The sequence below is a fragment of the Parus major genome, chromosome 3 (genome assembly GCF_001522545.3).
Source record: "Parus major isolate Abel chromosome 3, Parus_major1.1, whole genome shotgun sequence".
Classification (NCBI taxonomy): Eukaryota; Metazoa; Chordata; class Aves; order Passeriformes; family Paridae; genus Parus; species Parus major.
This window is the reverse complement of record NC_031770.1, coordinates 1141047-1282779: the sequence shown is the minus strand read 5'-3', so window position 1 is coordinate 1282779 and position 141733 is coordinate 1141047. Positions and strand designations below refer to the sequence as shown.

Here is a 141733-nt window from a genome sequence, read left to right as displayed (position 1 = left end):
GAAGAAGCAGTAAACTGAGTTCAGTGCCAGATCCTTCCCTGTGAGGGTGGTGAGGTTGCCCAGAAAAGCTGTGGCTGTCCCATCCCTGGAAGTGTGCATGGCCAGGTTGGACAGGTTTGGAGCAAACCTGGGATAGGGGAAGGTGCCCATGGCAAGGGCTTGATCCCTTCCAACCCAAACCATTCCATGATTCTGTTGCTTCCCATCATCTAAACCAGGACAGGGCTTCCTAGCTGGTGCAAGGATGCTTCCAGGGCAGGATTGTGGAGTCTGCTCCAGGGAAACACTCTCTCAGAGCACAGCCCGCTCTGGGCAGGTGCTCTGCTCTGATCCACATCAGTAGCCAAGGGCAGCGGGCTCTGTGTGGTTGGCACCTCCCCACCATGCCATGTTTGGGTGGCTGTAGGCTGGGCTGGTGACCTGTGACAATGGAACCAGTGCTTTCATCTTCCTGCTGCTGCCTCACAGGATTTTTGAGCTGGCAGATGAATGAGCCAGACATGCCGAGTAGCGCAGCTCCTGAGGAAATTCCTCCTGCCCGAGCGTCTAACAATGCATGCAAATGTCACAAAAAGTCAGCAAACACTCTGAAAACTCAACTGCACATGCTGGGAACTTCTGAGTTTAGTAGCCACTATCAAAAGTCCTAAAATGTTGGCACATTTCAAGGATTTTACCACATGGTTTTTAGTCTCAGGCTCACAAAATCTCTGATTAAAAAAGAGATGTAAAACAAGAACCATCTATTCCATATTGCACATATTTCCTGAAACTCTTCAGGATACAGAAATGTATTTTGTAACAAGTTCATATTAAATGGCACTGATTTCTCGGTATGTACAGTAACAAATGAATTGATTTTACTGATGCTCAAAGAAAATAAAAAGATCTGACAGATAGAAGTCCTCAAACAGCTCCAAGTACAGGGAATCCTGGTGTGGTGGTGAAGGCGCTCCAGGCACTCAGGAGACTGAAAAGGCACCAGATGTGATGGCAACACCCTCTCCATCATGTGAACTTGGTCTCCCATAGATTTTAATTTAGGCAATTTGTTCTTTTGAGGCATCTCATCTAAAACCGGACTTTGCAAAACTTCACAGTAAATTAACGCAGTTTGGGGATCTGTGCGTGTTACATAAATACCTGATTAAAAATAACACTGAGATGCTGCCACTTCACGTTAAAAAACCTACCCAGAGAAAGTGTGCAAGAAGAAATTAAAAATTATCACAGCATATTGTATAGGGGGGTGTTTTTGAGTTAAAAAATAAGGATACAGGAGAAAAATCTACTGGGAGGACCAGTGAACAGTACAGGGAAATATACTGGAGATGTATTAATAAAACTTGTCCTTCAGCCTCTTGAAAATTTGTTTTCTCTTAGTCTGGGGGGAAACCCTGAATAAATTTATTGTTTTCTTGCTTAATGTACCCCAACATGAGAAAAAAATTTAGACTTAAATCTTAAGCAAAAGCATTCTCTTCTCCCCCAAAAGAGCTTGCACCAAGGGTTTGTCTTCATTAGGTGTGGAGAGCAGTGACATATTATTTTTGCATTCCTGTGGACTGCAGCAAATTGTCCCTCTTGGCTGTCATTGTTTCCTACGGAAGCAACAATGGCTCCCATTTATCACGAGCTGACACCACCCGGCATACAGAATTACTGTTCATACTGCAGCACCCAAAGGGATGCGGTAAATAAAACCCCCAGAACACCTAGCAACCAGCAAAAACATGAAAGGAAAAGTACAGCTGGTTCAGAAAATGAAGCACCTTTTCATGAATCACAGTGGCTTCCACTTCTAAGCAGCAGCTCTGAAAACGTTGATGAACTTAAAAATCGTCTCACGGGGTGCAGGGAAGGAATCAAGGGGCTGATGGCACCAGGGAGGTGAAATGAAATTCCACCATTAGAGAAGGTTCTGATAAACACAGAGTTTTGTGGAGACATCAAAGCATGGTGCAGCTGCTGGTACGTCAAAGGAGGATTGTGCTGCCTCCAACAGCTCCCTGGTGTCAGCTCGTGGTTGGCGTCACTGACACATTGGAATAAGCAAAGAGCGACTCCAGGCTCTTTCTTTGGGTCAGTGGTCATGGATCAGTGTGTCCATGTTTTCCTGTGCAGGAGGTAAAAACCCCTCCTGTGCTGATGGAAGGTGTTTCACTGCAGGACATGAAGGGCTCCTCCCCAGCAGGGCAGCCAACATCCATCCACCTCAGCTGCCTGAGAAATGCCTGAACTTTTGTGTCCTCCCGCAGGAATTCTGGGCTATGCCTTGGCTATTTCTCTGACGTCTGGTTTTGATAAGTGATTTCAGAGCCTGGTGTCTCCTAGGAATTCTGCAGGAAGAAAGTGGGTGAGGTCATTCAGCTTTTCACTGAGTTTCCTTTCTCTGTTTTTGGCCATTCTGGTGAACACCAACCCTCCAGCGCTCGGGAATATTTCTGTCCCCTTAGGAGCTATCGACCACTCGTTGGTTTTATCTGTGCACACACAAACGTTCCATGTCGCTGGCAGGGGAAACAAGGTTGACATTAAGCAGGGGAACATAAGCAGCTCAGAGATGCAGCTGTGAGCTGAGTTCATTTATGAGCTCAAGTGCTGGCAGAGCCCACGCTTGTTTCTCGGCCGCTCCGCCGGCCCCTGGCCTGGCTCCGAGTAGTTGAAGGCCATGGAATAATGGCTGGTTTGTCAGCCCCTTTTATTCATGGCAGGAATACTCAGAACGAAGCAACAAGTAAAAGAAAATGCATCTTATTTTCTCTGTTTCACCAGCACTCTGCCTCGGTGAGTGTGTGACTCGCATACGGCTCTCCTCGGTGAGACTCTTCATATCAGATTTCATTTCTTGCTCCATGGGTTGCCATGGAGACGATGCTGAACCGCTGCTTTTGTAGGCCAGGAGATTTATGACTGCATCCCCAAGCATTCTGCTCATCAGAGCCACACAGGATTCTCTTCAGTATTATGGTTTTTACACAAACAGAAGGGGAAACAAGCAGGCCCTGCTTTTCTCAAAATATTTTTCAGAGTCAAATCCTGTATTTTGGCTTTCTTGAAGCCTATCAGAGTCTGCTTATACATATATTACAGCCTTTTTATGCTATGTTACTGATTTATAAGGAATGTATGATCACATGTACAAGCTCCTGAGAGCCAAGGCCTGGCAAGAGTTAAGTGCCTGTATCAAAACAGACCCTTCTGCATTAGCCTTATTCTTATCTTGCTCATTGCAGCCTTTTTGCAGGCAGAGACAGTGGGATTCAGTGAAGTCACAGCATAAACGCCCTCTTTAGAAATCCAAATCATGTGATTTATGATTAGGTTATTGTTTATCAAGCCCACAGGAAGCCTGGGTGCTACAGCACATACAAATACAAAGAGGAGCACGTCCCAGCAGCACAAAAGAGCGCGTCGTTGATATTAATTGTTAGCCTATCCAAAGCATCTGACAACAAATCTTCCTACTGCCCAGCCAGTCGGAAGCTCTGGGATAAACGTTCTCCTGCACCTTCCTGGATGCCATGAATCACACAGGATGCACATTGTCCCACCTCCCCTCAGATGGGTTCATTATGGCTAAAGGAGCTCTGTTCCTGGAACAGCTCCAGGAGACCTTCGGATGCTCTGGGAGCCGCGAGCGGAACTGAAAAATGTATTGATATAATAAATGTATTGTTATAATAAATGTATTGTTATAATAAATATATTGTTATAATATTGTCAGGGAGCACTTGTGGGACACGGCCAAGGAAGCCCATGGGGCACAAACACAAGCAGCAGCTGCTTCTCTTGCACTGCTCAAGTGCCTTTGGCAGTCAGGGAGACCACAACGCTTCCCACCAGGGCAAGTGGGTGCCAGGAGTGGGACACTGGGCTGGGCTCACACGTGGCACAGCAGCACAAGGGTTTGCTGAGGGACAGGGAATGGAGGTGCCTTCAGGGCAGCGCTTGGGCTGGGCTCTGAATGAAAACCATGTCAGAGGGACCATTTTTACAGTGCAGAGCAGAAAAGGTCAGTCAGATCACTCAGCACGTGCCTGAATATCCCGTACAGTATCTTTCTTCTTGTTTTCCTGTAGAATTTTTTACCTCTTCACATTTCCCATCCCCCTGGAAGGGCAGTTCAGAACAAGGGTTCAGCATCAGTCGCCACTACACCTTTACCAGCAGCCTTCCAGGCAATTTTCCATCCATTAGCACAGCAGTATTACCCTCTAAACGAGCACAAATCATTTTCCCTGTTAATATTTAATGAAACACAGACTGACCCATTACACTGAACCATGACACATCCAGGCACAAGGGGAAGAAAACAAGCGCCAAGCACAACTTAAATTATCTCCAAAATGGCCAGAAATTCTGAATTTTCAGCTTGAGGCATGGCATGAGCCCAGGTCCGGTGGTGGACAAGTGCTCCCAGCTGTCTGGAAGCAGGGCTGGTTAACGTGTTTCAAGTGGGTCAGGCTGTCTCACTGATCACCAGGGAAATGTAGGCCACTGCACTTCCATTTGCACAGCAGCAACTCAGCAGAGTTGTCACAGTCACTAGGACACAAACCCCTCAAATAAATCCTGAACGTGGAAGCAGAGCTGAAATAGAGTAAATCTGTAGTTGGCATCCCTGTGATACAACCAGCAGCCCTTGAACAGATGCTGATTTATTGCTGTGACATTGCTGGACCAGGGCTTGCATCCACTACAGGATCCAGTCCTTTTGAAAAATACATGATATCCCATTAATATGTTGAGAGGCATCTATTATTAACTAAGTAATTAGATAATTATTAACCTCAAAAGAGCACATTTTCTCAAAAAAAAAAAAAATAAAAAAATTCCAAATTGGCCTAAATCAAACTCTCTGCTGCTACAGCCAGACTGCTCCCTGCAACTGAACCTGCTAATTTAAGGACATTTATTTTGGGAACATGCACCATCACACAGAAATAGTGGTCCATGGGCCCCAAATAGCAGCAAAGGGCAGATGAGGTGTAAGAGTGTGAGTGATAACCTGGAGTCCTTTGTTAGAGCAACAGCCAGGGAAATGGGCTATGCTGCAGAAAGGATCGGGAATCCGAGGTCAGCAGCTCCTCAAGGTCACCGTGGCTGCCAGGCAGAGGGGCTTGGGAGGGAAGGAGCCCCAGACCACCAAGGGAAATGGATCTCCCACTCTTCCCAAACTGGTTGGCTCAATGAGGTCGTAATTAACACGGAGCAGCTCGTTAGATTAGCGTCCATCTAGTATTGACACACATAGGCAAGGCTGTTAATATGCTGGAAGTAGTTAATTAGTGCTAACTGGCTCTGAGGAGAGGGCAGACCTACATTTCAGCAGGGTGGGATGGAGCAGTTCTCCAGGAGAAGGCAGCAGTTTTAGGTCAACCATTGCAGAGCAATCCCAGGTTTATCCCTGGCTTTCACCAGTTGCAGGAGGGGAATGGCAATCCCTGCAGCTCAGGAATGCAAACACAGCTCTGGAGTTCCTACCAAAGTGCACACACATGGATCTGGAGCTGTTCAGAAAGCCCTACAAGCTTAAGGCATCCCTGGAGCTACAACTTTCTGAGTAGGAATGAGGCATGCTTAAAATGAGCATTTTTCTTTTATACAGAGAATTTATTTGGTAGAACTATAAATTGCCTGATTCCTGATGTTTAATAACCAAATCTATACATGCAATTGTCGGAGACCTTGAAAGTGAAAAACAAAATTAGATGGAAATTCTAGCTCCCAATTTTCATGTTGTTATCCAGGGGTATACCTTTATATATATACACACCAACCATGGCAGGAGCTGCATGAACAATATTGTTATCAATTCCAGACTCTGACATTTTTCAGGCACCAAGAGCATTATTTAGAGACAAGGTAGAATCCACTTTGTTCAAAATTATTACATGAATAATGCCATTGTTGACATTTTGAGTGTGCATGTAGCTCCCATAAAAGCATTGAGAATTTTTTCCTCCATATCCAAACACCTGCTCAGAAGATCAAAACTATTTTCATAATAAATTACTTAAGTTGAATACATTCTGTATCCTCATACATTTCAGCTTTGCAAATGAATCTCCTATTAAAATACATTACTTTGTTCCTCTTGAGTGGAATTTTAGGCATCAAAAATCTCTTCAGATCATGTAATATATATTATGCAAATATTCCACTAGAGGGTCTTAATAAGTTAACATTTCCAATAAATAAAAAATGCACACGACTGAAAAGAAAAACAAATTTGTGTCTCTGCTTTCCTCTGACAGCATTGCAAGTTTTCCTGGGAAGAAACTTGAATCCTTGTCTTTCAGCATTCCGATACCTGTCTCTAGATCTGCCCAGGTCTTGCACAGAGAAGATCATCCTGTGGTCAATACACAGCCCCAAGATGCTCAAACAATATCATTGCAGACATTTCCAGAGTTAAAATGCCAATCCAGCCGATTTCCCTAAACCAAACAAGTGTGTGGCAGAGTGATTTCACGTGTTCTTTATTCCCAGCTGGAGGAAGGAGCATTGCTGCAGTGATTTGCGTGGTTCTGCCCACTGTGTCTCACAGTTGCAAAGGCTTTTGGCTGCAGAATTAAAAGCCTGATGATTGCTCACCATTTAGGGAGGGGAAAAAATGCATTTCTTAGAATTTCAGACTGACTTTATCCAAAAGAACTGGCCTGAATATGACACAGAATGAAGTCTCTGAAGACTTGCCTGTGTTTTTCAAATGGGGTCACACACATGACATCTGCTGCAGGTTTTATTGGCAGTACAGTCACTTCAGGAAGGATGTGGTGATCCCTCACTGGCTACATCACCATCAAGCAGCTTTGCTCCAGTGATGGAGATTCAGGGAATTGTGGCTAGCTCAGGAACTCACAGAATATTTTAAATTGGTGCCTTCTCACTATGTTAAAAATACCCTCTTCCAGCAGCCTTAAACTTGCCCCCTCCCTGCTTGATGCAGAGCCTTGGCATGAAGTTTGAAAATTCTATTAACTTATTTGTGCAGCAACACCCAAGCAGTTTGACTTTACAAAAAAAACCAAACCATCCCAACATGATGAGTTTGGTAGGTGCAGGGCATCTCTAAAATCTGTTTCAAGAGCCTGATTTCCAGCTGAGCAAGAAAAGCTAGATTTAGATAACAGAACTTGATGTAGCTGTTCAAATACCTGTAAGGAATTGGATTAATAAGAGGGGGAATCCTTCTGAGCCTCAGCAGGCAGCAGCCCATGCAGCCAAGTTAGCAACATGACCCAGCCCCAGCTATTGTTTTATTGGATTCCTTTGGGGGGGAGAGGGGGCCGCAGAGCAAGAAGGAATTTTTATGCATATATGAATACAGAAAAGGCCTGTTTTTTCATCTATGTAAAGTCAAAACATACTGGAACCATAAATTACATCCTGGAGAAGTGTTCAGAGTTCGTATCCTTTTAAGGAATACAGCCTAAAGTTAGCACCCCTCTTCCAAGGTATAATCTTCCATCACTGAGAGATGCTGCTGCCTGATCGCAGCCAGACAACTGGCTCGGCACCAAGAACCCCAACGTGCCAACATATGGAAACAATTGCTTCCCTTCAGATTGGAAATGACATACCCTGGGTGTGTGCACAACATCCATCAATCACCCCAAATGGTTCAGTATTTGGACTTTAACTTATTATCCAGTGGAGATCCCCAGAGCCCGGTGTGAAGGGCAGCAAAGGTATTTACACAGAGCAGAAAGCCAAAGAGCTGCTGCCCCAGCCTGAGCCTCTCTGGACAAAGCTGGGTTTCACACACCAGCACAGATCTTGCCCCAGCTTCACATAAAAGCAGCTAAATCTTGAAGTTAGACCTCTTCTTGCCTTTTATTTTCCCCTTTCTCTTGAAACAGAGCAACACTTGCCATTTAAAGGTATCTGTGACACAAAAAGTTCATGAAAAACAAAAATCTTTGGAACAAAATCTCAGCTACTCTAAATAAGAACAGCCTACAGAAGCCAAAAACCACCCCCAGGACTCCAGAAACCCCCCACACCTTGGCAGCCTCAGCAGGAGAAGTGAGGGGAGAGGTTTAAAGGTAAATATCTGTCCATCTGCCACACCAGTGACAACCCTCCTGTCTCAATGAAGCTGTCATGGGTCTGCAAGACAAGGGAAAAATCAAGAGGATTTTTGTTGAATGATCTGAAGATCAGGAAGGCAAATTCCTGCTGAGAATGCTAGGAAAGCCTTTGTTCAAGGAGTTTTCTAGGCTCACACAGCAAAGGATGGTGAAGGGAAACAGGCAACTTCCTAAAGAACTGCTGGGACAAGTGAAAAACCAGGAGGGGTCTGTGTTTTAAATCAGTAAACACCAGTGATGGTGGCACTTCTGGAGCCACTCCTTAGGCATCCCAGGAAACTCAAATTGTGGCTCAGTAGAGGTGAACATATATTTTTCCATTGCTTTCACCAGAGCCAGGGGTTGACAGCAATATTGGAATTCTGTGGGTGATGGCACTGATTATTTCATGCTAATGTAACCTCTGGAATTAGCTCTCTTTTGTGGATGATAGGAAAAGCAAGGTTTTCACAGGGAGGACAAGAGGCAGAAGCACACCCAGCAGTACTGCACAGGAGATAAACCATCACCTGGGCTCTCTGGCAGGAGTGGGGCTCTTGTGATGGTCAAGGTCCTGTCTGGGCTGATGCCTTCAGAAGGCTGACCTAGAACAGAGGCTGGACAGAGTTAAGAATAAAGTAGGTATTTATTAAAAGGCCTTAAAGGACACATCTTGAGCAGTACAAGAGCCTGGCCAGGGCTACACCTAAGATGGACCTAAAAATGGTCACAAAATGGACGACTGGTCACCAGGTCTCACATTTTAATAACTTTTGGTCCATCTGCATATCAGGGTTAATTGTCCAATCACTGCTTCGGGTCATGAAATCCCATCCTTCTTGTTTTCCTCTCTTCAGTCCACCCATGTTTATGCTTTTTGGCCTGAAACTTGTACTGATTGTCCTTGGTATCGAGCTAGAAAAGGAATGGCTTTGTCTACCTACTCTGTGAAGAGAGCTCACCAACACTTAATGTGAAGCTCAGAACTACACACCTAGGCAGTGCAGAATATGGAAAATATGAAACCTAAAACTTAAGGCATCAGGGCCACCAAGACAAACAGACTGAACCCCCACCTCTGTTCCTGCAGCAACTCCAGGTTTTCTCCAAGCCTCCCCAAAAGCAGGTGAAGAGGCAGACAAGCACTGTGGAGGATTTACAAACATCTCTCTGCAGGCTGGATGCTTATCAGCACCTGCTGGTGTCTTTTGGGTCCTGTCTGAGGGAACATTACAGATGTCATTATTCAGATCCAGCCAAATTCTGCCTTCAGGCACAGAACATTTCCATGCAAGTGAAAGAGCACTGAGCTCATTATCCAAGGGTGGGACTGAGCCCCAATAGAATAGGAAAAAGGATTTACTGTGTGACAAAAATAGGCCAAGTGCCTCTCACATCTGACAAATGCCTCAGATGGCAGGGCACAGCTTTGGGGGGCTATTAAAAGAGTTCCTGTTTCCATGGATCAACTGATTCCTTGTCACAGGTAAGTTGGTGGCCTTCTCCTCACCGGCAGTGTAAATGGGTCTCAGCATCAGTGGGCAGCATGGAACTAACCATTATTATTTCCTCATTCCTAGTGTTTCCCTCACTGCCATTTGTCGATGAGCAATTCCAGGCTGGATTCTACAGATCACAGAGCTTTTTATCCTCACTTACTCACAGGAGTTGCACAGATTTTAGGGAGAAAAAAAAATTGCAGCCATTTACAACAGAGGTTGCCAAATCAGGCGCTTTCTTGCTGAAAGTGGGATGTGATGATCTGCCTGGGTTTGGATGTTTCCAAACATAAAATAAAATTAGGTCGGACCTGATACACATTCCTAAAGTCAAGGGCCCTGCTGCAGACAAGGATTTAGGTAATAGCTGTGATCTGCTGCTAACGAGCAGTTAATTTGTGTTCTTTTCTTGTTTATCATTAGTAAAGAGACCATATTAACAACTAACACTTGAGGAACCCCTTCAGTTGTGGGTTTTGTGTGACTCATCACAGTTTATGTTCACTAAACAGCTGAGGAGAAACCAGCCTTCTTTTGCTGCAACAAAAGCAGAGTGCCCAGATGAAAAGACCACAGCCTCTAACTCATTTCAGTTTGAAAAAACAGAAGTGGGCAATTACATTTCCCAGCAGATACTGCTCTGGTGCAGGAGAAACATTTGTTGGACTGCCCCTGGCTGGCAGACAGGCAGTTGTTGGGCGTGTACCACACAAAGAATACTTTCATTTTTTGGCACGGTGCAGCATTGCTGAAATACCAAAGACCATGGCTAATTAAGTGGAGTGATGGAACAGAACGATTTGATGATAAGATTTAATTGGTATGAAGGTTCCCATAGAGGAGTTAGTGTGTCTGTCTGGGAGGACCAGACGCTCAGCTCAGGGGGACATTGCTCAACTGGAGCTGAGGGGTAAAGGGCACAGGGGTGCCCTGTGCTTGCTCCCATTCCTGGCACTCCAGCAGCAATTTAGGGAACACTGGACCAGTCTTTTGCTGTCACAATAGCTGAGAATCACCAGGATCGATCACAGCTCCTTTCCCCCACAGTGACTGCCGGGGGATGGAGTCACAAGGGAGCTCCTAGGGAACATGAGTAGGGATGGGATTGCTCCAGATGCTTCACAGGAGCACAGACCAGGAGCCAGTCATTAACTCCCTAAATGCTGGTGCTTTCAGCTGATCATTCGGATTTTTCATTAATAAAAGATTATTATCTTAGCTTTCTAAACAGGAAATCAGCCTTGGATAAGCCACTCATTAGACTGATCCTTGCTCCACAGCTTAGCTGACATCACTGGAACAGGTTCCCCCAGTATTCCCCATCTGTACCTGCACAGAAGTTTTCCCCAAGTCTCCCATTTGGGGCTCCAGACTGGACTGAACTGGCAGCACTGCAGTCTCCAGGGATACAAAGTTCCACGAGGCCAAAAAATCACTGATCAAAGCACAGGGCAATAACCACAGCCATATTAGGGGCAGTAAATTGGTATTGCAAAGGGGAAGGGTTGGCCCTTCAGAGCATTCTCCTTCCTTGGACATGGACAGATGATCCAGCATCCTGTTACAGGCCACTTCCATCTGCCTTGACACAAGGCCAACACCAAACAGCCAGGAGAACAGAGCCAAGATCTTTCCTAGAAGAGCCCAAAAGATTTCCCGCAAGGAAACAAGATTTGTCACAAGGGAACAGAGATTTTGTGCTCAGCACATGTTTAGGTCACCAAGCCAGGCAACAGCATCCATGGAAGAGTCACAGGCTTCAGGATCCTCCAGCTAAAGGTAAATACAATCACCACACACCAAATTTCACTATTACCTCTGCAATGACTTTTTCTGCAGAAGGAATCAGAAAAAATGAAAATAATTCCCTGATTATATCCCTCACCCTTCTCAGTGTTTGGAAAAATCTGTCATGATTCTAAATGTGGCCTTTTATTTTCTACACAAGCTTGACTATAGACTAAATCTTAAAACATGGTTTCATAACTCCCATTTGGCTGTGAATTCACTGCAAGAGGGTCTGCACAATTAAAAGCCTTGCAGCAGCTGGGCTGTAACAGCAGCCACCTGACCCCTGAGCACCAGGTAACACTGGATAGAACACACACCTATGAGTTAAGATTGTCTCTGATTGTCACTCCTTGCTGCTAACACTTGGCAGGGATCCCCTGATGAGCCAAGAGCACTGATTTACAGAGATTTGTGCTTGTCTGTATCATGACATTCCTGTCTGTGCTCCTCTCCTTCACTAGCAGGGAAAAAGAGCCAACAACTGCTATTCTCTTTCCCCTCCCACCCTGGGAGCACATGATAGTTCTTGCTGCAACATAAATGATTTTCTTCTGATGCTGTTTCTTCCCTTTGCTGCCAGAGACCTGGAGAGCTCCAAGATCTGCCCAGTCAGCATCACCTTGGCTTCTGTGCCTTGCAGAATGAATCTGCTTCATCAATTACTCAAGAGAAAGAGCCCCGAGCAAGCAGCCCTTCCCCTCCTTAAACCAGGGCAGACAAGAAACTGTCCTTCTGTTCAAGGAAACATCTCCCCTTCTTCCTCCTCTCTCTAAATTACCCTAATTGTCAAAGGCTTTTCCCTCCACATCTCAGATTGCTTGGAAGTCACCAATTAGTGAGCTCCTCTCACCCAAACTTGAAAATCTGTTTCTATTAGCCCACAGAAACAGAGCAGCTCAGAGCATTAGAGGAGAATTACACTTACTTCAAATGTATTAGGCTCTGGTAGCTGGGAAAACACACTGTGTTGTTAGAGTATAATCTGCTGTGTTTCCAAGTGTTTTTTGGCATTAAACAAGTGATCCATAGCACAGGGATTTTTTAGTTGCAGACAATGCAGTTCAGTCATAACCCTCTGGTCTCCAAGGTTGCTGCTGCCATGCTGCTCTCCTGGAACACCCTTGGGTGACAGCAGCAGGCTCAGCTGATCCTCTTGGCATAGTCAGCAAGGGTGTTGGCTCCCAAACCAGTTGCCTCAGAATACACATGGAGTGAAGAAATGCAGGATTGCAGCTGCTCTGCAGCAACTTCTCCTTGCAGAAACAAGCTGTGATGCAAGTCACAGCAGTTGAGGGTGAGTAGCTGATCAGACAGCGCTCCCAGGCCCCCCCAAGGACACCCTCTCTGCCAGCCAGGCAGCTCACCTGCTCCTGACATGCTTTTAGATGAGGCTTTCCTCCTCACCTAAGCCTGATTTTATGGAGCACTTAGTTCCCCAAATGCCCTGCTTGCAGGGAATAAAAGGCCAGTCAGCCATTATGTGACAAAACACCAGCAAGAGGGAGAGAGCCTGTCTGAGCAGTTGGTTAAAAATTGGTCTAGACTTGCTCTCATTAATTTGCTTTAGAGACGGCTGGGAAAAAGCACAGGAGACTGAATTTCACCTGCCCTGAGACAGCCCCTGTGGCTCTGTGCTACCCAGGCTGCTCAGCCAGGGGCACTGCAAACACTTGGCCTCCCACAGCCTAACTCAGTCAAACTCTCTCAAAAGCAGTAACTCCACCTTCAAATAGCTGAAGGGAGCCTCTTCCAACCTCACAGCCTCCACATGTGGAGCTTTTAAATAGAAGTATTTCCTCATGTGGTAACTCCCAAAGGTTTGGTTTCTCCATGCCAGAGGAAGACTTATTACTGATACAGGGTTATACAGCAGGTGAACTCGAAGTTTTTACCTTTTCATCTCTCCTGTTTACTCTGGATGGGGGAGAGAGCCAGGAGGAAACACCTCGAGTGACATCAGCAGGGTAATTTTTAACATGTACTGCTGTATGGAGACAAAAATCACCTCTGCACACCGATGCTCCCCATCAAGTATAGTTTGAAAAATGTATATTTTGTCCATTTCTGAATATAGGCAAAAATGAACAACACAACTGCTAAACCTGCTGGCAGAGAGCAACTGCTTGCCAGTGTCCACAGCACAATCAAGTCAGGTTTCCCCAGTACTGGAGAAAAGTTTGAGGGTTTTCACCTGCTGCTGACTGAACTTGGCTGGCAAAGCCAACTCAGGCTGGTGCCTGGATCAGTTCTTTGGGCCTCTACAATTCACTGGAGTTTAATGACACACATGGGACCTTAAAACCCATCCAGTCCCACCCCCTGCCATGGACAGGGAGACCTTCCACTATCCCAGGGTGCTCCAAGCCCCATCCAACCTGGCCTTGGACACTTCCAGGGATCCAGGGGCAGCCACAGCTTCTCCAGAGAACCTGTGCCAGGGCCTCTCCACCTTCCCAGGGAACAGTTTTCTCTAATATCCAATCTAACCCTGCCCTCTGCCATTCCCTCTTGTAATACTGAAAGAGGAAGTGCAGATTGCTCATACCTAGTTTGTTTTGGTGTCTTTTGCTCCCCAATAGTATAACTGCTCATTTAGCAGCCTTACACTGGAGCTAATTAATTCTGCACAATGTAATTGGGATTATCATGCCACTGGTGAACATGAGCAGCGTTTATTTAGTAAAGATATAAAGTCTCTTTTGGCAATTCTTGTGCCAGTACTAAACATTCCATCACTATTCAGGCTAAAAGACAAAAGAAGACAAGGAAGGAATTTTTACAGCAATACATGAGCTCTACTCATTGATAATATTAAATATGTTTATACTGCTGGGTACTGGTTCAGAAGTGAGCATGCTCTAGATGATATTACTGATTGCTCTAAAACCAGAACAAGGCATAATCTGGGTTTAAGTTTCTGCAAATGCCAGAAATTAAATTTTGTTCTCATTCACATTAATTTTCTTGTACTTACTCCTGATTCATGAGGCCAATGAAGGTCAGGGTGTACAGAAAGCTGCAGTGAAAATGACTCCTTGGCTCCCCTAAACTAAGATTATGACTCACTCACATCCACCACTGGATCCCAAAGGCACAGAACAGATTCCTGGACCAGGCTGCCTATTTTGAGAGTTTGTTTGGTGTTTAGTTCCTGATTTAGTTCTGTTCTCTTTCCCTGATCAGAGCATGGTGCCAGCTCTCCCAAGTGCTACCGACTTGCTGACATCAATGGTTTTGACTGCTCTTATCAGCTGCTCTGGACACTGATTAGCTGAGGACTCTATGCCTCATCAAATACTGATTTCATGATTTGCTTGCCAGGACTGATCTTTAGTGATCTCTCCCAGAATCCCCAGATGCTCCATAGTCTCTTCCTCCTTTTCCTTTGTCCTGCCCCACAATGACACCTCTGATCACACCACTGACACTTCAATAATGTGCACTTAGCACAGGCTCCCCCATCCTCTCCTCTCTGCTCTGTCATTTGGATCCCAGTCTCCTTTGCAACAGAAACCAATTAGAAGCAATTAAGTGCTTAAGTTACAAAAGGAAATGGTTCTCGGTTACAAAACATTCACAGCCAGTTCAGTCATTTCAAGACAACGGTGAACTGAACTTTTATCACAGTGATAAACCAGAATTGATACTGTGATCTACAGTTAATGTTTAAAAAAGAAATGCTCTCCCCATCAGGGCCAAAGGCTGTTTTCTGATAATTTTCTCACGGTGGAGACTTCTCCCATTGCCTCTGAGGAGGAATCATACCTCTGAAAATTTCCAGTCTGGTTTTATTCTACATCCCAATTCCACTTGCAAATAAATAAATGCCGCTTACTAAGAGATTTTCTTAGACTCGACAAAGATGATTCTCCTGTCTAGGAAATCAGGTACATTAACAAAATCTTTAGAGAGTTCAGGTTAACTGTTACTCTCCATTTGTCCAAGGTTCTAAATGAAGTCATAATGAAATCTTGTCACTGGGTCAAATCTCATTAAATGAGACACTTCTGAGAACATTTGACACTGACCAGCATTTTTAAGATAGGGGCTGCAATACAAATGACCCTTTCCCACTGGAATTCAGATATTTTTATATCAGAAATTTTACACTTCCAGTTGAGGCACAACCCTTTTTTCTTTTCCTGTGCATGTTTTGTCAGTGTTGAGGGCGAGCCTTTGGATCCCAAATGCTAATTTCTGTGCATTTCTCAGCTAAACCCAATGTATTCCATCTTTCATACAACTTCCTTTGGCTGGCAGTTCATTGTTGTCCATTGCTCTGCATTCCCCATAAAATTCTGCATGTGCACAGAAGAACAAACACTTCCATAATGGTGGCCACAACTTTGAGAGCTCAGGAAAGGGAAGCTTTTCCCTTCATGGAGTTCCTGGATGCTTGATGCTTTCCAGGATCCTTCCTTGGCCCCACACAGAAAGCCCATAAAAGCATCTCCAGAGGATTCAGGGTTCACCTGTGGACATCTCTTGCCAGATTTGGGGATTTAACAGGCCTGAGTTTCCCCTACAAAACTAAATCCCCTCTAAAATACCAGTATTAGAAGTAGGCATGACTTGAGAAAGCCAGAACAGGGTTATTCTGCAAAATCTAGACTGCATTAAAGTCAATGACATCCATCTATTATGTGGCCCTGGGTATTGCCAGCTACACTTAAAATACCACAGGAAAAAAAATCAAAAAAAAGGGATTCCTATATTTTTCCTAGCCAATGTTACCAAAAGTAGTTTATTAGCATGAAGTAATTAATGTTATTAACATTTACTCTTTTGCCAGAAGAGGCAAGACCTGGGGTACTTAGAAAAACACATAAAAGGTCTTATGAAAACCTAATTTGTGGAAGAAATGAGGGAGGAAGGAGCTTAGCTTTTAATCCTGTAATGAGGGACTCACTAATGAAAAAAATTCCTTTAGAAGGCTTTCCCAGGAAATACCTCGCTTCATAAGATTAATTTGTATAACATCCCCATCTTTTGGATTTGGAAAGCTCCTTGAAATTCTGTTTATCCAGTATGTGAATGGCTAAGTTGGAAAAAAAAATAAATAAGGGAGAAAACAGAGAAAAAGAAGTAGCAAAGAGGCAGCTTGATAGAGGAAGCCCTTTCAAGAAAGGTATCTGTACATAGGTTAGAGACATCCCTGCTCATTCCTGGGCCTGAAACACCTGAAATTGCACAGAGCTGGAGCTCAGCTCCACATGGAGCCCTGGGCAGAGCCTTCCTCCTCAGCTGTGAGGAAACAGCTCCTGAAAGTGGCTGTTCTGCAGGCAGAGAGGAGGAACAGGGATTGATGGAGATAAATGGCCTGGATAGAGGCTGTTTCTCCCCCTTCAGCAGTTTGGGATGGAGCCCTGGAGTTTTGGGATAGCCCACCTCAGGCTGAGTTCCCCATTCCCACTTTCCAGCTGGTCAGCTGCAATACTACTCTATAAGGATGTCAGGGAAGTTTTACCTTCCTACACTCTGCTCAGTCCATCAACAGACATACCTCAAGCTGCCTGTGGGTGCTCACAGTCTTGGAAAAACAACACATCCAGAGTATTTTTTCTATAATTCCAGTTTACACCAAAAAACTCTTTTGCTACTGTTTATGGCTCCAAGCAGAAATGGACTGCATAGGAAGAACACAACCTCCAGGGTGATGTTTCTGCAGCCAGACCCAGCTTCCAGAGCATGGGGAAACATTTCACTGTGGCAGGAACCGTGACACCCACCACATCCAGTTTAAATTACCCTTTTAGAGCCTTCTTCTCTTAAAACTGGAGAGCTTTAGTCCCTACTTCCTTCAGAAACCTCATTCAGACCCGAGAAATAACTTACCTGAAAAGAAGAAGGGTTTGGGGCTTACATTTACAGCCAGCACCTGAAGGAAGTGACCCTTAATGTGTCACTGAAGCCACTTAACCTGATCACAGGTGGATTTAAGTTCTCTCAATGACAGATTTGTTTCCCCCATGCAGAATCCCAAGTGAAATATGTTTGTAAATGTAAATGGGTGCATTGCAGAGATTGAGGATGGCACAGAGAAAACTGCCTGCTGTACCTATAGCAAGAGTTAGAAATAAAGGAACTTGCTAAGTTTGGTACTTTGAGGAAGGATTTAGGTACCCTGGCTTCCTGAAGAGAACAACGAGGTGCCAAACTGGGCTTCCACTTGTTTGCCATAAGCCAATTGCCTCTGAAAGGATTGTGGGATGCAGTCACAGAGGGATTTAGTGGGGGCTCCAGGGAAGGAGCTAGAGGTGGTGAGGGGAGGATAAACTAAGTTTCAGGATACTAATAACACTGTTTACTGTAAAGCAGGATGAAGAAGAAATAAGATTGGTGCGTGTAATTTTGTTTTCTTGGATTAAACTTACTTGACTCAGGGCTAAACTGATGGCTCAGTGATTGAAGTCTCTAAGTCTGCACATGTATGACTTCACTATTTTATTACTAATATTTTCTTCATAATGAAAGAAGAGCAGATGAAATTTGAACAGATGAAAGAAAACTCACAGGATACCTCTTGTAAAAAAATCCCCGCAGATGTATGGAAAAGCTTAAAGATTTGAGGGAATCAGAGGGTGTACTTCTCTACCTAGGCAGGGGAGGGTTTTTGAAGAACACTGGAAGCCCCAGCCCTACCCCTGGCTGGCAATTTTTCCCCTGTGTGTTTATTTTATTTCACTAGACAGGCACTTTCTCTTTTCTGCATGCCTGGCTAATGCAATCCCCAGTGGGGTTACGCTGTCAGGAAGGATCACCCCCAAAGATCCAATGGAGTGTGGCTGGTGAGGCCAGACTTCCGAGGGAGACGAGTCCAGCACAAAGAGGAGCCATCAGTGATCACTATCAGCTAAAATGGAATAGGTGGGGGAGAGCGATGAGCAGGGGGAATATAAGGTTGTTCCTGGCTTAGCTTCATGCAAGGACATCAGTGGCAAAAGCCTGAAATAAAATGGGAAGGCAAAATCCCAAAGGGACAGAGCAGAGTGACAGAGGTTTCTGGGAGCTCGTAGGCTATAAAACTCCAGCTGACCTCAGACTCAAGGGGACTAAAAAAGACTGGAGAGAAGGGAGTGCCTTGGAATTGACCAGTGGGATATGACAGCTCTAATCTGAAGCAAAGGACTGGAAAATAAAATGGGAGCAGCTCAGTGTGGATAGCCTGTGGATGGTCCCTACACTCCACACTGCAGCTTTCAGAGGACATCGAGAGCTCTTCGAAGTGCTTCAATTTTTTAGGCTGTTCCACTTGAAATTTTAGGTTGTCAATATCCTACATCCAAATCTGCAGCTCTTGGGTAAAGGAAAATGGTAACCAGGAAACAGGAGTCTGAGATTCCATCTTGGACTAAGAATAAACATCTCTGTCACAGACAGATGGATCGCAGATCAGCTGTGCAAAACATGAGAAAAGATGTTTGAGGAAAAATAAATCAGTGGGAAAGTGTAAAGCAAGGTACTGGTAGGATTTATCTCACAAAAAAAAGTATTTTCTGAAACAAGTGATACACAGAAGCAGAACCAAACAGTCATCACCTACTGAGCAGCAGGTATTGCAGGTACTAATCCAGCCAAAAAACCACAGGACCAGAGAGGTAAAGATCCCCATTTCCCCCTAATTTTCCAAGTAGCAGATTTATTTTCTTTCCTGAATCCTTGTTTCAAGTGCATTAGTTTAGTGGTTGCTTTGGGTCACTGTGAATAGGTTGTTCTCTCAAGTATTTTTCTCACGGCTGCAAGCCTTTGATTTGTGGTTATTTGGTTTGCTGCCTCAATTAGATATTTAAAATTCAGAGGGTATTTTCCCTTGCTTCTCTTATTAGATGCATCAGTTGTTTGATACTAAATAATGTAGAGCTGCCATCTCATCTTTTATTTCAGGGAATACAAGCATCTAAGGTGAAACCTGCCTCCTACTCCTCTCCAGAAGTTAATTCCTCCTGGCTTGCAGCAGCACAGAGGCGAATCCATTTTTTCTCTTTTGCTTTGTAGTGAGGGCAGCAAAGCTACCACGTTGTTGCTAAGGTTCTTCAGAATTGATAATTCTGTGGCATTTTTAGCTGGATGGCTGCAAACTGTCTTCTTTACACCACTTGAAAAACCCAAGGGGCTTTCCTATAAAGCAATTTAATGTATCCCAGCCTTTCCCCCAGGACCCAGCACCAGGAATTCTGTAGTGATTTGCTTCAAGGCATCGAGCACATCAAACCATGTTAATTATCACAGCCTCATCACAGCCACCACTCCAGCTTTTAGTGGCTCCATTCCCCCACAGACAGGTTTTAAAAAATGCAAATAAGTCCTGGCTGTGGCTTTAAAAAAAAAAAGGACATTAAACAAAATCAATCTCTCAGCTTTCCTGTGTGTTTTCATTCCTTATGCTTCCTGAACACTATCTGAAAATTCAAAAAAAGCAACCAGCAACTGTTATCTCAGTACCTCCAGAACAATTCACTTATTTCATTCATAATGTTGGGGGAGTTTTAAACATACCTTGATGAAGCCAAAAATTTCAGAAGTTGTGGCTATTTCTGTCCCTTCCTCTTCCTTTCTTCCCAAAATATTACAGAATTCCCACTGAAGGGCAGCTCAGGAGTGCCACATTTCCTACCACCCAAAGAGTAAATTTTATGGCTGGGTCAGAACAAAGCTGTTATTTCACACGTGATAATTTCTACAAATAATTGTGTGCAGAGCTGTTACGCTGCTCTTGGGAACCTCAGGGGTATTAACACCAGAAAAATTAATTATTATTTATTCCAAAGGACAAATCCCAGTCACATAAATAGAAGCTAGAAGCACCCACACACTGCCAGCTTTCAACAGGGATGATGGAAGCATCACCAACACTTCTTACATGACTGTATCCATCAGATAAATACACCATGATTACTACTTTAAACAGCAAAATGTAAGAATTCAGTGGGTTTAACACTTCACACAAGCCTCGTTACAAACATTGGTGTGGTATCTTAGAAATAAGACAAAGCACAATCTTGTCAATCAGTCTGTGCCCACAGTTCAGTTTAAAACAATGGAAATAGTTTCTTCCTTCTCACAGGCACATTGCTGCCTGCTACATTATACTGGCTGCATAATGAATTTAAGGAATCAGCATTATGGTATTCAGGCTATGGCTTAACTGTGATAAATAGTGCCTAAAATCCTATTCATCTTGGTATATCACTCATTCTTTGGAGCACACATTACTATTTAGTCATCATTTTGTTTCCAAAGTGTCAGCAAACTTAGATAACTGCACAGGTTTGTTGTTTTCTCTTTTTTCTCCATGAGTTATATTGTGGGTCATTAATGAGTTTTAACTTGGTCTGCTAATTTTTTGTCTGCTGTTTCCTGACAGCAGGCAGTTATTTCTGGGAAGAGATATTACTGCGAGAGCCCCTGACACCATTCAGGGTTGTTTTATTCCGTGGTACTGAGATTTCTCTCCTAAGTGAGCTGAACTACTCACAGAAGTACAACAGTTGTAGAGTTCAGGAGTGGATGTTTAAGGAGAGTTTTAGGCTGGTTGGTTTTAAACAGGGGAAAATACAAAACATCACCAGCTGAACAAGGCTTACAGTGAGTCTCAAATCCCTGCTGTGACCTGCTCAGAGCATCCAGGTGCTGCCATGTGAACTGAGCATTCCTTTATCAGTTGATAAAACACTGGCCTCTCTTCTCATGCTCCAAACATCTCCTGAGCTTTTGCTTCTGAACACTTTTTCAGACCCTCTTCTGCCAAGCCCCTTTTCCCCAGCCACCCCTTTTTTTCTACGCTGCTCACATGGAACAATTTCCAGTGGTGCAGCTCCCAATAAACAACTGCAGGTAAATTTCTCCACATTGATCTTCTTCAAACTCCTGTCCCTGCTCCCTTCCTGTTCTATTTGTCATCTCTGTGCCTGCACTGGAATTTTAGTTGAAATTTTATTATTTCATAAGGCTTTGAACGTATCCACTCTCTGCTCCCACCCTTTGCAGAACAACTACAAATTGGGAATTGCTTGCTTGGGATAGTGAGTATCTGGCATGGTTTCAAAGTGCTGAACTCCATGCAAGAAAGTTCTGGCTTTTCTAATGTTCCTGAAGCCACAGTGATTCCTCTGTAATTAGGAAAAAACAAAACCAGCACCAAGAAAGGGGCTTAATCTTCATCTTATCTCCCCCTGCTCAAACACTGTCCCATTAATAATGCATTTCCTTAGTTGCATGACCAATTACTGTTCCCACTAAAGTCCATGGCAGCATTCCAGTGCAACATAAGTCAGTGCCTGCAGCACAGGACTTGTGTCTCTCCATTGTTTGTTTTGTTACCTCCCTGCCAAATGCAAGGGAATGCCAGGTCACCTTCCAGCTAGTGGAGAAACCCTGGGATGCTGGGTATTCCTCTAATTCATCCTGTCAGACCTAGAAGAGAACTGCTCCCAAAAACCCACAAGGGCATTGCCCCCTTTTTTCTGGAACCCACATCATGGTTATGACGGACAAAATTTGCTTCTTGGTGCTGATCAACTGTCTATGAAACAAAAACATGGCTTTGAGCTTACTGCCCACTTTTAGAAACAACACAAACGTTGTAAGACTTTCCCATCTCCAAACTGCAGGAATCACAGGTGTTCCTAACACCAAGGAGTTACTACAGCTATAGGAGAGCACACAGTGCCTTTCATCAGAGACAGAGATGCTTGCTGGATTTTGAGCCAAAAACTTCTACTCCCCCATTAATGCTGTTCAGAGTGCAATTCTTCACTTCTGGGGTAAAGACAACTTCATCTCGCAACTGATTTACAGTGTTTATATTTGCACTTATGTATATTAAGTTTTATAGTAACATCATCTAATTGTGGAAGACAACTGGTCTCCTCCTAATTATTCAAACCATTCTGGAATTTTGATTGGTAAAACCTTCCAACCCACTGCTGCAGCCCTTTTAACCCAAAGTGAGGTTGTTCCTCCTTTGATCTTCCATGTCAGGATTTTTTATTCAATTTTGCCAGTATTAATATCAAATGAATTGGGGCAAGTTTAGTTATTTTAAGTCCCTGCTGTGTTTTTTGAGGCAAAAATAACCTCTCTTTAATCCTAATACTTCTACCCACTACACAACAGACTGTGAGGAGCCTTGAAGAAAGAACGATACTACAGAAATCCCAATTTACAGGATTGCTTTTGTGTAAACAGGCTCTAAAAAACAAATGATAGCACAGAGCAGTGTTTGGCCTCATCCCTCACTGCAGCATTCCCTTCACATCAGAGTGCTTGCAGCAGCACAGAGCCATGCATTAATCAGGAAGCTCGAGTGACTAATCCAGTTCACTCTGTCTAGTAAGAGGATTCCAGCAGCAAACATGCCCAGTTTTCTAAGAAGAAAGCAAGCCAGCTCCAGAGGACATCAAGAAAATATGAAGTGACAGATTGGTGTCACCTAAGAGAAAGTATGGCAGGAGATGGCACCACGCTTTTCTCCACACAGAAACCAAGAAGGAGCAGGTCCAGCAGAACATCCCTGCGCTGCAAGGTTACATCATTCCTGATGAGGCAAAAAGCTCTCCTTCTGCTCATGGCTTTGGCAAGGTTTTATTTTTTTATTCTTTAGTCAAATACAAGCAAAGCCATACATTTTTCTGAAATGTTTGCCATTTAGAAGTTAAACTCTGGTTTTAATTAACAGGTCTGGCCTTTAGGCTTAATGAGGTGAATTTTCTTGAATTCTAGTAGAACACAAGTCAGGCACAACATTTTCCCCTCAAGAAAGTCAGCATTGTCCAAAATCCACAAATAACTTGTGGAAGTCTGTTCCTACTATTTATTTCCAAATCTCAACTCTTTTTAGATAGAAGCCATTAGGAGAACAGAATAGAAACTATAGACAGAAACTACTGCTATTTAAGTAGCAAGAACTAAACTGGCCTACACATGATACATTGTTGCTACACTACATTTTGAACAAATAAAATTCAGGGGTATCTATGGTCATAACTGAGCAATACTAGGTATGGAGTAGAAAAGGAAATGCATCTCAACTCGGTTTTGATGTCTAGTCATCCAACTGTTCTTGCTTTTTTTTTTTTTTCTGTCTTACCATTGGGATTCTTTGGCTCCTCAAAACCAATGATGTTCTCATTAAATCTAGAGACACTGCTCTGCTGTTCTGCACACACTGTACTTCCACAAATGGGATGGCTTTGGACTCAGGATACTTTACCAGAATCTGAGGATTAAATAAAATGGTAAGATTAATGCCCACAGTGCCAGCCAAGTCTCCATTAGTTTCAGGCACACAGCAACACGACTTGCAGCACAGAAAAACGCTCTCTTCACATTTCCTCCCCAAAAAAGTGAGTGCTTTAAATAGCTGCTTCCCTCTCCTCAAGTTGTGCCATTCTAGGGGAATTGGGGTAAAATCCCCAGCTCCTTGTGAGCACCCAGTTCCACTCTTGGAACACAAGAAAACAATTTTTGGCTGCTCTTCCTTCATATCCAATGACCCCTTTGTTTTTAGCCTTCCTCTCTCTTTGTTCCTCAAACCACGAGCAAAGCACTTGGCTGGAAAGTCTTTGACTAAGGGGGTATTTTCTGCCAGGTAGCTCCAAGGAAAATGTAAACTACTTTGTTAGGCAGGATCCAGTTTTCCATGAGGATGGAGCAGTTCTTGAACTCCTGCTACACTTGAACTTTGCCATTTGCCATCAGCTGAACAAGAGCTATTGACTACAACAATGAGGGCTTGTGTATAATCACAGAACAACTCAGAAGCAGCTCCTGCAAATTCTAGAAAGGAGCTTTTACTGCTTAATGCAAAGGTCAAAGAAAAAAAAAATCAGTCTAGTGGTGAGCAGAAATACCTTTCTAGGCACACCTTGCACTGAGGGAGAAGTGCAGTGCTTAAGTTAGGAAATGTCCTTCCTCCCTGAAATGCAAACCATGAGAGCTGTAGATTTGGTGCAGCTGCCCAAACTGACACCACCTACCCCAGGAAGGGGGACAGGGCAGCCAGTGGGAACACCAGCTTTAGCATCCTCCTGAAGTCTCCTGGAACGTTCTAATCCTGACCCACAAGCCCCACAGGAAGGAGGATCTAGGTGTGATCCAGCCCTGACTGACTCCAGGGTGGCTGTGGAGACAGCACTGGATATGGGAACTGCACCCACAAAGGACCAGACTCATCCAGGATTTACTGCAAGCTCATGGCTCAGGATTTCCATGAACTTCAGATGATGGATGTGGGTGCAAGTTCCATCACAGTCTTAACTCAGGAGCAAATACACATCCATAATGAAAATCACTTAAATCTTCACTTTCAGTAAGAACACTAAAAAGCAAAGAGATTAAAACATCCTTTATAGGCAGCATAGATGTAAGATACAGGTAGACAGGAAAAAACAGGGTGTGAGGTCACATATTTCACTACCTTGGAACAAGATTTATCTGAATTACTATGGAGAATTTTAATCCAGAGATGGTTAGATAAATACATTGTTTCAAACAAGGATTATTTTAAATTATCACTATAACTTTATTAATTATCACAAAGGGCTTGGTTTATAACAGACTTGTTACACAGAACCCTTAAGTGTTCCAGTTCTGTAGTTATGTATTTTTGGTGAGATTACAAACAGTAGAACATAATTTTATTATTATTTTTCATCTGAAATATGACTCACAGTGTAAAGATTAGGTACCATCTGGTTGTATGTAACAAGTCTCATTGTGCACAAATAACCACCAGCACTTCTAAGCTTTTATCTGTCTTTCAAAGCTGCAATAAATTAGATACTGGCATTTTAGACACTAAATGTTGACATTCATGGTGTAAGATGTCTAACACAGCAACATGGAATTCTTACTTGGTGGGAAAAGGGAGCATTTATGTTTATCCCTAGTACAGAAAAGCATCCCAATGCTCTTGTGACATTTGATGGAGGCACAGAAAATATCATGCAGCAGAAATGTCAGAATTTTGTGCTTAGTGACGTTCCCTCCTGTTAGTATCTAGTGTTGAAATCCGAGAAGTCGAGCTTGGAAATCTCCTTTTCGTTGGAAAAATTTGTTTTATCGATGCGGGAACTCGGGCTTCCAACTTTGCTCAGCCAGGATTTCCTGCAGGAAAAATAAGAGAGGGTTGGCAGATAAGGAACTGCACACATGGGGGTTATTTTCTGTCATGCCTTCACTCACTTTTACTTTTTTAAGAGCCATAAAAAGCATCTTTCAAAAAGGAAATTACCCCAAATCTGTTCTTTTCTGCTTTCCCTCCCTTTCCCTTTTAAAAGCAAACCAAACTCTTTAAAGGCATCAGTGTTTCCAGGGGATTTACACAAAATTACATAAAAACCACAGCTGACAAAAGGGCTAAAGCAGATTTACTGCAATGATCCCTTCTAAACACTATTAATAGCATTCCAATAGGTATAATTACCTTTGCAGATTCAATACTTGCTTTTAGCAAGGACCTACAAACCACTGATAACTGAAAAGTGACAGGAAAACAATCGCAACAGCCCGTTTTTACTCCTTGCTGGTAACTAGAAGAATGGGAATGGGAAAGGGATGAGTTCAAAACCAACAAAAAAACCAAATTACATCAGAGCAATAGTGATTTGTAATAAATACTGAATGTTTTAACTGGATACCCAAACACTGGAAATGCAGCAGGTGAGTGCTTACACAGAGCTTTATTTACAAAAAATACTTGGCCAATATTTTTGGTTGTACTAAACTCCCAGAAGCAGAAAAGAGAAAGTATCTTATTGTACCATTTTGAAGGAGAAATATATTTCTACACAAATAATTTTTAAAAGTTAGTATAGCTACTTAGCTGATTACTATTAAAAAGAAATACTCACCTAAATTCTGTTTTGAAAACAATAGGAGCTGTCTTACAGACTTATGCTAATTAATCCTTTGCAGAATCACACTGAGCATTGTAAACTGCAATATTCTAGCAGTAAGACCTAATTTTGATGTCTTTATCATGAGAATCATGAACAGAAATTACTTACCTTGACCCAGTAAATCAGTATATCACATCTGAGATACAGAAACCCACCTTGCTAGAGACCCTACATGCAACTTTTCTTGAAAAAGCAGATCTTGACAGCAGAAAACACTGCAAAACATCTCAAGGGGCTTCTCTGGTTACCAGAGACAAATAATTTCCCCATGAATCACATTAGTCCTTTGCAGATTGGTCTCATCACTGCCACAGACAGTAGGACTTGAACAATAAAACAGAGCTGTATAGAATATAATATATAAAATATATATATTCTCTGTATAGAAACACTTCCTACAAAACAGCAACCAGACCCAGGTATCTCATGTTCCAAGTGTGACTTGCTCCATTTTAGCATAGAGAAATTAAACTACCTGTCAGGTGTTTCCACTTCTTCACACCTCTTGTTCTTTATTGAATGTTGGGAACCATCTCCCGTCCTATCTCAGATAAAGTCTTTCCAGCAAGGAATACAACACAGGAATGAGAGGAGTAAAACAGGAGAATACAACTTCCAAATTCTACTGGAAGCCTCAAGGCAGAGGGGATGTTTCAACAGAAGGAAACAAGCCTTAGGACAGACCAGTCCCTTTTGTTTCATTTTCAGAAAAAAAAGAAGTGAGAATGGTTCTTGTTTATTTACCAGGAAAGTCTCCAGTAGTTGGATGTCCTTGAGCAAGAAGAATGAACAAGTATTTGGAATACTGAATTAATCTCCTAAAAATAGTAGAAATTGCATTTTAAGCAATGTAATCATTTGTTCACTACTTCCTTTTTTCTTCCCGTTTTGAAGGTGAGCTTATCCTGGACAAAACCAAAAGGAATATATTCCTTATCCAGCCTTCACAACAAGAATTCATCCCTGGGTGCTTCCACCTCCCAAGTTCTGCTGGGTGAAGAAATAACTACAAACTCTGACTGGAGCAAACAACCCATTCTCAGCTCCACATACTCTCTTTCACATGAATAAGGATGAAGCACAAATTATGAAAATCCAATTAGAGCAACCCAGCTCCATGGAAACTCTTTACAGGATGTGTGTGTAATTCCTTATTTAATACAGGAGGGAGGGGAGGGGGCAATACCTGGGAACTGCAGGACTTTGGGGCTCAGCTCCACATCGAGGGGGCTTTCCTTAGCCATAGCCCTCTCTCTGCTCAAGTGACAGCTCAGTCACCAGCACTATGAAGAAGCACATTTTTTACAAGCTAAGAAAGCAGAAAATCAGTAGTTCCTAGAAGTTAAATGTCATCTCAAATCTCATCACTACCAGGGGTATTTTTAAAAATGGTTTTTACTTATGAGTATCCAGATCAACAGTGAAGAAAAGGTTCTGCACTTCCTCCTGCTTCACTCAGCCTTCTCAATTCCCATTCACCTCAGATCTTTTCATGTGTGCAGAGATGAGCTACAATTACTTGGAGTCTTAGCTTGTCATTTATAGCATCCATGTTAAAATTCACTGCTCCTTCCCACTTCTCCTCAGGAGTGCAGAGACTCCCTCCCCCTCGCCTCTCTGAAGTGAATGAGGACATTGCTGAGAGGACACCACACAGCTTCCTCTTGTTTTAAAAGAATTATTCCCAAAGTGACTGCTCCAATGAATCCAGAACAAGAGCTAACCTCTAAGTACCCATTTCTGACCACGTTTTATTTCATGGAAAGGTTTGGGTTGGGAGGGACCTTAAAACCCACCCAGTGCCACCCCCAGCCATGGGCAGGGACACCTTCCACTATCCCAGGTTGCTCCAAGCCCCATCCAACCTGGCCTTGGACATTTCCAGGGATGGGATCTGGGCAACGTGTGTCAGAGCCTCAGCACCCTCACAGGGAAAAATTCCACCCCAATATCCCACCCAACCCTGTCCTCTGTCAGTTTGAGGCCATTCCCCCTTGTCCTGGCGCTCCATTCCCTTGTAAACAGCTCCTCCCCAGCCCAAGTCTATCTAGTCACTCTTGGCCATGCTCTGATCCCACTGAGTTGTGGATAACCATGAATTTCTGATTTACACATTTACACATCTCCCTGTCCAGGGGAGAAGTCAGCACTCCTGAAACAGCTTCTCAACCAAACCACACAGCTTCCCTATCCCCATGTTCATGGGGGATACTCTGAGGAGCTTAAAACAATTGGGTCTGTCACTCTTTCCCTTCTCTCCTTTCATTAACTGAAGCAAACCTCACTAAGGGACACTGCCTTGGCACCCCAGCAACAGAGCCCTTTCCATTCTCTACACATTCTTGGAAAACAACATCCAAAGAGCTACGTTTGCACCATCCCAGTTTACATCTCTGTGGAAGCAGCCTTGCTATGCACAGTATTCTGAGCACGAAAACACTCCTACCTGTTCACTTGGCCAGGATGGAGCCTGGCCAGGTATCTGCAGAGCTCCCTGGAAACGTTATTTAAGGAGTTACATCTCTGGAACATGGGATAATCACAGAACCCAAGGCTAGAAAAGACCTCCCAGATAGATTCCAACCTTTGACCAAACACCATCTTACCAACTAAACCACAGCTCTAAGTGCTATCATTAATAATAATAATAATTAATAATGCTGGCACAGCCCTAAAACCCACAGTGCTTGAAATACTACAATAACAGAGTAACTTTCTGATTTCCTGAATAATATTTATTTTTTAACTCTAATCTCTGCTACAAAACAGATCTCTCTAAAACAAACAGCTTGCTTGGCATTATTCTCTGAAATGTTTCTTTACAATATGAAAATTACTTCTGCAATAGCTCATTTTTTGTATGCAAAAAAACTTTTATCCTGATATTGGAGAAATTTACAATCTGTGGTGCTAGGAAAGGACCTGGACATGCCCTCCAGCATTAATACAGGAGGAACCAGGCACAGGTTAGGAATACATTTCTCTCTCTTGCCTCAAGCTCAGTGTCACTTAAGTGGAACAGAAGAAACCTGTGCTTTTATTTAGAGGAAGAGAAAGTAACAGCATTGGCTTGTTTACATTTTATTTGCCTTTGTTTAGAATAAAATACTGCAGAGAATATTCCTTTTTGAAGATTATATTTACATCTGTGACAGCATATAGACCAGGCCTGCAAATATTTATAAAATCTCTCCAAAAATATTGTTGCCTTCTGAAACAGCACTGTCCAATTTTCATAAATCCTGATACTCCCACATTTGCAGAAGACACGTGGAATTCTCTCTCATGGCCATCTAGCTTTTGGGACGAACTTTAGCTACAATTTTCAAGCTTTGCTCTGTAATCTTTACTCAAAATTTTACTCAAAAACCTTTGTTTTTATAAACCCAAAATTCCTCTGTATAAAGACACCTCCCACCTTTCCCTCCTCAGCTTACTGCAGAGCCATTCCTATTGTCCCCTCACCTCTGCTCCTCCTACCAGGAAAACAGGTAATTGTAATGAAAATTTATAGGGTTTCTTGTTGTGAGAAAGTAGCAGAAAGAATAAAAGCCCTGGTAAAATAAAGTGTGCTGGGAACACTAGGATTTGAGAACAAGGCAAAGTGCAAGGGAGGGGAATTTTAACCCCATTATTAGGATGGTCCCACCAGAGCCCACCACATCCAAGCCAAGTGAGGGGTTACTCCAGAGGATTAAAGCAAGGAAGCAAAAGCAGCAGGACTGAAGGATACAGACCAAGCAGTGGGTGGCTGGAAAGGAAGGGACCTGCTGAGGCGTGGGCACGGTGGCCCAGAATAGAGCTGCAGCCTGGAGGTGTGTGGGAGCCTGGCTGCTCCTGCATCCCAACAGCAGGAATGCCTCGGCACATCGGGTATTTAACACAAGCTCTGCAAGTGTTTTAGGAAGGAGAGAAAGGTACTTAATCAAAACTGGTGTTTGACTCTGCTTTTAAACACAGCTGTCAGATGAATGTTGTTAATTTGTTTGTATTTCTTCCTTCCCCTCTGCACTCGGGCAGCATTTCCCTTGGGAATGCACGATGAGCTTTTCCTCGAGGTACACTGGAAAGGATGTCAGCAGCAATTTTACAGTTACTGTCGGACATGGCCCTGAGTAAGCCTCAAATACACATTTTGGTGGTGAATTTCTATTTATAAACTTGAGAAAAGTGACTTATGTGTTAATCATCACACTCCGTATGGTATTGGCAAGGCTTTTTTAATGTAAAAAAAGTGATCATGGCCAGTTTGCATCAGGAGAGAATTTGGCTCAGTGTACCTCAAATTGACACTGGTATCTGATCCATGTTAAATGTCCTCACCTATTACTTTAAAGAGAAGGAATTATCGCACAATGATAGAAACCAAGCCTGGAGCTGTTTTTGTTTTGTCATATACAATGCCAAGATCTGTTGTGCGTTTTCCTGTTAATCATCTTGGTAACCTTCAAGGAGGATTTAATCATTTCAACATGAGATCATAAGTATATTTTCATTAAAACTTATCAGCATACCTCTTTGTTTAAGCCATGTTAGTCAAGTCGCTTTTGGCTTCTTTCAGAGACCTTATCAGAAAAATCTCAGCAACACTGCAATCATTTGTTCCAAAGTAAAGAAGTGAGTGAAAAGTAAACCCAAATTCAGCCATTCCAGTAACTCAAACAAAGCTTTTATGTCCACACCGACCTACAGAAAAGTAGGAGACAAAGGGAATTTCCAGCTAAGCTTGTGTCCTGTCTCTTGGAGCAGTAAACATCCCAGGAAGCCAGCAGCAGCCAAAAGGGCCATTGTGTTTTCTCCCTGGAATCTGGCTGCCCCTCCAGGGACACTTGGCTCCCCAGGCTGACGGGGAATTTTGGCTAACCCCACCCACTGCACAGAACACCACTCAAGGTTCTCTGCCATTCCACTTCTATTAAACACAAGGCCACGGGAAGCTGAAATGATCAGGAACTGTTGCTGTTGGGGCACCAACAAAAGAAAAGCTCTTTCCAATGCTCAGCACCCATCACCCACATAAGATTGAACAAGGACTAAAGGACTTCAGCCTCTGACCAATTTTACCCATCAAAATGTTAATTAAACCTTTACACTGGCCATTTCAGAGCCATAATGAATCATCACACTTGACCAGCTCAGCTTTACTTCAGACCCACGTCTTTACACAGCCTGGCAGAAATCCAAGAGCCACAAGCCCAGCTGACCAACACAGTCAGGAATTTGAAAGACAACACTTCCCTGTCCTGCAGTCCCAAGGCTCAGCCAGACACAAAAGCCACAAGGAATGACACCCACAGTGCCACACTTGCTGCATCTCCTCAGATGAGACACTTAGTGAAGAATAATTTATTATTATGCAAGAACAAAAACAATGCCAGGCCAAACTGGAGTGAATTCCTTCAAGCACCACTGAGATTGTATTTTCCTCAAAAGTCTCCCTTACTTTACAAATCTCTTTGCATAGTTGAAGGGCTGGGGAAAAGAGTCAGAAGGCTCACTGAGAAGTTGCCATTTCCAATTATAAAGCTCTTATAGGAAAGCATCAACACTTTTAAAGTATCCTCTTGTAGAGCTCTGAGCAAGTCTGAGGGCCAATATTTAACATTTCCAGTGTTGCAGTGACTGCACATAAATTTATCTTTTCCTAGAATGTCTCTGTTGGAATACTTCACAAGCTAACAAGGTTGGCCTACAACTAAGAACTTTGGGTTTCTTTTTGTCCTTAGTTTGCAAAAGAGTTCTGAATTTTTTTTGTCAAGCATTCAGACAGCTCAGCTCAATTTTTTCCCCGATTTTACACTATGTGATCTAATTTGTTAATTTAAATTGCACACTTTCCAAGGAAGCACAGTTACACCCTCCCTTTTAACCTCCCATCTCCAAGTGCTTTTTTTAAAGCAACTGTGATATAACATAGTAGACATTTCAGAACATAAGAGCCAACAAGAAAATGTTTTAAATACATAATATTAGAGAGCACGAGTGTTCAGGAAAACACCAAGTGGATCCCACTAGCTAATAGTCTGCTTAAATTTTATAAGCTGAGAAAATTTGAGCTCTATCAAGACTTATTTTCATAATGCTCTATTTTTTTTGCTATTACAGATATAGCTCCAACAAGCAGAAAGCAAAAAATTAACATAAGGATGTTGCAGGGATTCTGTTCCTGGTTTGACAAGAGCTCCTTGTGATTTCCAGCAAGCCAGAACACAGAGGTGCATCCAGCAGGGTGTGTTTACAAGGCAGGGAACACTGCACCTGTCACCCACAGGATGCACATGCAATATACCCTGGAAAGCAGAGCAAGGACTGGGATATGTATTATTTATTGTTTCCATCATATACCCCCCAACCAAGACTTTGTGTCTGCTGTGCCTTGAGGTAAAGCTCCAGACACAAAGGCCTGAGGCAGGAGGGGCTGCAGGATGGGATGTGCCAGGCTGGCCCTCAAGGACCTCATGGAAGCAAACATCCCTTTCCACACCATCAGATCCCAAGGAATTGTATCCCACTTACAGTAAGAAAATAAATCATTCTTCAACATATTGCTTCTTAATAATGTTTTTCTTATGCCCTCACCTGTATTCAAAATACCATTTCTGACAGATCTAATCTCAATTTCATTTTTCCCTGGCTTTCCAAGTTCCATGAAGTTTTCCTTTCACTCTCTGCAGGCAGGTATTAAACACCTCACCCTAATGAAGCAATTCCTGATCCCAGACCACCCCAACAGGAGGGGTGCTGGATAGGTCAGCTGAGAAACCACATAAAAACCAAATATAATTCAGCCAAGGCAACTTGATTTCCTCAAAGTCTACACTGCAACAATTGTTGGGCTTTATACTTTCTAATAATATTAAAAAAATAGATAGAAAAGACTTTTTCACCACAGCATGCCAAAGGCAAAGCCCATCCTGGGGCCCATGGACTGTCACTACAGATATACTCACTGAGGAAAATTAAACACAAAGCTCCCAGCTATTTAAGGAAGCCATCAGAGCATGAAGAAGCATCTCAGTTCAATGTTTCTTTGTGTAAAAATATTGTTAAACAAGGCTTTTAATACATACTGAAATGAGATCTGATATGTGCTCTTGCCATTCAGTGTTGTACTACATCATGGTTTTTTATTAAACCTCATTTTCAGAGTATTTACCTAAAAACATTTTCCTGTTTATCTGCAACAGTGATTAGATGAATGAAGCAAGAAACAGATTTCTTTAAAACATTTTTCCTATAAAATGAACCCAGACTGGAAATCCCAAAATCTCACCTTCTCAAGGCAGCTCTGTAACTTTGTACTTGAAGTTACCACTCACAGAAAACAGAGCAGATTGATTTTATTAACAATGAGGGTAACTGGCTTCATCTTTCCTCCTAAACTTCCCAGGGGTTTGGACATTTTCCTGCTCATTCCAAATCTGCCTGATAACAATACATGATTTTGGTAGTGAGAGCTTCAGAATTCAAAAAATCAGAATAAAAGCAGAATTCTACTAAAGGGAGCATCTTATTTCTACTGAACTCAACAGCATCCTGTACCTACTGAAGTCAACACTTATTAGAGACAGGGACATAGACCTGATGTCTGCTTTTATAAAATTTAAACAAAGAACTACAACTACAGAAGAAAGAAATATCAAAACCAAAATAAACCATCTTCGGAAGTGCATTTCACACTAATTAAGTATTGCCAAATAGGTCTTGATAATAACTATTTTTAAGTACCTTGACCTGCACAAATTTGTTGTTTGTGCCTCGTAATTCCTTAATATACAGCAGGTTTTGATATTTTGCGAGATGCCTGGTCAGAAGAGAATTATTGACAAAGCATAAATATGTTCCTAAACACCATCTTCTCTTTTTTCCCATTTTTCCATCAAGCTTCAGGGGCTGTCAAGAAGTATCAAACATCTCATTTGTTTTCTGTGATTTATGCCATTTTCTTTTTTTTCCCCCCTTCCCCCTTTTTTGAAGTTCCCTTCTGCCTGGACAGATCTATTCCTGATGGCTTTTCCATGGCTGCTGCAGGAGCTACATGGGTTGGGATGTGAATTGAGCACCACAAAAATATCCTGGAAAAGCACAGATCTAACTAGTGGATTATTTTACTGAAATTTATGCACAAGTATTTTAGAAAAACCCCCAACTCGTTTCACAGTCAACTTGGAGTTCCTTGGTGCTTCCAGTGACAAAGATTTCCAAAGGTAGGGAGCTGAAACCCTCACACTGAAGACACAGAGGCATCCCTAGAATAAAACCTCTCAAAAGCCAAGCTCAGGCTCTTTGATTTTGCTCATGATTTATTTGAGCGTTACAAAGTGCACAGAGAAGAAAAGATGTTTTCAGTTTTTGGCAACACCAAGACCTTCAAAGAAAAACAACAAAATAATAATTTATAGGAGGAATTATGCAAACTTCCAAACATTAGCAGTGTTATGATTGGGGGAGCTGCTGTGAAATAATCATCTCACAAAATTCATGTCAGAACAGTTCATGTCATCATGCTTTTTATAAGAGCAAGCTGCCTGGCTGTCCAGAAAAAACAGTCCAATCACTATATAAATCATATCAGTTAAATATGAACCTCAAGCAGCTGCACTGATATTCAGGACAGAGCATATGTGGGACAAAGAAAGTGGCTAGACCATAGATTTGCCTCCAGATAAAGGCACTAAAAGCCTCCAGGAATTCCCAAGATAAGGACCAAGTTTTAGGAATATTTATGATGATATGACAGATTTTACCACCAAACAGATGTAACTGAGATCAGGAAGGAGCTCCAGAGTACATCACCTCTGTGAGTCACATTCCAGGCGCTCAGACTGGGTACCTCAGTAAAAGGAAGAATCACTGGAATTTTTCCAAAGGCATAGAAACATCATTTCACCCTTTATCATCTCAACAAGCAGCAATAATTGCCATTTCATTCAGCACAGCACTAAGACACGAATGCAGAGTCAGTCCCATTTCTTACATCATGCTGAATCCCTCTCCTGTGTTTGGAGAAATGAGTGGTTGCTTATTCTGGTGGAATTTTCATCAGTAAACACACATGCAAAGACATCTGAAGCAGCATAACTGCTGCCACTGTGTAAATAGATCCTACTGAGGGCAAATCTGCATTTATACCTAGAGCAAAAAATATAAAAAAAGCTAATCTTGACTGTGACAACTCCACATAGAATATATTATCAACCACATACAGGTTTCCAGTTCCAAAGACATTCATTTTCAAAACAAGCCATCCCTCAAACTCTTGGATACCAATCACCAGAGCACATTTCCTCTTGGACAGACACACTCAATTATTTGGGAAAACCAAATCCCTGCAGGAGACTGGAAATCCTGGCACTGGGAAGTCAACAGATGTCAGAACCCAGTCAGCAAGGACTTCTAGGAATTCATCAGCCAGTGAACACCTGTAATGCTGATTCCAAGCATTAAACATACATAATGGCATGATCAACCTAATACAGAGCTGCTGCATCAGTTTTCTTTGCAATCAAGGGCATTTGGCCACAGAACTTGACAAATTATTAAATAAATAATTCAGATTATCACTTTCCTGCCCTTTTATGAAATTCTGAGTGTGGACTGTGGAGCCCAAATTAAGCCAGAACATTGCATTACATGTTCAGAATTCCATGGAACTTGGCTCTCCAGCTCTTTTGCTACAGGGCAAACAGCACAAGGCTTATCAGGAAGGTGCCAGCAAGTAAAGAAATGCATCTCCACCAGAGAACAAATTTTCCCCATAATATAAAGCAGAAAAAAAGCATTTTTATTTAATTAAAACATCCGTTTCAGCTTTAAACTCAGTACAGGACATCACAGGCTTGCCTATGTATTTGTTTACTGAAACAATGGAAACAAGTTCAGGATTCAAATATTGACAGATCATCTACTATTGTAATGAAAATCCTTCTGTTCCTTCATTCTCCCTTGACTTCAGGATAGAAACAGCCTTCTCTATGTCATTTTGTTTATTTATCCCTATATTGAGCCAGTATGTAGAAAAAATACTATGACATTTCCTTAATTTTTAACCCTCTCAAATAGATAAAACTCCCCATTTCAGCTTTAAATCATTATTTTTACCCCATTTTTAACTGTTGGACATTTTTAATGACTTACCTTTCCCAATACTGGAAGACAAAGCCCCAAATAATAAATATTGATGGCTCCATTTCTTAAGGGTCCTTTATCTTCTAGGTGTGTGTTAAGAATCAGTTCAGTGACCATCTAGGAAATCCAACCACTACAATAATTTTTTACTCAGGATATTAATACTTTTAATCCAAGAGTCTGATCCCCTACAAATACACCCAACAACTGGTAATATAACTAACTCAAGGATTAAGTTACCAGCTTGAGAAATCTGGGCTGAGCTTCTCAGACAAAGAAATCCAGCAGGAACTTCAAGGGGCAACACCTCCAGCTAAAAAGCAACACAATTATGGTTGAGAACCAGAAAATTTGATTAAATATTAATATCTCCTGCTTTGCCTTGCTTCTGCAGCAGCAAATGGATAACGACAGAGACAGAAAAACCTGCCCAGCTCATCAAGTCGTAGGTGCTGGTTAAATGAAACTTTGACTGCCCTCCCTGTATTTAGAGATGGAGAACAAGTGCTCTGAATTGCTGGAGCAGATTCTCTCCAAACCCCTCAGCACTCACAGATCCAAAATACTGGATGGCTTCCACAAACTGGTAAAGGGATGACAGTTCCCTACCTTTCACAAAACACTAATCACTGATTCTGTTAGGAAAAGACACACCTTTTTCCCAGCTATACAACTGATACACGGCTGGGGTGACCAGTAAGCACCAACTGACCAAACCCTGAAGGAACAGGACAGAAAATAAAACCTCTTTATTCCACCTAAACACATTTACAACCCTTACAAGACTAATTAGAAAACAATCAGGGAGAACCCTAAGGAGAACAAATTACCAGAACAGAAAACTATGCATAAACAATTCAGGCCTTTATCTGCATGTATAATTTTAACACAATTACATTTACCACGAGCACATGGGACAAAAATGGTTGTGTGGCTGCAGCTTGAACATGAACCATGAGCAGCTGAAAGCTGCCACATTTAAACAGAGCAGCCACACAACTGTGATGGAAACCTGGCTGAACACCAGATCCAAGCAGAGACACTAAAGGGGGGTGCAGGGAGCACTTAATTCAGAACAAGGAGTAGTTTTCCCATTCAGTTTTATGCGGATAAATCTTTTTGTCTCTCCCATTTTTGTCTCTTCACCACCCTTACAAGTCAAGTCTACCTTGCCATATCTACATTCCATTGCACACCTTAAGTGACAGCTGGATGTTCCCAGCACTCTGCTGCTTGGTGGCACAACGTTGACTTAGGAACTCAGCAAAACAGACAGATGAAACCTACAAAATTGGTTTAGAGCAGAGTTAAATGTGGCAAAGAGCATGAACAAGACCAGCACGCCTAAATCTGCACATATCAAAGCAGAGCAACAGCTCTCCACAACACCTGAGCTCCACATCCTCTGGTTTTATACTCCAAACAGTCACAATGTGCATCAACACTGGCAGAACTGGAATCCCAGGATGGGTCAAGGTAAAAAGGGACCACAGTGGCTCAGACCCACTATCCCAGAGCACACAACACAGGATTGTATCCAGCCGGTTCTGGAACATCTCCAGAGAAGGAAACTCCACAGCCCCTCTGGGCAAGCTGTTCCAGGACATTCTTCCTCCTGTCCAGGTGGAATCAGTTCCTGCCTGTTCATCTTGTGCCGTGGCTGGGCCCCCTGGAACAGAGACAGTCCCTGCAGACAGGGACACCCAGGGCTGAGGGCCCCTCTCAGCTGGGGCTCCTCTCCAGGCTGAACAGCCTCAGCTCCCTCAGCCATTCCTGGGCACAGAGATTCTCCAGGCCCTTCCTCATCTCCACACCATCACCAGCCCCACTCCAGGAGCTCCCTGTGCCTCCTGTCCTGATGACCCCCAGGACTGGACACAGCACACTCCTGATGTGTCTCCCAGGGCCAGGCAGAGGGGCAGGATTCCCTCCCTGACCTTCTGGGAATGCTCTTCCACTGCATCCCACAGCACTGCTGGTCAGGGATACCCTGGTGTCCACCAGGACACCCCAGGTCCTTCTCCACAGAGCTGATTTCCAGCAGGATGGAAAGAAAAGCCCGTGAAGAATGAGGGCACCACCCCAAACCTCCTGAGGAGGTTCCTTGGTTGTTGAGGAGTCTGTAGGAGGCAGAGACAACAGCTCCAGCGTGTGAGGGGACACCAAGTGGCAGGTGACAAGGACCAAGCTTTCCTTTTGATTCCCATCCTCACACATGGAAGAGAATCAGAGAACTGGGTACACTTTCCACTCCTGTGCTTCTATAAAAATCACTTTGTAGGCTGCTCCAAAGCAACAGAGCTCAAAGCTAGGGATTTTTATGTAAAATGTGATAAAGAGGACCTAAATCTGTTCCATGATGTTACTATGCAACATTCAAACCGTATCCTTTGCTGATATGTTTTTAAAATAAATACAGTTTCAAAGAAAATTCCAGGTCCCAAGCAATTACTTATTACTTACAGTTCTTCAGGGCACTTCAGAGAATCCTGGGAGAGATTGTGTTTGCAAAGGAATGCAAAACACTTCCCTTATGGCAAAATTCTTTCAGACAAAGAAACTGTTGCTGGCTAGAGAATACAAATCATCCCAAGCTCATCAAAAGGATTTTTTGTAAAGCAAATTATTCTTCATTAATTATTACTTCATACACATTCACCACTTTTAGCAGCGCTTTCACACAAATTTATGTCTCTTGAACTGATATTCAGCCCTATGAAATAACAGAAAATAAATGAGGTGTAACTGTGAAGGTCACCTTCTCCCATGCACCTTTAAGGAAGCTCCAGCCAAAAAAACAGGACTTCAGCAAATCCTTCCAAAAACCTCAAATTAGAAATTTTTCATTTTCCAGACGTTCAAAAGCATTTTGAGCTAACTCGAAGTGGAACTGGGAACCAAATAGCCTTTTAATATTTTAGAATCAAAAAACTCCCCAATAATTAAAAAGTTAGAAGTTGATTGTGTTAAAGAAATTCAGGCCTGTCTCACTCTTCATCAGCAATCAGCTTCATAATGAAGAAGTACAAACTCTTCAAGTCTCTGCATATTTAGAATTCTTATATAACTTTCTTTTAACAAGCCATGATGCTCTGTCTGGCTTCTGTTTCACTGCCATGTTGAACATATTCTTTCTCTTTTTAAGCTGATTTCTGAGTAATATAGTTCTGCAAATGATCAGAGGTTCCAGCCAGCTTGGTTCTTCAATGATGTTTGGAATTTTTAATCTATTAAAGAAAATCCTGGAAAACTGTATTAACAAGGCAGTGATATGCACTCCAAAAATTAAAAAATATTAAAGTATAGGATTAGAGCATAACATAAGACATCATCTTAGTTCATCTTCCAGAAATACAAATTAAAACATTTAAAACACTGCTTGACAAGGAAAAAGAAGCTTTTCTACTCTGGGGCCTCTCAAAAGAGGCAGAAAAGATCACAGAACTGGAGCTCTAACACAAGGGAAGAGGTTAATTTAATGAGGAGTTACATATTAAAAGCAGTTAATAATTATTAGTTGCTCTGTGACAAGAACCTTCCATGCAACTCATTGAATTCTGCATTCCTAGCAGGAATTAGTTCCATTTATTCCTAAACAATTCATTGGAGCACTGGCTCTGCAATGGTGAGGTGGGAAATGCTTTTGTAAAAACAAAGATCTCATTTCAATCAAGCCCTGCAAGAAAGGCATTTAAAAAGAGGGAAAGATTAAGAAATAAGTAATGGAACAAGTTTCTCTACATTGGCTGAAAATTCATTTTCCATTAAAACTGTCAACCAGCTTTACTGAAATAAGTGATTTTAATTACATTTGACAACCCCAAAACTGCTGTCTTATTTGCAAGGAGTCCTGTTCAACATCAGTCACCAAAAGAAAATCAATATATCAACTCATCCCTTTTCTCCTGGCATTGATTCCCCTGCAAAGCAGATGGAAAGCAGCATTTTAATAGGGGAGTTGCTGAGAGAAATATCTAGAAGGCACAAAATAACTTCCACATATGCAAGTAGATTGACATCTAGTGTAAAAGAACTGAACTACAAAGCCATATCAACAAGATTTTTTTTAAATTACAAGAGAAACAAATCCTCCAAATACAAATACTTATTTTTAATAGCTACACAGAGCCAAAAACATTGTACCAGTGACTGAAGAAATGCAGATTCCAGCAGAAGAGAATTGAGATGTCAGCAGTGACTGAGAACAGCAAATGAGAAAAATCAGAAATAAGGTGTGTCAGGGAGAACAGGGAAGAAGAACACAGGCCAGCTGGTCAAGGAGAGGCTTTTTCCACCTCTGGATAAGGTGAAGGGAAGAGCTAGAGACAAAGGCAGAATGCTCACATGGTTTAATTTTAGAATTTATGACTGAACCTTAGATACTCCCATTTCTGCATTGCAGGCCAAGAAACTGATGAGGAGAGGTGTAAATAGTTTCTAATCAACTGTGTCCTTTTTAACACAATGAATAGGGAAAGAAAGTTTATATGTTGTAGAAAAGATCAATAAATGGCTTTTCAAAGTAATTCCACTGAAGACTGACCCCTTGTATCAGCATCGTGATCCTGGAATTTAGTATATTAAATATCTTTGGGCAAAGATGTTTTCATTCCTTTCAAAAGAACACATCTCAAAGAAATCTCAGGAGTTTGTCACATTTTTTTACTCTGTCCACTGTTGGTGGCATCAGCAGAGATTTTGGACCTCACCACATTTTCCTGGATGTTTCAGACCTATTTTAAGCTTCCTGCCCATAATAATTTCACAAAAGCAATGCCTATAAAATAGTATCTTAAAAGCTGAGAGAAGAGCAGCCAAAAATTCACAACTCATTCACAACTCATTTTCCATAACAATATTAAGACATCTGTCTCAAACTCAGTGATTCATTGTGTCCTTATACCCTATTGGCCTGAGTGATGGTGAAGGCCAAAATTCATTTTTTTTCCTAAAGTAAATACAATTCCTCAGCTTGCCATTGGCCCAATGTGTTAATCATTACACAACTGACAGTTAGTGCTGTTCTAGATACGACCCAAGGGCTGTTTTGACTCAGGAAAACTCAGGACTCCAGAGAACCTCTGCACCATGAGTCAGAGGTGAGCCATGACTTTGGGATAAGCTCTGGAAATGGCAAATACATCTGGAAAAATGAACCAAGGGCTGCTCCCAGGGCCCTTTTAGCAAGGACACAGGAGTGAACTCCACTCTGAACCAAACTTTCCTGACAGTAACGACACTGTACATGCCAAGTCAGCTGGAAAATGGTTCCTTGGCACCACTTAAACCCTACAGAGCTCTGAAGGGAAAGCTAAGGAGAATTTGTTCAATCCCCAAGAACCTGCCAATCTCAAATGCATCCAGTTTTGCTCCTCAAGCTAAGGATTTTCAGAAACTGCAAACAGGCATAAACCCAAGGGAAAAAATAATCCAAATGTCGTCCATTTTTTATTTTTGGCTTGAAACCAAACAACACAAAATTAGCTGGAGCAATGCCCAATACAACTCTGTGACTACCCCCAAGTAACTACTTCAGAATTAGAGTGAAAACAAGGGCCAGTTACATGGTTTTGGAACAAAATGCTTTTGTTTTCCTTGAATGTCTGAATTACATTTTACATCCCTACCTGCTAAGATACAAAACCTCCACAGCCCAGAGACAGACTGCAGGAAATGATCCATCACTGATTCAGGATCTGCTTTTTCTCATTTGTCATCAGTATCACACTGGGCCTAATTAAAAAAAAAAAGGTAAGACTTAAATATATCACAGCCTTACTTGAACATAATTTTATTTTTGCCATTTTTTTAAAGTAGAAGAACTAGACACCACACCAGCAAAGTGTGCAATGAACCTGAACAGAGTAAGAAATACCTGGAAATTATTCATAATGCTCTATCTTCTTTTTCTAAAGATTAGGGATTAATAATACCTCATGTTCAGATTTATTAATTAACTGTCAAAAAATCATGAGACCAGCTGAAATCTGAGACCATTAAACCAAAATTCACATGTTTGCCTGCCTTTGGGTTTTAGCATTATCTCAACAATGCAACATGGAAGGCTACAAACCTTTATTTAAAAAAGAATTTCAATTTCTACTGAGCAGTTTTATACCGAGCACTGGGACCATGAGCAAAAAATGAGTATTGTCATAAATGTTTAATTAGCAATGCAGTCAATCGAGATGCTATCACTGAGTCATTAGTGAATTAAATATTATCAGTCTGCCTGAGAACAGATTTAAAAAATACGTCCTCTATAATTAGCTAAAACTAACCTCCCTTTCTGACTTTTCTTTATTCAGCAACTGAAGCACACCAGAAGTTATTTTTTAAAACAACAGCCCTCTTGGCATAATTTCTTAAGTTATAAACCTTTCTCCCAGAGGAATTTAATTTTTAACCTTTCTGAAAATAGATTGTTTCATCAAGACCCATATGCTTTGAAAACCCCCTTCCTGAGGCATGCTTTCTTTCTTTTGTCTCATCACTAGACATCTTAGATGTCATCAAGGCAAGAATTTCTTTGTCATCCAGTCACTCTGCCACATTACAGTGGTATGAAATAACCAAAAGTTCAACTTAAATTGCCACCAGAGGATTTTGCTTCCTGTCAGGCTGGAATGAAGCCAGGACACAAAAGTGCTCCTGGATTTCAGTGTCTACTGGTATCAAAACAGCTGCTCTTCCCTCTCTTGCAGAGGGACAGAACCACCAACAAAAACAGAAGTACCTGGTTGCCCTGTCCATCTTATTCTCTGCTTTTTGAGCAGGTTACAGAAGCAGAACTAATATTTTCTTTTATCCAGCACTTATTCCTTCCTCTTCAGTATATCCCAGGATTGCTGTATTAAAGCCATACAGAGGATACTCTGCTCTTGCCTAGACTAGGGGGAAAAAGTACCACAGAGTCCTTCCCTTTTGTTCTCCTGTATTTAGATGTGACCTTGAGATGAATTCCAAAAGCCACTGGCACATTCCCCACTGATCCACTAAGAGCAGGGAGGCAGGCTGAGAACAGGGTTACCAACCCCAGAGCTCCAAACAAGTGGCATCAACACTCCCTGGAAATGGACTCTGTGTTCCACCCTCGGGCAGCCTGTGGCACCTGTGCCTGTTTCTACACCAGCTTCCACTGGAGGAATTGCCCAATCTCGTGACCAGCACAACATGCCCATTCTGTACTTTGAGAGTGTGGAACAGAGAACTTATTCCTACCTAAAGACAGCTGTCCAAAATTAACACTTGCTGCATACCAGGTATAACTTCATTGGCATCAACACATTATTGACAGGACTACAAACTCTGTCCTTTCCCACTTTGTCCTCTCTAACAACAGCCACAATAAGCAGCTGCCTGCCAGGAAAACCACTCTGCAAACAAACACTTGGTGCCCTGGACATTGCCCCACATAGCCCAAGAGGCTGCACAGTCCCTGCCTTCAGTGCTCTGGCACATCCATTCCTGCTATTCACTGGAAACACAGGGATAGGCAGCACAGATCACCTGGCCCACAACAAAGAATATTCTATTTCTGTCCAGTCCCCCACGTCCCAAAGCACACACTGTGATTTAAACAGGCCAGAGGAGCAAGGGAAGTGCTTCCCATAACAAGTCAGGGAGATATGCACAGGCACAATCCCACTGAAGGCACCTGGGGCTCTGCACTCAGCCATCCATCTCAAGGTGAAGGTCATCCTTCTGGAAAGCCACATCAGCTGGAAAAACACTTAGAGAATTTCAGGAAGTTCTATTTTCAAACCCCATGGTAACACAGACCTCTTTTAGGTCTTTCTATAGGAGTCACATTCCCAGTGACTTGATCCCCTTGGGAGAAGACAAATTTCCATGCAGGACTCCAGCTAAAGCCATTAAGTACATTTTTGGTCTCCATTTGGGAGGATAATTAGGAAGAGGAGAGCTAATAACACAGAGTGGTTTCCTCAGGGCAAAGGCATTGGGCAGGTCTCCAGCAGGAAGGATTTTTAGCACAGGTCCAGCACCATCCCAGAGCTCCAGCATCTCCTCTCACATCAATCCCACGTGGCCAGGGGACGCTTTAAGTCCCAGGCACCTCTGCCACCATCACCCTGCTTCATGCCTGAGCCCCATGTGCTCCAGACTTGGCAATTCCCAGGTCTTCAGCAGGCATGGCTTGCAAGCCTGACAACTACAAAGCTCAAGATGATGTTTAATTCTATTAAACAACATCAAGCAAAATATTTAGCACTTCTCAGAACATTTGATTCAGTAAATACTGAGGTTGTCAGCCTTCCACATGCTCCTATTATTCCCAACCAGAAACATCCCAGTTGATATTAGCTAAAATACTAAACAAGACACCAAGTTCAATATACATTTTTTTAGCCTGTGTAACTGTAACTAAATTCAGGCAAAACAGCAGCTTTCAAGATGAGAATAATACACAGTTCTAATAAAATACTGCAGGTCTGGTTTTTTTTTTAATGTTCATCTCTGGGTCTACCAGCCTTCAGAAATCCTGCTGCTGTTCTGGTCCTACACCAACATCCTCTAAAAGGATAATGAAGACAGCATCACATTTCAGAAGAGACTTCCTGGATGCCTGCTGAGCTGACCTTGTTTACAAGTACTCACTGAAACGATTAATTGCTCGTATGTTCCACTCCACACCGCATTTTCTGCCCAAACTATCCATATGGACATGAGCCAGAACAAAAATTTCTATGTAATTATCCAATTAATTATTATTAATGCTAGCATTTAACAAAAAAAAAAAGCCAGATGGCATATAACAATTGCTTCACTTCTGGTGTGCGAGAACTACAAAGGGCATGTTTGTATTTTATAGCTGCTAGCAAGGAAGGTTGAACAGTTTTGTTTAAAACTACAGGACCAGAAGGGCAAAGAGGACAGTGGTGAAGGGACCAGGGAACAACTTGAATCCAGAGTCAGCACCAGAATTTCTGTGCAATTGAGCCAATCAGTTCCTCTCAGCACTAATTTACGGATGGAAACCTACAGCACATTCTCATTCTCTGGCTTTATTCCTTAATATTACTGTTTCTTGGTAGTAGGAATTTTATGTTGATAAAACAGAATGAGGGCCTGACTGACTCCAGCCTATCAGGTCTTTTTCTTTGTACTCTTAAACATTTTGAGGTTAGAAAGATGGATTTCTTCTGGACCTGGCAGAAAACAACAGGTCCACCTGGGCCAGAGGAATCAGCTGATACAATAATGCAGCTGTAGGGCTTGAAGCAGTCCAAAAGCAGTTACTGGAAACTAAATAAGCACATAACACACCCTGAAATTCTGGGCAGCGCTTCACTGACATTAGTTAACCAATGTACAGAGTCCCAATAATTTATAGGAAGAAACTCTGTTCCAAGGATTAGCACAGGACTGGATATCAACACTCCCACACTCCCTTCTCAGCTCCATCACAAATTTGCCATAAGAGACTGCACTGATTCTGCTCTGTGCCCCAGTTCCTCCACATGCAGCATGGGAATAATCCATGTGTAACTACTCACCAAAATTATCTTCAATTTTAATTCATGTTTGCACTAGGAATTTAACAATATGAACTCTGGTTTTTGAAGCTGCACTGCATTGCTGCTGATTTGGCATTTAGGACATCACAGACTGCAGTAAGAACATCAACTTCCCCCTAGGCTGGGTAACAGCAGGTCCTGGCAGCTGAACTTGACACAAAACCATTCATGTGTTGTGCAAGCTGGACAAGACAAATCTGGAAAACACAGAAATCCATTAGGTCTTGATCACGTCCCAGCCAAGGCTTTTTAAAGCACAGGTAGGCACAAGGAGTGATGAAAGTGATGAACAGCAAAGGTGTTTTCCCACTCGAGGTGGGGTGATGCTGCTCAAGCACTTTTCCAGCAAAGCAGGGAGCAGCACAGGCAATAGCAATCTGCAGCAGCAGCAAAATTCCATCTCTGCATGTACTCACAATCAGAGATATTACAGGTGTCACTCCCAGGAAAACTGATTTGCTGGCAATCAAACAGATTCACCTCCAAAAGGAACTGAATTTGAAGTTCACTGGGAATCTGCCAAGGAAGGCCTCAGTTTCCAGGCTCCAGTTCCTGGATCCACAGGGTGGAAAAGCAGGGCAGGTCAGGGACATCTGAGACTGGCAGCAGGCAGCTGCTTTTCTCCACCCCTCCTAGAATACCCAGCCAAACTTTTATCTAAAATCTTGAAAATCTCCCCTGCAAATCACCAGCCATCTAAAATTAAAGATTATTTTAACCCTGTCCAGACCAATGGAGGGGGGTAGAATTGTGCTGCCTGAAAAGTTCCTAGCACTGACATTACAATCTAATTTCACGGGTTTTTATTATACAGTGGGCAGGGACAGAGGCTCAGGATCAGCATTTATAGAGTGTGATGGTTTCAGGTGAGCTCCTCTGTGGTACACCAAACCTGCTCAGATCCAGAAGTATGAGTGAAACATTATTAAACAATTCCTGGGAGATTTGTAAACTGGAATGGATTAGGACTTTGCTCCAAATGGGTTTGTCTTCTAGCACATATTAAAATTCTACAGCTCTAGAGAGTAAAAAAGGGAAAGAAAATTCCTTGCCCAGGATTCCTCTCCCACCAGAATGTGCATTGGGAGTTCAAGGAAACTCCCCAAACTGGGTATCAGCTGCCTAGTTTTAAATCAGGCATTAATTAAATTTAATCTCCGATTTTTTTCCTAAGCACTGAAGGTACACAAGCAGAACATTCATTATAGATGAGCCCAGCCAGATGTTTCACCATGACTACTGAAAAACGTCTCCAAGAAAACCAGCTTTGAAAAGAAAGTTTCTAATCCAGTCACAGAGTGACTACAGTACATCAGCTGGAGAGCAAAAGGCCAGCAGACCAAAGCAGGGACTTCTCCATGTGAGTCTCTTTAGAGAGACTTCAGGATCCCCCCTCAGCAGGGCCACATAAAGACAAGGACACCAACAGTAAAATTAACTCTGCAGGATAGCTGGTGACATGCAGCACAGTTCAAGGGAAACATCCCAGGGCATTATCTAAAACAAACAAACATTGTATTTCTGTGGAGTCACATAAGGGAGTAGAGGCAGGGAGGAGCTGGGGAAAAAGAACAAGGTAAAATTGAGTTATATAATGAAGTTACCCAGAGAGACTTTTTTTCCTACTGCTGCACTGCTCCAATAGTGGCTGAGGCAAAATCAGCATCAGAAGCAATTTTGATTTTTCTGCTGTTGGCAAATGGTGTATCTCAAGTACAAAAGTATGATACATACCCATTTTTGATAAAAAACATGGTAAATAAACTGAACACAGCTTGCCAATGAACCAAAGCAGAACAAAAGTAATTTAAGGAATAAAACAAAACAGGCTTCAGAGCTCTTTCCCCATAAAACCTGGAAGTAGCTTCCTTTCCCTTTCTGGCTAGCATGGCATAAGGAATAGAGACTTTGCTTCCAGCCCTTGATTCACCTGGCTAAGGAAGTGCTGAAATCCCAGAGAAGATGCTTTTCACCACCACAACGTTGATAAGATCAGCAGCAGCAAGACTCATGATTTGTGCATAATTACACTGGCAAATTCAGAATTGAATCCACCTCCTCAGCACAGGACTCCTGGTTAAGTCTGCCAAACATTTTCCATTTGGGATACACCTTGGCATTCCTGTGGGAGAGCTCCTGCATGACATCTAATACACCTGGAAAACATTCCCTCAATTTCCCACACCCCTTTTGGGGACAGTCTCATCCTCACATTATGCAACTCTAACATTAGTTTAATGTTGTTTTCTCCTGAGGATTAGAAACACAAATCCCCACATGCAGAGTAACACCCTTCAGATAGAAAAATGGCCACAACAGGCTTCTTCCCTGCTCAGTAATTTTCAAATATCAGCACACCAAAAGGAAAGCAAAAGAATTGCAGTTTTGAAGTTGCTCTTTAAGAGTCACACAAGTTGGTTTGTATTTTCAGAACACATTTGAAGCATCACATCCATAGTAAGTTTCCAGGAAATCTATACCAAATACATGTTTTTATTGATAATTACCAGTTTTTTGCCAAAGATCTATTTTTGACTCTCTGCACAGTTACCCACCCTGATAAACAAAATAAATAACAAAAAACATTTAAAAATCCTAGTTTAAGCTGACTTTTACTCAGTATCTCTCCAAGTGTTGTGGTGGAACACTAAGGACACGTTAAACACTTTACTCAGCACAAAAAGGCAAATGAATGGCACTGAACTGCACACATCCTACTGCATCAGCAATAACAGAACCCCTTCACTCTGGAAATAACAAAGCAATACACGTGGGTAAATAATAAATATCAGCATTAAAGAATGCATAGATGCTCAAATGAGCAAAAAGCTCCCAGCAGAAATCATGCACTACATCAGAAACTTGATTTTGAAATCAGTCTCCCACAAAGCTCAACCAATTCTTCACAGAAGAGTTATTGTGGTTTAGTTAAGATTAATTTTGAGCCAAAAGAAACCTGACTTCCCAGTGTGGAAGAAAGGCACATGACTCCTAATTATGCAATAAAATGCCTAAACTGAGTGTTCAAACAACAGTTCAACTTGCCTGTGTTTATAGTTCAATCCAATAGAGCCTTCCAACCTTTCCTGCTTCTAACTGTGCAGCCGGGATGTTGGAATTCAGTGTTCCCACAGAGACTCATCAGCAAAGCCAATGAAACTCTGGAATTCCATAGGAAACCCAGCCTTGGCTCCTAACACTGCTAAAGGACTCGGAAGCATTAATGCAGCATCCACCAGAGACAGGGGAAAAGTGACTTGTCTTGCCCAACATCATATTCTGAGCTTTCCAAGACAACACAAACACTAACACTGCTTATTCCAGAGCCAAATCCTAGAAATTCAGAACTGTTTACATGCAGAAGTATCTGGTAAATGTTCTATAAACAAAAACACTTCAGTGACTCAGTGAAGCAGATACTTGATAAAGAATTCCAATTCCACAGAGCTACTGCAAAAGAAAGATCTCCAAGGTCATGCAAGGCAGCTATTTTTATACTCCAGCAGAAGAAACAGGGGGGTAGAATTTATTTTTTTTTTTTCACTATTCTATATCCAGAAAGACACAAGCATGGCTAAAAGCTTTTGTGGTTTAAGGCATTGCAGGGAACAGGTACATCCAGCACAGTGGAAAGCAGAGGAGCCGTGCCAGGAGGCCACTGCTATTCCTGGCTGTCACTGGTGGGCTGGGTGACCTTCAGGGCACAGGGACACCTCTTCCCCCAGCCATGTGGGCATACAGCGATAACAAACAGCCTTTTCCTGGGCCCCAGAGGGCAGGGGGCAGGGGAATTCCCTTGGGACACTGCACAAGATGAGCCACTGGGCCTCTGGGTTTGTGCTGGAAGCACGTGCAGCTCTCCTTCAGCTGAACAGCTCACTCGCTTTATTCCCAGTAACCAAAATCTCCATGTTCTGACTTACCTGACCCATTCCTTGGCTTCTAAACAGAGTACTACAACAAATTCATTAGTTCATCTAATTTTATGTGGCTAAAAAATCCAAAGGATAACGTTTAATCCTGTTTCTCCCAGGCCATCATCAGTAACAGTTCACTAAATTTCATTTACAGGATCAATGACTACAATAATTCACAATTTAGACTGTCAAATTTAAGCAATAATTATAGAGAAGAAATTAATACTTCAAACATTCAATATGAAAAGAGACAATCACATTTAACATTTTATTACCCACAAAAATTTTAGCCTAATCTAGTTTTGCAGCATACATTAGTCTCACCTTTAAAAGAAATATAATCAGACACTGAAAAACTAATCTTATTATATTTGGAGCCACACTGAATTATAAGATCCCCGTATTTTTCTGTAATTTGCTATTGATTCACTGAAACACTGTAAATCACCTTCAGCAGTGATTAATGTAAAAACTGTTCTTCATTACCATCATAAATGAGAACAAATCTAACACCTTTTACTCATTTGCATTTTAACAAAGTTAAATAAATATTAAAGAATGTGATTTTCATTTCCCTCTGCCCTTTTCTCCAAAATCTGTCACTGTCATTTTCCCCAGGAACAGCACATCCCAGGAATATTTCAACCATCTTGCTGGGGCACATCTCTGCCTCACTGACAAGTTCATGTGCAGACCAATGTTAAGGATTCTTCTCCTAAACAACACTTCTAGTTTGATTTTTCTGGAAAGTAAAAATACTCTTCTAAAATGGAAAAAATCTCAAAATCTGTTCCTTTTATAGCTAAACATCAATTAGGTATTAAAACCTAGATTTTTTTTTCCCCCAAAGATATTTTTAGTAGCATTTAGCTCCATTTAAGGACCATTATCTGCAATAAAATTATTATTAATAAATTAATATTATTTAAACAATTAAAAATTATATTGGGGAAAAGTATTTATTCAACATCACTTGGTACAGACAGGAAGGAACCTTGGCTACACCTGATTACTGAAACAATGACACACGATAATAACTAATACAGAGTTTCCTTTTCCTCTTCTACATGATAAAAATCTAGATTTTTCTATGCATTTACACACTAAAGTAATTTACGTATTGTGCCAGTTAAATCCTAATTAATATTAATTCTTCTTAACTGACATTGGTAGTAAGAAATACAACATTAAAAAGAAATTAGCATTAGTTTCCTAATTAAAACCCATTTCCAAGACATGTCTTCTATATTTAGAACTCTGCCTTTCTCTAGAGACAGCAAGAACACTCACTGTGCTATTTGCTTGTGCCTAGAAAATATCCTAAGATTTCACATTTTCAAGTGTCAGTCTGGTTTGAAATCTTGGATTTTTGGAGTAAATTCTGGATTTGGCAGTCCACAAAGACTCTTATCTTCTCTTTTTAATGGATAACTAAGCAATTTGTCATCAAAGTTCAAAAAATTCTCCCAGGAAAGGAAGTTCCAGCCTGTCAGTGCAGGTTGCTATGGCAACAGCCACCATGACCACGCAGGCTCCAACCTTATTTAATGGGTAAAGTGGAAGAAACAGCACGAGATATTATAATGAAAAACCCTGGGATGTGAGTAATCCTGGGAAAAAAATTAAATAGAACAAAGGACTACACTCCTCTACCCCATTTTTTGTCATCAACTCATACCCTGGAGGGCAAAAAAACACCTCCACTTTACCACAAAACCTTGTCATGTCAGAGAAATGGTGCCGCTCTGCTTCTCTTGGGACTTGACAGATAAAACTCTCTGAAAGCAAGCTTTTTTTATCTAAGGATAAGGGGTGTGATCTGTGTGGTGCAGCAGCAGCAAATGGAACAGGACTATAAAATACAGCGAGGAAAAAGATGGATTCTACCACAACAGTCTAAAAATAGATTCCCTGCAAACAGAGGATGGTTGAGGATCTTCAGAACTAACAGCTCCATCTAGAGTTAAAAACCAAGGGATACCAAAGCAAGCTGACAGGTAAAAGGTTCTCAAGACTCTTGAAAAACACCCTCTAAAACATTCTCCAAGATCTCCCAATTTAAAAATTTGCCTTAAAATACTTTACATAAAAGTCACCTGATCCTTGAGAACCTAAAAGGTTTTCATTAAAACCCAACTGAACACAAAACTGAAAGGAAAATATTTAAAAGTACTCATCTATCCCTTGGGTTTCCTGCAGCTCAGTGACATTCCCACTGCAATCTGAGGCTTGGTGAGGTTGATACCTTTTGCCAGTTTTCAGTGGGATCAAGGTTTTAGCACCCCAGAATATCAAGGAATCAGCCTCCCAGCACTTCCAAAGAAATTCATACTCATGTTCAACACTGAATGAATGGTCCAAACAGGCATACAGACTCCTGCACATGCAGCACTTCCCAGGCCCCAGTTGTTCACACTTATTTAAAATTTAACACTGACTTGGGCAGAGCCAGGAGGCCCCTGCTCAGCTGTTTGCTCCAGAGCCAATTTATTTTACATGGCACCTCTCAAAGTAACTCAGCACAACCATTTTATATCTGCCCACCCTCTTGTTCCTCCTAAGTTACATCTTACCTTGCAACCTGCACAAAAAAATAATTTATATACAGCCATTGCTAATTGATGTCAAGCCTGCACTGGATTCAATGTGGCTGTGCCTCCCAATATAATTATTGATACAAAAACAGAATAAAAAGGGGCAGAAAATGGGGAATGGGGAGCTGCTGGAAAACCATTGGGTTAGAGGTCTGCTGCACTCCTGATCCAGAATAAAGGCAGGCTTTGTTAGCCACTTCATGCTTATGGCAACACTGGAGAGCCTCATGGGCTTTCTCACATGTTTTACACTTTACCTACCTTTATCATCCTCTCAATCCTTGATTCCTCTCTTTCTCCCTCTTATATTGCTTTGCCTATTTACCTGTAGGACACCTGCACTTTCCAATGGCATCCCTACTCTTTTTCTTCCGTGTTCTTGATTCTGTTTAGCATCACAAAAAGATAAATATTGTTTAGGACTGACCAAAACCCTTTACTGCTTCCCCCTAAAGTACATTAACATTAAAAACCCAGAACAACAACTGACAGATTTTATTACCATCACCATGTGATTTTTAAGCTGTTCTGTGCTTCGTGTTTAATTGAAAAGCTGGGGCAAGTGTGAAAATATTGGTCTAAATGACACTGCCCAGACTTCCAGGGTAACAAAGCATCTCCAGGAAGCTTTCTTGAAATATCTGACTCATGCACTTCCTCCTCTGCAAAGTGTTCAGTTTCCTCAAGTATGCAGGAGCTACAAATTTTTAACAAGTGTCACCATAGCGTCTAAGTCCTGAAAAGCTAAAACACCAACCAGAACATGCATAGGCAGCTGGTGATGGAATTTTTTCCTGGTGATTTATCACATTTGGAATACAAATACACATTTATGGTTGTAGGTTTGTAGCAATTTCCCACAGCAGCAGCAAGCCTCATTTTGTTGTGCTGTTTCTTTGACAGAGCATTTTAAGTAACATTTACATCTGAGAACACAATATTATTAATTCATACCATTATTAAAAAATGCTGAAAAAACCTTTTCAGAACCTCAAAACCATTTTGATCTGTTTTTCTCTAGTCCCTGGAGAGAGAAATAAGGGTCTTTCAAAGGAGCAGTTCACACACAAGAGGTCCCTTTTTCCATGCAACTTCACCCAGTTAATGACAAAAATAAACTCACTGCCTTTTCCATAAATTGGAAAAGGCACCGAGGGTGCAAGGAAAAGTCTTCATATTTCAGAATTTTACTCCAGGACCCCAAATTTAAGAATCCATGCATCAAAGACCACGCTTTGATTTCAGCATTGCCACATTATTCCCACATGAGAGGAACACACTGATTTCCAAAATGAAAAAAAGAAGCAGCAACTGAAAACAACACTTTATTTCTTCTGGATCTGTGTTTTTAAATGAAAAAGTAGGACAATAAATAGAAAACAAACTCTGGTTTCTCACACAGTCAGTTTTGTGTTCCAAGTTAAATAAAAACACGGCACCAACACAGAAATTCACAAAACATGAAGAGATCTGGATATTAACAGAACACTTTCAAAAAGTAAGTGTAAACTTGATATAAGAAAAAAACTGATCTTTCTCTGGCTTTGTAAATGTTTTTCAGCCCAAGATACACAACCTCACATTTAGCACAAAACCAAGGAAAGTGACTGGAAATCATATAAATCTGCTGACTAGAATGGGCAACACTTTTCTGGGCACAAAGCCAACTTCTCTTTATCCAAGTTCAGTTTTGAAGCAACTCCTCCATGGGAAAGTGTTGGCAGAATGTGCACTGCTAATTTCCCATCTAGAAAGGGAAAGTTCTGCCCTCCCTCATTTTTTGTTGAGACAACAAACCCCTGAAGAATTTTTTTAAGTTCCCAACAATCTCCCTGTATACACTTGCAAAAAATGATAGTTGGAAGCAACTCAACTGGGCTTTGTGCTTTTCCAGGCATCATTTCCTCAGTGATAGCTTTAAGCTCCTGGAAACTGGCAATTTCATAATGAAAATTATTACCTATTCTTTAAAAGACACCAAAATACCTCAAAATTTATTTCCAAATGGCAGAGACTGTGTGTCTTCACCAAAATGTGTATTTATATATTAGGGTTTTTTTCTAAAGTCAGAAAAAATTCATATTTAAACTCAGTTTCGTTAAAACTGCTTTTTTAAGCACAGAATGAGAAAACATTTCAAGAAGTTATTCAATCTTTTTTAACAAGAGAAATTTTGATGAATTAAAAAGCAGATCTCTAGTCAAATGAATAAAGGCTCTCTTTTCATGTCACAAGAAATGAGGATGTTAAGGAAATACATCAACAAACTGTGTGACACTAGAAATGAAAACACAGTATTTTTCAAGCTTGAAGACTTGTTCACAGCTTAAAGAATGCTCCTCCTTACCTCCAAAACTGAATGAGAACACTGTTACATTACTGACACACGGATCTACTTGTCACTTTGCATTAAAAACACTTTTGTAAATTACTTTAATGAGTGCAAGAGAAAAAAACCTGAACACAGAAATACTTACATTTCATTCACTTTCTCTTCTGGGCCCTGAACTTGGCCTGTCACGGTTCCTTGGCTGGTATTCTTAACCCAGCCAACCACTCCTAATTTCTTGGCTTCCTGCTCTGTGTACTGATTTGGGAAATAATGAGAGGGGACAATCAGTGCCAGCTCAGACACCACAGAGAGAACACTTAACCCCCACTTGCATTTGCCCAGCTGAAAGAGCTAGACTTAAAAAATTAAAATCCATGAGTGATGCTCATCCTCAGGCATTCAGATGTTCCTGGCAGCTCTGGAGTTGCAGCAGGCACAGCTCATTTTCCAAAAAAGAACAAGATTTTGATCACAAAGGACTCACTAATCCCACACCATTCCCTTGTACTTGCTTTATTCCTTTCCATAGCTCCTATTGCTGCTCATTTGACCCTTTGATCACCACAGTTTTCAAACTCATTAAATCTGCTACATGGACAAACGTCCCAGTTCCCTTTCAAATGTTTTCCACCTGACTTTTACCCTTTAAGTTCCACCCTGCAGCTGCTGCACTTCTATTGACAAACAACAGCAAAAGTCAATCTAATTACTAGAAAAAAACAAGGCTATTTCTGCAATACGAAAAAGTGATAGTTTCCCAGCCACCCAGTTGTGATTAAAGTCACAAACAGCAAGAGCCAAACTGTCAGGTCTGTATGATCCATTCCAAAAGACAAAACATGCTTTGGGATAAATTATCAAATTAAAAAGTGGTGCTAACTATGAAGAGTGTTTTCCAAGGTGATCATGAGCAGCTTCTCCAAACTAATTTGCCAAAAAAAAACAGGTATGCAGCGGCAAACCTTTTCCTCAGTACTGGAGAGCAGCTCAGGACTGGCACTGAGCTGCGTGCTCACATGGCTCTGGGTCAGCTCAGAACAAGGCACAGCATGCTTGGACTTAGCCTTTCTTCTTCAAAGAATAATTAAATTCAAGGCAAATTCCACTGCAGTCCTCTGTTCATTTCCACTTGGCACTATTTTACAATACATATAAACTATAGATAAAATCTCTCAGGTTTAATATAAAAGCATGGGACACTAGTTTGAGACAAAAACACTATTCTTCCTTCAATTGTGTCCTCCTGTTTCATAGGTTTCTGTGAAATGCAAAACCGCCTGCTGCACCTTCAGAGCTGCTGGAGTCACTTGCTTAGGGTACAAGCCACAAAGTGCTTATTTGCAGCACGTTTTTTCCCAAATTTTTCCTCAGTAACCTTCCTTAAATACAGGTACTGAGTTGCCATTTGAAAAATTAAACTGAAATGCCTTGTTTCAGATTTAACCTTTCTAAAGGTCAAGGTGTTACAATATTCTTGTGGTTGTTACATCACAAGTAATCCAAACCACAATCTACTCAAGCAACACTTCACTAAGTTTCTAAAAATCCATTTTAACATAAAATTTCAAGTCTACTCACAGTACTTAACCATCCAACCAAAGTTCAGGCTGGATATGTTTACACTCTACAGCTGCCTTATTTTTAGCACTGGAAATATTATACCATAAAGTAGCCAGCCAATCCAGCGTTTCCTTACCATCCTGAAGCAAACGCCTAAAAAAATAAAAAAAAAATAAAATTAGAGTCCTGTGAAAGCATACCACTTGTAGGAACTTCAGTTAATATAAAGAAGCAATGACGTGCCTACAAATCACCCGTATTGTTTTACCCTGGAGATTTAATGACGTTAATATTAAGGAAACCGAACAGAACTTGTGTTTGAGCCTTCCCTTCGTCACACTATTATTGTCATTCACGTATTTAAATGATAATGAAAACGCCACAGTGTGTGAAGGACGGGAGGAGCATTTCCACATACTCGGGCTGACAGAAGCCACTGGAGCAAGTGCGCGGAATGGGAGCTACGAGCCGAGCCTTAAGGCAGGAGAATATTTACAACGATTTAAAACTACAAAAAAATAAGGAAAAAACCACCAAAATTAAAAAAACTTTCCCGTCGCACTGGGAATGCGCCCGCGGCTCCCGCCTCCCCTCAGGCCGCTCCCGCCCCGCGCACGCGCGGTGCTGCTGCCGCCGCCTCAGCGCGGCGCCCCTCGCCCGTCAGCTCCCCTCAGCCTGCCATTACCTTGCACCCGCCCGAACACTTCGTAATCCACGGACTTGAGGGCGCCGGAGGCTTTGGCCAGGGCGGACATGGCAACAGCGGAGGAAGAGCCGCTGTAGCGGCCGCCGGTGCTCCGCGTACCAGCGGCGCCCAGACGGGAGCGCGAGAGGCTCAAGCTTACCGCGTAAGCGGCCGCCTCACGTGTGGATGGGGCGGGCCGCGGCGCCCGAACACAACCTTAAGTGTGAGGGGAGAACACACTCGACAGCAGCGGGCCGAAACGTCGCTCCTCCTGTGAAGGGAAGCACACCTGACAGTGAGGGGTGACACAGCTCTTCCTGTAAGGGAAAACATCTCTTCTTCCGTGAGGGGAGAGCGCCCGGCCCCGAGAGCGGGAAAGCGTTCCTGCCGTGAGGGGAGACAGCCCAGCCCCAAGGGCGGGAAACGCCTCATGATCCCGAGGGCGGGAAAACGTTCCAGCTGTGAGGGACGTGGACCCGCATCCCTGAGGGGCGGTCCTACAGATCCCCCACAAGGTGTCATTCCGTTCTCTATTTCAGGTTAGAAATATGTTCAGAGACTAGTGTCCGAACGGCACCTCTCCAGGACTAGTGCTGCCACATACACACCTGGAGTCTCCAACATCTGTGGCACAGGTGAGCAGCATTAGTCTTTCCCAGGCATTTACAGGAATCATTGAAAACCAAGTGTGTTCCATACATCGCTGAACTGAGAAAATTTTGCCTGATAAGGTGGAAAATTAGGTAGTTGAAAACTGAAGCATAAGAAAAAACCCCTCGAATTTATCTTGGGCATCCCACCCTGAATGAGGCCGAATGATCATCTTCAATCTCTACATGACTTAAAAAACTTTCCCCAGTTTTAACAGCCTATTTCTCCCCGCTGTGCTGGGGCAAATGCCAGACTCCTCAGCTGGAACAGCAGACCCGAGAGAAAGAAAGTTCATTGCATACAAGCTGTTCACCCAGATTTCAGTAGTATCTAATAGTGCTTATGTTCTCATTAGAAAACTGTCTATGACACTTTCCAAAACTGTCATCATGACATTTCTTTTGTCTATGTGCTACATATACAAAAACAAGTCAACAATTGATTATTTAGTATGCTGAGTCTCCAAGAACACACCACAGAGGTTTTTCTCTAGTGTGTTCTATGTCATCTTGAAGTTTAACTTCCCCCCACCATATTTGTGGTAGGTTGTTTTTTTTAACCAACTTTTCAGGCAGAATTCTACATTAGGAACAGCATTTATCCTACCTTAGAGGATGAACTCTGAGTGTTCCCACTCACCAACAGTAAGTCAACAGCAACTTTATGATAAAAATCAAAATAACTTTATTTGCTCTCTCCACTTAGCAATTTCCATCCACATGCACTTTGTGTTCTACAGTAATGCAGCATAACCTGAGTTGTTCACAGGTTTATATCTTAAGACTAGAGGGAGGTTCAAAATAAAGTCCTAGAAAAAGATAAAAATTACTTTTCCAAGGCACCCAACTAGAGAAACAACCACTCAATCCAGCACAGAACACAAATATTCACATAGAAACAAAAAGCTTCCAGTATGACAGGGAATATGAACATAATGGACAAAACTTCATTTGCTTTACCTATATAGCATGTTAAATCAAATCTTTACCTTTCACAGAGATCAAACATTTTTCTAATGTGAAATCAACACCATTTTGTTTAGAAAGAGGAGAAGAACACAGAAAGAAAAGCAGAACACAGAAAATCTTTGGTAATTTGCTGCCATCTGTCAGCAGTGAAGAGCAAGACCAGTAAAAAAAGTTACCTATAGTAGAGTTTATTGCACTAGAAAGCCACACAAGCCTTAAAAGCAGAGCTTCTCCTGGTACTGATGACACTTTGCTACCTCCAGATTCCAGCACTGGCAGCAACATTTTTTTATTGCTACAGTCTTTAACATTTCATTTGTCATAATATCTTACCCATCATTCCTTAGACAAGTCCAACTTTCTCCTGATTTCATGAGAAGTAGCAGAAAACTCCAGAAGATGATACTGTGAAACATTTAGTGTTTTGCTGCATAAGTTATCAATATTAAAAAACAAAGGTTATTTGAACACACTAATTACCAAGAGAGCTTTAGCATATGCTACCAAGAAATGCAGGCAGCTTGCATGGAGTTCTGAATTTCCCTCCCACTTCCAGCTGTTTAGTCCAGGGTGGTGGCATCAGCCTAAGTTGAACCAGTTGGCTGCACTTCCCAAAGCTACAGCCAGTTGTGAAAATTACAATAACCCATTTTACCACCAGGCCCTCTGCCCCTCCTCTGGGCACAAAGCCTTTAAAAGCTCCCAATATTCACTCCAAGCACAGTAAAACTTTCCAACAATGCTGCTTTTTAGCCATGGCACAAAAAAGGGTTATAGTAAAAATAATTATTACTAGAAAACACCAAAACCCAACAATAGTGCCCTTGCAGCTAAACACCACAGACGTGGTTTTGCAAGGAGCAACCTTGGCACATCAGTGACACCAGTCCCACAGGACCTGGGCAGGCAGAGCCAGGGCTGCCAGCAGAGTCCCTCCAGGAGCAGGAAGCTGGGCTGGAGCTACAGCTACAGCACAGAGATAAAACCAGGACTGAACACACCCATAAGTTAAGGGCTCGTCACAGCCCCCAGCTTAAGTAGAGCTGCTGCACCAAGAGCAGAGGGGGTGTGGGTGGGTCCCAGGTGAGGCTGGTTGGGAGGGTCAGACCTATCGGTGCCCTTGACTCTGGCCACTGCCAATAAAAAGCAATCTGATGAAACCATCTCAGTTACTAAGCTTTTGAGTTGGGCGTTTGGAAGTTATTTATGCTGTTTGTTCATGTCTGGCATAGAATAGCTGGAGAAGCAGCTTTCTCTCATTACTCACTACTCCTGCTATCTCTGTGTGTGGCTGTCACCTTGCACCATGGCACACACTTGATGTTTCCCAAAATGACTGCCTTTGGCATTCACATGGATACCCCACCAGGCACATAACCTCCCACCTTGCTGTCTTGATTCATCCTTCATCTTGTAACTACACTGCTATTTTTCTGCACTTTTTTTAGGTAACCTGGCTCCTCCTCAGACCTGCTGTGATTGCGTTTCTCTCTCCTATTGCTTCTTACCATTAAAGTTTCTTGATTATCTTTAGCTGTGCAGCTCTGAAGCCAAACTCTAGACCTGATTCACTTGCAAACTGTCCTCAGATGATTTTGATGAGTGTTTCCCAAAAGACACCAAAGCCTCCAGATAAATAATTAATAAACATACCACTTCTGTTGCCAGTTTATTGCTGTTGCCTAGGGAGCATGGAATATCAGGGAAGAAGGCTAGAAGCCATGTAAGCTTAGTTTGACCTTTCCAGCATTTTCTCTAAATGGTAATGCACATCAGATTTTATTTTTCTGTCCTTGAAGATAACGTACTGTTCCTTTATGTTTTCTTCTTCAGGCAAAATGATGAACTTCTAACCTTTTTCATTAGTCTTCCTCTTTTCCTTATTCACATATAATGTTTTCTTCTCCTAAATTGCATTTCCTCCTCATTTCTGAATGAAACTTAATGGGATTTCTACTACTTCAAAGCTGTATGAGATTGTTCAGGGTGGTCTTTTTTGCAGTCCTTATTTACATAATATCTAAACATACTGAAACTTTTTGGAGTCCTTAATCTCCCAGTTTTTTCTCTTTACTGGCTATCAGGAACTTTCTTCTTTTTACAGATTAGATTTGTAAGTCTAAAGGGCAAGACAGGCACAAAGGGGAATTCTTTGAGAGCTTTACTCAGGTGGTTGAGTGACTAATGACTTTATAGATGAGTCTGCAGTGTGCCCATAGCACAGGGAGGTGACCTGGTTACAACACTTGTCTCCTGATCCATTTATACTCCAGGATCCAAATGCAGGGACGTGATCCATGTGGGAAGAACCCCCCACCTGTGCAGCAGCCCCTGTGCAAGGGGAGTGTTGTGCAGGGTACGAGTCACACCCACACAGATCAAATTGCAGGAGTGCAGCCAAACTTTGTGTGGATGGGACCTAAATTTGTCCCTCGTGTTCCAAAATCCCGGACTGCTTACATAAGGTAATGCAAGTGACGCATACAAAATCGTGAGCCTGTGTTTTTCCTCTAGCTAGACTTATATTGTTTAGATTTTGTGTTATTTTTTTGTTTCATTTTTTTTTGTCATAGCCTGATTCTGTAGGGCATAAAGACCTGTCAACTGTTTCTCTGAAAGAAGCTTTTATTTTTTAAGTTGGGCAATAAACCTCTACCAATAAATAAAACCACATGAAAACAAAGCTCAAAATTTTTCAGTCTAAATTAAGCTTTTAAAAGTATTTTCACTGATATATTAAAAAAAAAAAAAAAAAAAAAAATTGTCAGTTGTCAGGTAAATCATTCCTGCTTGGTAGTAGTGAAGTTTTAATCTGAAATGATAATAAGGAACTAAAACACTGGGTAAATATAAATACTTGATATGAGGAAATCAGCCTTGGAAAATTGCATCATCACTGCAAAGCTCTTTTAAACTACAAAATGTCAGGAATTAAAACATGAGCATATGAACTGATATGTCCTATGGCAAAACAACCCCAAACATCTCAAACAAAACTGTGATGGGCAAAGTTAAACTATCCAGTACCAAAGCACAGGAATTGAGTGGAATTTGGGGTTAAGTCTGTCAGTCCTCTGCTGGCATGAAGGCTCAAGTCAGTCTTGGCTTGATGACTAAATCCAAACACAAACCCTCCTACTATAACGCCTACATTTAAATTGTTTTGATAGGAAAGCAGATTGATCCAACGTTTGATTTATGAAATATCCATTCACAGGAAACTCATTAACATTTGAGGAAAACATTGAGATTCTACTGTTATGTTTTCTCCTCTTGCACATGCTGAGGAGGAGGAGATGTGGTCATTTAAGGCAGTGAGTTTTTATTCCCATTGAAACATAGGAAATTTTAAGCATCACCCTTCCCACGGCTGCCAGAACAATGCTGTCAAATTTAGGGAGGATTCAGGGCTCTACAGAAGATCTAAGAACACACAAAAGAGCGTGGGCTGCTAAAGGAATGGTTTCTCAGGGAGGTGGGATGACAGCGTTACATTTTGCAGCTCTGGGAAACTATTTGATTCTTAATTGCATTAGACCTTTATTTCTTATCAAAAGCAACAAAGAGAAAATAGTGAGGATTTCAGAATCTTGCCCTGTATTAGTACAGCCTGTGCCATCAGAAAAAGTCTCAATGAATTGATTACTGCTTCACTGCTTGGAATTGGATAACTTCTGGATTTCATTCTCCAAGTCTGAACATGTGGCCAGCTCTCATCAAAAGTATTATTCAAAGACATTTACTTGTGACAGATTTGGTGAGTCGGCATCTGAGTGAAGAAAGATGCTCTCTTGCCTTTGAAAGGAGGAATTCTGTCAGTCCCAAACTTTCATCCAGCTTTATAACTTGGTGGCAGCTTCCCCATCCAATCTAGCAGAAACTTCAGTGATTCTGATAAAACAGGAAGAATCAGCATGATTTTTGTAGGCCACATAGGTCTGTATAATCATAGATGGCAAAGAGGCCTTGTTATTTCTCACACCAAAGAACTCAGGGCACTAAAAAAATTCCCAGATAAAAAGTTAACAACAATCAAAAGGGAACAAATTTTCACACTGTGCATGAATCAGAAATTACTGCTGCAGAACATGGTGCCAGAACATAATGAGGGGATGAAAAACTCATTTAGCACTATTAAACAGAACTAAATAGCTTGTGACTCAGGATGTCTGGCTGTGAACTAAGAAAATGGAGAGTATGAAGGGGGGAAGTAAGATTGTATGCACGCCCAGTTCTTAATCTTTAGTTCTGAGTTTTAGTCTTGTCACAGGAAATGTTCTTGCACATTTCTGCAGCAGAGACTGAGGCCAGTCTGAAAGAAACTGAAAGCTTTCCTGGAAAAAATAAATGTTTGCAGGGGCTGCAGAGAGAAAAAGGCATGGAGTCTGGGAATCTAGTGAGAAAATAGGGATATTTAGGGGTAACCAGAGTGATTCTGGCCCAATTTCTTCTAATTTCAGAGCCTGTCAAGCCTCCTACTAATACCAGTCCAGATGCTGATGGCTCTATCTTTCCCAGGCAAAGGAGGCTGGAATCTCCAAGGACAACCATTTTTCCAGCAATGCCTTTGGGTAAGCAGATTAATTCAGAGCATGGCTACAGGATTTGAGCAGGCATTTGGCAAAGCCAAGAAAGCATGAATCAGGTTCTGTATCCATCCATTGCAATGCTACTGAAAAAGAAAACACATGGGGGTTGTAGATAGTGGTATCGCAGCCACCGTGAACGCCCACAGGATTGTCCTGCAGAGCCCTCTCTGGAGATTACATGCTGTCTTTTTCCTGCTCTTTTTGTTCAAGGCAGATTCTGTTTCTCACTTGAATTTTCTAAACCCCCTGAGCTCTTTCACCCAGTTCTCAATGCTTTGCCCAGCAGAAGGGCAGGTGCTGCCTTTGTACTAAGCAAGGCTCAGTTTTCCACCGGGCTTGGCCCGGAAGTCACAACACAAATGTGGTTAAAGCAACTTTTTCCTCTCCCTGGGATATCCCTGAATTTCCAGGCCTCCTGTGCTCTTTAATTGGAACATTTCTTCTATCCTAAATGGCCTTTCTGACAGTAATGTTTCCAAGGTTGTAAGGAAGTGTTAATTTACAGTCATTGTTTCACCTTGAACTCTTCTTAATGGGATACCTGGGACAGTAATAAACCAATTTACAATTCCTTGAATCCTGGTGTTAGTCAGCAGGCCCAGCACTACCATAATCATGCCCCTGACATAATTACACTTATTATCCCCATGTTACCAGAGCATAGACAAACAAAGTGCCAGGTTAGACCAAATGAACACCAGAGAGCTCCCGAGTTTGCTCCATGTGATCCTCCCAAGGATTTGTTAATCTGCTGAGTGTCTCCCTAACACCCTGTGAGAGAAGCTGCTGCTTTAGAAACGTGCCAAAAAGTCTCCCGTGCAGATTCCATGCACAAAACCACTCAGCCAGGAGCAAAGGATACATAATTCTTTAGCAGGAGAGAAAGGATTGGTTGCTTAAGGGAATATTTAAGTCAGCTTGCTTCTCCTCCAGAATTCATAAACATTTAAATACTTCTGATCCACATGTCCAAACAGTGAACACACAATCCACCCACAGAACTAAAGCCTGAACAACTACTTGAGCTATGGCCATGATAAACACAATTATTTGTGCTGCTTGAAACAAGACTGAAAACCTGAGCAAAGATTTTTTGGTTGTTATTTCATTTGCCCTGGGTTGGGAAAGCAGACCTTACATATTTTTTTACTTTATTTTTAAATAGACATTGCAAATTTTTCATCTTGACAAGGAATAGACATAACAGAGAACTGCAGATGGAGCTGCAACAGATGCATTTGCCACTTAAAAACAATAAATGATCAGCTACCCAGGCACTTGTGGTAAGGTGTGTCACAATCCTCTCTGGCAAACTCAGCTGCACAAGATGCCCAAGTCCATAATAAGCAGTTTCTGTGTGAGTAACTGCAGGCTGCCAAGGGACTGTGCTTCCCTGATTTCCTAGAACAGCAGAATCCCTAGGAATGACCTTTGCGAGTTTGCTGTCATCACATGCTCCTCTGGGGCTGCTTTCTGTTTGGCAAGAGAGTGAGACAGAAAAATCCATCTCAATGGCTCAAGAGGAGCAGAAAAATAACCCTAATGTCTCTTTCCCCAAAGTTGGCTGCATTTCTGTCATGTCCAAGGAATTAATATTTATTTCAAAGAGCTGTGAGTAATTTGGAAAGAACCTCTTACAAAGAGGCTCAAGTCTCTTTTCTCCCCTCAGGAACAATAGTTTCCAGGGATATCTGTGGAAGTTTCAGACATGTAGAGGAAACAGCCTGTCACAGGCAGAATCTCTGCTGTGGATTTGGGACAATTATGCTTTCCAAATCTTAGGCAATAAGGCACCAAAAGAGAATAAATTCAGAGAGAGAAGAAGAAAAACCACTTTTGCTATAAATTAATTTATTTCACCAGGGAGAATTGAGGTCCTGCTCTTGTACAAACAAAAGACTGTCCATTGTAAGCACAGTAACCCACCAAGTTCAGCTGAAAAAGAGCAGAGGCCACACAATATCTTGTGAATGGCTGTAATTGAGGATGGATTTAACTTTCATAAACAGAACCACTGGGAATGCAAAGTGAAGGATAACAATGCTGCACCTATTTGGTCAGCATTGTCTATGTAATACAATTTCAAAGATCATACCGGTGCCCATAACAACACCTGAACCTCTTCACAAGGGCCTCTTATTTCTGCTGAACAGAAGTGTTCCACTTGCATTAGAACACGCAGATCCAAACAGGCATTGCAGAAAAAGAACAATATTCAGCGTATGTGCTGTAGGTGACACTGAACCCGCCTCCCCATCCAACTTGAAACATGTCATGGAGTATTTAGACAGCCTTATTTTAGGGACCTAAAATTAGTTCCTCTGAATCACACTTTAGAAGAACCTATTTTTGTCCCATACTACACAGGAAACTTGAAGTTCCTCATTCAGATGCTGTAATTACTCTTGCCCTCATCCCCCAAATAGACAAATTCTCTGTAAAACAGAAGTTTATGTGACAGGGATGTTTCTGAGTTGCCTCTCTGTCACCTTTCAGTGCCTGATTTGGATGACTGGCCAGTTTAGAAACATGGGGCTGAGGGAGAGTCTGAGGATCCTCATCAAAAAGCACCTACTCCTCTTTATTCCAGGAGTGGGGCTTTGTGAGATATGGGGGTCACAGACTAGGACAGGTACAGGTAATGTGAAGCTCCTGTTGGATTGGCTAGTCTTTTCCAAACTGTAAAATCATAGAATGGTTTAGGTTGGAAAGGAGCTTAAAGCTCATCCAGTTCCCTGCCATGGGTAGAGACATCTTCCAGCATCCCAGGCTGCTCCAAGCCCTGTCCAGCCTGGCCTTGGACACTTCCAGGGATGGAGCAGCCACAGCTTCCCTATGCCAGGGCCTCCCCGTCCTCACAGAGAATTTCTTGTGTATATCTAATCTAAATCTCTTTCAGTTTGAAACCATCCCCTTTGTCCTGTCACTCCAGGTCCTTGTGAAATGTCCCTCTCCATTTTTCTTGTAGGCTCCCTTCAAGTACTGGAAGGGCCTCAAGTCCTCGAAAATAGAAATCTGTCACTCAGAAATTATCCAGCTTTTAACTTGGGTGGAAAAGGACAGATGGGTCACTAAGGAAAACATCTGTCTAAGTAGTCACTGGAGAGCTGAGGCAGCAGGAAGAGAGGTTCAGTGACAACTCAAGATTCCCAAATCCCTGTGCCAGTGCTGGTGCTGGCTGCCCTCAGGCATCGCCCCATGAGGGAACACGCCAACAACCCCCAGCCTGACCCATGCCACTGTCAGCACTCAAAGTTTCTCATGAATGGGAAGATTGTGTTTTTCTCACAGCTACAGCACTCGGCTTCATCAGTTCTCAGGAGGCAATGCCAAAATCCACAGGTGGCTGCCATATTTGGGCTGCTGGCAATTCGTATTCCTCCTACTTAATAAGAGAGGAAGAAGCTGTTGATGTGAAGTGGCACAGACGGGTCCTGTGTTATGAAAGCCTCGTCCTTCATCATCTGACTCGGGAACCAAATGTGCTCTCACACACTGCTGCAGCCAAAACATATTGCAAACTTGAACAACACATTTATTTTTGACTCACTTGGCAAAGTGTAGCTTTTTTCTTTCCTCTTTTTAAAGAGCAGAACGGTGGCATAGCAGGGAGGGGAAAGGATTAGGGTTTTTTAAAAATTACTAAATTTAATTAGTAAATGAATCAACATGCAGAAAATACGTTCAAAAGGCAAGTACTACAGGTGTGCTTACTACTGTGATTATGAATGGAGCGGGAATCTCCTCTCCCCTTGTTTCAGACTCTGAAAACAGGAATGGAGGAGATCAGACAAGTTAGTAGGATGGCAGTCAGAGGTGGTGATGGCATAACTTGGCATGTTTTCCCCCAAAAGGTGAGTGTTTAATCCTGGTGGGAGGCGTTCATGTGTCTGAGGCCACAGCTGAGAAGGCAGCTTGTTGGCTCAGACAGAACAGAGGTCAGAGGTGTTCATTCACATGCCAAATACTCCAAAATGCCTCAAAAATCAAGTCTTAGTTTTAACTTGGGTTAGAAAGGACAGGAGTAATTATTTATAACATGGCTACAAAGCAACAGAATGCAGCTGTGAAGCTCCTGATGTATCTGCCAACTTCAGTTTCAAAAAATTGGACTAGAATTTTGATTTTTTTTCCCCCCCAAGTCCAAACAAATTCGTCATGCTTCAAATTTGACGAACACTTTCCCACACTGGAAATGTCTGAACAAATCACCATTGTGATTATCAAGAATTGCCTCTAAGTGACAGAAAATAAGTAATTTTAGACTTTTCAGTTTCAATGCACATGAATTTTTACTTACCCTTTTTACTAACCACAGGCATTGTTTTTTTATTACAGCTTTTGGGCCAATCTATCCTTGACTGAATTGCTGATAAAACTATTCATTTCGTATAGTTTGTTTCTGTTTTCACCAGAAAAACGCTAAACCAAGATGTACTTTATCCCCACAGAAAGCTGGCCACGATCAAGTTTCATTTTTAATTGAAGCCAGAAAGGGCAGAGATTCATCTATGAATTGTTTTGCCTCATGCAGATGAGGCATCACAACCATAAAGTCCCCGTGAAAGATGGTAACAGTTTTAGTCTACTCCAGCTATTTTGTAATCATGTAAAAGTTGATAGATGTGATCCACGAGATTATATGATACAAAATCTTCTAGGAATAGAAGGGTATTTCAGAAGGGTGGGACACTAAACAGCATCCTGGTGCTTCCTTATTAAAAACACAGGTCTAGGAGGGTGAAGAAAGGAGATGATGAAAGTGGAAGATGCCATGATACCTCTGTTTGTCATACTTAGGTTTTCTGTGGCGTTTCTCCTCTTCCTATCGTATTCCACAATTCAGTTAGCCATTTTTTTTATTTTTTAAAAAAAAATTTAAGCAGAGCTAGTTTGAGCATAAAGATCAGAAAACAGGATTTGCCCTTGTCAGTAGCTCTAAATCTAATCAGTTTGCAGCTGTTGTACGGCCACGATGTAACTCTTGAGGGGAAATTCAATTATATTAGGACAGCTGGAGATAACAGCTATCAGTGCTGTTATCACGTATCCCTCAGCAGTTTATCCCACACCCACGGCCCGCGGGCGAGCTCTGCGCTCCTGACTAGCCTTATTATTTCAAATAAGCCTCTTAGGCAGCCGCGCAATCTGCTATCAAACTCCGCGGCTAATTACAGCACCACCGAATCAATGAGGCTGGCAAAGAGCTGGGAGATGACCCCGGACCGCAGCCTGTGGCCCGACCCCTCCGTGTCAGCCCCACTACGGCACTGAGCGTCCGCCGTGTCCCCGCAGCTCTCCAGGGCTGGGGACTGCCCCGTAATCCCCGGCACCCGCCCCATCCCCACCTCACACCGAGTGTTTCCGAGCGAGAACCAATGCTCGATTCCCTCCCGATGAAAGCAGCCGGCGGGTAAATGTTTTCACTCCCAATTACGCGTCCAGGTGGCGGCAGCTTTAGGAGAAGGGCTTTTTAACAAAGCGCAAAGCCGCAGAGCGCACACCCCGAGCTCGGGCGGGCACCGCGGTCTCTCCGCCCCCTCCCCACGGCGGTGCCCGAGGGGAGCCGCAGGGGCAGAGCCCCGGCCCGGTGCCCGAGGAGCTCCCGGAGCCGCCCCGGGCCCGCCTTCCGCCGGAAGTGAGCGGCGCTGAGCCGAGCGGGGCGGGCGGGGCGCGGCGGCCGCGGTCACCGGCCCTCCCCGGGCAGCGCCGACATGGCCCGGCCGCCGCAGAAGGAGATCGTCTACAACAAGCTGCTGCCCTATGGCGAGCGCCTGGAGGCAGAGGCCGCCCGCTTCCTGGAGCACATCAAGGGCAACCTGGCCCGCGCCGTGCAGCTGCAGGAGCTCTGGCCCGGCGGGCTCTTCTGGACCAGGAAGCTCTCGACGTGAGTGCCGGGGCGGGACGGGGAACGGGGCCTGGGGCTGCGAGCGGCGCGTCAGTCCCTTGCCGTGCCCTGCCGAGCCGAGCCGTGCCCGCCGGGAGCGCCTCCCGCATAACGGAACCGCTGGCGCCCGGCCCGGCCGGGGCTCCCGGCCGCTGTCCCGTCCCTGCCTTACACAAGGCCGGCGCTTCCACATCGGAAACGGGGACAAAGGTGGCTCCGGCCACAAGAGCTCGCCCGCCGCCTCTGAAACTTCCGAATTCTGCGAGTTAAGCGCTTGTGCGTTTAACTCAATGCTTTTATTTTTAATACGTGTATATTTTTTTAATGCCTGCCTGGCCACCTGTTTCACCTCTCCCCTTCTTAAGCAAGTTGCGGTTGGTACAATCGCCGTGTAACTTCTGCTATAGGGGCACGAAGTCTTTCTCAAGACAGGCGGTTTGTTGGGTCACTGCTGGCAGGATTAAATTCTGCCTTAATACTGTGTAAACACCGCCGGTGCCCTTGATATCTTGGCTGTACTCTGACATGGGGTAGTTTGTGCTGATGTTGGCCGTGCTGTGTGTGCTGGCAAGGTGGTTTTTATACAGATAAACCCTCTGTGGTTTCATAGATAGCACCAAGTACTACATAGGTTTCTTCTCGTGAATTTTATGAAGTACACTTGACCCTGTTTTATTCGGGACACTCTGGCGCTGGATATGGCATCATATGACAGTGAGTCCTGTAGCTTCAATCAGTAAATTCTGTGGATGTTTATCATGTTTGTTGCTAAATGCTGTGTGTGCCTTCACACAATGTGTCCAGTGTGCCAGAAACAAAGTACGTGTGTTTTGAACCGTTTTAAAACACTCACTTAAAACTTCTCTTCTTACATAAGTTGATTTTTATTTTTTTTTAAATAATATCAATTGAGAATTTAATAACAGGTCAAAGCCTGTTAGATACGACTGTATTGGAATGTAAGCGTCTTTCTGTTTCCCAAGAGGCAGTCTTAGATAGAATTACAGTGGTGGTTGCAAAATGACTCACATGTTTGTGTTATGTGACAGTTTGAACCTGTTTGGAACCAGTTCAACACTGCTTCCCTTCCCACCCCCAGCCACCTGCCAACTCATACTGGTTTCAGTGGTACCTATTGCCTGTACCTCTGGTGGAACTTTTCCCATCGAGCTGAAATAACCTTAGGAGTCCCTACTGTGAGAAAGATGAGCTTTGACTAAACAGGCTGAATAGGCACAGAAATTCATTCAAAGTGTGCCTCAGAATCACCCTGTTACTCACTCTGTAAATGGCAATTGCTGTAACCACTTGAGGCTCCAGGGCAGTGAATTTGGCCTGTTGGGAACCACTGCTGTGCTGCTTTATGAATCACAGAAAGGTCAGCAGGCTCCAATTTGTGGTTTTCCACCTACACTTTGAAGTTTGAATTCATTGTGTTTGCAGCTCGTCTGATGCCTGTTAGTACCAAGATTTTCTTCTTGGCATTTTAGATACAGGGAGGCTCTGAGTGTATTTGGTGTGGGCAGGGAAGGAAACAGTGGGCTTGGTGTAAAAAATAAGCTGGTGTAGTTAATGTGAGAGATGTGCTGCTGCTCGGTTTGACATGACAAAGTACTTCTAGGGATAAAAGGCTGAGACAGTCGGGATTGTTCAGCCTGGAAAAGGGAAGGCCCGGGGCAATCCAATTGTGGCCTTCCAGTAGCTGAAGGGAGCAGACAAAAAGATGGAGAGGGAGTATTTGTAAGGGCCTGGAGTGCCAGGACAAGGGGGAATGGCTTCAAATGGCCAGAGGGCAGGGTTAGATGGGATATTGGTAAGGAATTCTTCCCTGTGAGGGTGGGGAGGTCCTGGCATGGGCTGTGCAGAGAAGCTCTGGCTGCCTCTGGGTCCTTGGAAGTGTCCAAGGCCAGGGCCTGGAGCATCCTGGGACAGTGGAAGTTGTCCTTACCCATGGCAGGGCGTGGCACTGGATGGGCTTTAAAATCCCTTCCCACCCAAAGCATTCCATCATTCTGTGAAACACAGCAGCAGAGGTTCAGATGTAGATAAAAAACTTCCAGCCCTGTGCTGTTCATGACAATAGAATCCAATTTCTACTGTCTCTTGATAGTCAGAGACTCATCTCCAAATTGATTTGCTCCCTTTTTGCCCTCCTGAAAAAGACTATAATTAAAAAGAAAACGCTCAGAATCTTCATAATGGCATGATGGCTGCTTACATTTGTTACCAATGTCTGAATTGCAAAGGCCAGAATTCTTGCAGTATTCTGTGAAATAATTTATGTCTTTATTTATTGTACAGATGCAAATGTTAATTCAAAATGGGGTATGTCTATATACAAATGAGCAAAGCAAACAGTGGCATGCAGATGATACACCTGCATAGTTACACCTCCTTAGCTTTTTACAACTCTGTGCCAAAGGAGAGAATGAAAGTGAAACTCAGATATTTTTTTGAATTAAAAATTTGAGTACTCCTTCATGGTTGACAGCTGAATTGTGTAATTTTTATACCCCCCACAGCTGGAACTATGACTTGCAAATATTTATCTTCAGACCAGCTGTTTCAACTGTCTGATGTCACAAACTGAGTAGGGAGGGAGGCAGAATAGGAGTTTATCAGACATAATGTCTGTAAGCTGATTTGAATAATTCTTTTATGGGTTATTTTCAGTGGTGGCACCTGGTTCTTTTGGGATGTATGTGAGGACTGGTGAGAGAACTTTCTCTCCTGTGAGGAGAGTAACTTAGGATTTGAGGCTTCTGAAGCAAGTAAAAGTTGCCCCAAAGACTGGCAGTTAAATCTGGAATAATTGCTCCGAGATTCCTCCAGCTTTGTCTGGTAAAAGCTTGTAAAATACAAACCAGTTGTGAAAGCTGAAAAGTGAATCTCAACTTGCCACAGCATGTGTGGGAAAAGCAGGTTACATCAAAATAATTTGCTTAACTGGTCTTGCTCTATTATTTTTTATGGTCTTTAGGTCAGCAGTATACATTGTCTCAAGTGCTCTCTCTTTCATGATTTATAGATTGTTCTAAACATTAAAAGAACTCTAAACATAGTCAGTAAATGAACACATTAATACAACACAGACATCTCATGGTTACTGTACATAGAGTTAACTCTGCAGCCAGGCAAACACACAAATGCCTTTCTGTGCTTTCTGCTCCAGCAGTCAGGGATGTGGGAAGATGAAGGACTCCATTGCTGTCCCTGACAATGTTATTTTATGTGCTTGTCAGGTGTAGACTTATAAAATGACATTCAGCTGTCTTGCTGTAAGGTGTGGAAAAAAGGCAGCTCAACTGTTCAGGAGGAGAATGACAGGACACAAAGTTACAGTGAGGATGGAAATGTCTCCGTGGGACTTTGCCAAGTATTTTAATCACTATCGCCTAAAAGTCTTGTTTGACATCTTTCTCTCATCTTTATCAGGGAAACAGAAGCTTTCTTTGGCTGTGTGAGGGATGTGTGTGCTGTGTACATGTACATGTGATTTAAGCAGTCCTGCTGAGCGTGATTCATTGCTTTTCACATCATTTGTCAAAAACCAAGCTTTAAACCAGTCGTGATCCTGTCCTGTGTGTTAGGAAATGCAGATGGAGAGCCAGGAATTTAGGGGAGTGTGCTGTCAGCTTGTGGAGGAGAGGTAATTTTTAACTGTAGCAGAGCAGCCAACTTTCTAGGGCAGTTTAGGATGGCCACATGATATGATAGTACACTTCCTAAAAATAGGCCTATTGTACTTGTGGGGGGAGAGATTGGATACCCAGCACGCCGAGATTGGGGAATTGGCTTTATGGTTTTCCTTTTTTTTTTTGTAATCTCCAGAGACCCAGTACTCTGTACAGAAAGGCTGGTGTTGGAAACAGAATTCTCACTAATTAATCATGGCTTTTTATGTAGTGTGGGTGTGTTTTATTTGCTGATTTTTGGGGGTTTTTTTCCATGTAGCTGAACAATGAAGGACAATAATTTTATCCTTTCTGCAGGATAAGAACTCGTAAAACCTCAAAGGAATCAAAAAGGCAGTGGATTTAAGATTTCAGGTGTCATCTCAATTCTGCTTTCAGAAGTCTTATCTTTTATTTTGCAACAATTTAGTTCTACAGTTATTTTTTTGCCCAATAACCCAATTATCCTGAGGAGGCACCATTTCTGTGATGAGCATTATCTGTCTGATTAGCCCCTGGATACCCTTCAGGGTTCATGAAGTTCTGCCTATATTCTTTTATTGAGTAATGCTGATATTTCATCCCTTCTGAAGGGATATTCTGAAAAGATTGCAGTTCCTCTCTGACAGATTTTTCTTGTTTAATCTTGAGGAAAAGGCTGAGCACCCCTTTCTAGAAGTATTTATTTTCTGCCACTGTCTTAATGCTCAGCTGGATTAATACAAATAATTGACCCCTTTCAGCTCTGCTTCCCTCCTACATAAAGAAGCTGTAAAATATGGAAGCAATTTGGCATCAAGTCCTGCTGCTTGGGCATAGTGACATCTTTGTGTTCATCACGTTTCTGTGTACTTTACTCCTTTCTTAATTAAACAGCATTTTGTGTAGCAGAGCTGTTGTTAGCAAATGTCACAAAGGAGAACCAGCCAAACATTTTATTTTCAGTTATATATAGCTATGCTGGCAGATAAATTGGATCTCTGTGTTTCTTTGTAGCTAAAACTTATTTTCCAGGCTTCTGCAGTTTCTTCTGTTTTTTTTTTTTTTTTTAATCATACATGTTTCACCCATTTTTCTTTCCCTGAGGATTCTTTTTGCATGTCTTTTTTAGGCATGTGAAAAGTGTAGGTGTTCAGCTCATGGTGGTGTAATTCTGTAGATAGGTAGTGTCTCTGGCCAATCCAGATTATTTAGATTCCTGTGGTGGAAAAATGGGTTATCCTGTATTTTGTTTGTTTCTTTCTGTGTTTAAAGTAAGTACAACATGTTGAAATGAACACTAGTGGAAACACTGCCCGTCAAATGTAAACATTCCCCCTTGAATTTGACAGGAAAAGGGAAGTGGAAAGCAGCTTTCTTATGAATCCTTAAGAACAGTCAGAGCAGTAATAAAAAGGGAAGTTGCCTCCCAGTGAACAGTAATTTACAGTTGTGCCACACCTAAAATGCTCTGCTAGCACCTTATATAGGTTTTGCTGGTGCAGAATATCTTTCAGGACTTGAAATACATTTACTTTTTTTTTCAATCTCAACCTAAAACCAGCAAACATTTCTTCTGGAGCGAGTCTGATGGATCTATGCTTGCTGAAAATAGTGGGACACACCACTAGCAAAGCTCTGTTTCTAAATCAATTGTTCATCCTTACTGGAAGCTATTGGATTTGGGCTTGGCTTGACACTTTTTTTCGCTTCTGGGTTGTGTCCTGTCAGTGAGGTTACAGTATTTGTAGAATCTTAGAGTGCTGTAAACTTTATTTGGTCATTCTTTTTCTTCCTCTGATTGCAGTTGTAAACCTTCCTTTGGTGTGTGTCTTCAGGTTCTTACTTGTTGTACTTGAGAACCAGGTTTTAGTTTTTTGTTTCACTAAACAGGAAATCAGAGGGTTTCTGCCTCGGGTCTTGGATGAAATAGGCTGTTTTGAAATATTGCTGACCCCCGTTGTGTTTGGTTTGCAGATACATCCGACTATATGGGAGGAAATTCAGCAGGGAGGATCACGTGCTGTTTATCAAACTGTTGTACGAGTTGGTGACAATTCCAAAGCTGGAGATCAGCATGATGCAAGGATTTGCACGCCTGTTGATCAACCTGTTAAAGTGAGTACAGATTTCTGCTGACTATGGAAACTTCTGTCTCAGAACAGTTGATCTCTTGCTCAATGTTGTATCTTTCATGTAGCAGAGTTCTTACAGGTTACTTCACTTATCTGCCCTGTGCAGAGCTGGTGGTTAAAGGGTTCTCTTGTGCAAACGCCTTTCAAAGCTTTAAGAGTGGGACTGAAAGTGGAAGAATGCCAGTTTTCCCCCATCAGGAAAACCAAACAGCTCAGTGAGCCAAGAATTAAAGCTGAATCTCAGCTAGGGAGAAGATGAAAACTGGCTCACGACTCGATAATGTTTATTTCACTTAGTCAGGAAAAATCTTGACAGTGTCACTTGTGCTGAAGGCTGCCAGTGGCCAGCCTGGTCTTCCTGCAGTTTGTGCCAAATTGGGAGCAGGGATGGGGGTATCCCCATGTGCAGTGTGTCCGTGTCAGTGTTGAATCCTAAACTGCTTGGTGTTTTGTTTCCTATTAGGAAAAAGGAACTGCTTTCCAGGGATGATTTAGAGTTACCATGGCGACCACTCTATGAAATGTTGGAAAGGATATTGTACTCCAAAACAGAACATCTGGGATTAAATTGGTTTCCCAAGTAAGTTCACATTTTAAAACAGTTGATAGGCCATTAGTACCTGTTTTAAAGCACTTTGTAATGTGCTTTTAATATCTGGAATTTGGTAGATGGGAAATACTGTTTCTATTTTCACGAGGCACCTTTCAATAATTGAATGCAGGGCTACACTGAATCATGTATCTCCTTCTGCCTGTGGCTCCTGTTTGTCATGCTGTTTCTTTCTTTATGAATGTGATTAATTTTTAAATACACTGCAACAGAGGTCTTGCTCAACTTATTTTAGGGTGATAACCCACAGTTCAATAAATTTAGTATGAAATATTTAACAGCACTGTTGTGGATTAACCCCAGCTGGCAACTAAGCCTCGCAGGCTACCCTTCTTGGTGGGACTGGGGAGAGAACTGGAAGGGTAAAAGTGAGAAAACTTGTGGGTTGAGCTAAAGATGGGTAATAATGTGAAGAAAATTAACTTACCCCAGCCAAAACTAGCACAGTTACTAAGTTAAATGTATGCTGTTCTCTTCTATAACTCACTAATGTTGTGCAGGAAAAGATAGAAACGGTACTGTCCTTCAATATTTGTCCTGGAATCATTCCCAGGATCTGGAATCTGGGTACAAATCAGTCTGCACTCCAAGAAAAGTGAAATATTCTCTATAGGAAATATACATATTTACTTGAAGCGATGCCATGGTGGGGAGAAATAATTTCTTTCATCTAGTTAAGAATTTTAGACATGTTCTGCTGATTTTAAAAATTAAAACATGTTTTCTTTGCTTTCTCTGCTCTGTCAATCCGTCTCCATCTGTCAGATTTTCAGACTTAAAATTTTCATAAATATCCCAGTCAGAGAAGGTGCTGCTCTATAAATTACAAATGATAAAAGATAGCACATGGATAATGCATTATCTTTGGTTGAATTGAAACTTTTTGTCAAGAAATGCAGGTGAAAGTGCTTCATTCGCTTTTAAAAAAAAGAATTTTCAGAATTATATTTCAGAATATAATTATTATTCAGAAGTAGTGCCACTGATTCCTGAGGGAAGATCCTATTGCTGGTAAGGAACATGATCAGGAAATATATGGAGCATTTCAGGCTGAATTTCTCTTGTGGCTGTGTAGCTGAAAAAAATCAGTTTGCTGAATTGAATTATTTTGGTAATTGTAGGTAAAATGTGAAAGAGCATTGGTTTATTTTTTTATTTTTGTACCTGCACACCTTGCTCTGGGAGGATGGTGTTGAGTAAATGCTCACTGTGTAGTGGGGAGAGAGCTTTTCCTGGAGGATAAAGGAGGTTAAGCAGGAAGGAAGATTTCTATTGTGATGATCTGACTGAAGCATTCAGTTTTTATTAACTTTATTCCATGTCAGACACTCCATGCAGTGCGATTCCTTCTCATACATCCTTTTTTGAGGGGTATCTTTGTGGTGGAACTCAAGGTTTTAAAAGCTGTAAATTAAAAGCTAAAAAAAAGTCATTTCTAGCTGTTGAATTAATCTCCTGTTTTAATTGAATTTTATTTTTGTTTACATTCAGTTCATATCGACCAGGCTGGTCTTCACCTAAAACATTTGTGCTTAATGTATTACATAGGTGGTAAGAATGATTCTTCTTTTTTTTTTTTGGTTGCTGAGCTCTGGCCAATGTCCCTTCTGCATGTTCTGTTGGCCTGTAACACTGTCACAGAGGTGGAATTCTCTGCATAAATAATTGTATTTGGAAGGCCAATGTTAACCTGACACCACTGGTTATGAGAATGTCGCACTGGATGTAAACCTTGCTAATTGGGGACCCAGGCAGTGTGTGTGCAGTGTCTCTCCAGGACCCTGTTCTAACTAATTTAACCAGCAAATATATTTCAGGGGTTTAAATGAGAGCTGAATTGTTGTGTGTGATTATGGATAAAATCACTGCTGGTGCAGGAGTGAAGGTACCTTCCTCTTAAATCCAATGAAATTGTGGCAGGTGCTTTAGCAATGAGGTAATGGCTTCTGGAAAATCCACCCAGCAACAACCTTGGGGCTGTGAAGAGCTGTCTCAAGAGGTCACTGGGAATTTTAGCAGAGAAACAGTATCAGGAGTTTTGGTGGATGATAAGTGCAGAAAACTGCTGGAAGTGGCAGTGGGATTGCAGTAGGGTTTGCTTTGTTTGGGTTTTTTTTTAGAAACAAGGACTTAGGTGTACTAATCCAGTGAGAGATGTCACTCTAGTTAGGAGATCACTAAAATAATTCATGAAACTGTAGCTGGTTGCTCTTTCCATTGTCTTAATTTAAGCTTTGTGGTGGAGTGTCCACTTCAGGAATAGATTTTACCTTCAGGCATTCTCCTGAAAAACTGAAATTTGTCTTACTGCTTTTTCATAATGTAATAATCAGCTCTCTCAATTTATGTGTTAAATCATTTTTACTGAAACATGCTTCTCTGTAAACACAGGGAAAAAAAATGTATAATTTGCAGACAAGTATCATCATACCCTTTCCCAAAGAAGTAAACAATCCTGTAGTGCCAAAAAAGATAACAGTGATTGGTGTTAAAAGTGGTGTTGGGTGTTCTTTAATGTATCTCCCCAGCTGCATTGTCCTGTCCTTTCTTAACAGTCCCCTAATGGGAATATTCCAGGGTATCTCCTGTAGCTGGGCTGGACTTCAACACTCTCTTGAATAGAGAACTGCCTTGGATACAAAATTACCTTGCTTTTGCTTTTTGTTTTCTGGCTTCCTAAATTTGTAACTAAAAGAGAGGAAAGAACATCCCAGTCTTTGTCCTTTGCTTTCTCACACTGATAAATGCTGAGATCTGATCAAAAACTCATAAATTTAAAAAATTTGTTGATCTCTAGCCTCAGTGTTTGTTAAAATTCCTGTCCTTCAGGTTTTCCTTAGTGAGAGCTGACTTGAGTGGAGTGATAGTCTGGGGAGAGCTTGTTTGTTTTTGCCACCCAAACATTTATCATGTGAATTTTTGATGCTCTTCAGGAATGTGCTGGTTCATGCTTTATTTATCTGCTTTTGGAACAACTGTTATCTTTTTTCTAACTCCTTCAAGGACAGTATTCACTTGAACCCAAGATCTTCTTGAGCCTCCTGCAGAGTTTGGTTTTATTTTTGTTTAATGACTGGTTGGCCTTTCCTCTCCACATTTTAGAGTCAGTTAGCTTGAAAATTTCTTTCTGGGAGAGGTTCTGAGTTGCCTTTGTCACTGTTGCATAAAATATACATAATTTGGCATCTTCTGGGGCACTGTTTGACTGAAGCAGTGCTCTGAGGGCTGGGTGGGCTTTTGCTGGCTTGTATTGAGTGTTGAAGGGAATTGTTAATTTATCCATTTTCTATTTCTCCTGGCTGTATGGGATCAGTTTACTTCATGTAGGACTGGAGAGACAACAGTACACATTCAGTGTTTGTGTGTCCCAAAATGAGCTGATCTTGGTAAAATTCTAAAGGTGATACATTTACATCATCTTTTCTGAGCAGAAAAGCATTGTTTGACGTTCGTTTGGGATGATGAATGAAAGGATGCAATGTTTTTATTTCTAGAGAAATCATATCTAAAAGATGTGAGAATTTGTTCTGCCAGAACCTTTTTTTTTTTTTTTTCAGGGAATGTTTTTTGGGTAAAAGTGCAAGTTAGTCTTGAGGTGGTTGTGTAATAAATGGAAGGTTTGAAGAACGTGACAATTTACTACCTTTGTGCTTGCGTTGGTTGATCACTCTCTGCTCCCCCTCCCTTTTATTCTTTGAGTTTATTGTGAGATTTAGACTTTTTAAAGGTTTGATGGCATCCTGTGACAATAGGTGACAATAGGTGTTGAAATGATTTCTCAAATAAGTGTTCTTGCTGTGGATGAAATTAGTTTTAAAATCAGCTGTTACTTGGGAGGGACTCCAATGAAATAACCCTTGATTTGCAGAGAATTCATTTCATCTTAGAACCACTGGACAAAGCCCAAAACCACATTGAAAAGGACAAATATGGTGTTCAGAGCCTAAAAACAACAAGTTGCCTTTATTCATGAATTCCACAAACCCATTTTTCTACATTTTCATCTCCCCCAGAAGTGACTTTGCTGGTTGTTCGTGGACAAAATGCAGGATGTTACTTCCATGAAATGATAGTAATTCTTCACTTAAATGAAGGAAATACCAGAGTAGTATATAAAAAACAGGGGCAGGAGTTGAGCAGAGCAATTTTAATCGTTCCAGTTAGGTCTGTGGAGAATTAGCTAATGCATGTTCAAAGAAGACATCTAATTGCATCAACATTATCTTAAGCTCTGGAGGGAAAGGTCAGCAAATGGTTGTTTATTTTATGCTGTCTCTGAAATTTAGTAATACATTATTCCTAACATTTCCTTTTCTCATTTCAGTTCTGTGGAAAGTGTTCTGAAAACACTTGTGAAGAGCTGCAGACCGTAAGTGTTCGTTTCATGACTTTCTTTTTTTAATATTAGTTTAGGAAGGAGGGGAAGAGTGTTAAAAAGACCCCACTCTACCTGTCATTGCTTGGCTGCTGTTTAAAAGTTTGGGGTGGAGGGTAGAGACTTTTCTGGGGTTTATTTTTCCTTTTTAACAGCCTTGGTTGCAGTAATTCTGTTGTATAAAAAAATGTATCTAATATGCATTTTAAATACTGCATTGCATGCATACTTAGTGTATTTTAAAAGAAATTAAATCACCAGCGTTCCTGTAATGTTTCTATAAATGATCCTTGTGCCTGAAGTGATTTATTTTTTTTATATTGCATCAAAAGTGAGTAATAGTTGTTTGATTTGGACCAGCCTTCAGAGTGAAATGGTTCAACAAGACAAGAATCTTTTTAATTGGTGGTCTTAAAATGGTGCATCACAATGTCCTTGGTTTCCCTCTGTTTTGTGAAGGTTTTTGGAGGTGAGGGCTGCCTTCCTGTGGCTCCTGGGCACATGGTTTTACTCTAAAGCCAACATTTATGACAAATTGATAGCTACTTTTCAACATGATTAAAAAGAGCCAAACTTTGAAGCAGACTCTGTGTATGTTCAATGGTTTCCTTGTTTTCAGGTATTTCCCAGAAGATGCCACTGCAGAAATGCTGGATGAGTGGAGGCCTTTGATGTGTCCCTTTGATGTGACCATGCAGAAGGCCATTACCTACTTTGAGCTCTTCCTGCCCACCACCCTGCCCCCTGAACTTCACCACAAGGGTTTCAAGTAGGTGTCCCTGAAGAGTGCTCTGTTCCAAATGCAAGGAATCATCTTTTGCTGGATGATTTGAAGTCACTGGTGGCTTTCAGCAGCATTTTTGGCAGCAGTTTAAGACAGAAATACTGTCAACCTGCTTCTTTGGTAAAAGGAATCCTAGTCCCTCTTCCCTGCTGAGTAAAGCACACAGCAAATCAAACTAAATTGAATTTAATGGAGTTTGTAAAGGTGCATTTAAGTCAGTGACTGCTGGGGAGGGTTTGCATCCTTGGCCTCTGGTGAATTCAGAGAAGGAGCTAATGACACTTGTGACCACTGATCAAAAGGGACAAATTTCACAGTGCAAGGCAGGGGGAGATCAAGTGTCATTTGGTCTCATCTGGTTTTTTTGGGATGGCAGAGCTGAGGTAGATAAGGAAACTCCTGGGAAACACTGGTGTGAAAGGGTGATCAAAAAAGAGTAATAGGAGAAGGAAGAAAAAAGCCACAGAAAGCAAGGAGTGAAAGTCAATATCAAATTTGGGAATATGCTGTGGGAGGCAAATTGATAAAAGCTTATCCACGTTGATCCCTGTTCTTGCTGAATGAATTGAGGGAGAGGTGAATTCCTGCAATCACCTGGCAAAGTGAGAGATAAATATTCAGTGAGGGAGCTGCCTTCTCAGTGTTAAAATTATTTTGCTTCTCTTTTCTTTCAGGCTTTGGTTTGATGAATTTATAGGCCTTTGGGTGTCGGTTCAAAATCTTCCCCAGTGGGAAGGAGTAAGTATTTGTTTTTCACCTACACTGGAAGAAATCCTCATTTCAATATTCCTACAATGTGCTTGCAAGGAATTGTAGCCAAACAGTGATATAATGGATTTTTTCCCTTCTGCTTTAACTAGTACAAGAAAGCAGAGACAATAATTTCATTATTGTTAGCAAGCAATTACTGTCTAAGTAAATGAGGCTGCAGTTGTGCTTGGTGAACAGTGCCTGATGGCCAGCTCAGGCAGCTTTTCATTCCAGCCTTGGGAATGCTGGCATTTTCCAGACTGCCTGCTAATACTTAGAATTATGCAAAGTGCAGCTGTGATTTCTAGAAATCATGCTTCTGTCCTGACTTAGGTGGCCCCTAATTTTGAGTGGTGATGTTTTGCATTCACTGCAATGAGCTGCTGTTGACTTTGAGATACAATAAAGAACCTGTACTCCCCTTGGCCAAAAATTCCCTTGGGCTGTATCTTTTAAGGCACATAGTCTGCCATGTACCTGTGTGCCCCTGCTGTGCACAGGCTCATGTGGGGAGATCCAAAGCTGGGAAATGAAAACTTCCCTCTGGAGGCAGCCCCAGCAGCAGCTCAGGTGCTCTTGGTGTCAGCTGAGCTGTGCCTTGGCTTTGCTGCAGTGAAACTTGGCCTATCCCCAGTTTTTTTCCCTGCTCAGTATGAACATAAGCTCATTGGCCATCTGGCTCCTTTTACTAATCTCCTGCCTGGATACACAAGGAGAAGTTCTCCGTGTCTGAGGAGAAAGCTGATTTCCAAACCGCTGTGGTCGCACATTCCATGGGTCTTCTGCTTCCATCACAAATCCAGGGAGGCAGCCTTGGGCCCAGCATTTGGCAGTTGTCCAGATTCAAACACTGGTGATGCCAAAGCTGGTTTTGAGATTCTGTGTTCTCTGATGGTTTCCCCCCCTGAAAAAATCGTAGTTCTGTCTATTCCTTCTGACAGAACTGTGACAGCCTGCATTTGAATATCATGATTTAGTTTGTTTCTGTCAAACTGTGTAACAAATAATCATCAGCAGTCTTTCACAAGTTATCTCTGATATTTTTTTCCCTCTTCCACTGTATTCTGACAGTTTGCTTGTTTTTTTTTTTCCAAGCTTTCATTTCTTGTTTGCTTTCCTGTTGTGTCTGTTTCCTAAAGTCAGGTTCATTCCATCAGGCTGGGATGCAGATAATTAGACACATGGGTTCTGACTCTGCAATCCAGTTTAAGCCTCTGTATGCTGCAAGCTTTTCCTCAGCTTGCTTTGGCAGGAATTAGACTTTCTGTTTGAAGGGGAGCTGTGGAATCCATTCCTTGTGTGCACAGTAAGGATTTTTTTCAGTGGGTATTTCCTCATACCAAATGAAAAAGGCAGATCATTAAAGAAAACGTAACCCTTGTCTTCAGGCTGTGTCTGATGTCCTGAATTGAACTTGGGGGTTTTCCAAAGCTGTCATGTCCTTCAGCCTGAGAGGTGACCTGTTCCTCTGGGCTGTCTGTCTCGGAATTAGGCAGGATTATTTAAGGCCCTTCCTTTTGGCTTTGTCATTGCTTCAAAATACTGATAGAAGCATCAAGAGCCTGACAGGTCTTTCCTGATTTGGATAAGCTCTTAAAAGCAGAGTTGGTGGGTGATGTACTTTTCATCAGGGTACAAGAGTGAGATTTCATTTCCTTTTGTTTTGGTTCAGTCCTGATAACTGTCTTTCTTCAGGACATCTTCCAGTTCCCTTTTGGACTCCTGGGGCTGTCTTCTGGTGATGGAGCGTCTAATTCTTCATGGGCAGTCACAGACTGCTCTCCCATCAGCTGACAGCTGATGCCTGTGACCTTTACAAGCCACTGATGGGTTTAAACCAAAGCACACAGATGTGACAGCCAGCAGCACACACTGAGTAGGATAGACCCTGCAGGAACTCATTGTCCTAAACAGCTAAATATTGGGAAAAGCTAGATGGATGTGTTGATGGAATTTTCTTCCATGTCTCTGTATAAATGCTATTTTAAGCCAGTGAAACACATCTTGGTGTGGTTCTGATGGAGCAAAATCTCCCTTCCCAAGTGCTTTTAGTGCCATGGATAGCTTAAATCTTGTGTATGTGAAGTAGCTGTAGGGCACTGCAGATTTGATTCTCAATATATTCTAATGGATACTCCCTCTTTTTTTTGTTATTTTCAGCATCTAGTCAATCTATTTGCTCGCTTGGCCACTGACAACATTGGGTACATAGACTGGGATCCATATGTACCAAAGGTAACAGTGCTCATTTCATGATATGCCTTACTTACTTTGCTTGGTGGGTTTGGTGTTTTTAAAACACCTTTGGATTAGAAAATTAATTTATGCCAATATTTGATTTTCTTCCTGTCAGATTTTTACTAGGATTTTGAGGAGTTTAAATCTGCCAGTGGGAAGCAACCAAGTTGTTGTTCCAAGATTCTTAACAAATGCTTACGATGTAGGACATGCAGTCATGTGGATCACAGCCATGATGGTGAGTAACTACTTCATAAAATGAAACAAAAATGAATGCAAAGCTTTAAATACATATTTAAGATGAATATTTGTTCTGCTGAGCTCCCTGCAGAAGTGTGGCTTTGGGATTCTTTTCCCAAATTACATTGTCAAGTCCATCATTCCACTGTCAGTGTGGAGAGGGCCTGGAAAGGTTTGTGTCACAGCTGCTGCCTGTGGCATTTGGGAAAGGAACAAGCACCTGTTTTAGTGTGAACCTTGGCAGATGGGATGGAGAGAATTTGCTCTTCGTGCTGAGCTGAGGGTGGGATGTGATTTGCTGCTTTGATGTCTCACTGTGGGGAGAACACACCTGTGCCTCATGCTGCTGTTACCTGTTCATTTGATCTTGGTCTGTGTGATAAAATTCTGTGGTTTATTTGTTTCAGGGTGGCCCAAGTAAGCTGGTGCAGAAGCACTTGTCTGGCTTGTTCAATGGCATTGCCTCCTTTTACCATCCCTCAAATAACGGGCGCTGGCTGGTGAGTCGGGTGGTTTGGGTGTCAGGACAAGAACTTTGGCTGGGATTTCTACCTGTCAGCCCTGTGTGCTCCAGATTGTCTGTTGATGTGTGGTGCTTGCAGCCTTGGATTATCTAGATCCACGACTGCACTGTCGTTCAAACCATACTCCTATCCTCGTGTCAGTGCAGAGATCCAAAACAAGGCATCTAATTCAGAGATAGCCAGGAGGAAGAAATTGGCATTTGAAATGAGGCTGACACACATCATCAGTATTGCCTGTGTGATGTCGCTTTTTTCTTACTGCCTCCAAGTTAGGAAAATCTAGGATGGGCCTTGGGGCAACTTAATGTAGTGGAAGGTGTCCCTGCCCATGGCAGGGCGTTGGAACTGGATGAGCTTTGAGGTCCCTTCCAACCCAAACCATTCTGTGATTCTATTAAACAAAGCAAAAAGGATTTTTAATGCATTGTCTAATTTGAAACATAATTTTTGATGGTGTAACTAAAGAAATCTTCTGTTAGAGAATGTAAGAATCTCCCTGTGCTAGCTGGTGGAAAATAGATTAAAACAGCAAGGCTGGTCACAGCAGTGCCCTGGGAGATGGCTTTTCTTGAACAGGATATTTGCTTACGTGTGAGCGTGCAGGGAATGCTCCCAAAGGTGTCCTAATTACGTAAATAATCTTGATTCTTGGCTGTATAATTTTTATGTGATTTTTATGACTTTTTAAATCATAAGGGACAGTGCTGGCAGCACAATTACTGATATTTTGGGAAACAAAGTTTAGCGACTAATTGTGAGCATCATATTTTAGAGCTCTTCTGAGCATTCCTTTATTGAGGTTCTGTAATTCCAAAATCTCTCCTTACTCGTTTTTTTTGTTGTGCCCTGAGCAGCTGGGGTTGTGCTGCTGCCAAGCCACTGACCATCATTTGTGATCTGTTCCCAGAACAAACTGATGAAGCTGCTCCAGAGGTTGCCCAGTGGTGTGGTGAGGAGGCTGCACCGCGAGCGCTACAAGAAGGCGACCTGGTTAACTCCTGTCCCTGAGAGCCACAAGCTCACGGACCAGGACGTGACAGACTTCGTGCAATGCATCATCCAGCCTGTTCTCCTGGCAATGTTCAGCAAAACTGGAAGCCTGGAGGCTGCCCAAGCCCTGCAGAACCTTGCACTGATGCGTCCTGAATTAGTAATTCCACCTGTACTTGAGAAGTAAGTTTTGGAGGAGCATTGCAACATCCGCGTGCCCTTCCCAAGAAATAAATAGGAAAAGCAGTCATATTAAATAAGGAATGAATTGCTTCCTGTGAATGAATACCTGCAGTGAGAGGAGCTGCTGATACACCTTCCTGAGCTATCACCTTAGTCAGAATGGGAGCAAGGGAGAACTTGATTTTTGAATTCATTTGATTTGTTTTGTTGCTTGTTTGGGTTTGGTTTTTTTTTGAACACCTGGTAAGTGGCATGGTTCTGGGAGCTGTTGACAGCTGGTGTGCTTTAGGGTAGGCAGTCCTCAGGTGGCTTGCATTTCTGGGAGTATTTTGTATCAGATAGTGGGTGGATCAGTTGAAAAAGCAACTTTGCATCCTTTATTCATAAGCCACCTGGTAGGTTCCAGATACACGGGGTGGTTGTGTAGCAATAAAGATATATTTTATATTTCTGTTTGGTTCAGAGCATGTTACAGGTTGTTTAAAACCACTGGCATTGCTGACTTTGTAATTGCCAGACCTTGTGCCCCACGGAAATATTTGATTTTTACTATTTCTAATGCCTTGATGCCTGAAATTCCCAAAGAAAAATGGTGCTCCCTCCTGCTCCACTGAAAGCTTTCCTCCTAGTCCCCATCTATGTTCCCTATGCAGCCTTTTATATCTTAACAAAACAGCAGAGGAGTGAGTTTGATTGAAGAGCCCTTCCTGTGTTCCACGCCTCCCTGACTCAGCTGTTTGTATAAACTTGATAAATCCACTCTTGCAGAAAACATCCCAAGCCCAGCAGTTCCAAGCAGGACAGCAGTGCTGGGTAGGGCTGTTTTGAGCTCTGTAGCTCAAGCCATGGCTGGAATGTTTGCCTTGGCTGCAGTTCCAGGTTATTTGGGTGAGCTGTGCTCGGGGTGACGTAGGGCAGGGGAGCGCTGTGACTCCTGTCTGAGCTGGAGGCTCTTGGTAACAGCAGGAAGTGTTGTGATGCAGTTTGCTTAAAAAGTGTTAAGTGTTTGGAAAAAAAATGGTTTAAAAATCACAGGAACTTCCCAGGTTTTGATGAAGGGGTCTGGACTTTAATGTAATATGAAGAGGTCCTCTCTCTGTCTAGAGGCAGCCAAGGCACGTTTTCATGTTTGCCACAAGAACCACAGAGCTGGCATTGCCTCCAAGTCCAAACAGGGACATCATGGTAGCTTTGGATGCTGGAGCACAGGCAGTTCTTAATTCCTCTGCTGCTGCTGCTCAGGTCTTTAATCATGAACTGGTGGTGGATAGCAGTGATCAAATGGAAGGAGCATTGTAAGAAAGCAACATTAAATCTTTCGCAAAATGATGAGAAAATGATGGGATTTTGGAAATTTTGGAAATGTTACGGTTTTTTTGTATTGCACGCAGAAAATACCATGTGCAGTCCACTTCTATTTTCTTTGAAGGCTTTAGAAACATTACTGTTGCCAATCTGACTGCCTGCCATTTTACAGAACATATCCTGCACTTGAGACCCTGACAGAGCCTCATCAGCTGACAGCCACCCTGAGCTGTGTCATTGGGGTGGCTCGGAGCCTGGTGTCCGGGGGAAAGTGGTTTCCTGAGGGTCCCACACACATGCTACCTCTGCTGATGAGAGCCTTGCCTGGGGTGGACCCCAATGACTTCAGCAAGTGTATGGTGAGTGTACAAATATTGCCTTTTTTTTTTTTTAGAAGATAACCAGCCAACTAACTAATACTGTATGTATATATAAATATTTTTTATATTTCTCTGAAAGTGGGTAACTCCTGCTTTCAGAGTCCAGAATTTATCAGCCTTTTTTTTTTCTGCACAAATTTTATTCTTAAAAATTCAATATTACAAGCTTCTTTGACTCATTTTACAGTGCAAAGTGGTTGTGATAAGCATTGTACTGATTTTTGGGCTCTTCTGATAAACAGGATTAAATAGCTGCTCCACAGCTCCTAGCAAATATTCCTAGTCTTTTAAGATCAAAAGGAAACCCTTTATCACTAGGTTTTCATTATGTTAAATTATAAGTCTGTGTTTTTCAGAAATTCATATTAATTGACTTAAAACAATGTAAATATTGGGGTTTTGTAGCTTTAGAGCTCAGCACAGAATAATGACTACGTTACTTACAAAATGAAGACTCTTTTTACAGTGCTGCCTGTTAGGTTTTATATATGAAATCTGAAATAGATGTTTTAGGGTAGAAGAATTGAGCTCTGGATTTATTTGGTTTTTTTAGTATAATTTTCTTTAGATCCTATTCCTTAACTGTAAAAGCTTTTTAATGTGTAGGTACAGTAACATTCATTAAAGAGCTGTTTGTACCTCTCAACAGATTACATTCCAGTTCATTGCAACATTTTCTACTCTGGTGCCTTTAGTAGATTGTTCATCTGTATTGCAAGAAAGAGATGATCTTTCAGAGGTAAGAGTGCTGGCTTGGTATAAAAACAAAGCTGTAACTTGGTTTTCAGTTTAATTTCTAGCAAAAGATATGAAGGTATATACAAAGATATGAATTCCTGTTTGTTTCTATCAGAGGAGCTGATACCAGTGTGCAAATAAGCTTTACCAATTAGTCAGAGCTTGTTGTAGAGAATGTTAAATTCAGGCAATCTAATGTTTTAATGTCAAAACTAAATTGCTCAGAGCCCTGTGTGTGGTGTCTTTTGACTCGGAGCTCTCCCTACCTTGAGGAGGATGTTGGACTCTGTAATTATTTTAAACAGTACATTAGATGGGTTTTTTCATCATTTTTCAGGGCTGTTTTCTTCCTAAAGAAACCCCTGCTCCTCTTTGAAGTCCTGCTCCCCTTCCCTGATTGAGATTCTATTGCTCTCCCTCCAGACACTCGTTAATCTCTTCCAGTCAAGAGATCGTAACAGCATTAGACAGCGAGCCTTATCCCCCTTTCCACCACACCTGTTTGCTCCTGGGACGCTTTGTAGCTCAGAGAGCTGCAGGTTGCCCAGATTAAAAGGTGAATTTCGTTGCTCCAGAGCTGCAGCACTCAAAAGTAAAGAGGAGTTTGTTCAGGGAATATTTAATGTAATTCTGCCAGGAGAGCAGGTCTGGCAGCACCCCTGGCACTCGCTGACCTCCTGCTGCAAAGGAGGATCAGTGGTGAGGCCAAAGGTTGTATCCATGGAGGCAGACCTGATCTCACCAGAGAGGTTATTTGGATACACATTCAGGCCAGGAAATTGGGACAGGATGGTGTCAGGAACATGTAATAACTGTTTCATGGAGCACTTGAGTCTGTATGGTGGGAAATGCACTGGAGGATGTTCTCACTTGGACCTTGGAAGTAGTTAATATAGGAAATAAACTTTGTTCACTTAGTAAAAGCCAATATTGTGTGTTTCCTTTGTGTTGGAAAACTGTAGGTGGAGAGAGAATTGTGCTCTGCATCTGCTGAATTTGAGGATTTTGTGCTGCAGTTTATGGATAGGTGAGTGAGCCAAGGATAGGGGAAAGCTTGGCATGAGGAACTTTATAAAACTTTCCAGTTTCTCTTACTAACCCTGCACTTCCTGGGTTTATTTATGTAGATGTTTTGGACTTATAGAGAGCAGCACATTAGAACAAACCAGAGAGGAGACTGAAACAGAGAAAATGACTCATTTGGAGAGTCTGGTGGAACTGGGTCTCTCTTCTACTTTCAGTACAATCCTTACCCAGTGTTCAAAGGATATCTTTAAGGTACGTAGAACACAGGCTTTTCATCTCTTTTAGGAAACTGAATTTTGAGTTGACAGCAACTGGTGCATTCAGATTCTTCCTTTCTTCATGAATGTGAACTTCCACATTTAACCAAGGAAAGGGCTGAGGGGGCAGTTTGAATTCTTGTCAGTTTGGTTCATGATTTTATCTACATCCCTACAGAGCTCTTGTGCAAACTGATGATAAACACAAGCAGAAATAATTCCAGCAGTTCATTTTAGCCCTGTATCAGTTTAGATTGTGGATTTTCATGTCTTGATAATGTTGCTGAAGTCCCTGCTTTCCTTTTCTCTCCCTCTTTTGTCACTTCCTCAGCTGGGCCAAAGAGGCTCCACAAGGAGCTGTGTGGTTAATGGGATCAGAAAAATTACTTGGATTAAAATAACTCAGAGGGAGAGGGTGGAGAATCCAGGTTATTACATGGACAGCTTCTTTCCCTGTAGTTTGGGTTACCATATTTCTGTTTAAATAAATACATACTGGGAGATGCCAGGTTTTGTACATTTTGAACATTGGCACTTGGGCATGATTTTTGTTTGGAATCTTTTGGTAAATGCAAGTCTTAAGTTAATTCTTCATAGTCATTAAGTATTTAATTTCTACTTTTCCTGTTTGTCCCTTATTAAAGTATTCATGGGATCTGCATTTTATGTAGTTGAGCTTGCTTTGCAAGGTGCTGGATGGAAATAATCTGCTTTAAATCTACTTAAATAGTTGCAACTTAATTCCCTATTTATTTGTTAACTAAGGGGTGTCTTGGCTTTCCTTCACTGTGACATGTGAACTAAGTTTTCCTGTCATCAGCCTGTGACTTATTCCTGGAAAACATTTTCTGTGTAGTTTTTCAGAATCACCCTAAACTTATATTAGTCATCAAGAGTTATCCACCTCCTCCCTTCCCAAAGAGAACATTTCAGAGCTGCTTTCTCTGTCTCTCTATTCTGACTTTTTTTTCCCATGTTAATTGTGGGTTTCTGGTTTAAAAGAACACAGGGTTATGTAGAGATGGTACTTTCTGTGTAACATCAAACATTTTGGGATATCTAATTTGTTTTGTTTTTTTTAAAAAAAGTAATCTCCCATCTTTTTCTCCTTGTTTTTAGGTTGCCTTGGAGAAGGTTTTTAACTTTGCTGTTTCAAATATATTTGAGACAAGAGTTGCTGGTCGAATGGTTGCCGATATGTGCCGAGCTGCAGTAAAAGTGAGAGAAAATCCTCTTCACTCCCTCTTTAAAAAAGAAAATAGCTAATGCTGCTGCTTTTTCCTGTGTAATATCTATACTTTTTTCATGTAAATACAGGTGCCTCTTAATAGTAAGTCTTCTAAAACTGGCTGGTTGCATATAGCAATATTTCAGGAGGTTAATTCATGCAGTCTTTATCTTGCATTTATGTTAAATTTAGGTTTTATTGACTGAGAATCATGAAGTCGGGCTGGTTGTAGGTTGAATTGGAGTTGGGATGCAATCTAATCTTAGCTGTTTATCACTGTGTGTGCTGAGTTCCCTCAGATATTTTGTTTTAAAATGGACTTTTCCTGGTGCTGTTTGCAGTGCCGTCCCGAGGAGTCCTTGAAGCTTTTTGTACCACATTGCTGCAACGTCATAACTCACCTCACAGGCAGTAAGTTTCTAACATTTCCAGTGTTACTGGCTTGCTTTTGGGTTGGTTTTTGTTAAACATGAAAAGACTATCTAAAACTTGTGTGTGTTTTCCACAAGTTAATTTCCACAATGGATAAATCCATTATTCTCTCTAAAAAGACCGAAGCAGCAGTTGTGTAATTCCAAAGCCAAAATCTGTCAGGCTTCAAGACCACAATTCCTTAAAAATGTGGCAGTTGGAAATGTCTCCAGGCATTCCTCAATTTCAGGATGGTACATTGGCTAAAAGTGACTTCCAGCTGGACACACGAGTGCAGTGTGAGTTGGAGGGTTGGGAGTCAGATTTTGGCATCTGGATTCTGATGCAGCTTGTTTGGAAAACTTGTCTACAGTGTGGTGACAGCAGTGCTTATCCCTTGTTCCTCTAGATGATGATGTATTACATGATGAAGAACTAGATAAGGAGCTGCTCTGGAATCTTCAACTTTTATCAGAGGTATTCCCAAAAACGTTCTTCCCACGCCTGTGTGTCGCTGCATCCTGCTTAATGCCCCTGAAAGGAGAAAAAAAAACTATTTCTGTTAAAGCAGTGTAAATGTTGTATGAATGGCACTGGAGAGCTGCTGGGTTTTACCTAGCTGCAAATGCAACATGAGTGGCTGTTGTTTGAAGCAAATAAACACAGTGTTGCATGTGGAATGAAATTAAAGCAATTACTGAGGGGGAGTGAAAGAAGAGGGATCAATGCAGGGAGAAACATAAGAAGCTTTCAGTAACTGGAAATATTTTAAAATTAATATAAGAAAATACAGGAAAATTTAGGATGGGGCCAGGCAGATGGCATCACTGAAACTTTTCCAGCAGCTGTGGAAGCATCAGTTTGTGTGTAAATCCAGTGGGAGCTGGAGAATGGAGCCTGGCCCAGCTGGGCTGAGCAGTGTGACCCTGTCCAGCCCTGCAGGACCAGGCTGATGTTTGCAATGTCTCTCTGTGCCCCCAGATCACACGAGTGGATGGCAAGAAGCTGCTACTGTACAGGGAGCAGTTTGGGAAGATACTGCAGCGCACCCTACACTTAACCTGTAAGCAGGGTTACATTCTGTCTTGTAACCTACTGCACCATCTTCTTCGTTCTGCTACACTTATCTACCCCACAGAGTACTGCAGTGTGCCAGGTGGCTTTGACAAGCCTCTTTCTGAATACTTTCCTATCAAGGCAAGGATTTTCATTTATTTAGGATTAGAGGATTTGACTTTTTTTTGTTTTGTTTTCTGTTGAAAAAGCAGTCGTACGCTCGATGGTTTTATTTGGAGATTTCTGGACAGTGGTAGCAGCAATGGAAAGCGATGCTTTGGGCTTTGAAATGTAGAGCAAGTGGCAATTAATTTAAAGTATGTTGATAGCAAAAAATGAATACTGACTGTTGTTGGAGTAGTTTTATAGTTTTGAGTGGTTTCATAGGTTTGTGATGTGTGTTTTTTACCATGATTGCATGACTACAGTAAGTTAATATGCAGCAAGGAGATGTGGTGTTTTACAGGTCAGCAGAATAACAAATAATGATTCTACCATGAGCTTGAGATAAAATGAAAGCAGAAGTGGCAATATTAAAAGTTACTGAAACTGTCAGAAGTCATGTGCTGCTCTGCTGTTAAGACTTTGAGGTCAATTTATCAATATCCCAGTTTGAAGGCAGCAGTTTTCAGCTGGCCTGTTTCAATATACAACTGCATTTTGCTGAAAACTGTTTTTACATAATTCTCAATTGCAGATGTTACTGAAAGCTAGTTGAGTTTTGTAACTGATGGAGACATCCATTTGGGCCAGTTAATCATTTAAAAATGAACAAAAATATCCTAAATGCCAAACACCAAAAACCCCCAACAAAACAAATTGACAAACCCCCAAAAACACAGCAATTACACAATTATTTTAAATTCCTCCTCTGAAACTGAAAAAAATCACAATGACTTTGCTGTTCTCTATGGGAGTGTGAAAAGTTTAAGAATGTGTCTGAATTTATATCCAGACAAAGGAGTAATTAAGTTATATTTCAATTAGACCAGTGAAGTCCTTGTCCTTTTAGTGTTTTCAGATATGTGTTATTTTCTAGGTATGTGCAGACATGTATAGAATTGGGATTTCTGTTTGATTTTGTGGTGGTGGTGTTTTTCCTGAAATTGTCAAGATAACTGCTTTATAGTAGTAGTCAGCTCACATGTGTTTGGGGTTTTTTAAATAACATTAAATGCCTTTTTTTTCAAAACACAATTGAAATAGCTTGATGAATAAGAAACATCTTTATTTGCTGCAGGACTGGGGTAAACCAGGTGACCTGTGGAACTTGGACATCCAGTGGCACGTTCCTTCATCAGAGGAAATAAACTTTGCTTTTTATTTGCTGGATACGTTCCTGCAGCCTGAGCTCACCAGGCTGGAGCTTTATGCACTTGGAGAGCTGGAAATGTCCAGGTAGGATGGAGAAAGGGCATGTGCCATTCCATATCCATTCCTGGTAGTTATTGCCAGTCACACAGGCAGTACAAAAATTGAGAGGAAAACACTAGAATGTTGCACTTTGGTGTTATTTTAAGATTTCCAAAGCTCCTGCTTCAGCTGAGATAGCATCAAGATTTCCCTGAAGTAACACAGGAAAGAAGTTGTTCACATTTTGCATTTTAATTTATCTTTAGACTGTAAAATAGTCACTCCTAAAGTATTCCCTCATCCTCCCCATGGAGGGAAGGAATTGTCTTGGCCTTGGGGTAAGGAGTTATTTCATAGGTTTTATCTGAAATTTAGATAAAATTCTTCAAAGCAATTTTCACATTAGTTTATCTTACCTGCACAGTTTTGAAATATAAAATCCCCCGTGTTTTCCAGAAAATGAAGTTAAATACTGGAGTTTGTAAACAAATTAGGTTGTCTCAAAAAAGCCTGGCTTGATTTCCGCAGTGCTTCCTCCTGTGTTTAGCACTGATGCAACTAAAGAAAAAACTTTCATAAAACTTCACAAAAAAGATGTGGTTTGTCATTGGTGTATTTTCAAGCAATTAACAGATAAGTAACCAGGTTTTCCTCTTTGTTTAAGAGATGATGTGCAGCAGTGTCTTGCCATCGTGCACAACTGCCTGATTGGCTCTGGGAACATTCTGCCTCCTCTCAAAGGGGAAAGGGTGGCTCATCTGTAAGTAACATTCATTTAATATCCAAAACATTCTCAGTGCTGATGTTCCTTCATGCTGGGTTTCAGTGCTTTTTTACTGCTGTTGTCACACAACTGCTGCTAGAAGCTTGCATTTAGGGAGCACTCCTAGTAAATGGCAAGATACAGAAAATTCACTTGTCAGGAAAGGACTCAAACTCTCCTGTCCTTCCCTATGACAGGGAGCCATGTGTGTTTCAATGAGTGTGTTCACAGGTTTGACAGAGACCAAATTTCTGCCTTTTTAATGGAACTGATGAGGTTCTGTTAACTGGGAAATTAAAATTCTGGGTTCAAAGTGCCCTTACAGTGTCCCCACCTCTGACAAAGTCTGACCCAAAGGGATGCTTAATTTAAGTGTAAGAACTAAGACATTCTTTTACTAAATCCATAAGTCTGTGTGCTACTGGCATAAAAATTAACTTGTTAAAAGGAATTAAACACCAGTGAAATGCACATACTACATTATTTCTGTAATGTGTTGTAATATCTACCTTGTTTTCCTGCAGGGTCCCAAGTCTGGTGTCTTTGGAAGAGACAAAGCTGTACACTGGTGTTGATTATGGTGAGTACATCCCTGTCCATTCAGGTTTGTTGTTTTTTTTTTTAATTTCCTTCTTTTATTTTTTGTAAAAACAATGGGTTCTTTTGGAGACCACAATTTTGATTCTTCTCTTCATAGAAATGGGTTTTTATGACCAGCACCAGAGCTCTGTGTACACAGAGTTTTATTTTCAGCAGTGATACACGATCCGCTGCAGGGAATCTGGCAGGGGATGGGAGCTCTGTGTGTTCCTCAGTTCCTGTATGCTAAATGAACTGCCTGAACTTAGAAATAAAACTAATTATCAAGGCAGATAAAGGAGGTTGTGTACCTCTAAAACCCAAGCATCTGAGGTGATAAACTGATGAGAGCCGTGTCCTTAGGTAGAACAAATGGTTATTTTTATAGTAGTTCATAATGCCTGTTCTGAATAGTCTGCTCTGGCTTTCCACAATAAATTGCTTTTTATGCTGTTGTATAATTAACAGAAAACGTTTTGTTTTCTTTTAGATTTATCCAGGGAGAATTACAGAGAAACAATTGCAAGGGTTACAAGAAAATTGCTGCGTAAGTTTGATCACTCCTGTAACTAAAACCATCTGTGTTATACTTCAGTGTGATTTTATAGATGAGGAAATTATATTGTTTGCCTATAATTCTGAAAGTTAAGGTTTGCAGAAACAACATTATTGCTAATTTTTAAAGCTCTTTTCCTGTCTGATGATACATTTCATTTCTCCCAATTGCAGATTACATTCTTGATAATTCAGAAGATGATACCAAGTCTTTGTTTCTAATAATAAAGGTATGCTTTACATTTATAAAACTTAAGGCAAGATGACTTTTTTTGCAAAACAATCTCTCTTATCCTCTCTTTCTTTCCACAGATTATCAGTGATGTTTTGCAGTTCCAAGGGTCTCACAAGCATGAGTTTGATTCACGATGGAAAAGCTTCAATCTAGTGAAAAAATCAATGGAGAACAGGGTCAGTGACTTGGCTTTGTGAAGCTTTGGCTCTTGAATTGCAGATTTGATACTGAAATCTAAACCAAAGGATGCCCTTTTTTACAGCTTCAAGGAAAGAAACAACACATCAGAGCCTTGCTGATCGATAGAGTTATGCTGCAGCATGAGGTAATTCTTCCCCTTCAATCCTCACTAATTTGCTTGAAAAGCTGCTTTGCATAGTTAGCTAAATGTCATCATAACAATATTCCCGCACTGGTGTTTTTATATGTGTGAAATGTAAAAACAATCTGTCCTTTCTTTGTGCTCCCCCTAATTCAGCTGAGAACTCTGACGATGGAAGGCTGTGAATACAAAACTTCCCACCAGGAGATGATCAGGGATCTTCTGTGTTTGTCCACGAGTTCCTATGGGCAGGTGAGGAGCAGCCCCTTTTAAACTGAGGTTTATGGAGTGTTTTGGTGTCTCTTCAAGTGATTCTACATCCCTAATCTGTTGGTCTGGCTGTTGGCTTTTCAAATGATCTTAAAAACACCTCGTTTCTGGCAGCATAAAGAATCTTCTGTAACTTTGTAGCTGTTCTCATGTAAATGCCAGAAACAAGTAGATTTTTATAAATGGGCTGGGGTGTTTACAACCTTCCACAAATAATTTTGTTTCTGTGCACAAACACACGATAAAAACTTTGTGCATAAATAACTGAAATGGATGAGGGTGTTATTTTTATCTAATAAATGTTTTGTTTCAGGTCAGAAGTAAAGCTCAGCAAGCATTCTTCACAGCTCTGGGAACCTACAATTTCTGTTGCAGAGATATCATTCCCTTAGTTCTGGAATTCCTGCGTCCTGACCGGCAAGATGTCACTCAGAAGCAATTTAAAGTACTGCCTCACTAATTTGTTTTTTGTGGCTGTCTATTCAAAGTGTTTTTACATGAGAATTTTTAATGGAGGAAGTGGGATTTGCTTGTTTATCAGCATGATTGATGTTTTCATGGCTAATAGGCATGACTGGTAGAAGGAATTATTTGTATTAGATCTACAAGAGAAATACTGTGTTTAAATATGTTCCCTGTGTGCTCAGGTATTACCAAAATGTGAGTTAGCACCTATTTTTAAGTTATGGAATGGAAATTGAGAAGATGTAGTCAAGGTGAAGCAGTTGTGAATCATCTCCTCTAACATAATTGAGAATTCAGGCAGCCAATCTGTGGATAAATTAATTGGCAGGGCTTCCAATCTCATTAAATGAAGAGGACTCAGTGCAAAATCTTCAGTAATTTGACAGTGAGGCTGAATGTTTATGGACATTTTAATGATCTGGTAGCTGCAGCTGAGTTTTTATTCTGTGTGGGTGCATGCATATGTCGATATCACGGATGAGCCCAGCTTTAACCTTCCCAAACTGCATCTTCCATTCCACAGGGTGCCTTATATTGTCTCCTTGGGAATCACAGCGGGGTGTGCTTGGCCAATCTGCACGACTGGGATTGTATAGCACAGACGTGGCCAGCAATTGTCTCTTCTGGGCTTAGCAAAGCCATGTCCTTGGAAAAACCATCCATAGTCAGACTCTTTGATGACCTAGCAGAGAAAATCCATCGGCAGTATGAGACCATTGGGCTGGATTTTGCAGTGAGTGATCAATTCCTTGGTGTTCAGCCTTGTCTGTGTGGACAAGGAAATTCTGTACTCTGCAGAGTTCCAAAGCAGAGACATTAAAAACTTGTAAGTTCAAGTCCCAAATCTTTGCACTGTCCATCAACAGGTTCCAGAGAAATGCATGGAGGTGGCTGTTCTGCTGCAGAAGTCAGGACAGGAAAGTTCAGAGTTCCCAGCTCTGGGATCAGAGGAAATTCAGTTGGGAATTCAGCGACAGAAGGAGAAGAACGCTGAGGCTGTGAGGTGAGTTCAGCTTCCTTGAACTGCTCATTAAATGTCCCCATCCAAAGCAGCTGAACTGAGAAATTCAGAATGTCCAAGGATTGTTGGGCTGCATCTTCTCTGCACTTCTATTTCCTCTTTGCCTCTTCACCTTCACACACTTTTAGTTGAGGAACTTTTTCCTCTGTTTTTCAATGGATCTCAGTACCATGTAGTTGATAACTCCCTCTCTTTCTCTCAGGAACTATGAAAATTTGGTCAACATGCTGCTGGACTGTGTGGAACAGAGAAATCTGTGAGTCCCCCTTTTTTGTGCATGAAAGGGTTTTTTTCAGGGTGGATTGAAGTAGTTGCATTGATCAATATTCAGGAGGACAGTTACCATGGTCATGGATTTATTTGCACTGGGAGCTTGATTTGTTAATACAGGGCATCATCACATCTTGGAGTTAAGCTTTTTCCTTAGTCTGGCCTGTTACTGAGGTTTTTAATATGTTTTTTTTAATTAAGAAAGCTCTGGTGCTGTCTGTAACACTGATATCAGAATAGATTCTAATGGTTCCCATAATATTTGTGTTAAAAAAACTTTTAAAAGAATATCCCTGTAGGTATTTTGCACCACTTATTTTGTATTTTCACACCTTTGTGTTCCCAGAACACCGGAGGTTTCCCAAAGTGAGTTAAGGTCATTGATTACAGCAGTGCCATTAATTTATGTATTTACATAATCTTAATACATGTAATAATTTCTGAGTAAAACCAGTACATAAACTTTGGTGTTTACACTCTGCTTTGAACATTTGGGTTTTTTCAGGCCCTGGAAGTTTGAACACATAAGCATTGGCTTCCTGTCGCTGCTCCTGAGGGATGACAGGATCCTGCCCGCCCGTGCCATAAAATTCTTTGTGCAGTGTCTCAACCACGATGCCATTGTGGTTCGGAAGGTGAGCCCAGGAGAAGGATTTCCTTTGGCTCTGCAGCTCTTTGGGCTTTACATCAGGTTCTCATGGGGTTTTTTGGTGGGATAGAGCACAAAAACTGAGGTGGAACTCCATCCTCCCCCTCCCAGCCACTCACGTGTACAAAACTTCCAATCCAAGAAATGGCAGTCTTGGCAGCGCTGTAGCGTGACATGTGTAAATCTGTAAACTGTGAAGATGTGGGATGGGCTGAGTCCTTGTTTATTTCAGAGTTCTTTTGCAGAATTTCTTTTGCAGATGGATGCTTTTCCCACCTGCAGTTTGTTATTTGAAGGGAGCCATCAATGTTTAGTTTGTGCTGTTACTGCCTCAGTGAGGTTCAAAACAAACCTTCCTTTCCCCACCAAAAATTATTGAAATGATATTAAATTCAAATTATTAAAACAAAATTATTATTGAGGGTTTTCTGGCCTATAACATAGTTCATTTCCTGTATTCCCTGAAGGAACCATGTTTATTTCCTTCTGGGTTCACTCCAGTTTTCACTGGCTTTTTAGGGATGATGAGCCACATCCTTCTGAGGGAAATGTGTGGAATGAATACATTAATACCCATTTTTTACTTTTCTTTAGGTGGCCATCTCAGCTGTGGCTGGGATTCTTAAACAGCTTAAGAGAACACACAAGAAAGTGCCCATCTGCCCTTACGAAATAAGTACGTTTTATTTAATATAATAATATTATTAAAATACATTTATATAATATTATTTTAATAATAATATGTATAATATATATTATTTATAATATATTATAACATAATATTATTTTAAATAATATTTTAAAATTTATTTAATTTAATAATAATATTAATAGCAATAATAAAGTAAATAATATTTATTTAATATAAGATATACCTTGCATTTATCCTAAAATGTTTTTAAAAGCTTTTCTGGTTAAATTAAACATAGAGTCAAGAGGTTGTTAATGTTCTAAGCAAATTAGGTAAATATGATACAGAAATAACATAAATGGTGATTTTTCAGTTCGGGGTTTTTTTTCCCCCAAAAGCCTCGTAATTTGTGAGAACAATTTGTATGTCTCCTTTTTAATGTTTACCTATTTTTATTATGTCTATATATGTTCATTTTGATTTTCCTCTTGTATCAGGTGGGAGCCTGAAGCCTTCCAGCATCCAGGCTGGTGACAGAGCAGACAACCAGTGGCTGCACTACAACAGCCAGAGCCTACCAAAGACCAAGGAAGCCTGGGAATCCTGCTGTTTCGTGGAGAAAACACACTGGGGATATTACACCTGGCCCCAGTGAGTAGCATTAGCCTTGAGGTGGAGTTGGGAGAGTCAGCAGGAAAAGTTCTGTGTGGAAATAAAATCCTGTTTTATTATGATTTTAAATTTTTCTTTTATCTATGTATTTAATTTGATTCAACAACAAAAAAAATGCAGTTTATTTTGTCCTTTATGCACCTTGCTTGGTTTACCATTTCTGGGTGGGTTTTGTGTTGGTTGGTTTGAGGCTTTTTTGTTTATTATTTCTTTTTTAGCCATTCTCTCTATGTAGGCAATAGGCACAAATAGGCATAAATTCCACATGGCTGTTTGCATAGCAAAACCTGTAATAACAAACTTCATTCTGTTGTAAATTTTCTTCTTTAAGTTTTGATCTTTTGGAGTTGAGGATAAGTTTTAGTTAATATTGAGAACGCAGAAGACAACAGCAACATATGCTAGTGTACTTATTTTTTATTTTAACTTTCTATTACTTATCTTCTGTTTTTAATGTTCAGGACTATGACAGTTTATGCTCCAGTTGAGCAGCAACCAAAGCTTGGGCGAAGGAGAGATGAGCTGACAGAGGTAAGAGTTGCAAGTTTGTGGTTTTTTTTAATAGTACTTCTCTTTTCCTCTCTTAATATTGTCCACAGATTACTGTGGAGAACCCCACAAGATGTTTGAATTGTATTTTTCTAATTCTTATTGTGTCAGCATACCAGAAGGATTTATTATTTTAATGTATTGCTGCTTTTCTCTCAGGAATCATGGAATAATTGTATTCATGAGCACTTTCTTTTTCCCTTTCAAATCATGATCAGAGTTGAGAACAAGGTCATTAATGACAGTGGGAAGGACTAATTTTTAGGGGTTGTGATAATTCCCTGTGAAATGAAGGGGGAAATGGATAACCATGGCATTTCTTTCCTTGAGACTGCAAATGAAACATGGGACTTGTAAAGATTGGGATATCACTGTGGCAAGCAAACACCTCAAAGCTAATCATTTTTTTTTCTTCCTGTTACAGGCAGAACAAATTATATATGATCACTTTTCTGATCCCAAGTTTGTTGAGCAGTTAATAAAATTTTTGTCTTTAGAAGACAGAAAGGGAAAGGACAAATTTAATCCTCGCAGATTTTGCCTCTTCAAGGTAAGGAGAGTTCAATCACTAAATTGCTCTCATGTTTTAGACAATTCCCAGAGCATGGAAAAGCCACAGACTGCTGGGCTCATACTGTTGCAAAACCTTGATTTTTAAAGCTGCTCTGGGTAATTCTATTAATCCTCTCTTCTGATTAACTACTTAGGGAAACATATTTAGAGTATTGTAATAGTCTGAAGGACACTGGTGTGTAATGCTCTTAAAAAAAGCAATTTCACTTTCTGCACATTCAAACTCAAGTGTTTCACAATTTTATGATGTTCTTGGGAAGACAGTGTTTTTGGTAGTTCCTGAAGAGCCTTTCCCCTCTTGTTTTCCAGGGCCTTTTCAGAAACTTTGATGATGCCTTTTTGCCAGTTCTTCAGCCCCACTTGGAGCAACTGGTCGCAGACTCTCACGAGAGCACCCAGAGGTGTTTAGCTGAAATCATTGCTGGCCTCATAAGAGGTTCTAAACACTGGACCTTTGAGAAGGTGCTGGAGCAATATTTTCAAGTTATTCTTGGAAGTTAGAGTAATTTTGTATTATTAACCCAATTAGAAGTTGAGGTCTTGATGGCCAAACTTGGAGCACGATTCATTGCTCAGTTTGGTGCCTGTTCTTGCCAGGTGTTAGGAAAACACTCCAGTATTAAAACTGGGAACAGTTTGCTGTTAAGCAGATGGCAAAGCTGATGTGGTTTGTAATTTCCAATAGAAATAAGTGCTTATGTCCACCTTGGGCTGCTAAATATTTATTTGATTCAGGCCTAGCTGTCCATGCCAAAAATTAATCCTGGGAGAATAAGTACTAAAATAAAGAGGACATTTTAATCTCTGGGCTGAGTTTGAGATCTGTAAATAGCGAAATCTTGTCTCTTGTGTTTTTGCTGGGCAGGTGGAAAAACTTTGGAAGCTTCTGTGTCCATTGCTTCGAACAGCTTTGTCCAACATCACAGTGGAAACATACAATGACTGGGGCACCTGCATTGCCACCTCCTGTGTAAGTATCCCAATTTTTGTCTCCTAAAGCTGGATCCACTGTGGAATAACATTCCTGCAGTGAACTGGGAGTTCACCCCCCCAGCAGGGTCAGTGATGATAGGTCACAAATAACTTGGGTCAATAATTCTTACCCATCGCTCAGCAGAACTCAGTGTGGTTTGTTGGCCAAAACCCTTATTAGCAAAATTTAGGCATGGTTATTCAGATATCTCAGAAACTAAGCTAAATTCCTTCTGTTCTGATTGTATTTACCAATTAATTAAAACTGTGTGTAGTTTTATTGGGTTTTTCTTCTAATGAGGTTCATTGTGAAAACATAGTGAACATTGCCCTTACTTAATAAATAAACCCAAGGGATGAAAAAAAAAATCTCTGTCAAAACTTTCTTTGCTTTTACTTTATTTTATACATTATTTACATTTTAAACCTCCCTCATTTACTTTACATCTCTGCTCCCTGTTCTTTTCCAGGAGAGCAGAGATCCTAGGAAACTGCACTGGTTGTTTGAATTGCTGTTGGAATCTCCACTGAGTGGTGAAGGAGGATCATTTGTAGATGCCTGGTAAAATCAATTTGAACTGGTTTCTTTTGGTTGGATAGAGTAGGAAATACAGCCTGGATAAGCAGTATTGAGAGGATTCTCTGCCAGATACCTGGTAGGGGAGGGCAACAAATGCTTTCCAGTTAGCTTTCCCCACCCAGTGGCAGGTTCTTCATGGTAATTTTTTTAGTATAACTACAGGATGGGGAGGTTTGGGGCTGGCAGAGCAGCAGTACTGTTGTTTCACTGGGTAATTTTTACCCATCTTTGCTCATTGAAGGACACTCTGATGCACTGACACACTTGTGCACATTCCCAAAGTCTGGAGGGGACTGGGGAAGGAGGAATGTTCTGTATGACTAAAAATGAGCTGTTCTGATTCCCAGCCGGCTTTATGTGCTGCAAGGGGGCCTTGCCCAGCAGGAGTGGAGAGTGCCAGAGCTGCTGCACAGGCTGCTCAAGTACCTGGAGCCCAAACTCACCCAGGTCTACAAGAACGTCCGAGAGAGAATAGGAAGGTCAGTGTTGTCTGCTGCAGTTCTTGTTGGGTTTTAACTCTTTGTTTTATTTGGGTAGTTAGGTAGCTAAATAATTAACCCGAAAAGCATAAATGCTCATAACAAAAATCAGATAAATAATTAACAGACTTGCTTCAGAAATTCCAGAGGACTTCTCTATATTTGTCTTTTTTTTCTTAGAATGTTTTGGATTGGGAGGGACCTTAAAGCTCATCCAGTCCCAGCACTTGCCATGGACAGGGACACCTCCCCCTATCCCAGGCGGCTCCAAGCCCCATCCAGCCTGGCCTTGGGCACTTCCAGGGATCCAGGGGCAGCCACAGCTTCTCTGGGCACCCTGTGCCAGGGCCTCACCGATTTATTGTCAGTATGTTTGACATCTCTGAAGCTCTTAGAAGAGACATTTGGTTTTAAATAGCTTTGAATTGAAGATGAGAGGAAATTTTCTCTAAGTATTAACCCTCAGGGGTCACCCAATCGATCTTGGATCATTTGGAGTTCACAGGTCACTGTTCTCTGGACAAGGGTTGTGCTCACTGTGTATTCCTGCTGGCTTTGTTTGTTTTCTTAGTGTGTTGACCTACATCTTCATGATAGATGTTTCCTTGCCAAACACTGCTGCAACTAAATCTCCTCGTGTCCATGAATTTACTACCCGGATACTTGAAAACCTCAAGCCGCTCATGGAAGCAGATGAAGAAATCCAGAATCATGTTATGGAAGAGAACGGAGTCGGCGAGCAAGACGAGCGAACTCAGGGCATTAAACTCTTGAAAACAAGTGAGTTAAGGAGGTCAAGGAGTGAGGGTTATTCTACCATGTGATGATTGAGGTCTGCAAATTGTGTAGCAGAATTGTTAATATTTTTCTTCTTAATTGGTGATTGCTTCTCTTTATTCAAACAGTTTTGAAGTGGTTGATGGCGAGTGCAGGGCGATCTTTCTCTACAGCTGTCACAGAGCAACTCCAGCTGTTACCTTTGTTTTTCAAGGTACATCCTTTAATTCTCCTTTATTGGTTATGTTTGATTAAAAAAGGATTGTATAAATAAACTGACAATATATTATTTATATATATTAATAATATTCCAAGGCCAGCTTGCATGTGGCATTGAACAACCAGCCTGTGGCAGGGCAGGGGAACTGGATCACCTTTCAGGTCTCCCTTGCAACCCAAACCATTCCATGATTCTCTAAGGCACCTTGAGCTATTTTCTTTTGTTTCCTGACTACACAATTCTTTTTAAGCTGCTCCTGTTTTTCCTTTGATTCTTGTATTCTTTGAAGCTGTGTCATCGAGTCTTACCGCTCTGAAATAATCCATACTTGTGTGCCCAAAGTGCACAAACATCAATAAATTACCCAACAGTAATCTATGTGACCATAAAATAAAGGTTTATTAAAGTGAAGGTGACCCTGGCAAAGCTTTGTCTCAGTTTTGGACCTGGATCTAAAATATGAAATTAATTGGGTTTGATACCAAGAGAATGGCAGTGGGGAACTAAAACCTCACCAGGATATCTTGATTATTTACTAAGAATATTTAATGTCATATTGATTGTTTTTCCCAGCTAACCTAATCTTTCAGCATTATATTGAATGTGTTTTTCCCAGGCAGCTGTCCTTTCATGAGATTACCCTTCTTTTGAGGATTTTGCTGTCACCAGTGCCTATTTATTAACAGGGTTTTCTTCCCTCCCTGCTCTTATTTAGATTGCACCCGTGGAGAATGACAACAGCTATGATGAGCTCAAAAGAGATGCTAAGATGTGTTTGTCCTTGATGTCTCAGGGTTTGCTCTATCCTCAGCAAGTGCCTTTGGTACTTCAGGTGCTAAAACAAGTGAGTGTGGTCTAAACAGCTTAAAGCTTCTTCTCATCTCATGCATCCTCTGCCTTTTATTTGAGTATACAATACTTAAAATTCTAAGCAAATCAAATGCTGATTTAGATCTGAAAGACTTGATTTAAAAGTATTCTGAAACAGTTGCTGAACACTTGTTTAACATTTAAGCCACTTGATTTTGATAACAAGTTGAACAGCACTTTGATATATTAACATTTGGTTCGGTCTTTAAATCTCCTCATGAGTGTAACAATTCAAAATCCAGTTTCAGAATGAGTCTTAGGCTAAAGAACTGCCCCTGAATCTGATTTTTTTAGGGTTTTACAATATACTTCTGTTTAACAATCTACTTTGGAAGTGAAGCCTGTGAAAATTATTACCTAAATAATAACTGCCTACTTTGGAGATAAAAGGTGCATGAAACAAAATTACCTGAATAAAATAACTGACCTGAGCCCTGACAGGGGCCTGCTTGCTTTGACATTTTTCATGCCTTCTCACCCTGATTTATTCACTGCAGACAGCAAGAAGCAATTCTTGGCATGCCCGATACACCATCTTAACCTACCTCCAAACCATGGTGTTCTACAATCTCTTCATCTTCCTCAACAACAGTGAGGCAGTCAATGACATCAGGTGGCTGGTGATAAAACTCCTGGAAGATGAACAGCTCGAGGCAAGTGATCCCTTCTCTGCACTGCTTTCACACCACTGGTTCTTGCCTTTGTCAAATTTTATGGAAGAGCTGACATGTAAATTGATTCAGGAGGTATTTCTAGCTCAGCATTCTTCCTGCTTTGAAAATGAGCTTTATAGGATTCAGTTTTTTCATATTCATGCTAGGAAGACAATTGATAATAAAATACTCCATTAGTGATTTTTTTTTTTAAGTCCCATTGCTTCTTCTTTTGCACAGCATGGTGCATTGCTTGGAGCTTGGTTTCAGTACATGAAATAGGGTTATTATTAATTCCACTATGAATGTGCACTGGTAGAAAATTCAACATCCAAGGTCAAATCCCTTCCTGTGTAAAATGTGTGTAAAACCACTATTTATTACTCTATAATCTGCCTCACATCTAATCATATCATATTAATTACAAAAATACTCTTTATATTTATGTCAAGAGCTACCTAGAACTGAGGGGCTTGCTTTAAATTATGTGAATTTAAGTCATGTTTTAGCAAAGTGAAGAATCTTTAGTGATAACCTTCTGCCTGGCCTATCTCCCCTGCACCATCATTTGTGCAGTTGGCAAATATCAATGAAATCCTACTTTTGGATGGTTGTTTTTTTCCTTCTAGAAGAAAGATTCTGCATCACCTTGCCATCCTACAGAAGTTGTCAGAACACTTACCTCATAATCTCACACCATTTTGAAAAATACCTTTTATTCACTTGAATGCAATTTATCCAGTTACTTTAAATGTACCAAATTATCCCTCTGCACCACAGAGGTGCAAATCCAAAAAGCCTACCTGTGTTCATAACCACTCTAGATAATGCTGTTGCCATGGAAGCTTTCACTTTTCTCTGAAAAGTAATCTTGTTCTTTCTTGGTAATAACTGACAAGATGCAGTATCCTGCTGAGTAATTCTTATGTAGCTTTTGGATGCTGGATTTTTAAGATGAGAATCATTAGCTTTGACTAGGATTTAGTGTCTTTGCTCTGTAGAACTGAGGTTTTGGTTCTTGGATTTTAAGGTACTTTTATTTTCTTTGCTTATTTCGATACAAAGGGCCAGACCTGATGGTGGATGTTTTAATGAGCACAGCGCTCATGTCTTGATAAGCATTTTTCATATTGCACTGCAGTTTTACAGCAATGAGAGTATTTTCACTCTGTTTAAATAGCCCTTTGCAACTTCCGCAGTTGGGTTTGGCTGGTGTTGTTGGGTGGTTTTGTTGTGATATTGTTGCACTTCTGTAGACCGTGATCAGTCCCTTCTGACCAAAAAAACCCCAAACCCTGTAGGTGATGGGGAGATTCCTCTAGTTTTTATATTCTGTGCTTCATCATGAGTGTGATCACTTATAAATTAAGTAGTGCCAGAGGTGGTGAGTGATCAGCTGCTTTGTGAAAGATTTGAAAGGCTTTGCTTCCAGGTGCTCCTCACAGCAAAGTGTTCCTTCTAGCTGGGGGATTAATTTAGAAATTAAAGTGGTTGTAATACAGGGAGTAGGGATGTAAATGAGCCCAGCTCTCCTGGGAGCTTGCTCACTTTCCAGCCGAGCTGCTTTGTGTCTGGCTCTTGTATTAGCACATCCTGTCTCATTTAATAGCTCTGCTCTTCAGGGACTCACAAACTGATAAACAACACTGCCAGCCTCTCACCTCATCCCTCTTCACTATCAGCAAAGTAGATCACGTTCGAATAGTACCTTGTAGAAATTTAAATGGATGGGCCGGAGTCTCAAGAGCTTATTTGAACTTCCTCTGTTTAATTATTGTAGCTCTTGCACCTGTACTTATGGCTTTGTGAGGCTCAGAACATCGTGTTTAAGGATGTGATTTATTATTATAATCTGCTGCATTGGATTCAGAGCACTGGGAGGTGTTTGTGCTCCACAGAGACAAATGTTCTGTTTGCAGTTACCTGTGACAGAATGTACCTACCAAAACTCTGGTGGCAGCATCTCATCCAGTTGATTTGGTTTGCAAGTTTGTAAATGTTGGGAGGCTTTTGTCAGAATGTAATTATGGAAAGTGGGAGTGAGTTTTGGAGGGACTCCCAATTTAAATACAGTTTTACACGTCAATAACTTCCTGGCTTTGGGAGATTTGAGGAGATGAGAGAAATCAGTAATACTGATGGGTTAGTCACTTGTTTTTAAAAGCAAGGATGAGTTGTCTCTACTAGGAATTCACTAACAAGATGCTGTGGCTGATTTAAAAGCAGTGGGAAAGGAGATTTGTATTTTGAAGGGCTTGGCAATTAGATGAAAGCTAAGTTTAGTCTTGTTCCTCAGGGTTGCAGTGTTACTCTTAAGAAGAATATTTTTCCAACCTGGATTTCTGGTTTTATTCATGTAGTGCAGAGATCTGGTACTTGAGACAAGGAAGTCTGTCATACTGGAGCATTACAGAACTGAGTTGTTGATCATAAAGTCTGTTTTGTTGCTTATTAATCCAGCATCTGTTCTGTCTTTCAAAGAATTCTTGTGCTATGGGTAGAACAGAATCAGCTGAGCCTCTGGAACATTCCTCCTGCCTTTTCTTGGAAAAGCTTTTCTGTTTTTGTCACAGGAAAAACTAAATGCTTTTGAATTTTTGAAAAGGCCACTTTAAAACTGATGTCAATACAGAGCCTGTTAGGAATTTTGTGAAGCAGGTTGATTATTTGGTCTTGGTTAAAATTTGTTTTTAAACTTTCTAAAGCTTCTCTCTTGACAATGGAGTTAAATTACATTATTTGCTAGGGTAGGAGGTCACTTTATGGCAAGTTTAGTGACAGTAGTTCTGTATTACAGTAAAGCATGTTTTATTAAAGAGCCATCTAATAAACTACTGACAGCAGGATAATAATTTAAAGGCTTTTGCTGTGTAAGATTTGCTCACTTGGGTTAGTTGGGTGTGCTTAAGAGGGCAGTAATGGCATAAATAAATCAACAGTGTTCTGTCCCACCTGTGCCCAGGTGAGGGAGATGGCTGCCACCACGCTCAGCGGGCTCCTGCAGTGCAACTTCCTCACCATGGACGGGCCCATGCAGACCCACTTCGAGCAGCTCTGCAAAATGAGGCTCCCCAAGAAAAGGAAGAGGGACCTGGCCTCAGTGGGGGACACAATTCCTTCAGGGGGTAAGAAAGCAGCTCAGGAAGAAATCAGTCTTTTGGGTAACAAAGGCTGCCATAGAATTTAATTTGCAACATAAATGGTAAGAATACACAGCAAAGACAAATATTTTTATTATGTATTCCTATGTCAAATTAATTTCTTACTCTTTTAGAATTAACATTAAAGAGGTTTTTCCAGTTTCCAGTTCACAGAACTAAGGATGTAAATGATGAGGGATAGCAAGTTCCTCAATAAATAAAGTCACTTGGCTGACACAACATAGTTCCACTCTTTGCCCACCTTACCTTCCAATTGTTAGCAGTGTGGATTTTTTATTCTAGAAAAAAAAAAAAACAACAAACACAACCAACCAAAAAATAAACCAGAACAAAAACCCCCTTAATTAACTTAATTCCCTGACTTGGAACTTTGGCTTCTGCCTAGGCATTTAATACTTCTGAGTCACAGTCATTTGACCCAGAAGTTTGGCTTTCCATATTGTCCAGTAGTTCTGGGATTTGAGAAAACACTCTGAATGCAGAAAGAGGGAGCATGGAGATATTATTCATGAGTTTCTTTGAGAGAGGGAAGCTCATTTGAAATGTTTATAAAGTGTCCAGCAGTTGCAGATTGATTCCTGCTGGAGGAAGGTGCAAAAAACTAAAGACAAGGGAATGAATCTGGGATTCTGAGTAAGGAAGCAGAACCACTCTGGCAGTCCATAAGTTCATGTCTGTAGAACTGTCTGGATTTCTACAGAGCTGGAGGTCTCTGCAGTGCCAGGGAGTTTGTTTTTAACTGAGGTGGGTTGATGGCCTGTTTTTGCAGACCTGGTGAAGCGCCACGCCGGCGTGCTGGGGCTCAGCGCCTGCATCCTGTCCAGTCCCTACGATGTGCCCACCTGGATGCCACAGCTCCTCATGGATCTCAGTGCCCACCTCAATGATCCCCAGCCTATTGAGGTAAAAATACAGCAGTTCTCCATTCAACAGAACACAGCTGAATACCTGTGACTCATGCTTACTTCTCTTTTCCTAGAAAAGCACAGGAACCTATTAAGGAATTTAATTTCTGCTGCTTTTTACTAAATTACTCTGAATAGCTTTAAAGCATAACCTGCTTTTAAGTATTTTTTGTGGTAGAGCTGTCTTTGCTTTCAAATTTAAAGCATTAAATTGAAAGCTGCAAGAACTGTATTTATAATGAGGAAGTGGGTTTTTTTTCATTAAAGATGTCCCTTTTGTGCATGCCATTCTAGGAAACATCAATCTGAACCAAAACATCAGTTCTGGAATTTTTGAAATGAAGTGTTATGAGCTGCCATAGAAATAAGCCTTTAAAGAAATAGTTGCCTTTAACCCTTATTGTTTTCTCTTGTCTGTTGGGTTTCATTGACTCTGGCTGTTTTAGCCAGAGGTGTGAGATGAAGAATTCCTTTGATGTTTTCAGACCTAAAACACCCTTTTGAAACAGCCAGGGAAAAGGCAGTGGGGAAAAGCACTTGGCTTTTATTTTATAAGAATCTCTAAATGTTTCCCAGCTCAAAATTGTAGGTCCAGGAATCCTTTTTATAAGAATGTTGGAGTCATGACCCTTGTCAAAAGACTAACCAGAACTGTGAAAATTAAAATCCTGGGCTGAATTCCCCAGAGCCCTCCTATCCCCTGGGTGTGTCCCAACCCTTGGTGGTACTGAGCAGTTGTGTTTGTTGTGTCCAACGTTGGTTTTGGTGTGGAGCTGGGGTCCCTGACTGACAGAGCTCCATCCCAATTGTGCTGGCAGATGACTGTGAAGAAAACGCTGTCCAATTTCCGGAGGACCCACCACGACAACTGGCAGGAGCACAAGCAGCAGTTCACAGATGACCAGCTCCTGGTGCTCACTGACCTCCTGGTTTCACCCTGTTATTATGCATAGGTGGGTCAGCTGATGGGTTTTGCCATAAGCTTCACTCTTAGGGATTCTACTCCAGAGTCAGGAAGAATCCTTTATTAACCACAAGGGAAATGCTGCAGCCAAATGTCTGACCTTTGCTTCCTCCAGTGGTTTTATTTTGGTTAAATATTTTAAATATTGTCCCTCTTTCTGTGCATCCCTGTGCTTTGCTAAGACATTTACACTTCTTTTCTTGAATATTGATGTTCCTTTTCTCCATTTTCTGCCAGTTGGCTGCCTTTTAAATGCCTGGCAGTGCCCCTAAAGTGCTGCTTTGTACTTCTGATGCCTCTCAGGACTTTACACCACCCAGTCCAGGCTGTGACCTACATCTCAGGATGGGGAATGGCTGCTACCACCCGGTTTCCTCTTCCAAACTCTGGCTTTGCTGCCAGAGGCACAGCACACAGGCATGTCCCCAAAGAGTGAATCCGTTCCTGGGGTTTCTCTTTGTTACACTACGAGATTCCCATCTCTATTGTATTGTGATGTTTCGTGACAGTATTCCAAGAGAAGCTTTAATTTATCTTTTCATACAAACAAGAGCATGGGGTGATATTTGTGTTTTGAACTCTTTCTTCTTTCTTTTCAGGTTTCTCCCGGGGAAAATGAGGATGTAGGAATTTTTCTGCGAAATAAAGGAAACTCGAAAGAAATTGATCATGTAGAGAACTTTGTGCTGGAAATCCTGATGCCTAATCAAAACCACTTTTAAATGCAAACCTAGAGACCTGGTTCTATTCAAAAGAATGTCACCTCCCCAGGGAGCAGCTGGGGGAGTCCCGAGGCTGCACCTGCAGGGCCTGATTGTGAGTCCATGGCAAGACCCATCTCCTTGGCCTGCATCACACATCAGTCTTGTTTCTGCTTCCTTGCACACAGTGACCTACACTGCACATCCCTCACCCCCTTCTTCTGCCCCCTGTTCCCACCATTAAGGATATGCAGAACCAGAGAGTGCCGCAAACCGGAATTTTCTCAGTGGGGCTCTCCAATTCTGCCGATGCAGCTCCTCCCCCAGTCCCTGCACCACAACCCTGGGAGCCTTCCTTCCTCAGAGTTTTATTTTTCACTACTGGGATTTGAGTACCATCCAGTCCACCTCAGGGCAGCATTGCCTTTTTGTATTCTCTCCCTTGTGCAAATGTAAATAGCTGAGCTCTGTGCAGTGCAGGGGTGGCAGCATGGGCAGCTCCTGCTGCCTGGCCAGGGCTTTGGGGTGTCTTGACCACATGTGGAATAAAAAAATAAATCGATGATTCTCTGCATATTTTTAAGGAGGAAATGGGTGTTTCCATGTAATTAGAATGCACAGATAGGAAATGATGGACTATTAGTGGTGGTTGAATTCACGGAATGAAATGTATGCACAGTGTGGAAAGGCAGTTTGTAACAGTGTATTCTCCTAAAGATTGAGCAAGCATATCTCGTTTGAAGATTGTGGAAGCTCTGTGTTTTTTTTGCCTGCAGCTTTGTTAAGAGACTGGTATCAATTGGCTGTTTAACAAGCTGTTTAATATGTGTTACATAGTTGTAAAAGACTGTATAAATTGTAGAGGCATTGCATTGACAAAACATTGTACAGTTTGCAACCTTTTACATAACACCATTGTGAGATTAATTTGTAAAGATTCATACTTAGATGTTAATACAGTAGTGGTTCTGGCTTTTGTATCAAAACAAATGCCATTCTTAGTTTTTTAAATTATTTTCTTTAACAGAATATCTCTTTTGTGTCTGAGAGGGTTTGTTTTGCTTTTCCTGTATCTCATGACTGTGTCTCATTCAGATTTTACTGCAACACGTGTGGCCATTTCTCCATGCTGACATCACATATTCTGGTGTGATCCATTCAGAGAACGTGAGGTACATGGAAATAACTCATAAACTGCTGTGTGTTTCATCTTTCATGCAAAACCCCCCAGGAGCACTGAGACCTTTGTGTGGCTCATCCCAAACTTCCAAGCACAGCAGTGCTCCTGGGGCAGTATTTAAGGCGTGTCAGCACACGGATGTAACCACTGTATAGCGTAGTGCCAAAATTATGATTTCAGTTGTGTACGTAGTTTGAGACCCAATAAATGGACTGTTTGTAACTACTGCATCTTCCTGTATTTCTAAAAAGGAAATGTGTTGGTTTGAGATCATAAATTCAGTTTTGTACAGTGATTTTGAGCTTTTGGATGAGGCCTGTGTTTGTCCTGGGATTTGGTAATGAGTTAAGGCAACATTAAGGATTAATTAAAGATCCTGTTCTAAGGTCTAGGAAATCAGCTTTTACATTTGTGGAGAAATACCTTGTGCCAGGAAAACACTTGTTAACTTCTGAGAACTGGAGAAACTGGTTTTTATTGGAGAGGGTTTTGCTGATAGAATTAAACAAGTGACGGAAAAAGCCTTTGCTGCAGAGGATCATCTCTAAAGAATCCTTGGCTGATGAAGTGTTGGAGCAGATATTACATGTGCTGTTCTCAGCTCTGCTGCTTTGTGCTGTACTTGGAAATATCTTTCCTTAGTCAGGGTGTAGTTGGAATTGGTTGAAGATCCAGTGCACTGTAGGGAATCAAGCTCTGGTCAGGAGTGGTATTAATTCCCAACACCTTATACACCCCCAGTAAATACAGCACAATATTCAAAATACATTTCTATAGGATAAAAGACACCTGTGAGTTGAGTGCTGGTTGAGTTTTGGTGAAGGAAGGGTTGTTAGTCTCTTGTCCTGAAAATGCAGGAACAATTTTTTACCACCAGATACCTCAACTCCATTACTGGATTTATCCTCTAACTTACCCCAAGCAACACCCACATCCTGAATTCTGAACTTCCATCACTGGTATCTTATGCTGTCTCTTCCCTGAAGCTTTCAAGATAAACCAACTGCAGTACCTCAGTCTGGAGGGGGAGAGATTTCTAGCATGAGAAGAGAATTTTTCCCCTTGGAACAGGAAAGGAAATGGAAAAATACCTTGAGGATAGTTTGATAGCCTCAACATCCTTAGTGACCACCTGTCAGACTGCACAGACAACCTGTGACCATCATGGGGAAGCACCAAAGGAAGGCAGAAATGTAAGGCAAAATCTGGGATGTTTGGGAAATTATTTTGGTTTGTTGAGGTTGTGCTTTTTTTGTTGGGTTTTTTTTTGGGGTTTGATTTGGGTTTTAAGCACTTAAGTTGCTCAGTGACTCTTGCTAGACCATTAAGTGGTGTGATCTCCCGCATTTCTATCATCGGGTGGGTATATTTGATGCTTATCTTGACACGTAAGAAAATTACCAAGCAGTCAAATTAGACTTAACCTGTGCTTTTGGGTTGTGCCACAATCTCAGCATTGGTGGATTGTTCTGCTAACAAGTTTGTTAGTTTTGGGGTTTTAATTAAAGAGGCAAAGGGATGAAGTTCCTTATTTGTGGCATATTAGGACTGTATTCCTGTTATGTCCAGGTATCTCCCTTTCCCCCTTCTTTCCCAGGCTGCTGGGACTGCTGTGCTGGGTACACTGGATGATGTGATGATGTCTCCTGTCAGTTTTTCACAGTTAGGCATCCCCAGCATCCCACACCCTGCTCAGTCTCACACTTCCTTCCACAGCTTCAGGCTTCCTGGAATCCTGCAGCACAGCCTCCAGCTCCCTTTTCCCCAGCACTCTGGAAAACACAATAATCTGGTAAAATGCAAGGGGGAAAATAAAGCCCAGTGGCAGTAGAAGGGTTTGCTGTCCACTGACCTGGGAAGATTTTAACTCTAACCCTGCTGTGAGTTACTAGCTGATGTGTTTTGCATCCTCGTAGCATTCTGCAGTACCTGGAAGGCATCTTCTGGGGATTTCTAATAAAAGGAGGGAAATTTGACCTCAGCCTGCTCTAGACTTCCCAGCTGCCAGCAGGCAGAGGAATCCCTGCTCCAAGGAAGGGGTTCCAGGTGGTTAATCCAAGGCAAAGTCCTCAGGGCACTGGTGCCGTGGTAGTTACAGTCTGGTTTAATATCAAACTCTGCGGAATATGTAGAATATTGCTGAGAAGATTTTGCTGCTGGAGCTGGACACACACTTCCCTTGGAGAATACGAGATGCCATCATTTCTGATTGGCTTCTTAGGAAAGCCAGCAAGAAACCAAATAAATCTGTTCTAGCAATAAGTGCAGTCAGATTACAGTAAATCCAGGTAGAAGCCCAGCTGAGCTGACCTTGAAAGTATTCTTTTAAAAGCTTCTCACTGCTGTTCTTATTTATTCTGTCCTCGCTTTTATTTCTATTTTTTTTTCTGGGTTAATTTCCCCTTTTATTATTCCAGCTGCTTTCCCCTAGAAATCTTTTGTTAAACTCATAAGATATAAATCTTAGGCTGAGATGAGAGCAGATTCCAACAATTAAAAGTAATTTCCAGTAAATATCTGCAAAAGAACACTTGTCAAAAATATCTTGGTAGCATTGTTTCTCCTTATGCAGTAGGAATCCAAGACTGAACAATGAGAAGCTTGATGGGTCTAGAGAGCACTGGATTTTTAAGGAATTAGTTTAAGGAAAGGCTTGAGTGCTGCAAAGAGTAAATGCCCTTGTAACTTGTGCAAGCTAAGTTTTGCTCTTGTGATTCTTACCTTGCAAAACACACTTTCTTCCACTGCTTTTCTCCCCCACACAAACTTTGGCAAATCTTTTAAAAGCTAAAAAGTCCTTTTTAAAAGGGACACTGGTGACAAATTTTTCTGTCCTAAAGGGGCTGGGCAGAGTTTGTGCTCCCATGGAGATCCTTTTTGCCTCAGCTCATTCCCTTGCTCCCTGAGAACAATCCCTTCTCATTTTCTGCTGGAATGTTTAAGGCTTTCAGGCTTGAACCAGCTACAATTTCCCCTCCATTTCAAACCACGGTTAATAACTGTAGAAGGGTAAAACCATCAAACTTTGCATTAGGCTAACACCTTGTCACTCTTGTTGAATCCCATAATTCAGTGTCCTCTGATGTTTTTAAATAAGAAAATTCAAGGAGGGAGTTTGTCCCAGTTTGTCAATGAAAAAGCAACTCTTACTCAGGAGGGCCAAGATTCACCCACAGATTTCAAATTAACCATGACTGGAGAACAAAAAATACAAGTAAGGAAAAATAAGAGACAGCCAGGCTGAGAGAGGACATGATTTAAAGCAAAAGGAAACCATGTTTTGGGTTTTGAACCTTCCCCCTCATGTACACAACCAGTTTTATGACAAAACCAAGGCACAATGCACCTGCCCATGTTGTAAAGCACTTCTGCAGCTAACTGCTGGCATTTCCTCCCAGAAAAATCCATTCCCATTGCCACTGGGAGTGTGTTTAGCAGGGCAAGGCTCACAGGCCAGGCTGCTGTCACCAGCCAGAGGGTTATAAAAACTTTGCTCTGGGGTTTAGAAAGGAATATTGAGAAATAAACAGGCACTGGGAAGCTTTCAGGTATCAAACTTGCACACTTGTGGCTATCTGGATGGTTCTACAAACCACCTGGGGTAGGTTATTGAAACAATAGATTAAGGTATATATAAAGATTTTAAGATAAGTGCATGCATAAGTCAGAAATACTGGCTCTCCTGTGTTTTCATAGGGCTTTTGTGCCTTGCCTGGCTGGATTTTGGTCTCTTCCACCTGGATTTCCAGTGCTGTGGAGGCCCCTCAGCTGTGTCTGCCTCAGAGAACGTGCACTGAGCATTTTCTCACCGTCACATCCCTGTAAGTACTTCAGAACCATCCCTTTAATGCTTAGCTCTCCATCACTACAATGTTTGTGATAGCAGTTGGCAGCTAATAGATAAATGATGCTGTTTCTTTTCCCTCCTGTTGGGAACACAGAAGATGCTTGGCCTTAGATCCTGTGCTTCTGAACGAATACAAAGGGCAGCATGCAGAACTTTGATGTTGATGCTGAACAGGTTTGGGGTTGAGGCAGGTGTTTTGTTGGTACACAGATCCTCTGCTCTGGAGGGACCCTACCTGGAACACTGCATGCAGCTCTGGGCCCCTGGTACAGGGAGGAACTGTTAGAGCGAATCCAGAGCAGCCACCAAGCTGATCAGAGGGATAGAGCAGCTCTGCTGTGAGGAAAGGCTGAGAGAATTTGGATTGTTCAGCCTAGAAAAGAGAAGCTTCAGGCTGACCTAACTGCAGCCTTCCAGTACCTGAAGGGAACTTAAAGGAAAGATGAGGCAAGACTACTTACAAGGGCATGTGACAGGACAAGAAAAAATGGGTTCAAACTGAAAGAGAGTTGGTTCACATTGGACATTAGAAAGAAATTCTTTCCTGTGAGGTTGGTGAGGCCCTACTCAGGGAAGCTGTGGCTACCTTGGGAGTGTCCAGGGCCAGGCTGGAGGCGCCTTGCAGCAACCTGGGCTAATGAAAGGTGTCCCTGCCCGTAGCAGGGAGAGGAACGAGATGGTCTTGCGGTCCCCTTCCCACCCGAACCCTTCCATGATGCTCTAGACCACATTCGCCGCTGCTCCACCCGCTCGCATCGCCGCTGCTCGCCGAGCCGGAGCGGTGAGGATACAGCGCCAGCGGGGCTTTGGGGAGCTCGGCGCCGCCTCCCCGAGGCCCGCCCGTGCCCGCCGGCTGTCCCCGCGGCTCTGTCCCCGCCGCTCTGTCCCCGCGGCTCTGTCCCCGCCGCGGCGGAGGGAGCTCACCGGAGCGGGGAGGGGCCGGGCCGGCCGCCATGGCGGGGCGGGCGGCGCTGAGGCGGCGGTGAAGGGGCCGGGCGGGAGCCCTGAGGCGGCGATGAGGGGGCGGTGAAGAGGCAAGGCGGGAGCCCCGCGGCGGTGATGAACGGACTGTGAAGGGGCCCGGGCGGCGATGAGGGGGCTGTGAAGGGCCCGGGCGGCGATGAGCGGGCTGTGAAGGGGCCGGGGCGGCGATGAGCGGGCTGTGAAGGGGCCGGGGCGGCGATGAGCGGGCTGTGAAGGGGCCGGGGCGGCGATGAGCGGGCTGTGAAGGGTCCGGGCGGCGATGAACGGGTCAGGGCGGCTGCCGGCCGGGCCCGCGGAGCAGCTGGGCACGAACGGCAGCAGCCCCGCGGAGCTGCGGGAGGGCACCCACGCCGCCACGCTGGCCGCCTGCGCCTCCCTGCTGACCCTCGTCTTCTGCCTCGGCTCCTACGGCAACCTCATCGTGCTGCTCTCCTTCTTCGACCCGGCCCTCCGGAAATTCCGCACCGACTTCGACTTCATGATCCTCAACCTCTCCTTCTGCGACCTCTTCATCTGCGGCGTGGCCGCCCCCATGTTCGCCTTCGTCCTGTTCTTCGGCCCGGCCCGCGGCGTGCCGGGCACCTTCTGCTTCACCTTCCACCTCACCAGCTCCGGCTTCATCATCATGTCGCTCAAGACGGTGGCGGTGATCGCTCTGCACCGGCTGCGCATGGTGCTGGGCAAGCACCCGCACCGCGCCGCCTCCGCGCCCTGCTCGCTGCTGCTCACGCTGCTGCTCTGGGCCGCCAGCTTCACCCTGGCCACGCTGGCCACGCTCCGCAGCCGCGGCTCCCGCCTCTGCCTGCCCATGGCCAGCCTGCCCAGCGGACAGGGCAGGCTCATCCTCTACCTCTACGTTACCGACTTCATCTGCTGCGTGGCCGTGGTGTCCGTGTCCTACGTGATGATCGCCCAGGCCCTGCGCAGGAACGCGCGGGCGAGGAAGGGCCCGCCCGCGGTGGCCGTGGGCACCCCCAGGGCTCAGCCCTTCGCGGGGCCCGGGGCCGTGCCCGCCCTGTACAGGACCCAGAGCTGCACCAAGCCACCCCACGGCCATGCCAAGCTCGCCGGCCGGCTCCCGCTGGCCTCGGCCGTCAACCTGGCCACGGCCAAAGACTCCAAGGCGGTGGTGACGTGCGTGGTCATCGTGCTCTCCGTCCTGGTGTGCTGCCTGCCCCTGGCCATCTCCTTGGTGCAGGACATGCTGTCCGGCAGCGGTGGCTTTGTGCTCTACCAGTTTGAGCTGTGTGGGTTTACGCTCATTTTTTTCAAGTCGGGATTAAATCCCTTTATATATTCCCGGAACAGCGCGGGGCTGCGGAGACGCGTGCTCTGGTGCCTGCAGTACGTGGCCCTGGTCTTTTTCTGCTGCAAGCACAAGACGAGGCTTCGAGCCATGGGCAAAGGCAGCCTGGAGGTCAACAGGAACAAGTCGTCCCACCACGAGACCAACTCAGCCTACATGTTGTCTCCAAAGCCTCAGAAGAAGGGTTTGGAGCAGGCGTGCGGTGCCAGCCACTCCAAGGACAGCGTGCTGAGTCCCAAGGCGTCTGCGGGGCAGCAGCACTACGGGCACAGCAGCTCCACGCCCATGAACACGCGGATCGAGCCCTACTACAGCGTGTACAACAGCAGCCCCTCGGCGGAGGTGAGCACTCCTCACAGCCTGCAGCCCGCGGGCTTCGCCTTCGCCAAGCCCTGCATCCCTGCGCTCCATCCCTCCGGCAGCGCAGGGCGGGACATACCGCTGCCCTCCGTGTAGCCTTGGCAGCGGCCAGCCCTTCCAGAGGGTCCCCTGCTCTGCTCCGGGGAGGAATTGCTCCATTCTCCATGATACTGCTGCCGATGGACAGAAACGCCGCTCCCGTTTGCGTTTGAGGCGAACGCGGAGCTGTCGCCTCCGTGATGCGCTCTGGAGTTCCCATGGAGGGCCACCAAGGGGGATATTTTAGATTTGGGATTGTTGCACGAGGGTGGTTTTGTTACTCATTTTTACTGCTGGGCAAGTAGAAAAAAACCTAGATGCCACGATTATGTGGTTTATTATGTCGTAAGGCCAGGTTGGGCGGGGCTGAAAGTAACCTGGGATATAGGGGAAGGTGTCCCTGCCTGTGGCAGAGGATGGAACTGGATCATCTTTAAGGTCCCTTCTAACCCAAACCTTTCCATGATAATGCCGAGTATCATAGTAATATAATATAATAAAATACCTTATATTTTCAGGAAGGAAGAACTGGAAAGATGCTTGGTAGTATTTGAGTTTAAACTCTTCCTGTTGTGGAAGTTGGAAGAACCAATATTTTCCAGTAATAACAAAAGTCCTTTATCTTCATGGGGTGAAACCCTGGTTCTGTTGAGGTAAATGGCAAAATTTCTATGAACTCAGCTGAAGTTCAGGATTTCAGTTTTGGCTTCTTCAAGTGGGACAAGGCTTTGTTTGGTCAGTGTTATATTCCCACTGGGGAGGGACATTTGGGAAGTGTGGCACTGGGATAAACCTCTGCAGTGTATATCTGCTGGGGATTGGTTTTAATGATGGTGGCATTCTGTATCCCCAAATTATCTGGAGAAGTGTTTTACATCTGATAGAAATAACCACATGCTACTGAATTATTTGCATTACTTGAGGATAAAGATTAATTTTGCAGTATTATGTGACTGATACACCAGGAGGAGCAGAGTCACCTCTGGAATTCCCTAACTGGTCAGCTGTCAGGCACAGAGTCGTGTTGCTGCTTGCTCTTTTTGCCCATGACTTTGTATAAATTGTGATTTGGCTATTCCTGACGAGAAGAACTGACAGCTGTTAACATTTCTAAAACCAGAATGACAAGTTTTTGAGGTTTTGTTAAGACTAACATCAGTTTCATCTGTCTGCTTAGAAATTTTGTCTGTTGGTCTACACAGCAAGCAAGTAACAGAAGTTAATTATTTTTTTATAAATTCACCCAGTTGTGTTGTATGTTATTGTGGGAATTCCATGGGAGACAGAACAATTCAGGGGCATTTAAATTCCTTACACTTCTTGCTCTAAGTGGCCAGATCTCTTCCAAACAAGCAATGACCTTTCAGCTTCTGTGGACTTCAGCAGAGCCTCAGTGTCTCCAAAATAACTGTGCCACAGGCTTTTGATACCTTGCTATAGGAAAGTGCCACATCTTCAGCAAAATGACAGTGATGGGAACGTGATTTGTTACTCTAGGAACAAAAAATGTCCACATCATTGCTGTCTGTGAGTTGTTGGTTCAGGCTTTTTGTTAACTAAACTCTTCTCAAGATTCTCCTGGAACACTGTTCTTTGTTTAACACTGAATATGAATTAATTCTGAATAATTCAAACCAGCTTTCTTGCAATAAAATCAGTGTGAACAATTTTCTAATACAAATGTAAAATGGAAATTATTTCCATAAGTCTTTTCTCTCTGCCCAGGGTTTTTTTTCTCAAAAAGAATGGTTTTTTTTCTAAACTAAGTACAAAAGATAATGAGAAGATCTTGTTTGACTGTTCTGTATTTGAATTGTTCTTCAGTACAAATTGTACTGGAGGGAAGCATATACATGAGGCAGTTTTGGGGCTTTGCTGTGTATTTGTGCAACTTCTCCTGTGCCTTTAGATCACATGAACTTCATCACATGTTTCAAAATTAAACCGCTCACACCTCATAAAACATTTGCATTGAGTATTCACGTGGGAGTAAAGCAAGAAGGGGCCAAGCAGGAGGTTTTATTGCTTTTATGTGACAAAAGAACTGAAGTCCCATCAAAGCTCTTTGTAATTTGCTCTCTGTTAACTCCCGGTGCCAGCTGTGCCCTTAACACCACCTGTGTAATTAATATTGTTGTTAATTTGTACTGTATCATAGTGCCAGACAGGAAAGTGCAACACCTTTTCATCTGCAGGAGGAACAAAACCTGATTTAAGTTGCCAGCTGTACTAAATGGCTGTTTTATGAGAGGTTCATGGATGTAGTAAATTGAAATTGGACTTTGAAAACAGGTACAACTTTGCAGTGAATCATGGACTGAAGTAACCAAGTTTTTGATAAAATAGTTGGTTTAGACTCTTCTGGAGTATAACTTCTCCTTTTTTTCCCCTTAGCCTCTTCTTTCAGAAGCCTGCTGTGCACAGAACCAGTAAAGAACCAGTAAAGAACCAGTAAAGCTCCAGTAAAGAGTAACTGCAAGGTTAACAAGCAGTGTTATGGAATTGAGTTAAATGGAACTGAGAGGGAAGCAGCAGAATATGGAGGTGGGAAGAGAGGAAGTGAGAAATGTGACCACTGAGTGCTTTAGAAAGAGGAAAGCCTAAAGGCTATTAGAAAACAACTGATTAATTAATTTGGGCTCATTAATCTCATTAGCAAGGGACTTCTGGTTGCTTAAATGAACAAAAATATATGTAATATTTTTATAATTCCCAGTCTTTTCAAGCCCTAAATCTCTACGGTGAAAAGAGTTGGCTTTTTCAGTTGCTGGCCTGCAGGATTGTGGGTTTTATCCTAATATGTGAAACCTCAAAGCTGATGATGCCAAATCATTTTGCTGAGGAAAGCTGGGTTTGCACTGAGTTCCAAGGGGTCTCTGTCAATGGAGATGTTTGTTGCATGTTCCCCCTTTTGGCAGCAAATAGGTTGGTATTGGCCTTGTTTTGTCACAGAAGAGCCAGTTATTTTCCAGAGTCTGTGTTCCAAACATGCTGCATTCCTGGATTTGGGATTTCCTACTGGGAAGTTGTTTGTGTTTGCTCATCATAGGAGCAAGTTCAAGTTGTGCTGCACCAAAGCATTTGTCCTCACCTGGTGTTTATTTTTTGTCACAGTCTGGTGATTTCCCTTGAATGTGAAAGTTGGATCAGCTGAATTTATTTTAGTTTTTTCCCAAACACAATAAATAAAATTATCAAGTGGCACTAGGTGAGGGCAAGGACCATGCAGAGGTAGCACTGAATCCATTAGAAATGGGTCAGGGTGGCTGTGTAAGGTGGAACTTCCCTAAATCTAAATAATAATGTACAGAACTTGCTTATTCTCCAGAGATTTGTGATTAAACAAAGCTCACCCCAATTATTTAACAGCAGAGACCACCACACTCAGCTGATCCTTTTTGTACTGTTTGGTTTTATATTTTATTCTGAATTTACAGAAGATTTTCAAGTCTCGTCCCTTCCAGCAGTCACTGAACCTGAAGTCTGTAGCAGTGTGGGTTTAGCCTCTCTGGGAGGGCTAAATTAAGTCAATCTTTAATCTTTCCTTGCCAAAGCGCAGAAAGGAGCTGCTCCCATGTAGCAGTGTGGTTTGTGGGTCTCATACCTACACACAGGATGTGTTCCCACCTTAAGCTGTCCCAGAACCAGGAATCTGTAGTCCAGTCCTAAGACATTGCTTCTCACTGCCACCACCTCAGGAAGGCAGCAAGGACATGCAGTGTGACTTGAGCAGTTCTTCCTTTCAGGTGACATCCACAGCACTTTACAGAAATGCTGGGAATAGCTGAACAAATTCAAGCATCCAGCAGGAAAAGGCTTTTTGTCAGTGCTCAGGCCTCATCCCTTCAGGATTCTTTATCAGAGGGAATAACAGGTGTGCTGCAGTCCCCCTAGGAGCCTCTCCTGGGACTGACGCAGACAAACCCCTGGGCATCACAGCAGCCTTTGCAGGAGGTAAATGCTTTTCTCAGAGCACAGGCTTTCCAGGCACAGCCCTCAGAGTTCCCTGGATCTCATTCCAGCTCCTGCATTTCCAGAGTGGATCCATTCTCCGCTCTCACCAGTGGCTCGTTGGTTGTTTTTAGGACAGCTTTTAGCTGATGCCAGAACATTTTCTGCTTGTGTTCCTCAAGGCTCCACTTCAAGTAGGTTTTCCTTCTCAGCAGTTTCCTGAGTTTGCTGAATTTCTGTGGGATGCTGTGGGGTGGAAGATCTTCCAGCACAATCATGATGAGGGAATCCAGGTTTTCATTCAGGACCCGGTGTTCAGCAAAATACAGCTCATACTGGCACCAGCAGCTGTTCACAAAGCTGGGAGAGAGAACAAAAAGCACTTTATGGCTGTTCTCTATGCAGTAAAAAATGTTCCCAAGCACAGGATGCCCTGGTTTGAAATCCCTCTCATGGTAACATATCCTGAACCCGTCATTTTCCAGCTTTTCCAGCAAGTTCTCTTTGGTCCAGTGGGCGTCGTGCTCGCTGTACGAGACGAAGGCATCAAAGAGTTTGTTTTCTGGCCTCTTCTCGTACTGCTTCCTCTTGGCCATGCACCAGTACCAGCCCATCCTGATGTACCAGGGCCCGTCCAGCCGCCAGCACAGCGCGGTGAGGGCCAGCACGGCCAGGCCGGCGGCGCCGGCGGTCACGGCCAGCTGGACACCCAGGGAGCAGCGCAGCAGCGTCAGGCGGCTGCTGCCCACCAGCAAGCCCCGGTGCTCTGGGGGAAAGCTGCACCTCACGGCCCCCCTGCCCCTGATCTCCAGCTGGGGCTCGTGGAGGTAGACGTTCACAAACCAGTACAGGTCACAGGTGCAGAAAAAATGCTCCCCTTGAACAGTCAGAACCCTGAGGCTCGTCAGCGGGCCGAACGTGGCCTCCACGATGGTCGTGATGGCGTTGTCACTGATGTCCAGCTCGACCAGAGAAGCTGGCAGAGAGCCACGCTGCAGAAAGGAGATCTTATTCCCTGATAGATTCAAATACTTGAGCCCTGGGAGGGATTCCCCAAAGGCATCGGGCAGCTCAGGGATCAGGTTGTGGCTGCTGTCCAGGCTGCTCAGTGCAGAAAGGCGGCCGGCAGGCTCCAGACGTGTGATCTGGTTCCCAGAAACGTTGAGATGTTCCAGTTTCTGCAGGACAGAAGTTAAGGACAACACCTTCACTTTATTTTTACTAAAATCACATTTTCTTAAGGCTGATGGAAAATACTCCATGGGTATATCCATAACTTTGTTATTTTGAATCCTAAATACAGTTAAGCTGGAGAGGGATTTCAGGCTGGGGTGGATGAGTTTGATGTCGTTGTTGCTGATGTCGAGATGCTGCAGGGAGGGTGGGAAATTGGGAAGTACAGAAATGTGGTTGCTGCTGAGGTCCAGAAATAACAGTTCTTCCACTGTGTCAGCAAACCACTCTGGCAGTTCCACAATGGAGCAGTTGGACATCTCCAGGTGTTTCACTTTCTCGGGAAGGCTTCCAATGGGTGTCCCAGCCTCGTTCCTGACAAAGGAGATGGCACTGATGTGTACGGTTCCAGGGGGAGGGGCACACATTGGAAGCGTATTCCCGCTTTCTGGGAATGCTGTGTAGATGAAATGGTTTCCTTGAACATACATTTTCTCCAAGTTAAACAGTTTTGCAGCAAAATTCAGAGGTATTCGGCTGATGTTGGTGAAGGACAAATCAATTTCCTTGATGCTGGGAGGGAGGCACAGCGTATCCAGGCTGTTGATGGGGTTGTTGCTGATGTTTAGGAACAAAAGCTGGTGGGATGGGAACTTACAGAAGAACTCAGCATCCAGGATGTTAATGGTTAACTTGTTGAAACTGGCGTCGATGGACAGAGTGTTTTCCATTGGGAAGAACAGGGAAATCAGTGACAGAAGATCCATTTCCACATTGTTGTGACTGATGTCAAGCTCCAAAATCCTGCCCAGCTGGGCTTGGCAGAGGTTCTCATCCAGTTTTACCATCAGCTCGTCCTGGGTGAGGTTGCTGTGGGACAGGTCGAGTGTCCCGTTGATGGGAGTTCCGCAGAGGGTGGGCTCAGGTGTGGCCGTGGGAAGGGCTGTTGTGTTCCTCTCTCCCCTCCGAAGAATATTCCCTGTGCTTCTCCTGAGCCTGGGGCTAAGGATTTGCAGGAGAGACAGAACTCCAGAATGTGACAGCTTCTCAGTGGGAGCAGAAGGCTCCAGAGCAGCCCCTGAGGATTTGCCAGAATTCCTGGAAATCTGCAAAGACCCCTGAGCTTTGCCAGCAGGTGAGAGCTTCAGGTGGGGTGGGAGATCTGACAGAAGCAGCTTCTGATCATTAAATGATAAATCCACAGAAACCAGACTGAGCAGACTCTGGAATGCTCCAGGCTCAACAGCCCTGATCTGATTGTAGGATAAGTCCAGAACTTCCAGCCAGTCAAATCCTTCCAAGTCTCTCTTGGTAATTTTATCGATGATATTGTGTGAGAAATTGAGAGCTCTTGCTGTTTTTGGAGCTTGTGCTTCTGAGACAGAGGAGAGATTTGAATAGGAGTAGTTATAAACCAGGAAGGGTGGAATTGTTCTCCACATTAGGAATCCATGTGCTCTGCTGAGTAAGAAAGGAATGAAGTAGAAATGAAGGCAGCCAGGAAGGATCCTCATCCTGGAGAAAATAAATATTAAATCCATCATTATAATATGTTAATGAATATGCTTTAAAATAATCTTTATTTACTCAAACTCCAGAAATTGTTTCATTAGTTGTATCCATGAAACCCTTTTTATCCAGCAAAATAAAACACATCTTACTTCAGAGTAAGAGAGTCAGAGAATGATTTGAAAGGGAGCACGGTTCATCTGAGGACATGGTAGATACAAACTGACTTTTTCTTTGTTTTGTGTCCCAGGTGGCCCTTGTAATACCATTTCCTGCCTGCACAATCTCAAATGCCCTTCATGGCTCCGTGGGACTCAGGTTTTATGTCTCCCATCCCGGTGCACGACAACCAAGTAAGTCTGACCCCTCCAAAACCTGTTCAGCCACTTCAGTGACGCCCCGGTTAGCCCCACGGAATTGTGTGACCACAGATCTTCCCCTGATCCCAGCGCTGGAGCTTTGCTCTGCCGAGGATTTACGGGTTTTGTTTGGCCTTACCTGTCGAAGTTTTCTTGGAAGCAGGATATGGGAGGCAGCCAGGAGAAGTCACTGCCCCAGTGACCCGCAGCATTCCCAGCTCCGGGAGCGTCGCTGCCCGGCCCCAGCCGTGCCCCGGCTGTTTGCCACGAGTCCCTGTCCCTGCTGCTGCTCCAAGCCGTGTTTGCTCCCTGCACAGGCAGCTGCAGAGCTCCGTGGGAGTGACCTGGGTCACCACGGTCCCCTCTGCTGCCCACCGGGCCTGGGCCACCAGCTTGAGCTGCAGGGAAGGGACGTCAGTGACTTCCCAGCTCTGTCCCACACTGCCAGCAGGATCCCCAGCCCACCCCACATCCCGCAGAACACCCAGGGTGTGAGCAGCATCGTCAACTTATCACACAGCTCTCTCCTCGCTTCCAGCCACCCTCCCATCCCTCTGACCCCTGTACCTGCTCTCCTGGGCGCTCCTCCCTCACCTCCTGCTGCCTCGGGTGCTTTTGTGGAGCTGGGAGCGGAGCGGGCACCCCGGGACCGCCCAGCCTCGCCCCCTGCCCTGTGCCCGGCGGAGGATGAGGAGGTGGTGCCGGAGATGATCCTCCCCGGTGAAATCCGTCAAGTTTTCCCCTTCGCGCAGCTTGCTCTCAGGCGTTGCCCAAGCCGTGGCCGAGGGGGAAATAAAAGGTGGAAGTTGCTCGCTTAATGCATCACAGTGTGATCCCCAGGGTTTGCCTCGGCATCACAGGTGGGGAAGAACTGAGAAACCGGGTTCAGCAAGGAGGGCGTGGGCTGGCCAGAGCTCAGCAGGGACAGACTGCAGGAATGCCGGGGAAACACAGGGCAAAGGATGGAGCAACACCGTGGTGCTGTGATCGTGCTCTGTCAAAAACGGCACTGCTAACGGGAGCAGAGCCAAAGGAATGATCCAGACAAAGCTGACCCTGGCTTCATTAATTCAGAAATTCAGGTTACTTGTGCTGTTAGCCCATGCTGATGACCAAAGTCACTCAAACTCCTCGTAACTGTGAAATGACATCAACTGTAACTTCACCTTTGCCTCTCCCTCAAATCAAATAATGTAAAAACAGCTTCAGTGGGGAGGGAGGTCAGAGGAGAGGCCATCACACATCCTGGGGGTCAGTTGATGCCCCACAGCAACCCCTGGGTAAGAACCTTACTCTGAATAATTACCTGGAGCTTTCACTGGCATCAGAGCTTGCTTTTATATCGCTTCCAATTTTTTTTTCCCCCACTCTTTTGCAACCACATGACTGGAAACTCTCACAGCAGCCCAGAGGTGCCTCTGTCCAGCCCTGGGGGCTGGAAAACCCAAGGTGGTTTGTGCTGTCTGTCTGGTCTGACTGGGCACTTTCCTGCTGCGGCAGGTTCCGGGAATTGCCCCACAGTCATCCGTTCTTCATTTAATCTTTAATCTGCTCTTCAGACAAAACCCAACCTGCTTTGATAAAAGGAACAGGAAATGGATATATTGGAATATGTCAGGAGAAGTTTTTGCTCCTGCTGTCACTGTTGGGTGATGCCCTGAGTTGGACAATTCTCCATCTAAATACAGTGGTGCTGCTCATGAACCTCAGGCTGTGCTTTCCTTTGGGAAGGTGGGACAGCTGCATCCTAGCAAAATCCCACAGAGAGACAATCATGCTTGGAAAGGACAAAGTTAAAGAGGCAGCTTTTTGCTACAAGCACAGTTATGCCACCAGCTCCCTGTGCTGGAATTATTCTGTCATTTGTTTCATCCAACACAATCTCTGTGGGTTTTTTGGGGTTTTTTTTGGGGGGGGAGGTTGGTTTTTTTTTAATTTTAGCAACCTTTTATTTTGAAATTTTATCTTATTCTGAGTGAGCAAGGAAGGTCCACACCATGTGGCCCAGGGCAGGACCAATGCCTTCATTCCCAAAACAGGTCAAGTGCCACTTGTTCTGTCTCTCTCTGCAGGGAAAGGTGTTTTGTGCACTGGAAATATTGTTTAATGGAGGAGAGCTGAACTTGCACAGGAGCTGCTCAAATCCAAAGAAGATCAGCACCAGCTTTGGGGACACCAGACCTCACAGGAGCTTTTCTTATTAAGATGGCCTTGGATTTAGGTGCTGGATAAAAAAATAAGATATTTATGACCAGGAAATGCTCTCATCTGTGTGAACCAGCTCTACCTCCTGAAGGGTGGGAGCAAACCTAAGTCAGCTGTTGGTCAGGAGGGGATGGGAGAGGAGGGGGAGCAAAGTCTGTTTCTTTTGGAGGTGGACGGAGCTGGGGCAGCCCGGATGCTGGGCAGGAGTAGCTGTGAGCCTGGAGCTTCCTGTGCAAGGGGAAGTCGAGGCTGACGAGCATGGGTTTGGCAAGAACCTGTTTGCTCACGCCATGGCAAAAGCAGTTGTTGGTGGGCACCAAGTGCTGTGGCTTTGGAGTCAGAGATGTGCTTCCCCCTCCCACCAGGGAATTCTGACATTCCACAAAACAATTATTCTTGCCTTGCCCTCTGATCTAATCACCGCTAGGAGGGTGTGCAGGAAGAGTGAGTGTGTTGTGTTCCCTTCCCTGGCACAGCCTGAGGGATACTGAGGCTGCCCAGAGCTGGGTGGCTCCAGCCTTTCATCAGGGCAGCCTTGATCCAAGATAAAACCATCCCAAGGGATTGCACAGCTCAGAGCCATGAGGGGATCCAGCCAGCCCCTTGTGCAGGCAGCAGCAGGTGAAACTTTTCTTACTCTGTGTTGGCTGCTGATGCCTCTGGCAGGCAGGAAGGCTGGAAGAAGGGGAATCTGGCTACAAGACTTTTCCATGGGGAGATAATCTATGTAAAAGACTCTTCCTCCTTTCCAGCTCCCTCTAAGCCTCAGAAGTTGGGATATGAGCAAGAGCAGTGAGAGTCAATTTAAATGCCAAATCATGCTGCTGCTGCTGTTTGGGTTTTCTGCTTGGTGAGACACTAAAACAGGCTCTGTTGCAACAGTCCAGCAGCTCAGGGGAGTTATTTTGGGCATTATTTGCCCACTCATCTGACATGTGGCCGGCAGGTTCCGCCCCACAGCTGTCAGAAATTCCTGTTGCACAAGGGCTGCAGAAAAGAGGAAATGTGGTGGGCACATGGAAGTGACCAACACAACTGGACACTGTTGCTACAGCCCCAAGCACTCAAGGCTCTGCTGGGTGTTGGCCATTACAAACTTTTTCAAAAATACAATGTAAACCTACTTCAGAGCCTCTTGTCAGCAGAATTTCAAATTATCTGATCCCTCCCAATTTACTGCTAGGAATGTCTAGTGCCAGCAGCTTAAAACTTCCCAAATGTTCTTTGCGAGGTAGACACGCTACAGGGAACTGGACCTCATGGCAGGAAGGATGTTCAGCAAAATACCTGTATGAAGCTGAACCCTACAGTATTAAATATAAATAAATAAATGGAATGTCCTGGGAAGCAGCCCAGGAATAGCAGCTGAAGAGGGGTGAGGTACAGTGACAGGAGCATACAATTCCCAGCAGTTAGAGCGAGGTAACAGTGGTGTTTGGAGAAAGCAGGAACAGTAGGGAAACCATGAGTGGTGCTGTGGCTCCTGAGCAGGAAGTGTTGGCTTCACCTTTTCCTTTGCTGGCAGCTGAACTCCTCTCTTGAAGCTTCAGTTGTTTTTGTGCCTTTTCCAAATAGAGATTACACCTTAACAATGGCACCAATGAGGGAGGAACATGTCACACACGAGCCAGGCAGGAAGTGCAAGACAAAGTTTTAATCATTAAAAGTTTATCAATAAGCTCTTATATACACATAGTTATACACAAAGTGGTTCAGGAGTCCCTCAGCTTGGAGAGCTGTGCTGGTGAGGCCTTTGTCAGCTCACAGACACTGTTCCCATGGGAATGCCAGGATTTGGCCTTGGGGGCTTTGCTGTCCTCAGCTGGGCACCGAGAGGAGCCCGTATTCATCTGCTGTATCCAGGATTTTACAGATGACTGGGGACTCCACCTGGAACAGAGAGACCAAACCATGACCTCAGCCCTGCAGGCATCTTGGGAAGAGTCACTGGGAGAAAGGGGCCACCTTAAACATAGACCTGGAGATGTGCTCTGCTATCAGCCCTGACCTCAGGATGTGTCTGTACATACCCCAAGGATGTACTGGCAAGAATGAGGCTCCAACATGTAAATGGTCACGGCATGAGGGGAGTCCGATTCTTTACATCTGAAATTAGAGGAGAAATTGGTGGGTTGGTAGGCAATAAGCACACAATAAGCTCACTGCTGTCTGCAGTATTTTATTGAGTTAACAGATACTGCCTCCTGAGCTTTGTGACAACAGCAGCAGCTTTCTCCTCTGACCCAGGAAACAGACACAAAACATCACTTGGTAAAAGTCCACTTACTTCAATTTCACAGTCACCTGCCTTGGCTTGTCTGTCAAGTCACAAACATCTCCATTTCCATAGAAATGAGACACCATCCTGCCACAAAAATCAGAATGGAAGAGTTTGGAAGTATTAAACACAATTTTTAAGCAGGCAGTTCAGTGGTACAACCCAGCACCTCATCATTGGTCAAGTATTTAATATACAAACAAATAGTAAGAAATACATTATTATACTATACTATATATTATTATACTGTATGTTATACTATTAGTCTATATAGCTTTTATACTATTATAGAGCAATAGGTTGTATTACAGTTACTGCAGAGGAAAAGAGTTGTTCAGTGTTCTTTTTCTCTGTGCCATAACCGAAATGCTGAATTCCTTATTTGTGATGTTGACTGGGGGGTAAATCTGAACATGCTGCTCTTGGCAGTTTATTTTATCTGTTCATAACCCAAATTTCACGGGGCTGGGCCCTGTGTCCCAGGTGTGAGAGCAGGGCAGACAGAGCCTGGCTGGTACCTGACTGTCTGGGTGCCATCCTCTCGCAGGGAGAAGGTCCTGGCCGCGTTCTTCCTCGACCACTCGATGTGCTCCTCCTTGCTCCACGTACCCACCACCACAGAGGTCTTGCCACTTTCTTTATCCTAAAACAGGAAAAGCTCATCACTACTCCCTGTCCAGAGGATTGTATTTTCTTAACAAGAACTAACAGAACTCTTTGAACACACCTCGTGGTACTGGTGGACGTATTTGCCGTAGCAGAATTCATATTTCCACCAGCCAACGCCCTGGGGAGAAGAACAACCTCAGTGTTAAAAAGAACCAAACAGAATTCCTAAAACAAACAGAACACCAAAACCAAACCCATCCTTTTCCCCCCAGACCCTAAACCAGCTGTTTCAGCTGTAAAAGTCCCTATCTGTTAGTGAAAATCCTTCATGGCTAATTTCACTGTCTGCTCAAATAAACTGAATTTCAACAGAAAAATTACAGATAAAAAACAAACAAGTACATAAATTAGGATGTATTCCACCCAGCTTTATTCCACATGGCTTTGCTGCTCACCCCATGGAAGCAGTAGGAACCACTAAGGAATTCCTTGATGAGCTGCTCATCGGTCAGTTTGGAGATGTGGGTTGTCCCCACTGTTAACAGCTGGTGGCTCCCAACAGCCACAGGCTTGTGGATGGAAGAGAATTTCTCTTCTTTTGTTGAAGGCATTTCTTCCTGCAATTAAAGGATACAATTAAGTCCCCTGCAAAGTCTTAACAAGTTATATGAAGTTACTGAACACTGAATCAGGTTGGCTGTTTTGGTCAATTTTAGCTGAAAGAAAATTCCAGTCAAAAGGTTCACACATTTGTGAACTCTAGGCTACAAAGGCTACAAAAATTTAAATCAGTAGCCCACACTTGCTTTGTTTTCCTTCCAAATAGGTTGAGTTACAGATGGTTTCAACAAGCCTAAAGACCAATGAAAGACTGACATCATCTTACAAAATGTCTTAAAGATGGAAAGTAAACTAAACAATTCCTACCTCCTTCACTCTCCTAAAAGGCATCTTCAGCATTTCCTGCTGCTTCTCCAGCTGTTCCAGGTTGTGGGGCTTAAGTGGGGATCCTGGCAGGGACTGGCAGAAGATGTCATTCACAGGGGAAGCCCTGAACCTGCCCAACAAGGTAAGAACATGTCACTTTTAGACCTTCAAGTACAGGAATCAGTTCCATGCTCTGAGTTTCTGGATCTGCTGCTGCTCAGGTGGTGCAGGTGCATCCCTGGATGAGATGCCAGGTGTACAGGGAAAGCCCCAGAGGCTGAGCCACTGCTTGGGGCTGTTTTGGGAACACACAAAAGGCAAAAAAAGAGCACTGAACTTGGAATTTGGGTTGTGATCCCTGTGATGTTACTGAGCAGCATTCCCAGGCTGCCACCTCCACCTTTCCTTTTTTACCAAGGTGACATAAGGGGGGGAAATTATGTTCCTCTGTGTTTATTTTCAGGAACCCTTGCATGCCACCAGCAAGAAACCCTTCAGAAGGAGCCAACAGCTCCAGATTTTATCCTTATCAAGCAACGGAACAATTTCCCTGTGCACTTTCTATGTTGTTTTTTTTTCTACTGCTACAGAGGCTTAAAAGACTCAAGCAGTAAACAGGTATCAGTGCCACAGATCAGTGCAGCAGGTAACAGAGTATGACCAAACCTATTCACATGAGAAAATATACAGTGGATACCAAACATTAAAAACAGCAGCACTTAGTAACTCCAACTGCCAAGTGCTTACAAAATGCAGGATTTTGCCTTCAGACCTTGAGGCCTGTTTCAGATCACTGATTAAATACTCACTTGTTCCAACATCTGTGTAAATCCAGGAATCCTGTCCATTATCCCCCCCTGTCTGTAGGGCACATTCCCTTTGCAGTTCTCTTTACACCCCTTGGAAGGTCCAAAGACTCAGGGTGGCCCTCATAGTACAGTCCAGGGAAAGGGAAGAAACAAGAAGCCTACACTTAATTTTTGGAAAATAACACTGAAATTGTGAATTCTCCATATGGAAATGGCTTCTAGAGAGCTCCTCATGTTGGGACAAGCTAAAATCAAGGCTAAGGTTGTGGTTGGAGAAAATACTTCTGGTTTTATAGACATTTAAAGTGTACACACATGGTATCTGCAGTCTTCAAATACCACGAAGATGATCCCTCAAGAAATCACAAGCTCAGAGGAGACCCAAGTGTTCTGTGCACTGTACCTGTATTTGGGGTGGTTGCACAGCAGCGGGGTCAGGATCACCACCTCGTACTCACAGGTGGTGACTTCTGCTACGGAGAGGATCTCGTGCTTGGCCTCGGGGTGGCAGATGTACATCACTGTGCTGGACCTGGGCAGGTTCTGCCTCAGGCTGCAGGGAGTGCCATTGCCCAGCTCCACCGGGTAGTAGGGAGTCATCTGCCCTTCGATGTTTTTTGTGGGGATCTGGGTGAGGGAAAGGAACAGGTCATAACCACAGGACAGCTCCTGAGACTCCTCTGAAACAAAAAATGTTATCCCTGTGTGCAGAGCCAGCGTTACCAGGTTAAAATCAGACCCTGTGTGGCTACTCAGTGTTTCTGCAACATCCACACCTGTTCTGGTATTCACCCAGACTGGATCTGCCAGGCTCATCACCTCCAGCACCAGGCCCTAAAGAATTCAAAAAAACCCTACAAAGTCACCCTAGTACCTGCACTACATCTCTCAGCACTCCCAGCCCAGGCTGCTCCTTTTCCAGAGGATCCCACACCACCCGTGGCTAATGAAGGTAATGGTGTACACAAGGTAAATCCCACTTTGTCACACCTTCCAGTCCACTCTCTTCAGATTTGTTCCTTCGTGTTTCATCCAGCTCCCTCTTTAAGACATTAATTCCCTAAAGTGGTAAAGTCTCTATACTGGAAGCAGCTGGTGCTCCTGGCTCCCCAAAATACCCAAATCCACAAACTGACTCATTTTTACTTGTGTTGCTCGAGCTACTGAAGGTTTTCAGTGCTGAACAGACAGGGGTCTGTGCTAAGAGACAGAGGTGCTTTCTGGGGTCAGGACACTCCAGGGATCCAGGACCTTTCTGGGGTCAGGACACTCCAGGGATCCGGGACCTTTCTGGGGTCAGGACACTCCAGGGATCCAGGACCTTTCTGGGGTCAGGACACTCCAGGGATCCAGGACCTTTCTGGGGTCAGGACACTCCAGGGATCCAGGACCTTTCTGCCCCTCATCTGCTTTGGCTTTCAAGCCACGTCACCCTGTCCCAGGCCACTGACTCCTCCCAGAAACTGCTCCACCATGAGTGAAGACATTCACGAGGTTCAAGAGCCAACATGCTCTTTCCTGATAAGAGATTCCAGGAAATCCTGACATGGCAAGTGCATCATAAGTACTGTCTGAGAAAAAGGCAATAAAAGACTTCATTTCCCCTGAAGCTGAAGGAAAAGAGCTGCACTGCAAAACACTTTGTTTTCTTGGCTTTCCAAGAGGCACAGCTGCCATGTTCTACCCTCACAACGATCTCGAAAATGCTCCTCAGGCCTGGCTATTGCTGAGATCACTACACAACCACCACCCTGGGCTGTTCCAAAGGCCACAGACACAAAAACTTCATTTCAGCATGAAAATGTAGGCGAACTGGCAATGAGGTCAAACCTGCTCTCACTAATTCCAAACCCCAGCGTGCTTCAGGTATTCTCATTGTTTTGCTATAGAATCAGCAACTCAAGAGTTGAGTTTTGGGGCCTAAACAAGTGGGAAAGTTCTCTAAGGGGAAAGGGAAGCACAGAGTATTATGGGATGGGTCAGCAAGTCAGCTCCATCTCTTAGGGATTTTGTGCTGTAGGGCTTTGTTAAGTGTAAGTCATTGGAGTAGCAGGACTAAATAAATTTTCTGAGCTGGGACTGATAATTAAAAGCAAGAGAAGTGCAGCTCAAGAACAGTTTCATTTCTGGATATTCCTTTTGGGAGGGGACTAATTACATCACTTATCATTAGATTGGCTATCAGGAAGAAATTGCTCCCTGTGAGGGTGGGCAGGCCCTGGCACAGGCTGCACAGAGAAGCTGTGGCTGCCCCATCCTTAGAAGTTGTCCAAGGCCAGGCTGGATGAGGCTTGGAGCGACCTGGGATAGTGGAAGGTGTCCCTGCCCATGGCAGGTGGCACTGGATGTCTCTGAGGTCCCCTCAACACAAACCATTCTGGGATTCTATGATCATATATAAATTGCCTCCACTATTGATGGCAGAAGTTAGAATAGATGTTTTTCACTTGCCTCTTTTGCACCGTCTTTGGAATTTTCCTTCTCTTCTTGATCTAGGGAATAATTAAGAACGAGGTAAGTTTGTGCACTTGAAATAAAATGGAATTTCACAGAGAAGCTTTTCTGGCTTGTGTATTTGCTGGTGCTTTATACACTGCCAAGAGCCACTTGCAGGTGCAAAAGAGGAAAGAAAGGCAATAACCAGTGATCTGAGGCCCACAGCAAACAGAGCAAAATACACGTCAGTTCATCACAAAACCACCTGGAGCCAGTAGGACAGGCCAAATCCAGCCCTGACACCAAGGGAGGGCTGGAGAACACGTCACTGCCGCTGTTTGGGAAGGGTGGGAATTGGACAGGAAACAACCAGGTGCTTTGGAAGGAGCAGGAGCTGCCAGATAGGAAGCAGGGAAAGGACACAGGACACAATCTGCCACCTAAGCAGAGGGACAACAGCCTGAGAGACTCAGCCATGGTGACCTGAGGTACCATCACACTTCAACATCCAGCCCCAAAAATGGGTGACTCAAATCAAACATTCTGTGTTCTGTGCAGCAGCAGAACGAGGCACCTCTGCACAGGCACTGCACACACTCACCCAGAAAGACCAAACAAGGCAGGTTCTGAAGCCCTGCTGCTTTCCAGCACTAAGATCCCTAACTCAGGGCTGCAGCCAGGGATCCAGAAGTGGGATGAACAGCACTAAATCCCCCCCAAAAAGACTGCAGCCTTCCAGTTAATTGCTTCTAGGAAAACAATGGTGCCCATCTTTTACACACTAGCCTAGAATGAAATAAACACCCCAACCTAGGTGATGTTTTTCTATTCTGTTCTTTACATCAACCCTGAATGAACACTTAAGTCTGTGGATTTGGAAGACTTCTTTGAACTAACTTAGAGGCAAAAAATGCTCCAAAAATCAGTTATTCTAAACTGCTCTTTGAGTTTGGGGCTCAGCAACCTCATTTCCACCTAAGTCCCAGTCCAGGGCACTTGAATATTTCTGAAGATCTGTGCCAGGTTCCCTAAAAAAAGCTGGTTTTGAGACAGGAAAAATTAAAACCCAAAAAAATTCATTAACATCAGCAAAATGAAATAATCTACAACACACCTGGTTCTGACAATGGGTTCTTCATTATCATATTCCCCAGGTAATATTCTTGGATGTTTATTTTCTACAATCAAAACAAACATCAGTTACCACTTTCCAAGCTTTTTCAGGGAATTCAAGTCTGCTGGAGGAGTTCAGCAGGAAGGTACCAGTGGAGAAGGGGTTGTGAACAGCCTACCTGCCCCGTTTCCTTCTCCTCATGGTACTGACGGATGTGTTTCCCATGGCAGACCTCGTAAGTCCAGTAAGATTCAATCTTAGAAATAAAACACATTTTAAAAATTATCTTTAGATGTATTTACACACCAAAAAACCACACCCAAACGTTGGCTTTTGCAGCAAAATGCTGGAGCACCCTCAAATACAAGAGCACAGCAAGTGGTCTCAGTGTTGCCCAAATACACACAGCAGAGAAGACTTCCTTGACTTTCACACAAATAAAACAAAGGAAAAAAAATTAAATTAAAAAAAAAATCCACATTTTTAACTGCTACCATAGCAACCTATTAATCTGAATTCTGACATCTTTAATCACACAGAATTTTGTAAGCAATATTAAGGCATAAAGTTGTAAAGACCTTGTTTCAGGCTGCATTTATATCTCATTTACTATCCTGACGTGGACTGGCCTGTAACCTTTTAATTGGCATTTAATGAACGAGACAGAAGCAACATACTCTATAGGAACAGCTGCTTTGCTTAAAGAGAGGCTCCAGCAGTTCCCCTGGAGTAGGACCTTTATAGTCCTTTTCTTCTTCCTGCAAAAAAAGGATATTTCACGACATTAAAACTGACAATGTGAAGACTCAGCTACAGTTTATATTTACAGAACAACTCGCCTGAACTCACCTCGTTGCCACTGGCTATCAATGGCAGGAGACACTTGTACTTCTCTTTATCCACAGTGGTCATGATGATATAATTGTCTTCCTTGTACAAGACACCAGTGGTCGGCTGAGAAAATAACCAACCCATGGATCAGCCAGGCAGGGGCTTTTTAATGCTACTCATCAGAAATACCCCTGAATTCCTGAGTGCTGCTCTAGAGCATTTCCCGGGATTTAATTATACCACAAGACTGGGGTTTGGTGGTTAAGCTGGCTGGGAGTTGCTGCTGCCTTCGCTTTAGACCTTCTACTTCCAGCCATATCCTGGATCCCCTCCAGATCCCGGATCCCCTCCAGATTCCTGATCGTCTCCAGATCCCCGATCCCCTCGAGATTCCTGCTCCCCTCACTCCTGCTCACCATTTCAGACCTTCATTACAGCCCCCAGCCCCAGCCATCCCCCAGCTCTCCCCATGCCGCTTCCAGCACAGAATCCCCGGGATTCTCTCCCAGCTGCCGGGCTCCCTGCGGCGCGGGGTCAGCCCGGCCCAAGCCCCTCTGTGTGAGGAGGCTCGGAGCCCCTCCCCGGGCGGAGCGGCCGTGCGGGCCCGTGCGGTACCGACCAGGCTGAGCTCGGTGCCGGGCCAGTTCACCCTAAACGGGATGTCGTCGCTGAGCTGCGGGAGCGCTCGGCCGCCCTCGGCCACGGCCGCCACGGCCGCCAGAAGCCCGCAGAGCAGCGCCGGGGCCGGGCAGGGCGGCCGCAGCCCGCAGCCCCTCTGGGGGGCCGGGGCCGGGCTCGGCGGCCGCAGCCCGCAGCCCCTCATGCCGGCCGGCGGCTCCGCCGAGGCCGCGCCGCGCCGCCGCCACGTCGGCTTCCGGCAGCCGCGATCAACAACCGGGGCAGCGCCCGGCGCGGGCAGCGGCATCCGGGGCAGCGGCCACAGGTGAGGGGCCGGGCGGGCACGGAGCGAGCCAGGGACCGTGGGGGAACGAGGAGGTAGTGAGTGGAAGTGAGTGAAGGAGTGAGGGAGTGAGTGAATGAGGGAGAGTGAGGGGGAGAGTGAGGGAGTGAGTGTGAGGGGAAGGGAGTGAGGGAGTGAGTGTGAGGGAGTGAGGGAGAAGTGTGAGGGAGTGAGGAATTTGGATGAGGACTGTAAATAAGGGAATGAGTGTGAGGGAGAAGTAGGACTGAGGAGTGGGAGGGAGGAGTGTGAATGAGGGAATGAGTGAGGGAGGGATAAAACGACGGGGGGAATGAGGGAATGAAGGGGGGAATGGGATGCGAGTAATTAACCTTGGTCATTATTGGCAGTACTAAGGGTTAAACCAACATGTATGAGGTTATGAGTGTAAAAGAGCACTTTGACGGCTCCTCTGGGTGTTTCTCTATACACCTGTGTATGTATATGTATATGTATGTGTGTATGTGTATTTATACACCAGAGAACCCAAGGGGATTCTTCACATCAGAGCAGGTTAGGCCAGTCCCATCTGATCCATGGATAAATAATAATAAATATATATTATTTATTCAAGATAAATAATTGAAGGAAAGACAGGAAGTTAATTGGCTGTGCTACAGAGAATCCCCTTAATTACAGAGCCTTGGAGTTATTCTGGATAGAAAACACCTTGGAGATCACAGAGTCCAACCCTTAAGTCTGGATTTCCCTCTCCCTCCTCTCTGCATTATCTTCTGTTAATAGTCATGGATGTGTCTGTTGTTTCCCCAAACACTGTCTGAGAACAGGCTTAGCAGCGCCTTTGTGTGCGTGGTTGTGCAGTGAAGCCTACAGATCTAAAATTTGTATTTGCACAAATAGAGATTGAGTTTAAGCAGTCAGAAAAAAAATGAAGCCTAAATGGCCTAAAATTGTTGAGGTAACAGATCTGGGAGGTTTTTGGTAGAGACCAAAGCTGGGGGCAGAGCAGTGGCTTCAATCCCACACAGCAAGAACAAATTTATATATTTATATTTCCCGTGCTTTAATTAATTCCTAATGTGCCAGAGTTAATAGCAGCCCCTGTGTGTTTGTCATTCTCAGCCCCAAGAGCCATTTTATAGCGAGGCATAATAAACACACACCTTGATGTCCATCCTCACACAGACACACTGTATACATAACATTTCTGCAAATTTCCAATGCCATTAGTTGTTGTAATGCATTTTTTATTGCACTGAAGTTGTACACACGCACCCAGGAACGTGTATTATTGCAATGGTTTATGGATTTGGGAAGCAAGTGAACCAACAAAGCCTTGGAGACAATTAAAGACAGAGAATGTGGAGCTACACAGAATCACAGTACTTAAATAATTAGCATTTTAGAGAGGGAATCAGCCCTGATAGTTCTGGATCATTACTGAGCATAAGCATCCCCTGCCCTGTCTTAAGGAACAAGGGTAAGTCTTTGAGGAAAGAGTTTTTAAACCTAAAAAGAATTTTAAAGAAAGCAGAGAGTGCCATTGCACATTTTTACCTTTACAAATATAAACCCAGGAAGATATAAAGAAGGGTCAGCCTTTTTAAGGGAAAACCACACTTTTTTTGCAATTACTGATGCAGAATCCAGGTTTCCAGGCTACTACAAAACACTTACACATTCCTTGAATGGGAAATCAGGGCGTTACATGGTGTCTGAAACAGGACCTTTTATATTAAGATATAAAAATATACTCAGTTAAAAGTTAATAAAAATAAAAGTTTTGAGGAGTGAGACAAATCTCACGTTGGGACGGATACTCCCGTGTGCTGATGGATTGTATCAGGAATAGAACTACCCTGAACTGGGGGCTCCCCAACTCTCTTGAGATGTCCATACACACCCTTAAGGTTACTGGAAAGAGGGTTCTTTCCTTAATTACCTTCTGTTGGTGAATTCCTGAAACTAAAATCTATCCTTGGAGCTGGGGTTTTTCATGAGATGGGGCTACAACAGCACCTGAAGTAACAGAGATGAGAGTTTCTGTTCTTGTTGTGTTGTGACTTGAAGTCATGCTCTTAGTTAATTTCAATATTTTGGGGTTATTCTTTATATTAGGATTAAAAATGAAAATGAGGCACTGATAGGTTATGGCTTGTTTGAGTCAGAGTGCCCAGAGTTTTGGTTTTCAGGGCTTGACATCAGCAGCCAAGGGAAGGAATTATTTCCTTTACAATAAAATGGTTTATCCTCTGCATTTAAGAATAAATTAACATCTAAAGGGTGAGATGACTAATTCAGTGGTGTAACTTCATTTCAGAGGAGTTGAATGTTGATATAAATGTTCTACTACACAATTTAGGCCAATCACTTAAAATTCCTGCATTGTGGTCTGGAATCAGAACAAACTACCACTTAGACCTATGAAACTATGTCTCTGCATGCTGATTTTGACCTCAAAAGTATTCTAAAGATTTATTTTAAACCTAAAATAATAAGAAAACATAAAGAGAAGTTTAAGTGGTTGTCCTGAGGTGTAGTCTTTGGATGAAAAGCTAAGATACCAAATTCAAACCTAGAACACTTTCCTTGCTCGCCTTTCTCCGGACGCCTTAAAGAATGATTTTGGCAGTTTCGCTTTAAGCAACCAACTCCTATTCTGAATGCAGCATTAATTAAGATTTGCAGTATTAATTAGGATAGCACAATACAGAGGAACACTCCTCCCCGTCACATGCCCATGGCCAACAAAACCTCTTCTCTGAAGACAGAACCAGCTTGTTGTTATTTTATAGACAGTTGAGATTTTGGTGCTTGTTCAAGAGCTCCTTGACCAGTGTCTCTAAGGAGAAGAGGTGCTCATCCACATCCTCTGGCACGAGGTTCCTGATGGAGTTGGCCAGCTCAAACAGATATTCCGTGTTCCTGCCGCTAGGCCCGGCGGCGCCCAGGATCTGGCGCGCGATGTCCTCGAGCGGCGCGGGGCCCAGGTAGTTGGGGTTGTCGCGGGTGCCGATGTACAGCAGCACGTCGAAGGGCTGCACCGACGGGTCCTTTGGGTAGAAGATGACTGTGGTGGTCCTGTAGCCGCCCTTCTCCCGGAAATCCAGGTAGGCCTTCACTTCTCCTTCCTTCCCAGCCGGTAATCTGTAAGCAACGCCCCACACGCACCCCTGGCCCGGGAGAATTGGTTAAAAGGATACTCAGAAATCACCGTGTTTAGGCAAAACTTACAGTAAACTCATTTTCTGCCCTTCTGCCGCTTTTTGCACTCTTTGTAGAGTCCCAAAACAAAAGGGCTGCTTTATTCAGGCAATTATCAGTGAAAACACTGATCACACAAATTGATTGTCCTCCTTCTGCTAATGCTGAGGTTTTTCTAGCAGAACAATTTCTTGTTTTGTTAATATTTGGAGTAGCAAGTGGCCTCGGTACAAGCCACTTAGGAGCTGGCAAAAAGGACACAGAGTTTCTCCCTGACCTCATAAAATTAATGTCTGAAAATGACAAATTTAAATAAAGCTGAATTTGAAGGAATTTTGATCCGGTCCCTTCTGTTTAGTGACAGTTTGGCAAGGACCTGAGGGTCACCCACACCTGTTACACACCTGAACTGGTGTGGTGTGCTGAGATAACTTCACAATCTGGTTACACCTTGTAAATTGAAAATTGAAATCAAAGCAATTATATTTATCATTTGATGC

The 141733-nt window shown here is 42.8% G+C and overlaps 7 protein-coding genes and 2 long non-coding RNA genes across 15 annotated transcripts in view; 4 read left to right on the top strand and 5 right to left on the bottom strand.

Annotated features, from left to right (window-relative positions):
• Window positions 1-24695: 24695 nt before the first annotated feature.
• Window positions 24696-57197, bottom strand: ACYP2 (acylphosphatase 2). Of its 2 annotated transcripts, none has more exons than XM_015622455.3 (4): window positions 57024-57197; window positions 56475-56491; window positions 54924-55033; window positions 24696-25474 (listed from the first exon to the last, which is right to left on the bottom strand). In XM_015622455.3, the coding sequence occupies exons 1-4, from the start codon at window positions 57091-57093 to the stop codon at window positions 25360-25362; spliced, it is 312 nt and encodes a 103-aa protein (XP_015477941.1). In that variant the 5' UTR covers window positions 57094-57197; the 3' UTR covers window positions 24696-25359. The 2 variants fall into 2 exon arrangements, with proteins under 2 accessions (XP_015477941.1, XP_018861677.1); XM_019006132.2 differs by lacking the exon at window positions 57024-57197 and adding an exon at window positions 56757-56778.
• Window positions 57198-57252: 55 nt separating this feature from the next.
• On the top strand, window positions 57253-64841 carry LOC107202122. 2 transcript variants are annotated; one of them, XR_004496581.1, is made up of 4 exons: window positions 57253-57342; window positions 57563-57658; window positions 63103-63213; window positions 64397-64841. It is a non-coding gene; the product is annotated as an uncharacterized LOC107202122 (long non-coding RNA). The 2 variants fall into 2 exon arrangements; XR_001520573.2 differs by having other exon boundaries at window positions 57308-57658.
• Window positions 64842-65065: 224 nt separating this feature from the next.
• On the bottom strand, window positions 65066-68850 carry LOC109022571. The gene is made up of 2 exons (XR_002001564.2): window positions 68580-68850; window positions 65066-67209 (listed from the first exon to the last, which is right to left on the bottom strand). It is a non-coding gene; the product is annotated as an uncharacterized LOC109022571 (long non-coding RNA).
• Window positions 68851-68892: 42 nt separating this feature from the next.
• Window positions 68893-112592, top strand: PSME4 (proteasome activator subunit 4). Of its 3 annotated transcripts, XM_033513154.1 has the most exons (48): window positions 68894-69118; window positions 74749-74889; window positions 75370-75486; window positions 79841-79885; window positions 80511-80660; window positions 81350-81413; window positions 83586-83660; window positions 83779-83901; window positions 84311-84403; window positions 85335-85600; window positions 87078-87264; window positions 87935-88024; window positions 88986-89050; window positions 89151-89301; window positions 90426-90524; window positions 90876-90945; window positions 91086-91244; window positions 91355-91422; window positions 91927-92142; window positions 93242-93399; window positions 94019-94114; window positions 94642-94697; window positions 95187-95243; window positions 95426-95481; window positions 95564-95662; window positions 95749-95811; window positions 95965-96060; window positions 96392-96523; window positions 97067-97276; window positions 97410-97546; window positions 97767-97820; window positions 98340-98469; window positions 99078-99159; window positions 99612-99765; window positions 100248-100317; window positions 100760-100885; window positions 101218-101370; window positions 101774-101878; window positions 102351-102442; window positions 102808-102939; window positions 103511-103719; window positions 103845-103930; window positions 104652-104780; window positions 105304-105459; window positions 108422-108584; window positions 109390-109523; window positions 110344-110478; window positions 111089-112592. In XM_033513154.1, the coding sequence occupies exons 1-47, from the start codon at window positions 68946-68948 to the stop codon at window positions 110476-110478; spliced, it is 5622 nt and encodes a 1873-aa protein (XP_033369045.1). In that variant the 5' UTR covers window positions 68894-68945; the 3' UTR covers window positions 111089-112592. The 3 variants fall into 3 exon arrangements, with proteins under 3 accessions (XP_033369046.1, XP_033369045.1, XP_015477763.1); XM_015622277.3 differs by lacking the exon at window positions 91086-91244 and having other exon boundaries at window positions 68946-69118; window positions 111089-111156; XM_033513155.1 differs by lacking the exons at window positions 110344-110478; window positions 111089-112592 and having other exon boundaries at window positions 68893-69118; window positions 108422-108661; window positions 109390-109499.
• A 107-nt stretch (window positions 112593-112699) lies between these two features.
• On the top strand, window positions 112700-120603 carry GPR75 (G protein-coupled receptor 75). Its single transcript, XM_015622280.3, has one exon. The coding sequence runs from the start codon at window positions 117461-117463 to the stop codon at window positions 118961-118963; it is 1503 nt and encodes a 500-aa protein (XP_015477766.1). The 5' UTR covers window positions 112700-117460; the 3' UTR covers window positions 118964-120603.
• A 624-nt stretch (window positions 120604-121227) lies between these two features.
• Window positions 121228-126442, bottom strand: LOC107202042 (toll-like receptor 2). Its single transcript, XM_033513156.1, has 2 exons — window positions 126038-126442; window positions 121228-125545 (listed from the first exon to the last, which is right to left on the bottom strand). The coding sequence occupies exon 2, from the start codon at window positions 125542-125544 to the stop codon at window positions 122920-122922; it is 2625 nt and encodes an 874-aa protein (XP_033369047.1). The 5' UTR covers window position 125545; window positions 126038-126442; the 3' UTR covers window positions 121228-122919.
• A 3300-nt stretch (window positions 126443-129742) lies between these two features.
• On the bottom strand, window positions 129743-138047 carry ERLEC1 (endoplasmic reticulum lectin 1). Of its 2 annotated transcripts, none has more exons than XM_019006208.2 (14): window positions 137727-138047; window positions 137126-137230; window positions 136954-137034; window positions 136455-136532; window positions 136277-136340; window positions 135178-135218; window positions 133130-133353; window positions 131918-132047; window positions 131446-131607; window positions 131109-131168; window positions 130900-131024; window positions 130391-130468; window positions 130134-130209; window positions 129743-129993 (listed from the first exon to the last, which is right to left on the bottom strand). In XM_019006208.2, exons 1-14 carry the CDS (start codon window positions 138030-138032, stop codon window positions 129922-129924), a joined length of 1602 nt encoding a protein of 533 aa, XP_018861753.2. In that variant the 5' UTR covers window positions 138033-138047; the 3' UTR covers window positions 129743-129921. The 2 variants fall into 2 exon arrangements, with proteins under 2 accessions (XP_018861753.2, XP_033369050.1); XM_033513159.1 differs by lacking the exon at window positions 137727-138047 and adding an exon at window positions 137524-137542.
• Window positions 138048-139255: 1208 nt separating this feature from the next.
• The window catches only part of CHAC2 (ChaC glutathione specific gamma-glutamylcyclotransferase 2), a 4843-nt gene continuing 2365 nt past the window's right edge, over window positions 139256-141733 (bottom strand). For both annotated transcript variants that reach the window (XM_015622362.3, XM_015622361.3), the window contains one exon: window positions 139256-141202. In XM_015622362.3, coding sequence (XP_015477848.1) covers window positions 140819-141202 — 384 coding nt within the window. In that variant the 3' untranslated portion in view covers window positions 139256-140818. The remainder of the gene's footprint in view (window positions 141203-141733) is intronic.
• The window catches only part of ASB3 (ankyrin repeat and SOCS box containing 3), a 10459-nt gene continuing 9688 nt past the window's right edge, over window positions 140963-141733 (top strand). The window contains exon 1 of the mRNA XM_015622359.2: window positions 140963-141139. The gene's annotated coding sequence lies outside the window, so the exon portion shown is untranslated. The remainder of the gene's footprint in view (window positions 141140-141733) is intronic.

Excerpts from the sequence above, each read along its gene's own strand:
- PSME4 (XM_033513154.1), top strand. The coding sequence starts at position 68,946 with ATGGCCCGGCCGCCGCAGAAGGAGATCGTCTACAACAAGCTGCTGCCC. Across the intron at positions 97,547-97,766 it reads AAGAACGCTGAGGCTGTGAG|GAACTATGAAAATTTGGTCA; the intron begins GTGAGTTCAGCT and ends TCTTTCTCTCAG. Across the intron at positions 102,443-102,807 it reads GGATCATTTGTAGATGCCTG|CCGGCTTTATGTGCTGCAAG; the intron begins GTAAAATCAATT and ends TCTGATTCCCAG.
- GPR75 (XM_015622280.3), top strand. The coding sequence starts at position 117,461 with ATGAACGGGTCAGGGCGGCTGCCGGCCGGGCCCGCGGAGCAGCTGGGC.
- LOC107202042 (XM_033513156.1), bottom strand. The coding sequence starts at position 125,544 with ATGAGGATCCTTCCTGGCTGCCTTCATTTCTACTTCATTCCTTTCTTA.
- ACYP2 (XM_015622455.3), bottom strand. The coding sequence starts at position 57,093 with ATGTCCGCCCTGGCCAAAGCCTCCGGCGCCCTCAAGTCCGTGGATTAC. Across the intron at positions 25,475-54,923 it reads GAAGAGAAAGTGAATGAAAT|GAAATCCTGGCTGAGCAAAG; the intron begins GTAAGTATTTCT and ends TTTTTCCTGCAG.
- ERLEC1 (XM_019006208.2), bottom strand. The coding sequence starts at position 138,032 with ATGCCGCTGCCCGCGCCGGGCGCTGCCCCGGTTGTTGATCGCGGCTGC. Across the intron at positions 136,341-136,454 it reads AGGAGAAGGAAACGGGGCAG|AAAATAAACATCCAAGAATA; the intron begins GTAGGCTGTTCA and ends TTTTGATTGTAG. Across the intron at positions 130,210-130,390 it reads CAGGTGACTGTGAAATTGAA|ATGTAAAGAATCGGACTCCC; the intron begins GTAAGTGGACTT and ends CTCTAATTTCAG.